The following is a 144179-nucleotide window of genomic DNA, read 5'->3' as shown; positions in this document are numbered from 1 at the left end:
ATGGTCAAATATGGGCCGATCCACGAAAAATTTTGTAATATAATTTCTTTTACCACGAAACTTATTTTTGCTGAATTTCATGTGGATATTCCTATTTTGTAGGCATTTATAGACCATAGAACCATATTTCGGGAAGAAATTTGTATGGGGGCTAGGAGAAATCATGGACCGATTCTTATAATTTTCACCAGAGTTACTCCTTTTATCATACAAGTAACGAGTGCAAAATTTTATGCTATTATCTGCAATATATTTACAAAAAATGTCCAAAAATATGTGAAAATTATCAATTTTTTTTTGAGGTTGTCCCACATTTTCATTAATAACTTTGGTTCCACTGTACCGATTTTGCTGATTTTCAGTTTGGTATTGCTTAGGACAATAATAAACATTTTTCTTGCAACTCTACTAAGTTTGTTTGCGTATTTTGGACGTGAGCGTGTTTTACACAGACGGACAGACGGACAGACAGACGGACATGGCTCAATCGACTTAGAATTTCATAAGGATCAATAATATATACACTTTGTTTGGTCTCAGATGAATATTTCACAATGTTACACACGGAATGACAAACTTATATATACCCTCATTCACCACTTATGGTGGTGGAGGGTATAAAAAAATTAAATTTTGTTTAACTAAATATATTTAAAAAAATTTATTTTAAAGTATAATTTGGTAAAGGGTATATAAGATTCGGCATAGCCGAATATATATATCTTACTTGTTTTATTATGTAATTTGCATCACAATGGCAGTCCACCTGTTCGCTGAAGAGTTGCCATGATTTACGTTTGGCGGTTCATAATGTCTTGTTGTATACTCTGAGCTTCGCGTTGTACTCGTCCCAGTATACTCCAGAAACTGCGAAGTTATTTAATCGGATCGGGGTTCTATTAAATAACCTCCCAGTTTCTCTGCTGACATTTATTAATTACGCAGGTATCCAGGATTTTTTCAAATCCTGACCTGCCATTTCTTGACCTGCTTTCGGTGCTGAAAGACTGTCGAGTTTGTGTTGAAGACCTAAACATTATGGATTTGTGGTGCATCGTCATCCACCTCCAAGACGTACTATACAATAATTTCGTTTAAGGCATTTTCCACCTTCTTGTGGTGTGCAATTGGTATTTTGATGGATGTGTTATTAAAAGCGATGATAGCATAAAAAATGTCTGCTGATACTTTTCTCCGTTCCAATTTGGCTTACATGAGCTGCTCCTTGCCCGATTTTTCATCTGGCTTCCTCTTCAATGATAGTGTAGTTTTCCTTTTAGAATATCCACCAACATTTGCAAATTTCACCGATACCAACGCTGGCTTAGAGATAGATGTCTTTGGACGTTATTCTGATTTTCCGTAGAGTTATTTGTCGAGAGTTGGTAACTGCCAAAGGCGGGGAGCTCCTCTTCTTTTTTCTTATTTGGCCAAACAACTTTGGTTCTTTCGTAGAACGAACTGTTTTTACCTTCTTTTTAAAGATGTAGGTGGAATGATGATCCACCTTTGGAGCATTTTGTGGTTCTAGAGAGTTTTGTTTCTTTGTGATAAGTTTCGAGGAAACTTTGTATCGTGTTGTCAATTTTTGCATCATTATTTGAGTCGGAAGAATTGGATCATTGCTTGTTTTGTTGCTGAGAAAGCGTAAACCTCAGCCTTGAAGAATTTGCAATAACAGAAGCCCATCTCCGATATTGTTTTCTCTCTGATGACGACGACTGAGTGCCCACTTCCTCACCACTATTGAGTTTATTAGGCTCCACACCGTAATACTACTTTCGTATGTTTCTTTCATGTTTGGCTTAAATTTGAGTACCACCCTAACTTATTTTCATTTGGCCCTTGAGGAGTTCTTGGAACTTCTGAGGCTAAGGATTTAACTGATTCAGAAGTTCATGCACTGGGGTGTGTTATTCTTTCTCACACCTAGGTGCAGTAAAGTCCAGTATATTACATTTAGCCCCCACCTGTCCGCCTCCTTGGGACGTTATCGATGGGACAACTTACTATTATTCTATAGAACAAAATTGGATTTCAAACAGCAGAAAATTTACTAATTGCCTTATTGGCTTATTCGCCAAAATATGGCCAAAAAAATAGTTTTTCTCGAAAATCTCAAAATTTGACTCTCTGGTACGGAAAAACTATAGGAGGTATTGTCATATTTTTTTCATATTTTTATTCCCTTTTATGTTGTCAATAAATTCCCATGTGATGATCAAAAAATTCATACCTGGGAATAGGTTAGCTCATATACAAGTAAATATGGATATATTCTAAGTAAAAATAAACTTTTATTTTAATATTTCTCATAATATGTTAATTTTGTTCGTACATTTCATGTTCTAGTGGCCTGAGACACGTTAATGGCCTGGCGATTTTTTAATAACTTTAACATTTTTTAACCAATTTTTGTCTTTTATATCTTATTAGAAGGACAATTACGTACACATTTCGATTCTTTTAAATTAAATTGCTAAAGTAATTATTAAATGGCAAAATTTTTACAAAAACTGAAAAAAATGCATTTTTTCCCCTTGTAAATGCACCTCAAAACTAAATCGCTAAGTCGGCAGTAGAACAAGCTAAACATTTTTTTGGTGGTATTTTATGTAATTACACAAGTTTTCAGGGGGTACCGTCTCAACATTTCCAAAAATTTAATTCTAAGGGACACTCTAATAGCCATGTAGACCTTATTAATGCTATTCTATATATTAAGAAGATTTCAGGATATTCATCTGCCCAGGATAACGCTAAGGTAGGACTATCCTTAATCTACAGAATAATACTATTCAGTTTCAGGGAGTTAAAATTATCAATCTTGTATTTGCTTATGAAAAGCACAAGTTCAGTCTTTAAGAGGTTCACATTGAGTCCACACAAGCCATTCCACTCACTCTGTGAATTCAGAAATTCCTACTGACCCCTATATCAAGTTTAACAAGCATGCAACCTTGGGTACTGGGACTGACAACGCATGGTAGGGCCTACAGAAAAGGCACTTATAGGTTCCTCGCTGTTAAGCAAACAATTCTGTTTTAAAACAACATGTCGAAACTTATATACGCGGAAGGGTATAAAAGATTCAACGCTACCAAACATAGCTCTCTTACTTGTTTCTTCTAATACTGTTTATTAAGGTGTTATATGGATATAAAAAATGATAATGTATGTTTAGTATATATGAAATAAGTTTTTCTTATTTGATTATATACGAACTTTGAGCCAAACATACATTTGTATGTACTTCAGATAAGAAGTGTGGATAGATAAAAAACAAAACATAATCCAAAACTTACATGTAATAAATTTGAACTAAATCTAATGTAAGAGAATGAAATATTACTTCTTTAGTAAAAGAAAGTTTTGTCGTTCCATCATGTGTATGTGTGTGTTTTTGTATGTGAAGTGTTAAGGGTTTTGGTCCTTAATGACAGTTGGGTAACAAAAGTTTAACGCCATCCCTTTAGACTGTGAAAAACAAGATGAAACAGTTTTTTTATTACTAGACGTCAGAGAACAAAATTAAACATACTTGTAACTGGTTTTGTTATTTATTAAAATATATTACATCAACATTTATTTTGATTTTCAACAACTAAAATTTTCCTTGGATTTAACAAAACGAGGGCCATGTCATGGACATAATAATAAAGCAAGTAATTTAAAATGGGTGGATTGTAAATAAAGGTAAATAAAGCTATTTATATTAGTGCCTTAATTTGAAAATATTACTAATATTTATTTATATCTTCAAATAAATTTAATTATATATTTATTTCTAAAATTACTTTTTACATATTGAGATAAATAAACAGTTTTTATCACAAAAAATAATAACTATGGCTAAATGAACAAATCGTACATTACCACCCTCGTTTATAATTAAATAAATTAGTTAACCTTTTTTGGGTTGCAAAACATGTTGAAATTTTTTCGTATACTAATTAGTAATTAATTATGACTAAACATCTTAAATGAGCATAGTTTTGAATATAAATATTTAAACATAAATACCACAAGGTAGTCATTATTTAGTCATTATTTCACTAATGTGGTTAATAGTGTAATTTAATGATATCATTAATTTAGAAAGTTCAAGGCATGAGGTATAATTATTGTAAATGTTTAATCAAATCTTAATCGATTTGGATTAGCTTGACAAAAAAAACTATTATTAAGAGGTTATATGTTTCTTTAAATACCACATGGTTGAAAATGTTCAACCTGTATTATAACTTACAACACTATAGAGGGGATGCCCAAAAAAAATGGTCCAATACTCATCTTAAACTGTATCGTTGGACTCATTAAAATGTCTTGGGTTGATTTGACAATGCCGGGGAATCCGCCTGTTCAAGTAAACTTTTAGTTAATTAAGTTGCAGTGGGCAATTCTAATCAATTATTCTTTTTCTTATAAATTTTGGTATTAAGAAAAATTGTCTTTCAATTCAAGTGATTCATCCAGAGAAAAAATATTCTCTAAATTACAATATTCTTTGTATTGGAGTCCTACACCTACTGTACCGATCTCGTTAATTTTTATTTCGTATACAGCCGGACAAATTTTAATGCCATTCAATAGTAAATACATTGAAACTAAGGTAACCAAAAAATTAGATAAAAATATTGTCAATTGTGGGTGTGGCATGTTGTTAAAGTCAAATATTTTATATTATTTTATAAAAAAAATTTGATTTTTGTAAATTTGATTATTACTCGCAAACTATTATCGACAATTGGATGATTTTTGTTTGTTATGTTGGTAGGATAAGAACTGAACTGGTATGATGTGTTACTGTACCGTTTACACCTGCTGTCTTATTAAATTTTTTTTATCAGGTACTACCAGCAGAAAGGCCAAAGTGTCCTCTTTAACCCTTATGTGAATAGCAAGGTACCCGGGTACCTTTGGCGTTTTCAGCTTAATTTTTTTTATAGAAACAGTTGGTCCACATATTTGAAACTTCTTGAGAACTCCTAACTTTTAATAAATTTTAAACTATCAGCATTTTTTGACTTAAAAATTATTTTGAAGAGGCGTGGTGGAACAATTTTCATCATACACCCTTAACGGTATGGCAAGGTACCCGGGTACCTTCATACATTAAATATCAAAAAACGATTATTGGAAGTATATATTTTTAGTGAAAGGTTACTAAAATAAAATTAAAGAAAGTCGTTGTGAATATTTTAGATTAAAACTTTTATTTGCTGAAAGCTAAATAAACAAAAAAATATTTTTTTTTTATATGCATATTGGACAGTTTGCTGAATGCTCATTACACATCGGTTTGGAACATCTGGTGCAAGCTTTACGTGTTTTTATTTGCTTCATACGTAGTTGCGAGCTTACGTAACAACTCCCTACTAGGGAACTACGACCGCTTTTATTATTTTTTGCAAACCGGAAACTTCAAAACCTTTCCCAAGCACACTCTGTATTGCAGATTTGACTCATAATTGGGAGATAACTTTTGGGTTCTTAATGCGTTGATGAATGTTTTTCTTGCTCAGTTCAAAGCTTAGCTCTTTCAAAAATTGTCTGCAACAGTCTGTGGAACGCAATTGTGTATGGTTTGCCATATATAGAATATAAGATGCTAATGCTGCTACATATATAGCATTATAAAATAATTATTGTGACCATCGATTTGTTCTGCGTTTGCATGAATGAATATTAGCATAATAGTTTGTCCATATTATCAAATCCTCCTTTGGTTTTGGTGTAATTTGTTATAATTTCAGGTTTAGCCTCAAAAGTATATTATACATTAGGCTTTCCATGGTGTCAGTAGTTACATTTCTCCCGGAGCTTTTGAATGGATAAAACAGTCTTCAAATGGTTTACCAGTGTATCGCAATCTTAAAATATGTTTATGGCATATTTGTCTGGCTTATACGTCATATTCTGCGTAAAACGGGTACGTCCGCGATATCCATACAACTGCTCAACTATTGAAATACACTGAGAAAATGTGACGTAAATTCTCATTCAGCATTGTCCAAATATCTCGAAAAGCAGTAGCTTTATCTGTTTCATTGCTGTGTGGTCTCTGGCGTCCACAAATCAAATTGTGGATGCCAGTATGAATAAAAATTCCTATAAAAGCATTTAATTCTTCTTCACGGAATGGCTCAAATGTTTTTATTTTCTTTGCTGTTCTGTCTATTTTTGTGTTGTAGTCATTGACTATTTACAAAATATTGAAAATTTACTGAAAATTAAGATCTTTTGTAAGTCTCAGAGTTATTTTCAGTGATTATGCACATATTTTCGACAAAAATATCTAGTTTCCTGTACTATTTCCATATAGGTACCCGGGTACCTTGCAATGCTGTTAAAGGTGTTTTTTTTTGCCATTCACATAAGGGTTAAGCCTATATATACTTGTTGACCTGTTTGTTGAACACTTTTTTGAATGAAATTGCCCCAAAATTTTAGCTATTTTTCTTTTATCTGTTCATATGACTGCACGGTGGTAAATTCCGGCCAAAAATGTTTTTTTTTTTTGTTTTTTAATTTTTATAAAATTTTGATGGTAAATTTTTCTTAACACAGTATCATAATTATTTTGGCTATTATTTATAGAGCTGTAAGTCAAAGGTTTTTTCTTGTCATTTTAATATTAGAAAATTGGGATTTTTTACTTTTGAATTAAAGCAGCCTGTGCTTTTTTTAAAGTTTTTTTTTTTTGCAAATTAGCACATGCTTTTAGTTTAAAATATATAGAAACTAAAATAAAAACAAGTAAGAGTACCGAATCTTAAATACCCTCCACCTAAATATGATGGTATAAAAGCTGAAATAATATAACAATTGTTAGAAAGACTAGTTTATGCAGAAGATATTTTATATCAAATGTACAAAAAATTGTATCTAATTCAGCAATTTATAACTGAAATTCCTATTAGAACGTTTGACACAGTTAATTATTGTCTTTTAATTGAGAAATTGTCGTCTAAATTTAATTTTTCTAAATCTTCGTGTAAATTATTATTTTCTTACATAGGTAACCGTAAACACTTTGTTGGAACTGGGTTAAACGATCTACAATATCTGAGTGTCAAAGTGGCGCACAGTGGTATGAGAAAAAAAAGAGGGAAACAAATCTGTTACTTCTAAACCCTTAGTCCGATTTTAATGAAATTTCACATGCGCAAAGGGGAAGTGTTGTCGAGTTTAAGTCTGGACCTCAACATTTTTCCCTTTTAACCTCAAGTGAAGAAACAGAGTATAAAAAAGGGTATACAAATATATTTAGACAAATTTCAAAATATTTGGTTGTGGGACTTATTCGGGAGCTATGACCTATTATGATTCGATTGTCATAAAATATTTTTACATGATTTTTATGTATTTATATGAGAGCTGTGGCCAATTATGGACCAATATTCACAAAATTCAGTATTATGATTTTTGAATACAAATTACTGATCTGTGTACTATTTTGGTTTAATATATGGATGCTATGACATATTATGGTCCTAAGTGTGTAAGGGCTATTTTTGTAGAATTTCATATAAACAACGCCATTAACAAGACTGGATCTTATGTGGGAGCTATGCCGAATTATGCACCAATATTTAAAAAATCTTGTAGTACGATTCTTGGATACAAATTACTCATCGGTGTAAAATTTTGGTTGAGTGTAGATTTTTATGGATATTTGTGCAGGGTAATGTGTTTTCCTGAAGTAGTTCTTATATGGAGGTTATGACCAATTATGGCCCTATCATCATAAAATTTGGTACATCGATTTTTGTATATATTGAATAAATTTGTTTTGAATTTCAACCTGATAACTATATTTGTAAGAAATTTATCAGGATATTAGTAATTTTCGGGAGTGGACCTTATATGGGAGCTATGATTAAATATGGACCGATATTCACAAAATCCAGAAGTATGATTACTGGATTCAAATTACTGGATCTGTGCTTAATTTAATTTTGATATCGATATGTTTTTAATACTTTTTAAGGTTAATATCTTTTTTCGGAAATGGGCCTTATAGGGGAGCTATAACCAATTATCGGCCAATCTGCATAAAATTTGGTACAGTGATATCTATATATATGAGTATAATTTTTGTCGAATTTTAGCATGATAAATGTATTTATAAGAGATTTATGAGTACTTAACTGATTTTTGGAAGTGGACCTTATATGGGAGCTATGGTCAAATATGGACCGATATTCACAAAATCCAGTAGTATGATTTCTAAATATAAACTATGGATGTGTGTGAAATTTTGTTTTGATATTGATATTTTTAAGATATTTATGTAGGTTATTGTGTTTTTCGGAAGTGGCCCTTATATGGGAGCTATAACCAATTATCGGCCGATTTTCATAGAATTAGGTACAGCGATTTTGGTATATATGGGGATTATTCATGTCGAATTTCAACTTGATAGCGATATTTATAAGACATTTATTCTTATTTAAGTGATTTTCGGAAGCGTACTTTATATGGGGGCTATGGTTAAATATGGGCCGATCCACGAAAAATTTTGTAATGTAATTTCTTTTACAACGAAACTTATTTTCGCTGAATTTCATGTGGATATTCCTATTCTGTAGGCATTTATAGACCATAGAACCATATTTCGGGAAGAAATTTGTATGGGGCCTAGGAGAAATCTTGGACTGATTCTTATAATTTTAACCAGAGTTACTCCTTTTATCATAAAAGTAACGAGTGCAAAATTTTATGATATTAGCTGCAATATATTTACAAAAAATGTCCAAAACTATGTGAAAATTATCTATTTTTTTTTGAGGTTGTCCCACATTTTCATTCATAACTTTGGTTCCACTGTACCGATTTCGCTGATTTTCAATACCAAACTGCTTAGGACAATAATAAATATTTTTCTTGCAACTCTACTAAGTTTGTTTGCGTATTTTGGACGTGAGCGTGTTTTACACAGACGGACAGACGGACAGACAGACGGTCATTGCTCAATCGACTTAGAATTTCATAAGGATCAATAATATATATACTTTGTTGGGTCTCAGATGAATATTTCTCAATGTTACACACGGAATGACAAACTTATATATACCCTCATTCACCACTTATGGTGGTGGAGGGTATAAAAAGTTTGAAAAGCCAGAACAAATTAAATGGGGATATTAGTGGTTAAGTGTAAATTACATCTAATGCTGTAAAGTATCATGAGTAAGTACTATAAATTTCAGCTGCAATTATCTGCCATTCTAATAACCAGAACGATTTCAGTGCCTACATATTTTACACATTATTTTTTTTATTTTTTTTTTGGTCATTTTCAAGAATACTTTTTTCGATACTTTTATAACGTCAATGTGTATTTGGCCAACTCCACTCTATGCTATTCTTCATTTTTGGACTAAATTTCACGCATTGACATGAATAACCCAATTTTTTCCATGCTTTTAAAACGTCCATGATTGTTTGGACAAATCCTGTATATGTAATCAGAAATTTGAATGACCGATTTTTTTTCGATCACATATTTTATTCTTTATTTTTGGAATATTTTCCAGCCGCTTATATGCAATTTTTTGATACTTTTAGAACGTCCATGCTTTTTTCACCAAACCCTGTACTTAAACATCGAAATATTTATCGATCGGTTGGTTATGTTATTCTTAATACAAATACAAAATTTCAAACATTTTTATGAAGAAATAAAGAAGTTATGGATTTTTGGCCGGAATTGACCACCGCACAGTGGTATGAGAATAAAAAAAGAGGGAAATAAATCTGTAACTTCTAAACCTTTACGCAGATTTGAATGAAATTTCACATGCACAAAGAGGAAGTGTAGTCGAGTTTAAGTTTTAAATTTGGACCTCATGACCCCACCAGGAGCGGGACCAGAAGTTCCCAAAATAGGACACCTCTGGTAAGTTCAATTTTTAAAATTATCCTATTTCTTCGTTTGTGTTCCGATTTAAAAAAAATTATACATGCAGAATCTCCTCGTCGAGCACTATATAAAACCTCGTCGTAGCTATCAATTATCTCTTATAGCTTAGGAGATATTTGCATTTGAAAATTTAATTTTCAACATTTTTACCCACCCTACACCAGATTTTTGGTGACCGCGGTTCCAAATATTCTCCGATTTTATCCATTTTTCTTTTATAGGATTAAGAATAGATCTATATATCAAATAAAGATGCATTTGAATATAAAAAAATTTAAAAAGGCGATTTTTCGCATTTTTTTTGAGAAAAAAGTACTTTTATTCTTTTTCAGTCATCTAAAAAATTTCTAAGAGGATGTAATGAATTTATACTTTTTGAACTCGAAATCAAAATATAGTAGCCTATTTTAGATGGCCCAATAAGTTCTTAATTACCTTGTAAAGGGTTCCGATAACCTCGCCCCTATTATGGATTTTATAGCCAAAAAACGAAAAAATCCCATTTTTGGGATTTTTCAAGATTTTTTTGGGAATTGCGGGATACTTGATTACAAATTTCAAAATTTGTAAATAGAAAAATCTACATAACTGTGAAATTTCATTAAAAAATATTGATAAATAAAAATTTTATTTCAATTTGAAAAATTTGTATCTATGCAAAATTCAATAAAAAGCATTTTTTGTCATATTTTTCAAAAAAGTATTCCATGAATTTTTTAATTGTCAAAAGCTATATACATTTTTGAAAAGTAGACAAAATCCTCTATCCATTGATATATAACATGTCTACCTTGTGTTTTTTACGTGTCAAATAAATTAGGGAAAACTTAACAACTCTCTGAGAATTTACCTAGCACTGTTATTTACATTCATAAAAATGTTATTATGTAGGCAACATGCATTTTTATGAATTTCTATGTTAGGTAAATTCTCAGCGAGTTGTTTAGTTTTCCCCAATTTATTTGACACATAAAAAAACATAAGTTAGACATGTTATATATCAATGGATAGAGGATTTCGTTTACTTTTCAAAAAAACTTTTTTGAAAAATGTGACTAAAAATGCTTTTTATTGAATTTTGCACAGATACAAATTTTTCGAATTGAAATAAAGTTTTTATTTATGAATATTTTTTAATGAAATTTCACAGTTATGTAGATTTTTTAAAATGGAAAAATATAAACAAATTTTGAAATTTTTTATCAAGTATCCCGCAATTCCCAAAAAAATCTTGAAAAATCCCAAAAATGGGATTTTTTCGTTTTTTGGCTATAATATCCATAATAGGTGCGGTGTTTTCGGAACCTTTTACAAGATAATTAAGAACTTATTAGGCCACCTAATATAGGTTACAATATTTTGATATCGAGTATGCGATTTGAGAATTTTTGGCCCTAAATTTGAATTTTACATACAAAATATCCATTTTTTGAATGGACCTGATACCGTCGGTATCAAAAATTGTAAATGTTTTTTTCATTTAAAGTATTTGGCGTAAAGTTAGCTTTTCAAAAAGTACAAATTCATTATACATCCTCTTAGAAATTTTTTATATAACTTAAAAAGAATAAAAGTATTTTTTTCCCAAAAAATTGCGAAAAATCGCCTTTTTTTATTTTTTTATATTGAAATGCATGTAACTTTGGACTCAGCCACGATTTTTAAACACTTCTTTCTTTATTTGATATATAGATCTATTGTTAATCCTATAAAAGAAAAATGGATAAAATCGGAGAATATTTGGAACCGCGGTCAGAAATAGGATCATTTTAAAAATTGAATATACCAGAGGTGTCCTACTTTGGGAACCCCTGGTCCCGCTCCTGGAACCGCGGTCAGAAATAGGATCATTTTAAAAATTGAACATACCAGAGGTGTCCTACTTTGGGAACCCCTGGTCCCGCTCCTGGTGGGGTCATGATGTCCAAATTCAAAACTTAAACTCGACTACACTTCCTCTTTGCGCATGTGAAATTTCATTCAAATCTGCGTAAGGGTTTAGAAGTTACAGATTTATTTCCCTCTTTTTTTTATTCTCATACCACTGTGCACCGTGGACTGGCGCAAAGTACAAGTCGCAATTTTGAAGATATTGCGATAAAATTTGGTACATACAATTTTTTATGCCCGAGGACGAAACCTATTGAAACTGGCTGAAATCAGTCCATTATTTCACCTAGCGCCCATATAAATGTTCTCCATTGGACTTTAAATGGCTAATTTATATATGCATCTACACAAATTTTGCTCCAAATAAGTTCTCCCATATAAGATTCCGCTTCCAAAAATCACTTTAACAAGCATAAGTCTGCTAAACATGTTGGTAGACACATAAAATTTAACATAAATAACTTTCATATAGACATGAATCACACGATCTAATTTCATGGTGTTCGGTTCATAATTTGTCATAGCTCCCATATAAGGCCCACTTCCGAAAAGCACTCACGAATATAAATTATTGAAATTTTAAAAGAAAAATGTTTTTGCTCATTTACTTAGTGTAGGGTATTGACTGACCATACTTTCTTACTTGTTTTAACTTCGTACAGGAGTACATCTGTAATAATCTCAAAGAGTTTAACAATTACTGGTCTCCAAATTTTCTAAAATAACTAATCTACTCGGCATATTTTTATAAATTTTCAAAATAAATCCCGCGAAGTTTTGCTGCTTTCGCAATTATAGTTCACCAGATATTCCATTACTTATTTTGTAGTAATGGAATATTTGAAAGGAATATAAAAAGTAGCCTATTGTTCCACCTAGATATAAAGTAATAATTCAAGATGATCGGTCCATACATACATTCATTTATATACACACAGACTCAAAAATTAGTAAACACCGCAACGTATTTTAAAATCCTGAAATCTATACATCGATTAAAATTTAAAAGTTTCAGTTTGTTGGAGATTGGGCTGAGTAATAGATTGGTTCTGAAAAAGATTTAAATCGAAGATTTAATCCGAAAGGACAACTAATGTTTTTATTAGCTTAAATATAATACTTGGAGCATTTTAAATGTAATGGACGGAAGGATCTATTGATATCTTGTGATAGCTGGACCACTAGCGGAAGAAAAACATAGATGTTCTGATGGACGCACACTTTTTTGGCGGTGCCCTTCTATCGGTGGGTAATACCTCGAGAGCTTGGAAGTCCCCGTTCCCATAAATGTCGACAAACGAAAGTTGTCTGTAGTTTCAACCGTATCTGACTCGAATTTATTCATCCTCTCTATCATGGATATCCATAAAACAGTCCTTGTGTCTTCATCTCTAAGGGAGAAAGAAGTGAGTCACACTATACTTGTACCCTTTCGTTTTGAAAGTCATGGAAAGGGCAATCGATATCACTGATAGATCCGACACGATATTCTGCCTCTCAGAACTTGGTAAATATCTTGAATAAATATTCGGGTAAAGACTAGGAGTGCATTCATTAATTACATTGTCCAACAAATTGAGACTTTTTGATTGGAACAGAACAGCGACCCTATAATTCTGAAAGGCTATGTTGAGTAGATAATTTTTGTAGAATAAACATATAGTCCACCTGGTCTGATTTTGTTTTTAAAGTGGGACAAAGTTTTAATTTTTTGATCGAAGGGAGTATTATGCTAAATGAAAAAAATGTTGTAAGTTAATGTCTAAGATAATTCTTATTGCCTGAGTTAAATTGTGGATATTTATGGGGATAATTTTTGTGGAAAATCTTAACCCTCTAGTCCTCTCTTTAGGGGTCAATTTTGACCCTTTTTTCGAGAAAATCAAAAAAGTAATTTTAAAAAGGACATTTAAGGATTAAAATATTCGACGAACATTTTTGCCGGAAAATGCCAAAGGTTATTTACACCTTTGGCATTTTCCGGCTCTTTACGCTTAATTATCAAAAATACACTTATTTCTTACATTTTTTAAAAAAATCGCCAAAAATCTATTTATTGTCTTTTTTTGATGTCCTTTTGTTGCGTTTTGAAAAATAAATTTTAAATATAAGCTCATTCGGATAAGCTGATATTTAAAATTTATTTTTCAAAACGCAACAAAAGGACAACTCCTATTTTGTACAGAACGTATCACTGTCCACCCGGTATATTTTTAATTCCCAGGACACAGTTTCTGGTTACAAAAATAATCTATATTTTCTTATATAAAGGAAATCTTGCACATTACATTGAAATTAAGTACTACTTACATAAATTAAACCTCGACCACAATAATGTCTTGAATAATGACAACTAATAATGGTCACAAAACATTTCAATGGAAAATTATTGCTCAAAATTGATTACGAGCAAATGAAAATATATCAAAGTCTTCATTTATAATACATTTTTTAACTTTTTATCTCTGTGGGTGTTAAAAACAAGCTAAAATATAATATAGCATTATCTTAAATATGTCACTGTTAACTAAATCATTTGATATCTATTTCTTATGCTTTTCGCTCTTGTTGCTATTAGTTTTGTTAACTTTGCCAGACATTCACATTTATCCTTAGAATTATAGTATTAATGAACCATCTATCTAATATTTGCCATCTTTAACTAGAATCTGTGGTTGGTCATTGAATTGTGGCGACCCAGTAATAAAAGGACATTTACAAGATTTGTCTTGTAACTAAACGCCAGTTTATGTGGCTAAAACCTAAAGTGAACAAATCCTTTAAATAATACAATTATTTTGTATGAGGTTAAGAATCTTTAAAGATTTGTCAGTGCAAATACAACAAGAAAATTTGCTGAATTGTTAAAGAAAGTCAGTAATTGTTGTATTTTATTGCGCTTTGTGATACTTAGAGGACGTTAAACTTTAGCTAATTTAAGCAAAGGCTAAAAGAAATTGTTGTTTTGTAAAAGAAATGTTTAATTTTATTGCTTATATGAGCAAAATGATTATAAGTGAGGGGTCAATATTATTCAACCTGAACAAAAGATATTTTTTTTTATGAAAGTTATAAACTTTGAATCCATGAGTGGTGAAGGGTTTTTAAATCGTGTTTTTTGAAAAATATGCAGCTACAACTTTGCTAAATATTGTTAGTGAAAAATTAGGAGGCCCTGGAAGTTATTCTAAAAAAGTGAAAAAAATGTCTTCCTATAATTTCTTCAATAAAAGGACACGACGAAAAAGCTATTTTTTGGCAAAAAAAAATAAAAACAAAATTTTTTTGATGGACTCTAAGTTATATTATTGCCATATATAGTTAAGAGGTATCACCAATTCTGAAGTAGCTGTTGGCCAAAAACTGATGACACCCTTTTTTGAAGACCCACTAATTTTTAGAATCTTTGGAGGTTCATAAAAGAATGGTCACCAAAATGTCACATATGTTATGGGCTGATCTTCATTAGATACGGTACAGCAATTTTCACATGTATGACAACCACTTATGTCCAACTTTTATCTGATTATGGTATTTTTAAGAGATTTATGCATATTTAACCCTCCAATGGGTGTATTTTCAAATTAAAATCCGAGTGGATTACATTTTTCCTAAGTTAGCGTAAAATACACAGTGCAAAACTAAAAAAAATAACCATATATCGACGTGATAAAAGACCAACGATTTGTGGCCTCGGTGTTATTTTTGCAAAAAAGTGATAATTTTGTCAGGCTCATATCTCGCAAACAATTCGGAATTTTGATTTACTCTCTGAGGCAAAGTTGTAGCCCTTGTCGTAAAGAACAAAAATTGTGAACATAAAAAATCAAAAAAACTTCATCTTCAAGATCAATATCGCAAAAAACTTTAAAAAATTATATTTTTTACCTTTTTCCCCTATTTAGGTCCATAGGTAGCAAACTGTTCAAAATTAATGGAAAGAATCCACAACAAAAATGTACCTAAAATCTCACTTAACAACTTTATAGAACATATGAACTTCCTTGGAATGATTCTTAACACCGTTTAGGTAGGTCAATATTAGTTAGTAAGAAAAAACTAAAGGAATTAAGTGTTTTGGGCCATAAATTATTAAATTATAAAAAAACTAAAGCATACTTTTAGGCAGAACAATTTATTTCGTTTTTATTTAAAGTTTTTTTGCGATTTTTTGATTTTGAGATTGAGTTTTTTGATTTTATATGTTTACAATTCTTATTCTTTATGACATGGGCTACAACTTTGCCTCAGAGAGTAAATCAAAATTCCGAACTGTTTGCAAGATATGAGCATGACAAGATGATCACTTTTTTTAAAAAAATTACACCGAAGACCCAAATCTTTAGGGGCCCATACAAAAGAGTGCATGACTTTGGGCAAAACTGAGAGATACGGGTCTTTTTTTTTGGTCTTTTATCAGGTAGTGGTGTCTGTATATGGTTATTTTTTTTCGTGTTGCACTGTGTATTTTATGCAAAATTTTATGTTAGTCCACTCGTATTTCATAAATTTGTCTAATTTTACACAAATTGTTTAATTTATTTCTATGATGTAGTTGGATTTTATCAATAATATTCCAGTACTCTTATGACTAACAGTCCGATTTAAATAGAAAAATTATTAAATTTTATGAAAAATAAAATTAAGCATTTTCAATTAAACATATTTATATTTAAAAATAAATAGCCACAATGTTTTTCAATAAAGAGTAAATGAAATTTAATAACTATCTGTTTTCAACTCTAGTGCGTATTCGTTATAAATACTTGCGTATTAATTAATTAATCATCATACGCACTGATGTTTAATTTTATTAAAATATACATTTACTGCAATTTCCAAATAAACAACAACAATAACAATTAAATATACATTTATTAAAAAATAAATATATGCACATTTATAATGTAATAAAAATATTTTAAACATTTAATAAAATGTTCTTGTTTTTATGTTGTGTTTATATTCTCATTAAAACCATAAATATACATGGCAATAATAATCAATATTTAATAATGTAGAAAAAAATGTTGTTTGATTTTAACATGGAATTATAATAATGTGTTGAAAATTAGTATATATAAAAGTATATGCTAAATTACACACACGTGTTATTACGTTTTAAAATCCTATTGAAAACAATTGGTATTTTTATTATATTAAATTTATTAGGGTGATTTTTTTACTTTTTTCAAATTTAAAAAAAAAAAATAATAAATATTAAAATTAACTTAAAACTAAACCCACTAATCCTAGATGATACAAAATCAAGCAATCAGTTGAATTTAAAGTTTTTAATACTTCCTCCGATTATGCAGTACAAGAGTGCAAAAAACACGGTCATGACGGTATAGGATAGACTCTTCTATCAAAGAGTAGTAAACCTCTATAATCAGTTTGTCTATTTTGGTGACCAAGTTTTCTTTATGGTCATCCAAAGATTCTAAAAATCAGTGGAACCACAAAAAAAGGTGTGGATAATCTTTCGCCAACACCTAATTTAGACTTGGTGATACCTCTTAACTATATATGGCAATAATATAGCTAAATGTCCACCAAACAAATTTTGTTTAAAGATTTTGCCAAAAAATTGATTTTTCGTGTACTTTTTTGGAAAAAAATAAAGGAAGATGATTTTTTCACTTTTTTTAGAATAACATGCCGGGACTTCTAATTTTTCACTAACAATATTTGTATTAAGTTGTAGCTGCGGTTAAGCTAAACAACTCCAGTAAACACACTCTAAATACTTCACAAAGGTCACTTTGTACCTTATAAATGTTCGCTTTTGCTATTTTTTTTAACGACAAAACAAAGATTTTTTGTTACATAAAGTGCAGATTTACTATTGTGCTGCAATAGCGAAAACTGGGCAAATCATTATCAGTATGATCCAGGCCCATTATGTTATCCAATCTTAATCACCCAAGACCGCCTTGATAAAATATATGAAAAAACTTTAATATTCGTCAAGATTCTGAAGAGTAAATATAATCTTTTTATATAAGTATTTGATATTGGATTTGGAGATTAATACTATAGTGAAATTAAATAATTTTATATTTTTTTCGAACGTCATTGACCTTTTCCATCAAAAGAATTCATTACATTTTTCCAATTGTTTTGAATTATTGATTATAATAAATGAACTTATGACTAATTAAAAATTTACTTTCTAATAACATAATTAATGTAAAATTTAAACATTTATAGATATAACAAAAATTGGAACTAAAAAATTGGAACTAATTGTTGCCATTCTTGGTCTTCAAATATCGCAATTCGTGAAACGGGAAAAAATTGTTTCAAAAACTTAGTTTTTTTTTAGAAAATTGCCCGCTTTGACGTTATTTACAGTGCACAGTGGGGCAGAATATAAAATGTTTGGAAATAAATCTGGCATTTTTAAACGGCTGTTCCGATCGGGATAAAATTTGACGTATAGCCATGGAGTATTCGAGTACTCAAAGTCATGTAAAATTTTTAAACACGTGCAATTTTTTTATTTTCCGTCCGATTTCAAAGCTTTTATATTTTTTGAATTTAAGAAATTGAACTCGAATACCTTAGCTACGCTCACATCAAATTTACAAACTTAAAATTCTATTTCAAAATTGGCCAAGTTTGAATATAGCTGGGGGCAATGTCTGCTTAAGTGAGCAAAATTTTACTTACACGCTTTTGCAATATGCTCTCTTTTCAGATCATATACAAATTGTCTATAGCCCAGAATAAAGTTTTTTTCTATAAAAGAAGAAAAAAGATGTTTCAAATGTAAGAAGAAACGGGACCTGGAAACGCTTAAATTGGAAATCATCGGTATGCGTAGAAGCAGTACGTCTTCGCCTTTGGATCTACCACTGATAACCTGCACTTATTATGCAAGAGTTAATAATATTGTCTAATTAATGTATTTTCTGTGAATTAAAATTTTTAGAATGATTTTGTGAATGAAAAAACATTTTTTTTGACAAATTTATTTTTTTTGCTAAATTTTGTTGACAATTTTTTTTTTAACAACAATCACTGACCTTAAAAGCCTGTGTATAGGAAACTATATAAACTATCTATACGAATTGAAGAAAATGTCGATCAACAATTATACATATAAGGCCTGTTTCTCGATGTCGAAAGAAAAATGATTCGAAGCAATTTTTGTGAAAACTATTCGAAATAATTTTAAAAACTAAGTGTATTTATGACCTTTTTACACGTCCCTCCGCCCTCAGACCAACAAACTTGTATAGGATGAAGCCAATTGAATTTGGTTAGAATCGGTCCATTAATTCTCCTATAGAAAAAATGCGTTTTTATACCCTCCACCACCATAAGTGGTGAATGAGGGTATATATAAGTTTGTCATTCCGTGTGTAACATTGAGAAATATTCATCTGATACCCAACAAAGTATATATATATTATTAATCCTTATGAAATTCTAAGTCGATTGAGCCATGTCGGTCTGTCTGTCCGTCTGTGTAAAACACGCTCACGTCCAAAATTCGCAAACAAACTTAGTAGAGTTGCAAGAAAAATTTTTAATATTGTCCTAAGCAGTTTGGTATTGAAAATCAGCGAAATCGGTACAGCAGAACCAAAGTAATGAATGAAAATGAGGGACTACCTCAAAAAAAATTTATAATTTTCACATATTTTTGGTAATTTTTGTAAATATATTGCAGCTAATATCATAGAATTTTGCACTCGTTACTTTTATAAAAAAAGGAGTAACTCTGGTGAAAATTATAAGAATCGGTCCATGATTTCTTCTAGCCCCCATACAAATTTCTTCCCGAAATATGGTTCTATGATCCATAAATGCCTACAGAATAGGATTATCCATAGAAAATTCAGAAAAAATAAGTTTCGTGGTAAAAAAAATTATATTACAAAATTTTTCGTGGATCGGGCTATATTTGTTGTTTTTGTGTTCACATAGTTTTTTAACTAATATACATTCTCACCACTTAGGTTTCTGACAACTGAGTTAGGTCTTTGACAGGAGAGTTTCCGCTCTATGTCTATTCTCTATGGTTGCAACTTCATATAACATTTTGCTAGATATTTTGACACAAATAAGATATTGAGTACGCCCAAAAATTATAAATTTAAAGATGAAAAAATTTAATCGAAATATTTTGGAAATAATTTGAAAACATGCTAAACTTTATTTGATACAAATCAAGGCACTCTAATGTATATATAGCCATCCATCATTTAGATTCTTGGTCAAATTTAATTTACCGGAAGAGAAAATAGTCTGAAATACAGTGGTCTATTTGCCCATTGACACAAAAAGTAATTAATTTTAAATCATCTACGTACCATTTCGAAGATAATGATGCAGATTTAGGTAATATGATATTATTTTAAATTGCATGTGTAATTTTTTATCGAATGTGTAATTTTGGTGTGACCAATGTGTAATTTATAATTCTCTTAATAATTTTTAAGATGCTAACATAATAATGATTACTTTTAATAATATTTTGTTCTCACCATTTGTATAATTATTTTGCATTAGTGTTTATTGTTGATGTTTGTCTACGCTATGATATTTTTACAAGTAAATTCTGTTTATCTGTAATTCTCAATCGCTCTATAGTTTTATTTGTAAATTTATCAATAATATATTATTTGGGAATTTAGTACGTTAAAACAAAAACCTATTATTATTAAATTTTGTATTCCCTATTATAAATTTAAATAATAATACGATTACTTTGGATAATAATATGATTTCATTGGATCATAATCCGAAATGATTTTATCATAAATATGATTACGTTGGATCATAATAAGATTTCATTGGTTCATAATATGATTATTTCAGAATATATTATGATCCAGTTTGAAAATTATAATCCGACTATATTTGATCATAAAATTATATGTATGTTTGGACAACAATAGATTGCTCTTAGATTATGTTTACCACAACCATGTTTTTTCCTCTGCGTTTAGCTAACTTTTAGATAATATTGACCTGATAGAAGAAAATGGGAAAATGTTGTAATAAGTCATAATCTCATACCATACTTATTGCAAAATCTCAAAAATTCTCCTTCCCTATGAATTATATACTACTTATTAACTAAACCCAATATAATAATTGAACTTCTTTACCCTTCCACACATCAAACATCTTCAAAATAATAATATTTTTCTTTTTTGCTTATTTTATCGCAAAATAGTATCTTCCTTTTAAAAACACATTATCATTCAAAACAAATTAACCACAAACTTACATTATATCCTTTCAGATATGTTTATTATGAATGAAAAACAAAATCAATATTTATTATTTATATGAAACTGTTAAAATTTGTAATATTTATTTTAACAGGAAATTTTCATTGTGTTGTCCGTTTTAATTTAAATATTTTTTTAGGTTTTATTGAGCGTCCTTGAAATTTAATATACCATTAACGCTAGGTCAGAATGTTGTGAAATGAAAAATGTTTTCATGTTATGGTAGCACAAAGAAGACTAAAATAATCCCTACAATACTTGATACTAAATAAATATGTATGGGCTGCATCAAAACTATATAGTCTAGCAAATTAAGATCTTCTGGCCTGTAAAGCATGTTTTTATTGCAAATAGGATTCGTCCTTGGGACAAGCAAATAATTTGTGCCAAATTTTTTTTCGCATTATTCGACTCAGAAAGTGATCCGAATCAGATTGATATATTATAAGGTGAGTGTTGCGACAATATTTTAGCACGTTACAACTGATGGTGTAGGGTATCAAATTTACACGTACCCTCAAAATGGTATTATTAATTAGGAAGGAAATACACAACAGCAACTAGACAAGATATCCTTTTTAAAATAAATAAAAATGAAAAGAAAAAAATAATAATAATAAATAAATAAACAGAAAGCATGCCGATGAAAAATAAGCCTTTCTTTCATTTTAATTGACTTGAAATGTATAGAAAAATTTAATTCCCTCAGGCAAACACACATAAACACTAAATGATACCAATTAAGGTTTGAAATGGAAAGGGCTTTATTTTTGGAAGCAAAATAATAAATGGATTCTTAAATTATTCTAATTAAAGCAAAAATTAATGATAGACATTCGTTAGAAGACAATTATCTCAAGGTGGCCTTGTCCCGATACAAAAAGTAGGAGCAGACACACCAGATTACTGTAAATGAGTCATGTGTTTAATGAGTTTGATTGAACAAAGGGAAATCAGTTAAATCAATTGTTAAAATGTGCTGAACTGTTATTAATTAATTATTCATTTAATAAATGTATTTTCATATTCAACTAGTAAAATAGTTTGTATTAAATTTGTTATTTGAAATACATAAATCCTTGAATCAAATGAATACATAAGTGCACGAGAAGATGTGAGTTTTTGCATAAAATTTGTTGCTAAATATGTATAAAATTTCCCATTTAGTTTTAACAAAATCAATTTGAACAAATTATATCGATATCGAAATAATTTTTTAAGTTCATGGTGAATTAAAAATCTAATATGTAGCTTTCCCATTTTCAAAAATCTCTTTAAAGATAACATAAAATTTTACGAAAATAAGTTTCTTATAGAAAAGAATCACGTGACTTAAAAAAACGCCCTCTCTTTTAATATTTTTTTATATTTTTAATTTTAAGGACTCTATAACTAATTTCAGAATTATAAAGATTACCGCTTAATCAACATATTTCTGACTACTCAAACAGTAGCCCGGGGTTAGGTGAAATTAGGGACAGATATTGCTGAAATAAAATTTCGGCCAGTTAGTTGCTTTCAATCGGTCCTTATCATTTTTTCAACAAGCAGACAGATGGACAGACGGACGGACAGACGGATAAATGGATAGATCGTCTTAGAATCGTATAGAATCGTGATGAGTATTTCGATGTGGTACAAACGGAATAACAAAATCAATTAGTTAGGAGCTCAACATCTGTAGATTTTAAAACCAAAAACAGGTTTTAACATTTTGAATTAAATTCCACATTCATGAGATAAAATTTCTAAAAAACACAGTTTTTAGTAAAAAACTAAAAGTGAAAATATCTCGAAAACTGTTCCTATTTGAAGTCAATTAGAACACATTTAAAACCATAAACAGGTTTTAAAATTTTTAATTAAATTCCACATTCCAGAGATAAAATTTCTAAAAAACACAGTTTTTAGTAAAAAATTAAAAGTTAAAATATCTCGAAAACTGTTCCTATTTGAAGTCAATTAGAACACATATATGTTAAAATAACTAATCATGTCACCAGTTAGGTAGCTAATAGGTTAACTGGCTCTATGTAACCGATATGTGAATCCAATGCATATACTACATCGGACCAGCTATCAGACAGTCTCTTTGTAATCTATGTAGGATCATCATACCTTAGACATGTTAAAATAACTAGTCACGTAGCTATTTATGCAACTAGTAGCTGGACAGGGGCAAAAATAATATTTATTCGTGGACTTTGGTGAAATTGCGGAGGAACATTTGACTATTTTTATACCCTTCACCACCACAAGTGGTGAATGAGGGTATATATAAGTTTGTCATTCCGTGTGTAACATTAAGAAATATTCATCTGAGACCCAACAAGGTATATATATTATTGATCCTTATGAAATTCTAAGTCGATTGAGCCATGTCCGTCTGTCTGTCCGCTCACGTCCAAACTACGCAAACAAACTTAGTAGTTAGTTTGGTATTAAAAATCAGCTAAATCGGTACAGTGGAACCAAAGTTATGAATTAAAATGTGGGACAACCTCAAAAAAAAATTGATAATTTTCACATATTTTTGGACAGTTTTTGTAAATATATTGCAGCTAATATCATAAAATTTTGCACTCGTTACTTTTATGATAAAAGGAGTAACTCTGATGAAAATTATAACAATCGGTCCAAGATTTCTCCTAGACCCCACACAAATTTCTTCCCGAAATATGGTTCTATGGTCTATAAATGCCTACAGAAGGAATATCCATATAAAATTCACAAAAATAAATTTCGTGGTAAAAAAAATTATATTACAAAATTGTTCGTCGATCGGCCCATATTTGACCATAGCCCCCATATAAAGTACACTTCCGAAAATCTCTTAAATAAGCAAAAATGTCTTATTAATATCGCTATCAAGTTCAAATTCGACATAAATAATCCCCATATATACCAAAATCGCTGCACATAATTCTATGAAGATCGGCCGATAATTGGTTATAGCACCCATATAAGGACCACTTCCGTAAAACACAATAACCTACATAAATATCTAAAAAATATCAATATCAAAATAAAATTTCACACACATCCGTAATTTATATTTAGAAATCATACTACTGGATTTTGTGAATATCGGTCCATATTTGACCATAGCTCCCATATAAGGTCCACTTCCAAAAATCAGTTAAGTACTCATAAATCTCTTATAAATACATTTATCATGCTAAAATTCGACAAAAATGATAAGCATATACATAGAAATTACTGTACCAAATTTTACGCAGATTGGCCGATAATTGGTCATAGCTCCCCTATAAGGCCCATTTCCGAAAAAAGATATTAACCTTAAAAAGTATTAAAAACATATCGATATCAAAATGAAATTACGCACAGATCCAGTAATTTGAATCCAGTAATCATACTTCTGGATTTTGTGAATATCGGTACATATTTAACCATAGCTCCCATATAAGGTCCACTCCCGAAAATCACTAATATCCTCATAAATTTCTTACAAATATAGTTATCAGGTTGAAATTCAAAACAAATTTATTCAATATATACAAAAATCCATGTACCAAATATTATGATGATAGGCCCATAATTGGTCATAACCTCCATATAAGAACTACTTCAGGAAAACACATTACCCTGCACAAATATCCATAAAAATCTACACTCAACCAAAATTTTACACCGATCAGTAATTTGAATCCAAGAATCGTACTACAAGATTTTTTAAATATTGGTCCATAATCCACATAAGGTCCACTCTTGTTAACAGCGTTGTTTATATGAAATTCTACAAAAATAGCCCTCAAATACTTAGGACCATAATAGGTCATAGCATCCATATATTAAACCAAAATAGTACACAGATCAGTAATTTGTATTCAAAAATCATAATACTGAATTTTGTGAATATTGGTCCATAATTGACCACAGCTCTCATATAAATACATAAAAATCACGTAAAAATATTCTATGACAATCGAATCATAATAGGTGTTAGCTCTCGCATAAGTCCCACAACCAAATATTTTGAAATTTGTCTAAATATATTTGTATACCCTTTTTTTATACTGTTTCTTCACTTGAGGTTAAAAGGGAAAAATGTTGATCCAAACGTATTAACTAATTATTAAGTATATAAATTGTTAAATTTCATTTCATGAGGCCACGACTTAAACTCGACAACACTTCCCCTTTGCGCATGTGAAATTTCATTAAAATCGGACTAAGGGTTTAGAAGTTACAGATTTATTTCCCTCTTTTTTTTTCTCATACCACTGTGCGCCACTTTGACACTCAGATATGGTACCGTGAAATAGCTCCCAAATGAAATAACTCCCCACGAAAAGATGAAATAACACCCAACAAATTTTTCATACAACTTAGGACTTATTTCATTATGAAACAACTCCTAACGCATAGGAAGTTATTTCATAATTTTTTGTTGGGAGTTATTTAATAATGCAATAGTTCCCAATGAAACAACTCCCAATGCATTTTTTGTTGGGTTTTATTTCATTTTATTTTGGGAATTAGGAGTTATTTCATTTTTGTTTGGTTCTGCTTTGCAAAAGCAGAACCCATAAATTTCAAAAACTGGCTTCACTCAGAAAATTTGTTTGTATTGCCGGCCTTTGGCCGGGCGCTAAGGTTTTCTCCTCTGGGGTGTATCAAAAACTAGCTTCGCTCAGAAAAGTTTTTTGCATTGCCGGCCTTTGTCAGGTTGCAACGATTTCTTAATCTGGTGCGAAATGAAAATCGGCTTTCTGAAATATTATAAAACCTTTCTGCAATGAAAGAAATCTTTTCTGAGCGAAGCCAGATTTTGATACACCCCGGAGGAGAAAACTTTAGAGTCCGGCCGAAGGGCGGCAATGCAAAAAACTTTTCAGAGCGAAGCCAGTTTTGATACACCCCAGAGGAGAAAACTTTAGCGCCCGGCTGAAGGCCTGCAATGCAAAAATCTTTTCTGAGTGAAGCCAGTTTTTGACACATCCCAGAGGAGTAAAACTTTGCGCTACGCCATATGCCTGCAATGCTTGCTTCGGATTGGGAATTATTTCATTTCTATTGGGATTTATTTCATTGGGAGTTATTTCGCTTTTTAGGGAGTAATATTTTTAAAATTATGAAATTGCCGATTATTGGAAGTAATTTCATTTTACCCTTTGGTAGTTATTTCATTTTTCAAGTTTGGGAATTATTTCATTTTTGATGGGAATTATTTCATAGGAAGTTATTTCATTGGGAGTTATTTCATTTGGGAGCTATTTCACGGTACCCTCAGATATTGTAGATCGTTTAACCCGGTTCCAACAAACTGTTTACGGTTACCTATGTAAGAAAATAATAATTTACACGAAGATTTAGAAAAATTAAAATTAGACGTATTTCTCAATTAAAAGACAATAATTAACTGTGTCAAACGTTATAATAGGAATTTCAGTTATAAATTGCTGAATTAGATACAATTTTTTGTACATTTGAAATAAAATATCTTCTGCGTAAACTAGTCTTTCTAACAATTGTTATATTGTTTCAGGTTTTATACCATCATATTTAGGTGGAGGGTATTTAAAATTCGGCACGGCCGAATATAGTACTCTTACTTGTTTATACTCTGTTTCTTCACTTGAGGTTAACAGGGAAAAATGTTGATCCAAACGTATTAACTTATTATTTAGTATATAAATTGTTAAATTTCATACGTTCTAATAGGAATTCCAATAGTAAATTGCTAAATTAGATACAATTTTTTGTACGTTTTAAATAAAATATCTTTTGCGTAGACTAGTCTTTCTAACAATTGTTATATTATTTCAGTTGTTATACCATCATATTTAGGTGGAGGGTATTTAAGATTCGGCACGGCCGAATATAGTACTCTTACTTGTTTTTATATCAAAAGTTTTCGGTTTGGGGAATTTCACACCTCAGATTCGCGCCTGTACTTTCTCTTGGCCGATCAACATTTTACAATTGTCCTCAGCTGGGGCATATATTGAGAAAGCTCTGTTTTAATTCCATCTATACATAATAGCACATTAAAATGAAGTAAACTTTTATTTAAATTATTTTTTTGTTCTAACTTATTAGAGGCCAGCTGAATGAACTTATATAAATCATGTTATAAAAGCAAGTTTCAGAAAACAGCAAATTATTTTATTTCAAATAAACAGTTATTTTTATATTACCTCTTGCACATTTTAACAGTAAAAGAGAATTTCGCTACAAAAATTAACAGCACACATTTGTTTTCTCTCTTTATATTTCGATGTTTTACAAACATATTTTCGCCTCAATTTTATTTCTCGGCTCTTTATATGCGCAGTTCATAATATAAAATAATTTTCGACAAACACCTGTTAGAATAAAATAGAAAAATACACGAGCAGCCAACCACATTTTATTAAAGTGTAATTTGATGTCTGTTATTAGTTAATATAATAGTACGAATAGCTTTCTTCAAAATAAGTAAAATATATGTTTTCAGTGGACACGCTTATTTCGTTAAATATTTTTTCATAAAATTTTAATTTTCTTCTTCAGACTTTATGACTTAGTGAGATATCTCAAGATTACGGGTTGGATGTTATAACCTTCCCATTAGCCTTCTGACGTGGTCTTGTCAAAACCAGGTCCGGTCCTTTGCACTCTACTTGACTGTTTTCACGCAGTGAACTACCAAGATAACCAACCATGATCAATCTTCCAACAAATTTATTGAAATATCTGTATGTATATATAAGTATTTATCAATAAAAATGATTTATTTTAACAAATATTTTAATTTTACCACAAAAATGTCACTTGTACTAAATTTTAAGTAATAAATTGGCTGTATTCCACAAATGTGTCAGCATAATAAATGTAATTAAAATTTAATTGGTTTAAACAACGCCACAGGGAATACTAGAAATTAGTTTTCAATGTTTAAGTTTAAATATGAATTAATATTTAAATAATGTACACTTAAGAATTTTTGTTAAATTAGCAACATAAGAAAAGTTATATACAACATACCTATGTATATATAAATGTACTTAACCCACAGCTGCTGTTTTAGATGACAACTTGGAAAGGGGTTTTAACCTTCTTCAGAATTTTATGCGCTAATGTAAAATGTTCATAATTATGATGTGGGCAGTTGCTTTTTAAATTACAAGCTAAATTTATATTACGCCAGAAAGGGTTGTTTGTAAGAGAGCTTAGTGAAGTCGGGGGACAATTCAAACTAATTTTAAAACAAACTCATTTAGCAAATTTTATAAAAATTATCAGCAAACAAGAATTACATTAACTGTAAGATAGTCGAAGAGGATAAAATTATTCTCCGAATTGTTTTAAGAATTGTTAAGAGGTTGGATTTTGAGATATATGCCGTTGAACTTTGTACCTCAAAAATTGATCTTGTAGCTATTGTGAGAAAATTATACCATTTTGAAGTCAACTTAACTTTAAAATGCTGACCGCCATTAGGAGTTTAAGATACCAAATGAATGTTTACCAGCTTTTATTCAGTTTCTTAAGTCGTCTGTAGATCCACCTGTTACAGTCAGAAGACTTTCAAGATAGCAGAACTTTGATACACCTTCAACATTCTTCTCGTCTATTATATATATATAAGTTCCCGTCATTCCTACAAGGAGTATTGAGCCTCAATAAAACATTTGACCATCTCTCTATTTTGTGCTAATGCCACTGCTATTTACTTCGGCCTCAATCTGCTCTCTCCATGTATGTATGAGCTGGGAGTCCCCTTCTTCTGTTCCCTTGCCGGTTCTAGTCTATGGCAGTTCTAGTGATGTCGTTAGGCTGCTTTCTAAGGGTGTGGCCGATCCAACGCCATTTTCGTTTACTTATATCAATCGATAGGATTTGTTGGTCTGTTTTTTCCCAGAGCATGTGATTAGATATGGTTCTCGGCCAGAATACTCGTAGGAACTTGCGAAGACTGCGGTTCACGAATACTTACATTTTCCGTATATCACGAGAGGCGTCAGCGTTCCAAGTTTCGCAGCCTTACAAAAATGTAGATTTTACACTGGCATTGAAGATTGCAATTTTCGTATGCAGAGATAAAGACGATGATCTCTAAATAGGTTTTAGGCGGCCATATGTTTGACGTGCCTTCTACAAGCGATTGTCGATGTGCTCCCGATCACCCGATCCCCAGTACGTAGATATAATGATCCCAAGATAGCAGAATTGGCTGACATCTTCTATTTCGCTTTCACCTATTGCAAACAAATTCCGGGAGGTTGCATTTATTCATAAGGTTTTTGTCTTCATGACATTTATTTTCGAACCTGCTGATTGCTTCGTATGTTCGCCGCGAGATCTGAGTGGCTGTGAGCCAGTAGACAAATATTGTTTGCATAATAAAGATCGTTTAGGCGACCCTTCAATCCCCACGATATCCCCCTGCCGTTATCGAAGGCTCTTCCAAGGATCGTGTCCAGAACTATATTAAATAGAAGTGGTGACAGGACACACCTATCCCAACTCACACAGTTTGACTCAGCAATTTACCATGTTTTATCCTACAAGATTCATTACGGTTTGAGAGGTATTGCCAATGAACTCCAAATGCCAATGAACTTCAAATCACATCGAGGTTTAGTTTATCGAAAGCCACTCTGTGAGTGCCACTCTACAGATTGTTCCACAATAACATGTAGGCTGTTTATGTGGTTTATGGTGGACTTATGGGGTCTGAATCCAGCTTGTTCCTGCCATACAGTTAGTGTTACCCTATCGGAAACCCTTTTGGCAATTATCTTGGCTATCACCTTATTAATCACGCAAAGTAGGGTAATGCCGCGCCAGTTACTAGGGTCCGTGAGATCGCCCTTTTTTTGGTATATTTGTTATCACGCCCTCAGTCAGCTCGTTGTCGAGATTTTCGCTCTCCCAGAATGTACGAATGATTGGAAGTATTATGCCAGGGCTCGTATGTGGGTTGGCCTTCAAGAGCTCAGCAGATATTCCGCCAAAACCTAGGGATTTGTTTCGTTTGAGACTCCTAATTGAATTCGCAATATCCTCAATGGTGGGACATGCGGAAACGTATGGGTCATCCACGGATCATCCACATGAGATTACCCGTTCGTAAAGGATGAACATTCCTCGAAAGCATTCGGCTATAGTGAGCCGCCCATACCTCAACCTGTTGCTCTTCTGTCGTCGCAAGTTCGCCGTTCGCAACTCTTAGCGGACTTTGTGATGTCGTATAACCATTCGTGAGTTTCCTCAGAGATCTATACATATCGCTGGTACGATGACTATCTGCTGCGATTTGTGCGTCCTTCCTGATTTCGTCCAGCCATATCCTTTTGTCCCGACGAGCACTACGTTTCACTTCTCTATCGAGCTCGTTGTATCGTGTCTGCTAGTATAGAGATCGAGCTCTATTGTAGTTCGATTACTCGCCAGGTTTCATCGGAAAATTCGAGTGGCAGGTTCCATAAATATTGACTTCATCCTTTTACATTCCCTAAGCTCAAATTCTTGGCAAGATCCAACAGCATTTCTCAGGACTTCGGAATATGCAGCGGCAACTTCTCTATATTTCAGCCTATTTATATCTATATATGTCGCATGTTTCCTCTATTGCCCGTATCTCGAAAAGCCTCATGTTTGATACACATCTCTACGACTAGAAGATCACTCGCCATGTCTGCACCCCTACGACAACACACATCTAATAGAGAACCTCTACATTTAGCGCTTATCGCCACATGGTCCATTTGGTCTATTGCAAAGCATTAATTATAATTGCTTTAGTTTTGACAATATTTAATTTAGACCAGTTTGTACTGCATTTGTGCATGCATATCATTGAAGTTGTGGAATAGTAGACATAGGTCGTCGGTATAGTCGCTATGTCCTACCCCAAGTTATTACCCTCTGTCGGAGTTTGGTTTCCATTCGATGAATGCATCTTTTGGCTCTCTTGATAAGAGAATATCTACCCTTACACTATCTTTGTATATAATGCTGATTTTTGGGTCTTTTGGCTTTCCAAATAACTATAGATTAATAATAACTACAGTTTAGCTATTTCAAATATTATCAAATTTCCATTTAAAATTAATTTCCGCAAAAATGCTTGTAAACAATCTATTCTGAAACTATTTTAGTTTCGTATAAATACTTATTTAAATACATAAACATTTACATGTACAACATAAACTTATTTACATTTCACGGAATAGAATTTTAAGCATGAAAAATCAAGCAGCAAAAACTCATAATTGCTCCATTTTAACCATAAAATCTGATATAAAAAATATTTAAAAATTTTCTAACAATTAAAAGTTTGTTTTTTAATTTTATTGTGCCTAAAACGAAACCTTTTATTTTCACTGGCTTGCTGTTACACCAAAAGTTTTAAAATTGCCATGTTAAACCTTTTTCCTGGTGCTTCAGCTCTAAAAAAATAACAAAAAAAAAATTCAAAACATATGCAAATTATTTTACATTTAAATAACTTTTTTTCCGTAAATAAATAAACGTAAGGGAAAAAACTTTTTCAAATTACATTTTTTTAAATATTCAAAATAAGTAGGTATGTAGATTTATTTCTTAAAGCTTTAAGTTAAGAGCACAAAATTATACACATTATGAGTAACTACTGTTGCAGACTTTAGTAGACTGACTCAATTTCTGGTTTCAAATTAAACATTAAGCATTTTCATTTCATAAATTGAAAAGCATCAGCTGCATGGTTACAAACAATGTGATGCTTTTTTTTCGCATATTTTTCAAGGGTAAGTGAAGATACTGGAAAATTAAATTGTCCCAAGAAGCCAACAAAAAAATATCTTAAACTTTTTGTTATATAAAAGTAATTCTGAAAAAAAAAACAAGCCGGCACTACTAAGCTACTTTATGGTAGTATGACATTAAGTTGATAGGTTTGTAACTAATACAAATGATGCTTTTAGACGGAATCATCGGTTTAAAGCTGTACAGCTAAGTGGTACAGAGTCAAACTATTTTGTAAATAACCCAACTATTTCTAAACTATAATATAGGTGTGTGCAGGATGAAACTTAATTTTCAGAAGTGGCGCTGCACAGTGGATTATATAAGGTGAATGCATCTCATAATTGATTTTTGCAAATGATTGAAATTAACCATAAAACAAGTTCTATCATAAAGTTAAGATGTCAAGCAATAATTATTTGCAGAAATTATAGTTATTATGTTAACAGAAGTATTCGAAAATGGCGACAGAACACTCTACTTTCGACTCTAAAGATTTTGGGAGTTAAAATTATACCATATTCAAGGGCGTATTTTTATACCCTACACCACCATAGTGGGGAGGGTATTATGCGTTTGTGCAGATGTTTGTAACGCCCAAAAATATTAGTCTAACACCCACCTTAAAGTATACCGATCGACTTAGAATCTCTTTCTGAGTCGATTAAGCGATGTCCGTCCGTCCGTCCGTCCGTCCGTCCGTCCGTCCGTCCGTCTGGTTGGCTGGCTGGCTGTCCATGTAAACTTTGTGCGCAGAGTACAGGTCGCAATTTTGAAGATATTTCGATCAAATTTGGTACATATTATTTTTTCGGCTCAAGGACCAAGCCTATTGAAACTTGCTGAAATCGGTCCACTATTTCACCTAGCCCCCATACGAATGTCCTCCCGAAATTGGACTTTATCGGTCATAAATGTTTAATTTATATATGTATCTCCACAAATTCCGCTCCAAATAAGTTTTATATACACAAAATTCATGTCACCAAATTTTGTTACGATCGGTCCATAATTAGTCATAGCTCCCATATAGACCCGCTTCCGAAAATCACTTTAACGTGCATAAATCGCTTAAAAATGTTGGTAAACACACAAAATTCAACATAGTTAACTTTAATATAGACATAAATCACATGACCTAATTTCATGGTGATCGGTCCATAATTCTAGTTATACAAGTTTTCATTAACATCTTTTACAGTATTTTCTCCTTCAGCACATATGAATACAAAGAACAAAAAACTAAATAAAAAAATAAAATTTTGTACAATTTTTAATTTACAAGGTAAATTTTTTCGAAATTTTGTCGAAAAAGTTTAATAACTTTTGCAAATATAAACCGATTTTAACAAGTAATATCTCCTTTTTGTCTAAATAAAATTATCTTTAAAATACTCTGCAAAAAAATATGTTTTCATAGAAAACAATTAAAATAACTATTGTTGAATTTAAAAAATTACGAAAAAATTAAAAAAAATGCGAAACTTTTTATAAAAACTTCCATAATTTCTTGAAATATTCAGACATTTATGAAAGATTAATTCGATGCCTCGCCATAATTGTTTAAAATTTTGAAATCGGGCTAAAAATATGTGAGTTAGAAGTACTAAGGTATAATCACTTTTATATAAAAAATCAAAAAATTTATTTTTAATCGTTTATAACTTTTTTTTAATAATTAGATTTTTATGATTAAAAATACATATTAAAGCTTATAGTCCCAAGAAAAAATCTTACAAAAATCCTAATCCATTCAAAAGTTACAGATTTTTGATCCGAAAATGACCAAAATTTTACATTGTGCGCTGTAGAGTCTCAAATTAGGGCACTTCAGTTATACAAATTCAAATTTCAAAACCTCAACTTGACTTATATTGGCCCAGTTTTTTTTACAATTTCTGACATACTCAAATGTTTGCTATTATTTAAGCAGCAAATAAAAAAATCATATTGAAAAAGTTTCAAAGCAATATATTAAAGACTCTCAAAATAACACAGGTCAACAGCAAAAAAAGGCTTCACTAACCAATATATAGATTTGATGCATCATTGTTACCTAAGTACAAAAATGGTAAATTTTTTTTAATTCTATGGGTAAACAATTTTTTTACCAATTTTTTTTTTTTTCTAAAATTGAGAATTTTTTTAAATGTTTCTCTACATAATTTATGATAACTCAAAAAGAGTTAGCCCGATATTATTGAAGTAAACTTAGAAAAGTTCAATTTTACATATTGCGTTTTAATCGCTTCAGTAGTTTTGGAGTTATAATAACAAATTGAATCAAAAAATATATTTTTTACGTGAAAATAGAAAATTTTTGTATATTAAAAAACTCCTGAAAAATCGAAAACGACAGAACTTGTTCAGGTTTATTGCTTTGTCGTAAAGCCACATATAATACCAACAAAATGAGATATCAAAGATAAAAATCGATTGATTATTTTCGAATTTATTCACAATTAAGTGAATTCGCTCATTTTCACAAAATTTAACTTTTTTGTTTCATATACATACAATTGAGTAGTTAATGTTCTTCTTTCGATTGATTGAATTTTGAAAACATTTTCCCCGTGCTATGTACTAATTTTCACATACAAGGTGGCGCAAAAGTAATCCTCCTATCAGCTATAAATTTTGTGATTGGCCCCTAATGTCAGTTCTGTTTTGACATTTGTGTAGTAAACACATGCGAAATACACGTTAATAAACAATGTTACGCTACACTGCTTCAGAACGCGGAATATTGCTGACTATTTATTTGACCAATAACACTATACAACAAAATCAATTTTTTTCCAAAATTACAAGGTCCGACCAATAAATTTTGATAGAGGAGACAAAAAAAAGACACGTGTATCGGCGTTTTCAAAGTTTACATCTGAATTTCATTTGAGGGTGGGTTAAAGTTTCCCAACTCTGGCACATTCTTATTGTTCATCTTCATAAGAAACCATATGATCCTTACATTTTAGGTATAAAATGTGTTCCGCAAAGTTATGTAAGATGTCACAGAGAATATTTTTGTAGAAAATCTAAATCCTCAAGGCATGGGTCTTTTTTGTCCTTTTTTTTTTAAAAAAACTGCAGAAACCACCATTAAAACAGGGATTTAAGGGGTTAAACTGTTCCGCAAAAAAATTATCCGTGAAAATTTAAAAAACTCAGGAAAAATCGAAAACTGTAGAAAATGTTTTTAAAACAAGAAAATTAGTTATTTTCACATAAAAAATATGTTTTTTTCATTTTTTATTATAACTCCGAAATTACTGATCCTATTGAAATGCAATACATAAACGGATTAAAGGAAAATCAACTTTTCTAAGTTTATTTTAATAACATCGGTAATCATTAATTATGTCTAACACATTTTACAATTTTATTAAAAAAAATTAAAAAATCTATCAATAGAATTGAAAAATTTTACCATTTTTGTACTTAGGTAGCCATGATGCATCAAATCTATATAGTGGTTAGTCAAGCCTTTTTATGCTGTAATTTATTATAATTATTATTTTAAGCAAATATAAAACAGCACATACAAAATCATCCAGTGCTCAGTATAAATATATGACTTTATTCATACATTCCTCAGCAAATTCATAAAAACTCGATTTACTGCTAAATATATCTTTCAAATGTCACAAACGTGGGCTCTAAACTAATATTACAGTCAAACAAACAGTTGGTAGGGGTTCAAAATTAGAACATAAATATGTTTGTCTTTCTTTTTATTCTCTTGTTATGGCAATATAAACCCAACTTTATGTTGGAGGTCTATAAAATAAAATAAAGTAGAATTGTGTTTTTGTTTGGAAAAAAAATATGTTTCACATAAAACAAAAGTTTTTTTATTTGCTTTTTATTCACCCTTTTTTCAACAATATTTTTGTTGATGAAAGGAAAATATTTATTCATTTTATTTTTGTTAAAGTTACGTGTGGCGTTTCGGTCAGCAAGACAGAAATTTCTTTATTAAATTTTAGATTTCATATAAATAAATCAGTTTGAAGAAAATTAATATAAATTACAGAATTCTACAATATTAAAGTTAAAATTTATAATCTCAATTACTAAAGTAATATGACAATAAAGACAACTGTACTGAACATTTTTGAATGCAAGTAAAATAAATACTATAAACCTAAAAATGTTTAGTTTTATTCAAAAGAATAAACAAATAAACCCAAAAACTAAAATTCGTATTAATTACAAAACACACAAGCAAATATTTGTTATAAAATAAAACCAACCAGAAGCAACAGCAGTGGCTGAAGTAGCAACCAGGACAAACGCAAACAGTACACTTGCAACACAGACCTGAAAAACTCTAAAGAGGCCCACACTACAGACACAAGGTACTTGGTGACAACTACAACAATTACAATGACAATAAAAACTATAAGAAAAATAAACAACAATTAAAAGTTTGGTATGATTGTTATAAATTTTGTTTGTACTTGTCGCCTGCTCCGTCTGTTACTCTGTTTGTATTTAACCAACAAACCATGCAACACAAAATGACACTTAAAACTTGCACCAGGTTTTTTGCGCCCTGTGCTGTGTATAAAAATAAAATATTTATGATTGTAAATCTTTTGTTTAACCTTCGCTTTACCAAAGGTTTTTTATGTTCATGGTTTACCAATACCCACCCGGGTGACACTACACATCTATAAATATATGCGACGAACGAAATTTTAAAAAATTGAAAAAACCTTATAAAAAGTTTAAAATGTTTCTATTAATTCTATAGAACTCTAAAATTTGTTCAGTGAGTACAAATTTCATTTAAATCGAAACAAAATTAAAAAAAATATTAATCCAATAAAAACGATGTGGTCACCCGGGTGGGTATTGGTAAAGCGAAGGTTAAATTAATGAAATAGTATATATGCAAGTAAGAAGGCATAAAACAAATAATTGAATGAAATACAAAAAATATGTTAAAACTTAAGGAAATTGAATAGCATTTTATTGCTGGAGAAATGAATATGTCTAGACTATGTCTAGACTATGTCTAGTCTATGTCTAGTCTATGTCTAGTCTAGTCTAGTCTAGTCTAGTCTAGTCTAGTCTAGTCTAGTCTAGTCTAGTCTAGTCTAGTCTAGTCTAGTCTATGTCTAGTCTAGTCTAGTCTAGTCTAGTCTAGTCTAGTCTAGTCTAGTCTAGTCTAGTCTAGTCTAGTCTAGTCTAGTCTAGTCTAGTCTAGTCTAGTCTAGTCTAGTCTAGTCTAGTCTAGTCTAGTCTAGTCTAGTCTAGTCTAGTCTAGTCTAGTCTAGTCTAGTCTAGTCTAGTCTAGTCTAGTCTAGTCTAGTCTAGTCTAGTCTAGTCTAGTCTAGTCTAGTCTAGTCTAGTCTAGTCTAGTCTAGTCTAGTCTAGTCTAGTCTAGTCTAGTCTAGTCTAGTCTAGTCTAGTCTAGTCTAGTCTAGTCTAGTCTAGTCTAGTCTAGTCTAGTCTAGTCTAGTCTAGTCTAGTCTAGTCTAGTCTAGTCTAGTCTAGTCTAGTCTAGTCTAGTCTAGTCTAGTCTAGTCTAGTCTAGTCTAGTCTAGTCTAGTCTAGTCTAGTCTAGTCTAGTCTAGTCTAGTCTAGTCTAGTCTAGTCTAGTCTAGTCTAGTCTAGTCTAGTCTAGTCTAGTCTAGTCTAGTCTAGTCTAGTCTAGTCTAGTCTAGTCTAGTCTAGTCTAGTCTAGTCTAGTCTAGTCTAGTCTAGTCTAGTCTAGTCTAGTCTAGTCTAGTCTAGTCTAGTCTAGTCTAGTCTAGTCTAGTCTAGTCTAGTCTAGTCTAGTCTAGTCTAGTCTAGTCTAGTCTAGTCTAGTCTAGTCTAGTCTAGTCTAGTCTAGTCTAGTCTAGTCTAGTCTAGTCTAGTCTAGTCTAGTCTAGTCTAGTCTAGTCTAGTCTAGTCTAGTCTAGTCTAGTCTAGTCTAGTCTAGTCTAGTCTAGTCTAGTCTAGTCTAGTCTAGTCTAGTCTAGTCTAGTCTAGTCTAGTCTAGTCTAGTCTAGTCTAGTCTAGTCTAGTCTAGTCTAGTCTAGTCTAGTCTAGTCTAGTCTAGTCTAGTCTAGTCTAGTCTAGTCTAGTCTAGTCTAGTCTAGTCTAGTCTAGTCTAGTCTAGTCTAGTCTAGTCTAGTCTAGTCTAGTCTAGTCTAGTCTAGTCTAGTCTAGTCTAGTCTAGTCTAGTCTAGTCTAGTCTAGTCTAGTCTAGTCTAGTCTAGTCTAGTCTAGTCTAGTCTAGTCTAGTCTAGTCTAGTCTAGTCTAGTCTAGTCTAGTCTAGTCTAGTCTAGTCTAGTCTAGTCTAGTCTAGTCTAGTCTAGTCTAGTCTAGTCTAGTCTAGTCTAGTCTAGTCTAGTCTAGTCTAGTCTAGTCTAGTCTAGTCTAGTCTAGTCTAGTCTATGTCTAGTCTATGTCTAGTCTATGTCTAGTCTATGTCTAGTCTATGTCTAGTCTATGTCTAGTCTAGTCTATGTCTAGTCTATGTCTAGTCTATGTCTAGTCTATGTCTAGTCTATGTCTAGTCTATGTCTAGTCTATGTCTAGTCTATGTCTAGTCTATGTCTAGTCTATGTCTAGTCTATGTCTAGTCTATGTCTAGTCTATGTCTAGTCTATGTCTAGTCTATGTCTAGTCTATGTCTAGTCTATGTCTAGTCTATGTCTAGTCTATGTCTAGTCTATGTCTAGTCTATGTCTAGTCTATGTCTAGTCTATGTCTAGTCTATGTCTAGTCTATGTCTAGTCTATGTCTAGTCTATGTCTAGTCTATGTCTAGTCTATGTCTAGTCTATGTCTAGTCTATGTCTAGTCTATGTCTAGTCTATGTCTAGTCTATGTCTAGTCTATGTCTAGTCTATGTCTAGTCTATGTCTAGTCTATGTCTAGTCTATGTCTAGTCTATGTCTAGTCTATGTCTAGTCTATGTCTAGTCTATGTCTAGTCTATGTCTAGTCTATGTCTAGTCTATGTCTAGTCTATGTCTAGTCTATGTCTAGTCTATGTCTAGTCTATGTCTAGTCTATGTCTAGTCTATGTCTAGTCTATGTCTAGTCTATGTCTAGTCTATGTCTAGTCTATGTCTAGTCTATGTCTAGTCTATGTCTAGTCTATGTCTAGTCTATGTCTAGTCTATGTCTAGTCTATGTCTAGTCTATGTCTAGTCTATGTCTAGTCTATGTCTAGTCTATGTCTAGTCTATGTCTAGTCTATGTCTAGTCTATGTCTAGTCTATGTCTAGTCTATGTCTAGTCTATGTCTAGTCTATGTCTAGTCTATGTCTAGTCTATGTCTAGTCTATGTCTAGTCTATGTCTAGTCTATGTCTAGTCTATGTCTAGTCTATGTCTAGTCTATGTCTAGTCTATGTCTAGTCTATGTCTAGTCTATGTCTAGTCTATGTCTAGTCTATGTCTAGTCTATGTCTAGTCTATGTCTAGTCTATGTCTAGTCTATGTCTAGTCTATGTCTAGTCTATGTCTAGTCTATGTCTAGTCTATGTCTAGTCTATGTCTAGTCTATGTCTAGTCTATGTCTAGTCTATGTCTAGTCTATGTCTAGTCTATGTCTAGTCTATGTCTAGTCTATGTCTAGTCTATGTCTAGTCTATGTCTAGTCTATGTCTAGTCTATGTCTAGTCTATGTCTAGTCTATGTCTAGTCTATGTCTAGTCTAGTCTAGTCTAGTCTAGTCTAGTCTAGTCTAGTCTAGTCTAGTCTAGTCTAGTCTAGTCTAGTCTAGTCTAGTCTAGTCTAGTCTAGTCTAGTCTAGTCTAGTCTAGTCTAGTCTAGTCTAGTCTAGTCTAGTCTAGTCTAGTCTAGTCTAGTCTAGTCTAGTCTAGTCTAGTCTAGTCTAGTCTAGTCTAGTCTAGTCTAGTCTAGTCTAGTCTAGTCTAGTCTAGTCTAGTCTAGTCTAGTCTAGTCTAGTCTAGTCTAGTCTAGTCTAGTCTAGTCTAGTCTAGTCTAGTCTAGTCTAGTCTAGTCTAGTCTAGTCTAGTCTAGTCTAGTCTAGTCTAGTCTAGTCTAGTCTAGTCTAGTCTAGTCTAGTCTAGTCTAGTCTAGTCTAGTCTAGTCTAGTCTAGTCTAGTCTAGTCTAGACATAGACTAGACATAGACTAGACATAGACTAGACATAGACTAGACATAGACTAGACATAGACTAGACATAGACTAGACATAGACTAGACATAGACTAGACATAGACTAGACATAGACTAGACATAGACTAGACATAGACTAGACTAGACTAGACTAGACTAGACTAGACTAGACTAGACTAGACTAGACTAGACTAGACTAGACTAGACTAGACTAGACTAGACATAGACTAGACATAGACTAGACATAGACTAGACATAGACTAGACATAGACTAGACATAGACTAGACATAGACTAGACATAGACTAGACATAGACTAGACATAGACTAGACATAGACTAGACATAGACTAGACATAGACTAGACATAGACTAGACATAGACTAGTCTAGTCTAGTCTAGTCTAGTCTAGTCTAGTCTAGTCTAGTCTAGTCTAGTCTAGTCTAGTCTAGTCTAGTCTAGTCTAGTCTAGTCTAGTCTAGTCTAGTCTAGTCTAGTCTAGTCTAGTCTAGTCTAGTCTAGTCTAGTCTAGTCTAGTCTAGTCTAGTCTAGTCTAGTCTAGTCTAGTCTAGTCTAGTCTAGTCTAGTCTAGTCTAGTCTAGTCTAGTCTAGTCTAGTCTAGTCTAGTCTAGTCTAGTCTAGTCTAGTCTAGTCTAGTCTAGTCTAGTCTAGTCTAGTCTAGTCTAGTCTAGTCTAGTCTAGTCTAGTCTAGTCTAGTCTAGTCTAGTCTAGTCTAGTCTAGTCTAGTCTAGTCTAGTCTAGTCTAGTCTAGTCTAGTCTAGTCTAGTCTAGTCTAGTCTAGTCTATGTCTAGTCTATGTCTAGTCTATGTCTAGTCTATGTCTAGTCTATGTCTAGTCTAGTCTATGTCTAGTCTATGTCTAGTCTATGTCTAGTCTAGTCTAGTCTAGTCTAGTCTAGTCTAGTCTAGTCTAGTCTAGTCTAGTCTAGTCTAGTCTATGTCTAGTCTATGTCTAGTCTATGTCTAGTCTATGTCTAGTCTATGTCTAGTCTATGTCTAGTCTATGTCTAGTCTATGTCTAGTCTATGTCTAGTCTATGTCTAGTCTATGTCTAGTCTATGTCTAGTCTATGTCTAGTCTATGTCTAGTCTATGTCTAGTCTATGTCTAGTCTATGTCTAGTCTATGTCTAGTCTATGTCTAGTCTATGTCTAGTCTATGTCTAGTCTATGTCTAGTCTATGTCTAGTCTATGTCTAGTCTATGTCTAGTCTATGTCTAGTCTATGTCTAGTCTATGTCTAGTCTATGTCTAGTCTATGTCTAGTCTATGTCTAGTCTATGTCTAGTCTATGTCTAGTCTATGTCTAGTCTATGTCTAGTCTATGTCTAGTCTATGTCTAGTCTATGTCTAGTCTATGTCTAGTCTATGTCTAGTCTATGTCTAGTCTATGTCTAGTCTATGTCTAGTCTATGTCTAGTCTATGTCTAGTCTATGTCTAGTCTATGTCTAGTCTATGTCTAGTCTATGTCTAGTCTATGTCTAGTCTATGTCTAGTCTATGTCTAGTCTATGTCTAGTCTATGTCTAGTCTATGTCTAGTCTATGTCTAGTCTATGTCTAGTCTATGTCTAGTCTATGTCTAGTCTATGTCTAGTCTATGTCTAGTCTATGTCTAGTCTATGTCTAGTCTATGTCTAGTCTATGTCTAGTCTATGTCTAGTCTATGTCTAGTCTATGTCTAGTCTATGTCTAGTCTATGTCTAGTCTATGTCTAGTCTATGTCTAGTCTATGTCTAGTCTATGTCTAGTCTATGTCTAGTCTATGTCTAGTCTATGTCTAGTCTATGTCTATGTCTAGTCTATGTCTAGTCTATGTCTAGTCTATGTCTAGTCTATGTCTAGTCTATGTCTAGTCTATGTCTAGTCTATGTCTAGTCTATGTCTAGTCTATGTCTAGTCTATGTCTAGTCTATGTCTAGTCTATGTCTAGTCTATGTCTAGTCTATGTCTAGTCTATGTCTAGTCTATGTCTAGTCTATGTCTAGTCTATGTCTAGTCTATGTCTAGTCTATGTCTAGTCTATGTCTAGTCTATGTCTAGTCTATGTCTAGTCTATGTCTAGTCTATGTCTAGTCTATGTCTAGTCTATGTCTAGTCTATGTCTAGTCTATGTCTAGTCTATGTCTAGTCTATGTCTAGTCTATGTCTAGTCTATGTCTAGTCTATGTCTAGTCTATGTCTAGTCTATGTCTAGTCTATGTCTAGTCTATGTCTAGTCTATGTCTAGTCTATGTCTAGTCTATGTCTAGTCTATGTCTAGTCTATGTCTAGTCTATGTCTAGTCTATGTCTAGTCTATGTCTAGTCTATGTCTAGTCTATGTCTAGTCTATGTCTAGTCTATGTCTAGTCTATGTCTAGTCTATGTCTAGTCTATGTCTAGTCTATGTCTAGTCTATGTCTAGTCTATGTCTAGTCTATGTCTAGTCTATGTCTAGTCTATGTCTAGTCTATGTCTAGTCTATGTCTAGTCTATGTCTAGTCTATGTCTAGTCTATGTCTAGTCTATGTCTAGTCTATGTCTAGTCTATGTCTAGTCTATGTCTAGTCTATGTCTAGTCTATGTCTAGTCTATGTCTAGTCTATGTCTAGTCTATGTCTAGTCTATGTCTAGTCTATGTCTAGTCTATGTCTAGTCTATGTCTAGTCTATGTCTAGTCTATGTCTAGTCTATGTCTAGTCTATGTCTAGTCTATGTCTAGTCTATGTCTAGTCTATGTCTAGTCTATGTCTAGTCTATGTCTAGTCTATGTCTAGTCTATGTCTAGTCTATGTCTAGTCTATGTCTAGTCTATGTCTAGTCTATGTCTAGTCTATGTCTAGTCTATGCCTAGTCTATGTCTAGTCTATGCCTAGTCTATGCCTAGTCTATGTCTAGTCTATGTCTAGTCTATGTCTAGTCTATGTCTAGTCTATGTCTAGTCTATGTCTAGTCTATGTCTAGTCTATGTCTAGTCTTTTTTTTTTTTTTTTTTTTTTTTTTTTTTATGCGCTGGAGGTGTGGAATCTTCATAGATGCATTCAATCCGTATTGAAAAACATGCACGATTCGCAAAATGCTCCTACGTACTAAACCACACCCCCCCTAACTTTCCCGATCCCCGCGGGACTGCCAATTAGTATTACTTCGCGGGGGAGATATGCCATTTTTAGGCTATTCTCCGAATTATTGACATATTATACTTGTCTCGCCATCACGGACTTTCGTCCAATTTCTGCTTCTCTCAGTGTTGAGTTTACATGAGTAATAAATGCGTTAACTGCATCCCATTTCTCCTTGGATCTTAGCATTATGCTGATTATGTTGTCAACTGTCAATCGTTCGCCTAAATAAGATTCCAGTGACGTTCGATTTCTGGAAAATCGTGGGCATCTAAATGTAACGTGTTCTGCCGTTTCATCTTCATCGATGCATTGTGGACATCTGGGACTACTGTCCTGCCCAAAGCGGTGCAGATAGCTCCTATAGCCACCATGTCCCGTAAGGAATTGGGTTAAGTTGTAATTCACCTCTCCGTGACGACGATTTAACCACGTACTTATGGAGGGGATAAGTCTGAAGGTCCATCGACCTTTGGGAGAGTTCTCCCATCTCCTTTGCCAGCTTTGAACACTCTTTTCTCTTTCGATTTGTCGAATTTGGTTTCTGGAAGCCTCCGGATTTTCAATTACAGTTTTGTAAACGTTCGATATTTCCTTTGCTGTTATATCTATGGGGCCTATTCCCGCCACTACATTTGCTGCATCCGCTGATATTGTCCTAAAGCCGCTACTGACCCTTAAGCAGCTTCTCCTAGATAATGATATCATGTCTTTTTTGGACGTTTTGTTGATAGCTTTCGCCCAGACTGGCGCTCCATATAGGAGTATTGAATTGGTGACCCGTGAAATTAGTAATCTGCGGCTTTGTCGTGGCCCACCGATGTTCGGCATCATTCTGGCTAATGCATTTGTTACACCTGCTGCCTTCTTGCATGCATATTCCATATGTCTTTTAAAATTTAGACGGTCATCTATCATGACGCCCAAGTACTTTATTGCCTCCAATGAAGCTATTGTGGTCGCGCCTACTTGTATTGACAGGGTCTCCCTTTTTCTTTTTCCACTTATAAGAACAAGCTCTGTTTTGTGTTCGGCTAGATGCAGGTTTACTGATGTCAGCCAATTTTTAATCATACTTATTGTTTCGTTCGCGTATAGTTGGACTTCGTCAATGTGTCTTGCCTGAACCAGGATTGCGATGTCGTCCGCGAAGCCTACAATGCTTGCTTCATCAGGTACTTTTAGATCGAAGATTCCATTGTACATAATATTCCACAACAGGGGTCCTAAAACAGAACCTTGGGGGACACCTGACGTGACCTTATAGGTATTTGTGCGCCTGTCAGTCTCAGCCCACAAGGATCTATTAGAAAAATAGTCCTTGATAATTTTTATTAGATACTCTGGAGCATTAATATTTCTCAATGACGACACGATATGTTTCCATCCAGCAGAGTTAAAAGCATTTTTAATGTCGAATGTTATGACAGCGCAGTACTTTCTTTCCTTCCCTTTGCCTCTAATTGCCTTCTTGGCTGTATCAATAACCTGATTGATAGCGTCGATAGTTGATTTCGCCTTTCGAAATCCATATTGTCTATCAGATAGGCCGTGCACATTCTCTACGGCATCCAGAAGCCTCTTATGTATTATTCGCTCAAGACATTTACCTATAGTATCAAGCAAGCATATTGGTCTATATGACTGTGGTTCTCCGAGGACTTTGCCCGGTTTAGGTATTAATATAAGTTTCTGCTTCTTCCAATTATCTGGGAATCTGCCATCTTTTAGGCATGCCTCAAAAAGACGACCAAAGATTCCTGGTCTTAACGATAACGCAAGTTTAAGTGCTCTGTTGGGGATGTTATCTAATCCTGGGGCTTTGTTGTCGCCAATATTTGAGCACAATTTTATTATTTCATCCTCAGTGATTTCTCCTTCGTACTGGGCCGTGGCAACTGGAACATCAGTGTATGGGTCTCCTCTTGGAAATAAAACTTTCACTATGTTATCTATGAGGTTTGGGCACGTAATTTTCTGGTATTTTTTCCCTTTAAGTCTGGCCATTACCACATGGTAGGCGTTGCCCCAAGGATTGCTATCAGCTTCCGTGCACAACTGCTTGAAGCACTCAGCTTTGCTGGAGTTAATGGCATTTTTCAGGTATTTTCTCGCCTGATGATATGCTTCTCTTTTTGTTGGGAGGTCTATCCTTGACCTACATCTTTGATACTGTCTCCTGGATTTCAGGCAGTTCTTTCTTAATTCCGCTATGGTGTTATTCCACCAGTAGTTTGGCTTCCTTCTATTGTTTGACCGTTTGATTGGCATGGATGCATCGCAGGCTGTTTTCAATGCTTCTGCGATTTGTTCTGCCATGTCTACTACCCCGCTTTCATCGATTTGATGACTACAAAAGGTTTCTGCGAAAGCTTCTGAGTCAAACTTTTCCTTCGCCCATCCCTGGAACTTTGTCTCCCTACGTGGTACTCTTGTTCCGCTTCGTACTGTGAGCATGATAGCCTGATGGTCGCTATGAGTGTACTGTTCACTTACTATCCATTCTATGTCTCTAGCAAGGTTGGTACTTACAAAGGTTAAATCTACAATTGAGCCAGTACCCGCTCGCCTAAAAGTATTGGATCTCCCGGTGTTTGCGAGGACAACATCTAGCCTTGAAAATGCATCCAGAAGTATTCTTCCTCTTGCGTTTGTTATCCGACTACCCCAATCCTGCGCCCAGGCATTGAAGTCTCCTCCGATGATTATTGGATTATGGTGTGCAGCGTCTCTCACCAAATTATCTATAAGTCTCTCGAACTCGGAGAGTGGTATGTTAGGTGATATATAGCAACTATAAATATAGATTCCGCCGATCTTAGCTCTAGCGAAGCCATCTTCCGACTGTTTCATGCCTTCTTCTATCGCCCTATTTCCGCAGGCCCAAACTGCAGATCTGGCCGATGAATCTTGTTCCCACTCACTCTTGTCTAAGTTTCTATATTGTTCACAGATAATTGCAACATCTATTTTTTGCTCGCAGATGGTCTGCTTTAGGAGATCTTGAGCTACAGCGCAATGGTTTATATTTAGTTGAATAAGTTTCATTTTGATCTGTTACTCAACGCCTTCTGGTAAACGGGACATCTATAGCTTCCTGCAACATGTTTTAGATCCGCTCCCACGATTGGTTTGCAAAGCATACAATTTAGTTCCCCTTTACATTGTTTTGCGATATGACCTTCAAGTCCACATTTTAAGCACTGGCGAGATCTGTCGATATCTGCTTTGCAAAACTTCGATATGTGCCCAAATTCAAGGCATCTGAAGCATTTAGTAAGCGTTACCATCTCCCTTATGCGGCAGACGGACCATCCTATTTTGATTTTACGAAGTGTCAGTGCTCTTCTTGCTACCGTAGCTGGGAGACTTATTTTAGCAGATTGTGTGCTTCCGTATGTCTTCCACATAGATTTCACCATTGTCTCGTCTAGATCAGATATTTGCAATTCCCTACTAAAGGCTTGACAAATTTCTAGTTTCGTGGTAATGTCATCCATATCCTTACATAGTATGACCACTTCTTCTTTGTGTGTCTTTACTTCTACGCTTCCATCTAGTGATGTTTCTATCTTCTCATTAAATCGTGCTGCTATATCTTTGCCAGCTGACTTTAGCTCTAGTAAGAGGTCACCTTTCTGGGTTCTTCGTATCTTACTAACCTCATCTCCCAACTCCTTCAGTTCAGGATCAGTCCTAATCTTCCGTAGGATTTCGGCATATGAGACTTCTCCTTTTGCAGATATTATCATCTTATCAGGTTTAGGTTTACGGAAGCCATTAGTTTTCTTCTTACTTACTTTCGTCCAATTATCCGCTGAGGTGGGATTTTTTGCACATGTCGGTGGATTTTCCATCGATTCCCCTGCTTGTGGATTATCGAGCTGTTTGGAGTTTTTCACATTTTGTTTTGCCCTCTTTGGTGTTGGCATTTTGGCCACGGTTTCGTTCTTATCGTTTTTTCTCTTCGACTCTCTCTTCCCTGGCCACACAATAGGAGACGTTTGTGTAGCTTGTTCTGCGATTTCATAGCTTACTTTGGTATCGCTGCAGCCCAAGTCATCTCTTGCTTTGTTATATACAGCCCTTATTGCTCTGAGTTGTTCTTTAATGGCATGGTGGACGTTGTTCCTATTCTTGACATAGTCCATGAGGCTAACTATGAGGTTTCCCAGTTCTGAAAAGGACTCATACTTTTGGTCATCGTTTTTCGGTGCTTCCGGTTGTGCCGAATGCGCCCTTTGTATCGCTGAGCTTTGGGGAAAGCTATACTCCGTAGTCTCATTAGAGCTTGTAGCAAAGCTATTAACCGGTGTAACATTCAACACCTTATTAGGGTGGAATGAATGAGTTGCTTCTTCTGCAAGGGGCTTATCTTGCGGCGGGGTTCTCTTTATTACAGATTTTCTCTGGAACGGGTTTTCGTTTATTGGGGCTGCTAGAGTTTCTGTATTGACTGGTGCCCTTATAAAGCTGGAAACTGGGGTAAAGAAGCATTCCCTGCCTCCGGTAGGCAAAGGATTGGTTTCTTCTCCATTATTGTTGTTGTTGTTCTTAGTTGAAATACTCATTTCTTTACTGGGTCCCAACTCATAGCCGTTATCTCCGTTCGATGTGTAGTTACGTTATGCGGTCCCATGGTTGTCTATGCAGGCAGGGAGGCCATGCGAGGGTTGACGCGGAGTCCTCATGAGACCCTGCGTTCAGAGCCAGACCCGTGTTAATCAGGACGAAGTCAACTGAACCTACACCACCAACTAAACGGCGACGAACATCGATCGTACCATGAGATTTGCCAGGTTTTAACGGGACGGATGCGACTGCGATATTAGCCCAGAAGCCATTTCTGTCAGGTTTCACTCCGACATACTGAAGTTCTGGAATACCGGTGTCGGCAGGCCAAGGGTTCACACAAAACATGTCCATGTATTCCAGTATACCATAATTAAGATCTTACTGGTCTCGATCTTAATGCCATAGAGACGTATCGTTGCGAGTACTGCCGCCCCTCCTGGAGTCAGACGCAGACCAGATAGCCGCCCAATATGGGTCAGACGCTTCTGGATTTTTTTTGATTGGGAACCCACGGAGGCATCACTCTCCTAGCCACTCCTCTCCTGAGGGAGTCCCTGTGGGGGGATACATATTTAGATGGCGGCATCCATTCGCCATTGTCGCAGAATCGTCATTGGGCTTATGTACCTTTTTATAGTACGCCCTCTGAGTCTACCGCTCCCGGTCGGGGACTGCTTATCTATCGCAGCTGACCCACATATCTGTAGGCCGTTCAGCTATCCGCCACCCGCTGACCCCGATAGTAGCCTGGAGCTCAGCCCTATCAGTCTATGTCTAGTCTATGTCTAGTCTATGTCTAGTCTATGTCTAGTCTATGTCTAGTCTATGTCTAGTCTATGTCTAGTCTATGTCTAGTCTATGTCTAGTCTATGTCTAGTCTATGTCTAGTCTATGTCTAGTCTATGTCTAGTCTATGTCTAGTCTATGTCTAGTCTATGTCTAGTCTATGTCTAGTCTATGTCTAGTCTATGTCTAGTCTATGTCTAGTCTATGTCTAGTCTATGTCTAGTCTATGTCTAGTCTATGTCTAGTCTATGTCTAGTCTATGTCTAGTCTATATCTAGTCTATGTCTAGTCTATGTCTAGTCTATGTCTAGTCTATGTCTAGTCTATGTCTAGTCTATGTCTAGTCTATGTCTAGTCTATATCTAGTCTATGTCTAGTCTATGTCTAGTCTATGTCTAGTCTATGTCTAGTCTATGTCTAGTCTATGTCTAGTCTATGTCTAGTCTATGTCTAGTCTATGTCTAGTCTATGTCTAGTCTATGTCTAGTCTATGTCTAGTCTATGTCTAGTCTATGTCTAGTCTATGTCTAGTCTATGTCTAGTCTATGTCTAGTCTATGTCTAGTCTATGTCTAGTCTATGTCTAGTCTATGTCTAGTCAATGTCTAGTCTATGTCTAGTCTATGTCTAGTCTATGTCTAGTCTATGTCTAGTCTATGTCTAGTCTATGTCTAGTCTATGTCTAGTCTATGTCTAGTCTATGTCTAGTCTATGTCTAGTCTATGTCTAGTCTATGTCTAGTCAATGTCTAGTCTATGTCTAGTCTATGTCTAGTCTATGTCTAGTCTATGTCTAGTCTATGTCTAGTCTATGTCTAGTCTATGTCTAGTCTATGTCTAGTCTATGTCTAGTCTATGTCTAGTCTATGTCTAGTCTATGTCTAGTCTATGTCTAGTCTATGTCTAGTCTATGTCTAGTCTATGTCTAGTCTATGTCTAGTCTATGTCTAGTCTATGTCTAGTCTATGTCTAGTCTATGTCTAGTCTATGTCTAGTCTATGTCTAGTCTATGTCTAGTCTATGTCTAGTCTATGTCTAGTCTATGTCTAGTCTATGTCTAGTCTATGTCTAGTCTATGTCTAGTCTATGTCTAGTCTATGTCTAGTCTATGTCTAGTCTATGTCTAGTCTATGTCTAGTCTATGTCTAGTCTATGTCTAGTCTATGTCTAGTCTATGTCTAGTCTATGTCTAGTCTATGTCTAGTCTATGTCTAGTCTATGTCTAGTCTATGTCTAGTCTATGTCTAGTCTATGTCTAGTCTATGTCTAGTCTATGTCTAGTCTATGTCTAGTCTATGTCTAGTCTATGTCTAGTCTATGTCTAGTCTATGTCTAGTCTATGTCTAGTCTATGTCTAGTCTATGTCTAGTCTATGTCTAGTCTATGTCTAGTCTATGTCTAGTCTATGTCTAGTCTATGTCTAGTCTATGTCTAGTCTATGTCTAGTCTATGTCTAGTCTATGTCTAGTCTATGTCTAGTCTATGTCTAGTCTATGTCTAGTCTATGTCTAGTCTATGTCTAGTCTATGTCTAGTCTATGTCTAGTCTATGTCTAGTCTATGTCTAGTCTATGTCTAGTCTATGTCTAGTCTATGTCTAGTCTATGTCTAGTCTATGTCTAGTCTATGTCTAGTCTATGTCTAGTCTATGTCTAGTCTATGTCTAGTCTATGTCTAGTCTATGTCTAGTCTATGTCTAGTCTATGTCTAGTCTATGTCTAGTCTATGTCTAGTCTATGTCTAGTCTATGTCTAGTCTATGTCTAGTCTATGTCTAGTCTATGTCTAGTCTATGTCTAGTCTATGTCTAGTCTATGTCTAGTCTATGTCTAGTCTATGTCTAGTCTATGTCTAGTCTATGTCTAGTCTATGTCTAGTCTATGTCTAGTCTATGTCTAGTCTATGTCTAGTCTATGTCTAGTCTATGTCTAGTCTATGTCTAGTCTATGTCTAGTGAGCAGTCCTATTAAAATAATTTTATTTTTACCTATCTTGACTCTATGAAAATGTTATTGATATCTTCAGATTTAAATAATGATGAGTTCACTGCAATAAAGTTTAATTTTCATAGCCAGACACAGACATAGAAAGGTACATTTTATTATTTTTTCAAGCGTAAATTTTCGTTTATATGTAAATTTTTGAAACAAAATGTAAGAAATATTGTCAATATATAAATCTGAGGTAACACATTAAAACATCATAAGTCGTACTTTATAGTTTCTGTTAGTCCCCATCCACACTGTGAATCATTTGCTCAAAACATTTGAGTTTGTTGATGAAAGGGGAAAGAAGAATGGAAAATGGTACTCTGTTTCATGTACATGAAGTTTTTGCTGAGTATGTCATCCACATTTATTCGTTCTGTACAGAAATGTCAAAAACTGAAAAGCAAAAACTTCACTGAGTGGACACGAATGCATTTTCAAAAGAGAATTTAAAAATGTTTTGCAGCAAATGTTTCACAGTGTGCACCGGGACTTATCAGCGATTTAAATTAAAAGCTTATCACTTTTGTCGAAAATAAAATTTCGAATTTCAATTTTAAGATTTTTAGTTAAATTTCTTATATGAAAAAAAACTTGTAACTGGACTTAAGTTGCTTTGCGATATTACCACAAAAATAAACATGCGTGTACTATGAATACGATATTCATTAACCAAATAAAACAAGTGTAATATTCAATACTGACATTCAACCAGATTATATATCGTAAAGGCTATTGTCCTTAAATTCAATGACGTTGTCATCGTTGTATTGTCATTGCATTCTGAAAAAATATTAATTTCCGCATAATTGCTTTTTAAAGAATTTAATAATAAAAATTACAATTACGAAATTATTTTAAAATATTCATTTTTAACGGACGCCTTGACGTATTTCTTATGTAATTATTATGGATTTGCCAAGAGCTAAGTGGTAAATTTTGAGAACTAATATAATAAATACTTTGATAATTGCAAAAACTTTAATTATCAAGTAGGGATTTGAAATGCTAAATTCTGTCATTACTTTAATGTCATTGAAACTAGTTACGAGTAATGACTAAAATTATGCATCAATAGTTAGATCTCACAGAAACCGTTAGCAGTAAAAACAGAATAATAAATAAGTCACTACTTCTATATAATTGCAAGTTATTACAAAGTTTTTGCTGGTAAAAAATGTTGTACTCAAAATTTTTCTTAATGTGCACTTCATATTTTTATAAAACGTGATCTCTTAATGAAATAAACATTTTTCATTTCTAAATAAATTGTGTTTTAAGTTTAAATTGTATATAAATTTATACAAGTTATAAATTGATAAAGAACAAGTAAGAGTACTATATTCGGCCGTGCCGAATCTTAAATACCCTCCACCTAAATATGATGGTATAAAAGCTGAAATAATATAACAATTGTTAGAAAGACTAGCTTATGCAGAAGATATTTTATTTCAAATGTACAAAAAATTGTATCTAATTCAGCAATTTATAACTGAAATTCCTATTAGAACGTTTGACACAGTTAATTATTGTCTTTTAATTGAGAAATTGTCGTCTAAACTTAATTTTTCTAAATCTTCGTGTAAATTATTATTTTCTTACATAGGTAACCGTTAACAGTTTGTTGGAACTGGGTTAAACGATCTACAATATCTGAGTGTGAAAGTGGCGCACAGTGGTATGAGAAAAAAATGAGGGAAATAAATCTGTAACTTCTAAACCCTTAGTCCGATTTTAATGAAATTTCACATGCGCAAAGGGGAAGTGTTGTCGAGTTTAAGTCTGGACCTCATGAAATTAAATTTTACAATTTATATACTTAATAATTAGTTAATACGTTTGGATCAAAATTTTTCCCTTTTAACCTCAAGTGAAGAAACAGAGTATAAAAAAAGGGTATACAAATATATTTAGACAAATTTCAAAATATTTGGTTGTGGAACTTTTGCGGGAGCTATGACCTATTATGATTCGATTGTCATAAAATATTTTTACGTGATTTTTATGTATTTATATGAGAGCTGTGGCCAATTATGGACCAATATTCACAAAATTCAGTATTATGATTTTTGAATACAAATTACTGATCTGTGTACCATTTTGGTTAAATATATGGATGCTATGACCTATGACCGTTATTCACAAAATCCAGAAGTATGATTACTGGATTCAAATTACTGGATCTGTGCGTAATTTCATTTTGATATCGATATTTTTTTAATACTTTTTAAGGTTAATTTCTTTTTTCGGAAATGGGCCTTATAGGGGAGCTATGACCAATTATCGGCCAATCAGCATAAAATTTGGAACAGTGATATCTATATATATGAGTATAATTTGTGTGGAATTTTAGCATGATAAATGTATTTATAAGAGATTTATGAGTACTTAACTGATTTTTGGAAGTGGACCTTATATGGGAGCTATGGTCAAATATGGACCGATATTCACAAAATCCAGTAGTATGATTTCTAAATATAAACTATGGATGTGTGTGAAATTTTGTTTTGATATTGATATTTTTTAGATATTTATGTAGGTTATTGTGTTTTTCGGAAGTGGTCCTTATATGGGAGCTATAACCAATTATCGGCCGATCTTCATAGAATTAGGTACAGCGATTTTGGTATATATGGGAATTATTCATGTCGAATTTCAACTTGATAGCGATATTTATAAGACATTTATGCTTATTTAAGAGATTTTCGGAAGTGTACTTTATATGGGGGCTATGGTCAAATATGGGCCGATCCACGAAAAATTTTGTAATGTAATTTCTTTTACCACGAAACTTATTTTTGCTGAATTTCATGTGGATATTCCTATTTTGTAGGCATTTATAGACCATAGAACCATATTTCGGGAAGAAATTTGTATGGGGGCTAGGAGAAATCATGGACCGATTCTTATAATTTTCACCAGAGTTACTCCTTTTATCATAAAAGTATCGAGTGCAAAATTTTATGATATTAGCTGCAATATATTTACAAAAAATGTCCAAAAATATGTGAAAATTATCAATTTTTTTTTGAGGTTGTCCCACATTTTCATTCATAACTTTGGTTCCACTATACCGATTTTGCTGATTTTCAATACCAAACTGCTTAGGACAATAATAAACACTTTTCTTGCAACTCTACTAAGTTTGTTTGCGTATTTTGGACGTGAGCGTGTTTTACACAGACGGACAGACGGACAGACGGACAGACGGACAGACGGACAGACGGACAGACAGACGGACATGGCTCAATCGACTTAGAATTTCATAAGGATCAATAATATATATACTTTGTTGGGTCTCAGATGAATATTTCTCAATGTTACACACGGAATGACAAACTTATATATACCCTCATTCACCACTTATGGTGGTGGAGGGTATAAAAATAGAGATGATATAGATATTATTATGCAAGTTAAGTATGCGCTATTTTAATTTGTTTTCATTTACCACTATTTGTTCACCTTGTAATAAATTCTTTTTGTAGTCCACCAAAACGTATTACAACACCATTTCCAAATGTATTTTAAATGTTTCTCAATGTGTATCAGAAACTTCCAATTAAATTTCCAAAATTCTTAATTGTATTTTAGTAAATTTCAATTAGATTTCAGAATTTTCTAATTGTTTCTTATTTCTATTTGTATTTCATTATTTTCAATTCGTTTTTCAGAAACTTCCAATTGCAATTTAGAATTTTCTATTTGTTTTTCAGAATTTTGAAATTGTGAAATTGAAATTTGCATTCGTATTTCAGAATATTCTATTTGCATTTCATTTAGAAATTTCTCAAACATAATTTGAATATTCTGAACTACAATTAGAAATTTCATAAATATATCAGAAGTTTCTGAAATTCAATTAGAAACTTCTGTAATATAACTGGAAATGATGTAATTGAAATGCAATTTTTAGTTTCTGAAACACAAATAGAAAATTCTGAAACACAAATGGAAATTTGTAAAATACAATTAAAAATTTCTGAAATATTATTAGACATTTCTGAAATAAAAAAAAAAAAATTTCTGAAATACAATTGGAAATTATGTAGTAAAATTGTGTTTTTTTTCTATTTCTCTTCAATACAGCCAGAATTTCCATCAATCAATCAAACTTATAAAACGTCATTAGTCGTAGACACAACAAACAAACAACGACATCAATATGCTACGTTCAATTTGGTTTTGTGGTTTTGAAGTTCAAAGAAAAATGTTGGTTTTGCAAAACTGTAGAACCTGAGTGGTTGAAGGAATAGTAATTGAATTCAATTCAATGATCAAAACAAAAGTTGTAAAAACTTTCTCTAGGAATTTAAATAATGAAAAAAAATTAAATCTTAAAAAATGTTATATGTACTTATATATAAAGTTTAGACACATTAAAAAACAAGTAAGAAGGTATAGTCGGTCAAACTTGACCATATAATACACTACACTGAGTATATGAGCAAATCATTGTTCTACAGAATTTCAGAAATTTTGTTTTCGTGAATTGCGAGTGATTTTCGGTCCAATTATGAACCGATCGACATGAAATTAGACCTAGTGATTGATTCCATATGAAAGTTATTTTTGTTAAATTTTATTTGGTATAATTAGATCGTCCTTAGATCGTCCTTAGATTTTGTCGCGTGATCTCTTTCCTTACGAAACTTATTTTTATTAGATTTTATTTGAATACCAAAATTATAAGAGATTATGTTATTTTCGGAAGTGGGCCTTGTGTGGGAGATATGGCCAATTATGGACCGGTTGTCCTGAAATTAGGTCAAGTGATTTCCTTCTATATAAAAAAAAGAAACATCAGTTTATATTGAATCTCGATCACGATTTGAATATATAGTGTCCGACAAAACTAAAGCACCGACTCCCCCGACCTGACAGATGACGGCGGATGAGGCGGTCATATGACGAAGTTGTAGCAGATATCTATAAGTACAGTGCCATGCTATGATCTAAAAAAAAGAAACTAGTGTATTTAAAGCAAATGGTAAATATAAGCCTGCAATAGTCAGCGATTGGCATTGTTATAGCAAATGTTAATAGGCAAGACAAAACGAGAACTGGAGCCGCTTGAATTCAAATGGTCAGTCGTTAGAAATCATCGGTATGCGTGAAATCAGTACGTATTCGCCTTTGTATCTGCACTTTGTATCAATTAAATTTGCTGAACATTTTTTGATGGTCAATCTTGTTCCGTTGCATAATTTTGGAGCGTTTAAGTTGCGGAGAAGCATTATCGGTTACCAAACATTCAATTTTAATACATATGGTGGTATTCCGGCTGGTTCCAATGAATTCAAAAATTCAGTAGGTCAATCGATTTGTTTCGCCAGGCAGTTTCAATTAAATTTGCTCATTGAGCTTGTTGACATCATAACTTTTTAGTGCCATATTTGCACATTCCCTCAGTCAATCCGAGTTTTTGAAGTTGTTTGTAAGACTTGGGAATACCTTGTCGACAACGGCTTGAATATTCATTTGCATTTGGCACATGTTCGGTGGGACTAAATCTCATTTGTGGCGGGATCAATGGGAATTTTTCCATTTCCGATGTCCAACTATTGTTTTGAGAATGGTTCGGCAGAAGGGTCTTGCAGACACGTTCGTTGATAGCGTTCGGCTTCTGTAACCTCATTACCAGTGCAATAAATTGGAAGGCACTTCGAATCATCATTGGGAATGGAGATCAATGATACAATTCTGTGGTACATTTGAACTTTAAAGGTGGACATGTAGTCGACGTCATTTGAAAGCATGATTTGGAAGTACTAGGAAATCGGAATGGTGCCGGAAATGTAACTTAGAAGTGGATATTGCGGCTCAATAATTTGTGGCTGTAAAACATTACCGTTCGAACAGCGCATTCCTTAGGGAACTTCAAAGCGATGCAATATCAGCAAAGTTGGTGCTTAGTGCCAATCAGTACGTCCTTATGATACCTGTAGTCATCATTTAAATGGATTCTTTCTCTTGATCGAGCCATTCGGGAGCGATTGGCTTCCAGTCTTTCGATATGCTGTTGGGGTATCACTGCATCTCTCGATAAAGATGCATTTACTGAGGCCTTAAACTAATTTGTTTGACATCGATTGATAATATAAAAGTACAATGTTGCACCTTATTAACACCGGCCTATTTGTTTTATTGAACGATATGAATGGAATGTATTCCTTTCCTTTGAACGTTGGGAATGAAAAAAATCATTGATTTCTCGAAAAAAAAATGTTTGGTAGAAAATTTTTTTTGTTGAAAAAAAAAATATTTTTTTTTCTAGAGATCAATTTTTTGGAATTTATTTTTTTTTTTGGCAAAATTTTTATTTATTGGAAAAATTTTTTTTTTTGACAAAATATATTTTTATGCCCTACACCACCATAGTGGGGAGGTTATAATGAGTTTGTGCAGATGTTTGTAACGCCCAAAAATATTAGTCTAACACCCACCTTAAGGTATACCGATCGACTTAGAATTACTTTCTGAGCCGATTAAACGATGTCCGTCCGTCCGTTCGTCTGGCTTGCTGGCAGGCTGTCTATGTAAACCTTGTGGGCAGAGTACAGGTCACAATTTTGAAGATATTTCGATCAGCACATATTATTTTTTCGGCCCAAGGACCAAGCCTATTGAAACTGCCTGAAATCGGTTCATTATTTCACCTACCCCCCATACAAATGTCCTTCCGAAATTGAACTTTATCGGTCATAAATGTTTAATTTATATATGTATCTCCACAAATTCCACTCCAAATATGTTTTATATATACAAAATTCATAACACCAAATTTTGTTACGATCGGTTCATAATTTGTCATAGCTCCCATACAGACCAGCTTCCGAAAATCACTTTAACGTGCATAAATCGCTTAAAAATGTTGGTATACACACAAAATTCAACATAGTTAACTTCCATATAGACATAAATCACACGAACTAATTTCATGGTAATCGGTCCATAATATAAAGCCCACTTCCGAAAATCACTCAAAAATATAAATTATTGAAATTTTAAATGAAAAATGTTTTTGCTCTTTTACTTAGCGTAGGATATTATATGGTTGGGCTTGACCGACCATACTTTCTTACTTGGTTTTTTAGCAAAGCAGCAAGCAGCAAATTCCAAGTTTAAATTGAAACATAAAACCATTAAAATAATTTTAAAAATGGAAAGCGGGCCACCTGCAAAAAGAATGTAAAGAAATTATGTTACATGTAAGTATTATGTTTAATTATATTAGAACAAAAAATTATTTTTAGCATTTTTGTAGGAAGCAATTCAGAGCGTCATATATTGGAAAGATATGTTTGCAAATTATGCAAATTATTAATATTGCATTTAATGTTAAAATTTAAAAGTGTTTACTGTCAAAAAAGTTATCATTTCACACAGCAGAAACATGAAAATTTTTCCCCACAGGAAAATATTTTTTTAACCATAGTATTTTGCTATAATTTCATACACAATCAAATCATTAAAAAGGTATATATTTTATATTTTTCCATATTTGTAATCACTTCTGGTTCAATTTTTTAATAAATATAGGATATTGATGCTTCCAAGTAATGATCGATCTTATTAACTAACTATGAATTAAATAACTATTTGATTTATGTGAAAAAATATTGTATTTAATGTTAAACGAAAAAATTAATATATTTTCACAAACAGTGAAACACATCCACTGAAATAAATTTAAACTATTAATAAAATTGTGTGTTGGACTTAAAACTGCATAAAGATAAAATATATTTTAAAGAAGGGCGTTGCCGTAAATAAATTTTATTGAAAATCTATTATTATTACATACGCCCCCAAAATTAACTTGTTGGACTCAACAAACAACATTATTTAGTATTGAAGTAAACTTCAAAGTGTTAAGAGGTTTAAATATTTAAATAAAAAGTATTAAAATTAAAGTGATATGTTTGTACTAAAATTAAAATAATTAAAAGGATTAAAAACTATAAAAAATATCCTTAAAAAATAAATATTTATGGTGCTAAAATGTGTTGTATAAAATTAGTGTCAATATTAACAATAATTATACTATACTTTACACCCTCACTTCATGGATTAGTTAACTCGTAAGCTATTTTGGAATATTTTCGTTGGGAATATTGAAATTAATGTGAATTTGTAATTTTAGCCCCAAAATAATCACTAAAGATGGCCATTTAATTTTTGAATCCGGCTTAGATCGCAACATAACATTTTTGCTTAAGGGAAAGTCTCGTTTAAATATCAATGATGAGTATGATATTATCGATTTGTTGCTGCAGTCTAAAAGGGGGCGTCTCTCGCCGGCGTTATCTTCACAAACCGAATGGACAGAGGAGGAAGATGCTATACTGAAACAGCTAATGGCTGATGTAACCTCTTTAAAGACTCGTGTTTTTGGTCCCACTGGTCTAGAATTTCGTTATCGCATGCTACAAAATCGTACCAGAAATGCTAATCAACTGCTGAGACGCTATAAAATACGCATGCAAAGAGTGGAGACCAGGGTACAATCATTGTACGATACTTTGGAAACCGATAATTGTAAAAGTAATCCATGCCAAAATGGTGGTTCTTGTTTAAATATATTTGGTAGCTTTGCTTGCAAGTGTCCAAAGAATTTTGAGGTAAGTGAGAGGTTTATTTCATTTGTAGGTTTTCTTATAAAATTTTAAAAAAATTCTTATAAAATCAAATATTTTTTACTGTAATTTTATGTGTAATCCTAAACAATTATTTAATTTATTTGATTATTAATTATTTTATAAGAGGTTAATAAATAGAGAAACATAGAGCGGAAACTAGAAAAGAACTCAAACCAAAAAATAGCTCAAAATAATCACACATACTAGTGTTGTTTTTGTTTTCACATAATTTTTCATGAAAGTTCATGAAATCGTCCGATGCACAACTCATTAAATCCAGAGTTACGACGCAAAAAAAACAATATAATTCCGAAGCTTTGGAATCAGTTTAAACGAACAAACGGCAAACGTTGCCAGTGATTACACGGTCACCGCTAACTTAATTCATGTTTGACGAGTGTGGAGCTGCAGAACGATCAATTTGGAGAAGTTTTTTAAAGCAATTGCTAGACATTGGCAAAATCCACGTTGACATTGCGACCAGCTGATTTCAATTTCCCGTCGCTTTCTGTCAATTTACCGAATCAAAATCCGAACTCATCCGCAAGATGCTTTCAAACATTACACAAAATTACAAAAATCATGGTTGAGCGAACGTGCTATATTGGCTGCGAAACACATTGATGCCGTTGCATTGAATTTTCAGATTCAAAATGAAATTGCTCGCGAATTGGTAACTTAAAATAAATACAAATGATCATTAAAAAATACGTTCTTTTTTCTCTTTGAACTATTTGTATTGTTAGTGCTTTTGCTCAGACAACTTTGTCTTGTCAACTAACGTCATTAATTGTTATGATAAATAATTGTCAATTATAGACAGGGTTTAACGTGTACCACACACGAAAATGGGGGCGTAAAAATAAGTGTAAACAATATACATACATATTTACATCATATTCACTTCTTTGTAGGGACCTGCTTGCGAAAAAGATGTCAACGAGTGTGCCCTGTATGCCGGCACTGATTTGGGTTGTCAAAACGGTGCTCAATGCATTAATCAATTTGGCTCGTATAGTTGTATTTGTCAACCCGGTTGGTTTGGCATCCATTGTACCCAAAGAAAAGGCGATTGCATGCAATCGTCCATTTGGGAACTCTGTGGTCATGGAACTTGTGTCAGCAGCAATGATACATTTGGCTACAAATGCATCTGTGATCAGGGATGGAAAACAAATGGTTTAACGCCAGCCTGTACAGTCGATGTGGATGAGTGTGCTGAAAGTCATACAGCATGTGTAACGAAATGTATCAATTTGCCGGGATCATTTACATGTGCTCCTTGCCAAGCTGGTTTGACGGGTAATGGAGTTAATTGTCGTGATATTGATGAGTGCGGAACACAAAATGGTGGCTGTAGTCTAAGTCCTAAAGTTTCGTGTATAAATTCGTATGTAAGTAAAAGTGGCAGTGGAATAAATAAATAAAATATCAATTTATGTATTTGTCTTAAATATTTCTTTTTTAAATTATAGGGTTCTTATCATTGCGGTGAATGTCCTCTTGGTTGGTCAGGAGATGGTCGTACCTGTGAACGTTCAACTACTATAGATCCTGCGTCAGGTTCATCTGCCGTTGGTGCTGTGACTACATGTTCGAACAGTAATATTTGTCATCCTAGAGCTATATGTCATGAAATTTCAAATACTGTAGTATGCAGTTGTCCAGATGGTTTGGTCGGTAGCGGCATTGGTATTAATGGTTGTGTTGTGGGAACAGCTAAAAATTGTCTCAGTCAACCTTGTTTGGTAAGGCATAGAAATATTGTAATTAAATTGTATTTGAAACACTATGTAATTATTATATTCTATAGAATGGCGGTACTTGTGTGGATGATGGCGATCGATTTAACTGTATTTGTCCCTTGGGCTTTTTGGGGCCGACTTGTACACCCGCTCCAAGTCTTTGCTCGCCAAATCCTTGTCATAATGGTGGACGTTGTCATGTGATAAAAACTACTACCGTACACAAATTTTTATGTGAATGTAGGCCCGGCTTCCGTGGCGAGAAATGCGAAAAGCGTGCAAATGATTGTGGTGGCGTTTTAAGAGGAGAGTCCGGTCGTCTTAGTTATCCTCCCGGTGTACAATCGCAATACGAGCATAATTCCCAGTGTGCTTGGATTATTAGAACCAATGAAACATTAGTTCTGAATGTGACTTTTAACAATTTTGAGTTAGAAGACTCGACCGAGTGTCGTTTCGATTGGTTGCAAATTAACGATGGTCACAGTGCTGGCTCACAAATAATAGGACGTTTTTGTGGCACTCATAAACCTTTGGGAGGCAATATTATATCTTCTACTCATCAGCTGTACTTGTGGTTCCGTTCAGATAATTCAACTTCTAAGGAAGGCTTTGAATTGGAATGGAACTCTATACCGCCTCAGTGTGGTGGTCTTGTTAATGTTACAACTCATGGCACAATTTCGAGTCCAGGTTCACCGGGCAATTATCCCAAAAATCGTGACTGTCGCTGGACGCTAAAGGCGCCAAATGATAAACGTTTGAAATTGACTTTCTTTAGTTTGCAGATTGAAAAACATGACAGTTGTAATTACGATTATGTGGAGGTATGCATAAATACAGCTTAAGTAAACGAATTTCTAATATTTTATTTTTATGTCTACTTAGATAATTGATGCGATTTCTGGTGAAACTTTGAATAAGTATTGCAACTCTACTCATCCCCAACCTGTTTTTCTGCCTACCAATGAAGCTATTATTCACTTCCACACTGACAACATTGGCTCTGATACCGGATTCCAAATATTCTACTCTACCGAGGAACGTGTACACAACTGTGGTGGTATATACACTGCCAAAGACGGCATTATACAATCTCCACATATACAAAATGAGGCCATTTCCTGTGAATATGAAATTCGTATGGCCACCAGCGAATCTATAACAATTGAGTTTGAGATCTTCAAAATGGCATCAGAGGATTGTATAGAGGTAAATAAATATTTCTGCGATACATGTTATCCAAGTAATTAACTAATTTCTTAATAGATTTACGATGTGAAAGCCACATCAAATGAAAATATATTACAAGCAAAATACTGCGGAGAATATGAGACAATACCTCCAGTAATTCACTCCCAATTCAATAAGATGATTCTAAAATTCTATGGCAAACCAGGAGCCGAATTTAAATTGAAGTATAGAACAGGTAATATTTAGGAATATAAATAAATCAATGGTATGATTATTCATGTTCTTTTTTAAAGATTGCAGCTATAATTTGGAGGCTCCCGAGGGTGTAATACAAACACCTAGCTATCCCCAGTTGAGCAATAAAGAACGTTATTGTACCTACAAAATTATAACGGAACCCAATACCGTGATATCTGTACACGTGGATGATTTCGATTTGAAGGATTCTAGTTTGGAAGAGACCGATTGTGCTTACACCTCTTTAAAAGTAAGAAATAAATATAGCAAATATTCCTTAAAAGGAAACATTTAATCTTCAACTACTTATTGCACCTTGCAGATTAATGATGACTTGGATAAAAATATAATGGGTCCTTTTTGTGGCGAAAAAGCTCCTATGGCTGATATTGTTTCGAAAACTAATATGCTTATTTTACACTTACAAACGGGTTTGACTTCAACGGGTCGTGGCTTTAAATTATCCTACAAGGCTATACCAATGGGAAAAACAGATTGCGGTGGTGTTTATACAAAACCAGGCTATAGCATACGTTTGCCCACCGATGAACAGGGTTTGTATATGCATGACATGACATGCTATTGGATTATTATGGCACCGAAAGATAAATTTATAATGATTGATTGGAAATCTTTCGATTTGGAGGAATCTAGTGATTGTAGCTATGATTATGTGGAACTCTATGATAATTTGGCTAACGAAAATAATCAGGCTTTGGAGAGGTGAGTAATGAGAAATTATAATTCTATGAATATCTTATAATAATTGGATAAGTGTAATAGAAGCGAAACATATTAATTTAAGAAGATTTATTGATATTTCGTAATAATCAGTAAGATCTTTTTATGATTTGGTTGTTTTAAAGATCAGGTAATACATATTTTTATTATCCAAGTCAACTGAACGTAGTTAAGTAGCTTTGACGTGACATACTTATGTATGCTCTCCTGGTACATTCGTATGGCCTTCCCGACATGTCTCGTTGCAGCTTCCAACCGTGTGGTATCAAATGACTCCTCCATTGACATTCCAGAAGGAACTATTATGTCAAAATATCATTGACGGTAAAACATGAAAGTGGTATTCGGAAGTTATGTAAAGACAATCTATGGCGGTTCTTGCTTTGAATATTGTTCTACTGCGTTTCACTCATCGAAGAAACTCAACATTTGAACTGCATATTTGGTCACTGACCGACCAATCGTTTGTATCTATTGTTAGATTATCCTTAACTAGAGATTTTACCAGATTTCTGCAACGGTATCACTTGGCACATTCAATGACTGATTTTGAAGATACACAACTTGTCAGCCATTGAACTCAAGTTGCAGATCTCCAAGTGATCTAACAATTCTTTCTTATCCGCTTGTGTTCATTTATGAACCTGATGATATCACGATCCTTGAGTCTACTTTTAATGACTGATTTTTAAATGACAACGGTTTGTTGACCACAACTTGCTGACTCCAGAGTTTAGGCTGCAGTTATCCAAGAGATCTAGCCATTTACGAAACCTCTAATGTTATAATTGAACTGGGATCGCCAGGGTTGATACTTCGAATATCTTAACTCACCACTGTCAGTTCCATTGCTTCAGGAGGATAGTGCGGCCGCATTAAGAATTTCCGAACAGCAGGAATGAAACCATCGGCTGATGCAATGATAGTTTTGCAAAACTTCATATCTACGTTTTTAAGGATGGAGTTTATCGGAAGATCACTGAATGCGATAAATTCTTGGAGCTTGTTTGAAGCCATGCTAGTCTTCTATCTTTTGGTTGATGTAAATTTATCATTAAGAGACTATTAAATCGTTTGACCAGACAAACCAAACGGCCTCTGGAGCAGCATTATTGAAATCTAACTCCTTTTCTGCATATCTGACCTCAAGATATATTACTCTAGCCTGAACATCGAGAATAATAGCTATATACTATACTGATGCTTCTACCGCTTATGGTGTCTTTTCAAACAACGTTGTATCCGTTACAAATATGCTGGATTTACTCGTAAGTTTTGTCTCTATTACTGCACCGATCACGATGTTGTGCTATCGAATGAATTAGGTTCTCTGTAAACCTTTTCCTTGGAGGCCATTGCAGGTGAATTGCAATATGGATATCAAACAAGATTTCCAGACTGCAAGTTCACAACAATATTATATAACTCTTAAAAAACATAAGATTTACAAAACTTTTATTTTCCACTTTGATACTTTTTATATCTTAACCGGCGATATATATTTCTAAGCAAAATTATTGTTCGCTAAACTTATTAAATTTAACCAAAATGGTGTTCTTCATTTCTGTAGATACTGCGACGCCCATTATCCACAGTCCTTCTTAACACACTCTCGCATGTTAACTGTGAAATTCGTGTCTGATTCTTCAGATTCTGCAAAAGGTTTCGAATTCAGCTATAAATTTATAGATGCCACTAATCAATGTGGTGGCAAGATTCACTCTTCTACTGGCAAAATACACACTCCTAATTGGCCCTCAAATTATACGGGTGATTTGGACTGTACCTGGATCATAAATACGCCACCGGGTACACAAATGGAATTGCAGATCGAGATATTTGATTTGGAAATGTCAAATAATTGTTCTAGCGATTGGTTGGAAATAAGGTAAGCAAATTGTTAACGGTACTAAGGAGAAACTGACAAGGATTTTACAAAATTTATTTTAATTTTCCAGAAATGGCGGTTCAAATCACTCAACTTTGTTGGGACGATTCTGCGGCAATATGACCAATATACCCCATGTCATACCTTCATTTACTAATCAAATGTATTTGTTTTTCCACTCCAATGGCTTTGTCAATCAAAAGGGTTTCCAGATACGTTGGTTTGTTTTCTCCAATGGTTGTGGTGGCAATTTAGAAGGTGAACAAGGTGTTGTTACTTCACCCTTCTATCCCGAACCCTATCCTAATAAGGCCGAATGTGACTGGAGATTACATGTGCATCCTGGTTCTGCTATACATCTTACCATTGTTGATCTAGCTTTAGAGAATTATTCCAATTGTCGGTATGATACATTATCCATATTCGAAGGTACAACAGATAGCAAAACCCACTTAGCTTCAATATGCCAAATGGATGAAAATAAAGAACCCTTAGAATATATAATAAATAGCAATGAGGCCTTGATACAACTGAAAACAGATGATTCTAATCGTGAGCGTGGTTTTTTGCTCTCATACAGAGCAAATTGTTCGGTAACATTAACCAAAAATTACGGAGTTATAGAGAGTCCAAATTATGGAGTCCCATTCAATGATTATAGCGATGATGTAAACTGTACCTGGACTCTGAAAGCGCCTAAGGGCAATCATATACAGGCTGAGTTCACCTACTATGATACAGTGGACAAAAAGACAGTGTTGGATATTAGAGATGGCAATAATAAAACTTATGGTATTCAGCAGCAGGGACAACGAATTAATTCCACTAGTGATACTATAGTCATTAAACAAAGATCAAACAAATTTAATTTTCAATTGGAATATGCCATGGTGGGCTGTATCGAAGTATATCGGGCCGATAATGGAACATTTGCATCGCCCAATTACCCAAAACCCTATCCCAACAATATAGAATGCCTATGGGAAATAACCTCTCAGCCAGGCATGGGTATTCAAGTTGAAATAGAAAGTTTAGATTTGGAAGACTCCGTTAATTGCACTAAAGATGCCTTGGTCATATCCCCACATTATCACAGCGATAACGTTAAGGAACGTCATTGTGGTAAACATGAAAGTTTGATCATTAGCTCATCCAGTCATAAATTATATGTCAGATTCTATAGTGATGGCCAGGGTAATGGCCAAGGTTTCCAGGTTAAGTACACCACTCAAAAAAGCAGTAAGTTTTTGTAATTTTAATTTCGCTCATACAATTGACAAAAAAATACTGTATTTCTCATTTACAATAGAATGCGGCGGTACTTTACAAAGCAAGAATGGTGTTATCACATCACCAAATTATCCCAATAATTATCCAGAAAACTCGGATTGTGAATGGACTATAACGGTAACGGATCATCATGCCATTATCTTTACCATGGATGAATTGGATTTGGAGGATTTCTATGATTGTGAAATGGATTATGTAGAAGCTTTTGAGGAAAGAAGTGACAGCGATGCTGAGCCATTACAACTGTTTAAGAAATGTGGTGCTATGGAGTCAGAAGCTAATAATACATGGAGAAGTATAGGTAATACGGTGACAGTGCGTTTCCATTCGGATGATTCGGTGCCGGCTAAAGGATTTAAATTAAGTTATGTTGAGGTAAGTTAAGAAACCGTTGAGAGTCTTAGTATAATATTTCTGGTTGGTGCCAGCGATAGGATTTGATCCGCTTATAATATGGTAATTGATATGCCTACATAACATTATGATGTTTACAAGAACAACATAATATTCTGATGTAGTTTGTTTCCTTCAGTTGCTTTGTTTACTGCGTATTCAATGATGTATTCTGTTAAGGATCTGCTTTAATATGTCGTAAGGAAGGAGTGAATTGGAGCTGACTGAACAGTCTAAAAGGTTTCCTATTTACTATTGATTACAGTATGTGCGAATTGAGGACAGAAGGCATCAAGCCTGTTACACTGTCCTGATATGATATAATTATCCGACCCTATAAAGTATATACATTCTGGAACCTTATAGATAACGGAGTCGATAAAGTCCGTCTGTCTTTCTGTCTGTCCGTCTGTTTGTTGAAATCAATTTTCTGAAGACCCCAGATATCTTCGGAATCCAAATCTTCAATAATTCTATCAGGCATGCTTTTGAGAAGTTTCATATTTAAAATCAGCAAAATCGGTTTACAAAGGGCTGAGATATGAGGAAAAAACCAGGACAACTTAGATTTTTGACATATTTTTGACCTATATCTAGATTACTAAGTCATTAATATAGACAATATGGATATCTAATGATAGATATTTCAAAGACCTTTTAACACGAATTTTTTTTCAACAAAAAAAAATTAAAAAAAGTTCTAAAATTAAAAAAAAAAAAAAAAAAAATTAAAAAAATTTTAAGAAAAAATTTTTTAAATAATTCGAAAAAAAATTTTACAAAATATGAAAAAAACAGAACAAAATAAATTTTGGAATATTTCACTGACAATCCAACCGTTTAATATATATCCGAATTATCGGACGATTTTGCTAGAGATTGCTACGCGCAGTGAAGAAATACTGCCATAGATCTGACAATAGACCACAACTTGTCTTCTTCTAATAACACCGTACGACACTAAATATTAGACACGAACCGGAAGATATACGTCTGAAACAATAAATTAAATGGGGGAAAACTGCGTTTTCAGTTTTTCATTTCGTGAACCTGTTTCCTTTTAAAAGGACTTCAAATTTTCAGAGGAGTGCAGTTTTAAAATACTTCTGATCATCCTACTGTGTCAAATTTGGTGTCACATGATCAAGAAGAGTTGTAGACTATTTCGGATTATTTTTATTTTATCCTGTAAGGATCAAAAGATGTCAAACATTTTTATCCTTTTTTATTACTTACTGATCATCCTACCATAGTAGGATGATCAGAAGTATTTTAAAACATTTTTTTAAAAATGTATTCCTGTGAAAATTTGAAGTCCTTTTAAAATAAAGAACTGAAAACACAGTTTTTCTCAGCACTTCTTGAAATATACCCTAGGCTTAGTAGACATCTGAGGGTTTTCAGAGTTTAATGAAGAGTAAACTGTGGTCAATACGGTGCGTAGAACCACCAGTCTTGGGATTGACAAATGATAATTTCATTCTTTTTTTAACAGCTACAAGAATTTCAGAACATTTTCTTAGACCTATTGTAGGTTTGCTTGGATTCAATTGAAAGCTACCTAAAACGAATTTTACTTCAAACGAAACATTTTATTTGTTTATGATACCGCTTTAGAGCTATTATATCTGAATAACTTTAATGACTTCATAAAAATTTATCTTCTTTTAGGATTGTGGCGAACGTATTGTCATTGATGACGAACAGTACGTTGACCTTATAATTAGTAAATATTCCCTAATCAATCAAACCTGTGAATGGCAAATAGTTGCAAAAAATCCCACAAAACATGTTACACTGGCAGTTAGTCATATACAACTTAATCCTGCTGTAGCCAATCTATATCCTACCGAAGGAGATTGTATAAATAAAGGTATGGTGGTTTACGATGGGTCATCGGATGCATCACCAGTACGATCCAGATTTTGTAAATCTCATCCACCGGATATAGTATCAAATGGCCATGCTTTGACATTAAAAGTTCCCATGGGCCTTATAGCTGAAGTTGATGCAACTGCATATGCAATAGATAATTTGTGTGGCAATTACTTCAGAACTATAACAGGAAAATTCGCCTCACCTAATTATCCTTCTTCGTATCCGGTTAATATACAGTGTACTTGGTATATAATGGCCAGTCAGGGTAATAGTATTGGTTTGACATTTGAGTCAATGGATTTGGAAGATTCTGATGAATGTAACAACGATTATCTGGAAGTTAGAGGAGGTCTTGGCGTGGGCACCCTTTTAGGTTTACATTGTGGCAATCGAATTCCAGCTGCTGTAGAAGGAGCTGAGACGTTGAGTGTAATTTTTAATAGTAATGATGACATTGTGGGAGAAGGTTTTATAGCCACTTATTATTATGGTAAGTTGGAAATATTTAGTTTGGTATAGAAAAAAGTAGCTTTTAAACTTGGTATATTATTTTTCAGTTAAACATAATGAAATTAATGGCACCAGTGGAGTAGTGGAATCTCCTGCCTATCCATCCAAATTTCATAGCGATGAATTATACAGTTGGCGTATTACTGTGGATAAGAACTATGTAGTTTTGCTGTCAATTAAACATATTTTGGATACAGACATACCCTATATAAAGGCAAGTGATCAAAAAATATAAATATTATCATGATATTAATCTATTTAATAATTTAGTTCTACGATGGTTATTCTGATATTGGAGCACCAATTGATTATGCCAACACCCATGTTATACGATCAAATACCAATATTCTATATTTCACCGCCACTCGTGGACCCTTCCAGTTCGAATGGGAGCAACTATCCAAGGAGGTGGTGCGTAGCAATCAGACTGCAGAGAAAATGTCTGAACTTTGTGGAAATCAATATTTGCGCATACACAACACCTCGGTCATCTTTAGTTCACCTGGTTATCCACAAGGCTATGATGCTAATCTACAATGTGCCTGGACTGTAATACCAAATAACCCGGCTACGCATATTGAACTGTTTTTTATGAAAATTGACCTTGAAGAATTTGATGAATGTTTTGCCGATTATGTTAAAGTGTCTAAGAGTAGTGATTTGCAAAACTGGCAGGAGCTGGAAAAGATGTGCAAAAAGACTTCCAATAAAGTCATGAAATTCGAAGGAAATCCCTATTTGAAGGTGGAATTTGTAACTGATTCTGGCGTCAATAAGACTGGATTTTCATTTTTGGCATCGACCAAATGTGGAGCCGAACTGACGGACAGAAGAGGCTTCGTCAATATTACTGAATTAAAGGGCAATACTGTTAACTACCAGCAAGACTGTGTTTGGACCATTAGAGTGAGACAAGGCAGGCGAATACGTCTAACATTTCCAGATTTTTGGTTACGTAGCCCCAATACAGAGGGTAACTGTAAAACCTACTTTTTGGTACGTAATGGCATGGCTGAGGATTCACCATTTTTGGGCAAAGGAAAATACTGTGACAATGATATAACTGATATCTTGGAAACCTCTTCAAATCGAGCTTACATTAAATTTGCTCGAACCGGTTATCCTGCCTTCCGGGCTTCCTTCCATTATGAGGAAATTGCACCAGAGTGTTCCAAAGAAATTATTCTAAATGAAAACTACAAATGGGATCGTATTCAAACCATAACTACACCCAACTATCCCAATATACCCAATCCTCATTCTGAGTGTATTTGGAAAATTATAGCTCCGTTACATAAGACAATAACACTAGACTTCTTTGGTGACTATGATTTGATTCCCGTCAATTCTGATTCTAAGCAATGCGAACTAGAATATGTGCAGGTTAATGATGGAGCCACAGAAATGGCTCCAGTTATTGGCAAATATTGTGGAGCCACAAAGCCAAATACCATACGTTCAACAGGCAATATATTGAGAGTGCTTTACTTTACGGATGTTTCGGAGCCTCACAAGGGTTTCCAGGCAAATGTTAGCATAAGTCGTTGCGGTGGCTCCTATTATGACTCCGAGGGTATCATATCAGCACCATTGCTGCGACTGAAACCCAATGAAAAGGAATTGGAATGTGTATACACATTAGAAATGCCCTTAGGTTCTACCATAAATATTAGCGTAGATAAAATAAGTTTACCGGAGCCGTATGGTGGACAAAACTCAGAGTGCAAGCAAGAAACTCACTTAGAATTACAAGAAATTGATGCCTTCTCTACGGACACAGAAAATATAACCGATACCTTATTTTTGTGTGGCTCGGTGGCCAATCGTTATATTGTCGAAACAAATAAACTGAGAATAGTCTTGCGAATCAAGGATGGTGTTTATGACGCGGATAGTTTTCAGATCAGCTACTCTGCGATAGGAGATAGATGTGGCGATACTATAGAGGGTATGCGCGGCATATTACAAACTCCAAATTATCCCAAGGGTACAGGTGCACCAATACACTGTACTTGGAATTTGAGAGTCCCCAAGGGCAGGCGTATTAAGGTGGAATTCTTAGATTTTGATATGGATAGCGGACAATCAACGGGACGAGTCTATCGTCGTTTGACCTTCAGTAATGATCCTAAACTATCTTCTATTATAGAGCGCGTAACTGATACTGTACCAGCTGTTATTTACTCTACTGACAACACCATGACTATAGATGCTCTCGTGTTGTCATTCTTCAAGAATCGTGGTTTCAAACTCAAATACTCATCTGAGGAATATTCCACACATTGTCGCAATTTTCTGTGGTTCTACGATGACACCCACATGGGTACTCCTCAGACTATAAAATTCAAAAGAGATGATAGTGAAAAGTCGGTGTATTGTGCCTACGATCTTAAGCCCAGCTTCAATCAAACCTTGTCCGTGCAAATAGTTAAACAAGCAAATTACAATATCACCCAGCAATGGTTTGTATATGGCTGCCAATACTCTTCAGCTGTGCAATTATTTGCTGGTGATGAGCGCATCCTGCCCCTGTTAATGTGTCGCAATGAAACTGAGCCCTCCTTTAGACTACCATATGCCAGCAAAATGGTAATAAACGGTCATAGACGTAATGGTCTGCGCGAGCTCGAACTGCAGTTGACCTCTTATAAATGTGGTGGTGTGTGGCCCTTTGAGTATTACGATGATTTCGTTATTACACAGCCGGATATGAAAAATCATACCGGGCACTTGGAATGTGCCTGGGCAGTATGGGGTCAAGCTCGTTACACTGTAGAACAGCCCGAATTTTCCGATATTTTGGAGAATATGCAAGTAGATGTAGGCCTTATCACTGACTTTAAGGGCAAATGTGAAGAGGAATATTTGATAGTCTACAATGGACCCAATCAAAACTCACCTCATCTGGGCCGTTATTGTGAACAATCCACCATTACAAATCTGGTAGCAACTGGTGGTATATTTTTAGAGTTTATAACACAAAACTACAATCCACTGTCCATGTTCAACTTAACGGTTCACGAGGGCAGTGGTTGTGGCGGTGAGCTAAAATATCCCTATCGCCAAATCATGTTCGATTATCAGTACAAAAACAATGTTGAGTGTGTCTGGAACTTGGCCACAGAACCAGGATTCCATTTGGCAGCAATATTCGAAAGTCATTTCTTCATAGAATCATCGCCTAACTGCACCAAAGATTACCTTAAGTTCCAGCAAAAATCCTTACAGGGAGAATGGCAGGATATTGTTACAGTATGTGGACGTTCGCCACCGCCTATGATTAATACCACTACGGCAGAAATGCGTGTAATTTTCCGCTCGGATGAAGCTATAACTGGTAGAGGCTTTACTATTAATTTCGAGCGCAACTGTGGTGGTATTCTGTTTGCCACCGACACCATGCAACAGCTAAACTCGCCCAATTATCCTTTGGAATATCCACCCAATCTAGTTTGTAACTACACCATTATACCCTCGCCCAGTATTAGTAAAACAGAATCGGATAGTTTGTACATACGATTTTTAGATTTTATGATCGAAGATTCTCCTCTTAATAAGTGTATGTTTGATAATGTCACTATAATTACACGTGACAACCAAAATGAGCCTGTATCGAATACACTGTGTGGCCGGAAAACAAATTATGAGATAAGATCCAAAAAATCCATATCGATTATATTTCAAACTGACGGAAGTTATGGTCGTAAAGGTTTTCTAATGAAGTACGGCCACAACAAATGTGGCGCAGTCATTACTAACTCTACCATTATCGAGTCACCGCGAGATTCTTCCACACAAATGTATCCTCATAACAGTATATGCTCTTGGCAGCTACAGGCTCCGGAAAATTATAAAATCATGATTAAGTTTGAACAAATTGACTTTGAGTCCCAGGGCATGTGTACCTACGATGCTGTAGAAGTCTACAAGGGTCTCAATACCGTCGAGGATCAACGTTTGGTTCAGTTATGTGGCAACATTACGGGTCAGACGGAAATTATAACCATACAACAGAATACCGGTCTCATACGTTCCTTTTCCGATGACCGTGATGCCTCAGCGGGATTTAAAGCCCTGGTGAGATTTCTGCCAAATTGTGACAATCACATACACTTGGAATCCTCAAATTTCAGCTATGAGTTCACTCGTTTCTCTAGCCAATATGCCAATAATTTAGATTGCTCCTGGCTATTTACAACTTCAGCAGATCGCCAGCTAAAATTAGAGTTTACCAGTTTTCATGTGGAAAATTCTTCCAGCTGTTTAGATGACTACTTGGATGTTCGTGATGGTTCGGGTTCATTTTCCGATCAAATTGGACAATTTTGTGGTCATGATTTGCCCAGTCCATTGGTTTCCTCCAAATCCACACTACTACTGAGATTTGTAACTGATTCTAAGGAGTCGAGCAGTGGATTTATGGCCACCATTAGGTCAGTGCCAAAGATATGTGGTCAACAAAATTTGGATTTAACTTTGAAAAAGGTAATTCCTTTAAATCAAATTTTTGTAATGTTTTTTTAATTTCATGGTAATAAATAATCTAAAAATATTGTTTTCTCTTTTTTTTGTGAAGGCGGTAACTATAGTTTCACCCGATGATGGTTCGAGCAAATATCCCAATAATATCAATTGTATTTGGAAAATCAAAAGCGACAATAACATCCATTTACATTTTGAGAAACTTGATATTGATGGTCCTGATACGAATGGTTCCTGTTCAACAGATTATATTAAAATTATTAACAGTGATGTAAGTTTTGTAAAGACTAGGTTACTATTTAAAATTTCTTCATCTGAGCTAGTTTTTACAAATATGTACATTAAGGTGGCCTCAGAAAAAGACAACTAAAATGAAAGTTGACATTGTTTAAGATAGGTACTATTTCTAAAAATATTTGTCCCACCACTAGCCGTTGATGAGCTAGATCTATGTATAAAGAAATACTTTTTTAAGGTGTTTCAACCTTCGCCATAAGTGGTAAGGCTATATACAAGTTTGTCATTCCGTTTTTAGTTTCCATATTTTTCCTTTGCGACACCATAACGTATATTCTGGGACATTATATATAGCTGAGTAGATTAAACCATATCCGTCTGCCAGTTAAAATCAACTTTCGACAACCCCCAAATAACATAAAAAAATATTTATACATCAATATATCCGATATAGACCCGGTTCGCCTGCTATTTCAAAACAGCAAATTCGTCCCAAAATTCAAAAATTAAGCTTTGCAATATTAGCCTCTTAAACTGGAAAACAAAACAAAGTAATCGACGACCCAAAAACAACATTCGTAGATTAAACTTAATTTGAGATTAAAATAAATATGCATGTAAGACAGCAGATGCAAAAATATTTGTGTACAAAAATATAAAAAATGGATCATTCCAGCACTAAGAAAGATTTAAAAAGATTCTGGGTAGTTATCGATAGCTGATTCGATAGCCATTACCGTCTGTCCGTCTTTCGGTTGAAATCAACTTTCCGAAGCCACCAAATATCACACATACATGACTGATACATCAATATATCCTCTATAGTCCAACTTAGATTGCTATTTAAAATCGAGAAAATCGACCTGCAATGGAATTCCCAGCAGTTCTAGGAGACTGTCCCGAACTAGTGATTTTACCTACCATTTATGGTGACAACTAGTTACATATCTAGCTGCGTGACTAATTATTTATTTTATTTACTTCAACGTGTACAGAATTACAAAATTCCTTTTATTTAAAAAAGAGCATGTCCTAAGCAGGGAATTAATTGATCCTTTTTGATTACAATGAGACTGCCAGATAGCTGGTCTCAAGCTTTCATTTTTGTTGAGAACGGATAATATACATACATACCTACTTATTTACAATTTTCTACGTAACAAAATTAAAACAAAAAAATGTTACCCATTACTCAGGATGCCGATGAAATCGATAAAGGTTATGGCAGTAAATTAATTTTTAATGGACGTTCCTCGTCGTATCTGGGAGCTTACAATTATGCTGCCGAACATATTTATTGTGGCAACAGAGTGCCCGATGACTATTTCTCATCATCGAAATCTGTTTTCGTTAAATTTAAATCCAACAACGATGTGGCTAAAAGTGGTTTCAAATTGAAGGCTACCACAGCTGAAGGTATGTTAACTTTAACGTTTTCATTAAACAACCTAAATCGCTAACAAGTTATTTAAATATTTTTCAGGCTGTTTCCGAAATTTTACTGCTACTCAAGGACGCATTAAACTCTCCGAATCTACAGATCACTGCGATATATACATTAAAGTTCCTGTAAATTACACTTTGAGTCTCTATTACAATGAGTTAATGTTTTCGGAATATGATTGTGAAAAGGAAAACATTGAGGTATTTGATGCTCGCACCAATTCTTCATTACAAAAACTATGTGAGTTTGTCGACACCGGCAAGTCACTGTTCTCCAACAGCAATGAATTGCGCATGCGTTTAAAACTGAGTGGCTATTATACGCAAATTGATATCACCTATTTGGCCAGTAATAATGGACCCGGTTGTGGTGGAGATTTTTACAATACCCAAGGCTTACTCACCAATCCCTACTATCCCAATCATGTGCGCAATAATTCGGACTGTCGTTGGAATATACGTGTACCAGGCAATATGAGAGCTCTTTTAAGATTCCCTGTCTTTAATATGGGTGCCAAGAGTACTTGTCGCACAGACTATTTACAAATCATTGAATATGATGGACATGATAGTGGGGAGGAGAAAGTAATGCGTCAGTTTTGTGGAGAGGTAAGTAAACCTAGTTGTTAATTCAAATACATATATTTTTAAATAATCAATGTTTGCTTATTTTTCAGGATGAGCCTAACTTCTATCTGAGCTCTAAGAGTTATGTGACCATACGTTTCCATAAAACAGTTAATTATGATGGCACTGGCTGGGTTATTTCCTTTAGGGGAGTTCATCCTTCTGCTAATGTAAACTACATATATTAATAATTCTATTTTTAAAATAATATTTAAGTATAAAACATATTTCTGAAATAAAAATTAACCTGCTGCATCTCAGCAGAGTATAATTCAAAGTACATACTAGTATTTTTTCTTATTAGAGTTTTTTCTTATAGAACGTTTTATATTCTTTATAATGATTTCAAATATAAAATATTGTATATTTTTAATCCCAGATTAATTAGCTCATGTATTCATTGCTATTTTAATTCTCCCTTCATAACTTTTCGAGGATTACAAAATTCTTAAAACACCCACTTAATATATCTTTTTTTGCCATATGTCGCCATAAAATTTTGTCACTTTAATTAAGTTCTTGTATAAAATGTTTTATTTTCTATAAAATAAAGTATTTATTAAATTTATGGGATTTTGATTATCTTCCGTACGTGTATTAGTAACTAAACTCCTCCTTAAAGGCTGGGCCGATTACGATGAAATTGTTTGTGTTTGTTTGAGTGGGTGCGTGGATGGTTTAGATTCACAATTAACCTATATAGGAACAATGGACATGGCACCTCCGCAAAAGTGCTAACTCCACAAAAAAAATAATAATAAGAAAACATGCTAAATCCAGCAAAAAACATTGAATATGCTATTTAAATCTACTTTTTCAATATTATTTGCTATAATACTTTAAGGTTAACATTTTTCGATGTAATCACTATAATATGGTGAAATAATAATAAAAAAAAGAATTTATTTAAGATTTTGAGTTATTTTGTTTTACAGCAATGAAATAAGACTGTATTGTGTTATGCATTTAAATAATTGGGGGATTCAAACGGTCTGATATTAGGTCGTAATGTCATATTGTCCTAAAATATTAGTTTAGGTTAAACACATTTTTGTTGTATTTCAAACAAAAAAGTTCTAAAATAATAAGACTTTTTCAACTATGTTTATTTTTTTAAACTAAAATAATATTTCTTTAAACTAAAATAATATATTAGAACATTATGACAATACGACCTAATAGAAGACCGTTTGAATCCCCCAAATATGAAATAATAAAACCAATTTGTAAAATAATGAAACTAGAAATTAAAATTTATTATAAGAAAATGTGCTATGCTAAGTCCAGCCAAAAAACACAAAATCATAAAAATCAAAAGAGCTAAGTCCCTAACTGATACTTAAAGCCAACAGATCATATGCCTACTGGCGCTGAGGCACTAATATTTTATTTTTGTATAATTTTGTATTTGAATTATTTTTTTTAATAAAAAAAAAAAAGATAGAAAATGGGACTTGGCACGTTTGCGTACTAAGCTAACGATATAAGCTTTAAATCCCAAAGGGCTGAACCTGAAACTCGCCTCAGCAATGATCGTTGTCGCGCCTAAACATCTAGAGCCGCCGAAACAAATCAACAGCATAACGAACGTATTGAACTTCCAGAGCTGCCGAAACAACTGCTCAGCGTAACGTACGCCTTGAAAGCCAGCAATTGCGAACCTCATAATCAAGATCATTATAGACACCATATCAACGATATGAGCGCCTTGAAAGTCAGCAAATAACGATCAACATAACGATCGCCTTCAGAGGCAGCGATTGCGAATCTCATAAACAACAGGATCAGAGACATCATATCAACGAGATGTGCGCCTTGAAAGTCAGAGGATACGAACATCAACTTCTGCAGCTACCGAAACCACTGTTCAACGTAGCGCCTTGAAATTCAACGATCTAGAACCTCAAATTTAATAGCTTCAGAAACTTCAGATCAGCGTGAAAGTCGCCTTAGAAGACAACGCATACGTGCATTGATATCAAGAGCTACAGAGACAACAGATGAACAGTTAATAAATACAAGTAATCTTTGTTTAGAAACGAATGCAGACTCGCTGCATTTCTTAGTTAAAATACGGATATATAATTCATATATGAAAATGACATCATTCTTAGCTACTAAAGTAATTCGGAACAATTTTATGCCAACATATCGAGTGAAAGGACAAACTTATCATCGATTTTTCCAGTTGCAAATCACATTTCGCGGCAGTATTGGCACAAACCAGCGAAAAAACGACTTTTTTATTTTTTTTTAAATTTGAATGCACATAACTTTTGACTCAGTAGAGCTGTTTGAACAATTCTTTCCTACTATTATTACTACATGTCTTGTTAATTTCAAGAAAATCGGAAAAGAATTGGATTACCAAAAAACCAGACCAAGGTAGGTAAATAAAATAAAATTTTACTTTTCAAATGCGAATAACTCGTAAACTATAAGATAATATATGACTAAAGCAATGTAGATCTCGTCTAGTAGATTCCATATACATATATAAAAATCTTTCAAATCGGATCGCAAACAAAAATTTGGCATCATTTTTAATTTTTGATATACCCGAGGTGCCCCACTTTGGCTTGGCCCCCCTTGGTGTTATAAGCCCAAATTCAAAACTTAATCTTATCACCGCCTCTATGGCCATGGGAAATTTTATTAAAATCGGGCTATTCGTGTGGGGGATCTGCAATTGTGGACGTGGCATGCTGTTAAAGTCAAATATTTTATGTTATTTAATAAAAAAATGTGATTTTTGTAAATTTGATCAGAAGTAAATTATCATTACTCACAAACAAATATCGATAATTGGATGATTTTTTGATTATATTGGTATGATAATAGTCTTTAAGAACTGTTGTTTTATAAAATTTTTTCTCAGGTACTATATTTTAGTCAAATTTTAATTTCAGTGAAATAAAAGTGGTTAGGGTAAAAAGGGGTTAAACAAATTTTACTTCCAGAAGAAGGGCAAAAGTGTCCTATTTAAGCCCATATACACTTGTTGACCTGTTTTGACCTGTTTGTTAAACACTTTTTTCATTTGAATGAAATTACTCCGAAATTTTTTTCTATTTTTATTTTACCTGTTTATATGACTGACGCAAAGTACAAGTCGTAATTTTGAAGATATTGCGATAAAATTTGGTACATACATTTTATTCGGCTCAAGGATAAATTTCTCCCGAAATTGGACTTTATCGGTCGTAAATGTTTAATTTATATATGTATCTCCACAAATTTTGCTCCAAATAAGTTTTGTATATACTGAATTAATGTCATAATGTAATTACATGATGATCGGTCCATAATTTGTCATAGCTCCCATATAAGGCCCGCTTCCAAAAATCAGTTTAACGAGCATAAATCTCCCAAAAATGTCAACCGAAATAAGTTCCATATAGACGTAAATCACATGACCTAATTTCATGGCGATCGGTCCATAACACCATGCGACAAATAGTAGGGTCAGTAATCGGCGGGGGTTCTGCCGATGATTTTAATTGAGTTTTGTAAGATAACTAACGAAAAAAATTATGAAAAACTGATTTTGCAGGGTTCCACTCAATGAAAACCAAAAATACAATCCTTATTGACTATGTTGTAGCCGGCGTTGAGCTTAACAACATTTCTGAACATAACTTTGCGATATTCGGACATTTAGATGGTTAAAATGCATGAAAAAGGCAAAAAAAAAAATCAAATTTTGCCTATACGATAAATACTAATTTCAAATCGATATATCTCGATTCCTAGACCTGACCCAGCGAAACGCCGGGACACGTATAACTTTTTTTTTACCGCTCTAACATTTCCCATTGGGCAGAACCCCCGCCGATCACTGACCCTATTATTTGTCGCATAGTGTAATTAGTCGTACCTCCCATTAAAGGCCCGCTTCCGACAATCAATTTAACGAGCACAAATTTCATAGAAATATTGATATAAACATAAAATTCAACAAAAATATACTTCAAATGAATATAGATCACACAATCTAATTTCAATGCAATCGGTCCATATAAGATCCGCTTCCGAAAATCACTTTAACGAACATAAATCTCTTAAAAATGTTGGTATAAACATAAAAGTCAACAGAAATAACTTCCATATAGCCATAGATCACACGACCTGATATCATGACGATCGGTCCATAATTAGTCAAAGCTCCCATTTAAGGCCCGCTTAAAAAAATCACTTTAACGAAAATAAATTATAGTGTAGGGTATTATATGGTCGTACTTGACCGAACATACTTTCTTACTTGTTTTTATCAGCTTATAACTTTTTTTGTAAGTAAAACTGATACAAAAAATCGCATTTTCATACTAAATGCTATAAAAAATTAAAAGTTCAAATTTAGCTTTAAATTTCTTAACAACTGATGAACCGGTTTTAATGAAATTAAAACTGGAGAAAAACTCAAGAAAATATCTGTCCATCAAAAAAAAATTCTAAAATATCTCTATATGTTTAGAAGTTACAAAATTTTGGTCGATGAAAAACGATTCTGAGCCACTGTGCGCCGTTTAAAATTGACATGATTTTGCAATGCGGCTAGAAGTCCTGTTTTCTGCATATTTTTCCCGATGGTTCCACTTCTGCGATTTGGCCAAATTTCAATACCTAACATTCCTGATAAACAAAGAATATTTATGGAAAATTCACCAGCCTATGTCATTCCCTCGAGGCCCTATCGTGGCAACAACAGATGGACGGCCATAGCTAGATCGTCTTAGCATTTTATAAGGACCCAGAATATTTCGATATGATAAAAATAGTAGAATTATAAACTCAATATACAGTGCACTCGCGAAAATATGAACACCCTAATTGGCTACTCTAATATATGAATTTAGTGCACAAGCTTTAAAATATAAACAGCTTATTTTTGTTTTTTTAACGGATTTTATCTATCTTGCACTTAGAACTGCATAAAGATAAAATATAATTTAAAGAAGGGCGTTGCCGAAATTAAATTTTGTGGAAAATCCATTATAATTACGTCCCCAAAATTTACTTGTTGGACTCAACAAACAGAATTGTTTAGTATTGAAGTAAATTTCAAAGTGTTAAGAAGTTTAAATATTTAAATAAAAAGTATTACAAATAAAGTATCATGTTTGTACTAAAATTTAAATAATTAAAATACAAAATATCCCTTACAAAAATATCCTTTAAACATAAATATTTATGGTGCTAAAATGTGTTGTATAAAACTAGTGTCAATATTAACAATAATTATATTATTCTTTACACCCTCACTTTATGGATTAGTTAACTCGTAAGCTATTTTGGAATATTTTCGTTGGGAATATTCAAATTAATGTGAAACTTTAATTTTAGCCCCAAAATAATCACTAAAGATGGCCATTTAATTTTTGAATCCGGCTTAGATCGCAACATAACATTTTTGCTTAAGGGAAAGTCTCGTTTAAATATCAATGATGAGTATGATATTATCGATTTGTTGCTGCAGTCTAAAAGGGGGCGTCTCACGCCGGCGTTATCTTCACAAACCGAATGGACAGAGGAGGAAGATGCTATACTGAAGCAGCTAATGGCTGATGCGACCTCTTTAAAGACTCGTGTTTTTGGTCCCACTGGTCTGGAGTTTCGTTATCGCATGCTACAGAATCGTACCAGAAATGCTAATCAGCTGCTGAGACGCTATAAAATTCGTATGCAAATAGTGGAGACCAGAGTGCAATTGTTGTACGATACTTTGGAAACGGATAATTGTAAAAGTAATCCATGCCAAAATGGTGGTTCTTGTTTGAATATTTTTGGTAGATTTGTTTGCAAGTGTCCAAAGAATTTTGAGGTAAGTGAGGAGTTTAACTATTTTATTTGTAGGTTTTCTTATAAAATTTTAAAAATTTCTTATAAAATCATATATTTTTTGTTGAAATACGTATGTGTCTGTAGTGCAAAAAATATTCTAAATAATTATTTAATTACCAAGATTAGTATTAATTTTGAGAGGTTAGTACATTAGGTCAGAAAAACTTTTGAAACGTTATTTTCGCAAAAAGAAAATATTTGTTCAAAAATATTATTATATGTACCTATTATTTAAGTATTTTTATGAAAAATGGTGAAATTTTATGAAATGGTTATTGCTTCGTATTCTAGTGTAACGATGTGTGTACACTGAACCAAATTTTTTATGAAAATATCCGGTAATGTTTTTATTCAATACCAAACATATTTGTGCACATTTGTTTTGGTCAGTGCAAAGATAACAAAACGTGTGTGCAAAGAACATTACACTATGCCTATTTTTTATGTAAAATTCAACTTTAGGGCAAAAATTCTCACTTCCTCTTTGCGCATTTGAAATTTCATTCAAATCGGCGTAAGGGTTTAGAAGTTACAGATTTATTTCCCTCTTTTTTTATTCTTATACCACTGTGCGTAAATGTTCTTAAGACCTAAATGTTCTTAAGTCAATGGCATCACTATTATTGCCATTCTTTGTTTTCAAACAACGAAATTCCTAAAACGGGGAAAATGTGTTCCAAAAACTGAGTTTTTTAATAAAAAGTGCACAGTTTGACGTTATTTACAGTGTGATAGTAAAAACGTTTTGTATGTACATAAAAAGCACATAGGGCTATGCAACAATGAAAAGTTTTTGAGGATCGGTGATACGCTATTTTAGAATTTTTTACTCAAACCTAAAATTTTGTTTCAAAATTGGCCAAGTCTGGATAGAGCTGGGGGAACAATGTCCGCTTAAGTGAGACAACTTTAACTGTATACGTTTTTGCATTAAGTTCTCTTTCCAGATCATAAAAAATTGTATATAGTCACGAAGAAAATTTTGTTTCTATAAAAGAAAAAATATGGTGACTTTTTTGGGAAAAAAACTTAAAAAACAAACTCTTACAACGAGTTAACATAAGAGTTAATTGTCATCAGGTTAGTTTTATTTTCTTTAGAATTTTATAGCAAATATACTTCATATTTAAAAAAAATTTCGATCTTCCGTAGGCCCCCCATATGTAAAATACGAAAAAAAGATCGAGCAAAATTAAAAAATATAAAAAAATTAAACCTAAATATCTCTTGAACTAAATAAGATAACCACATATATAAATTTTAGCTCATTCGGATCATAAATGGATTTTTGGCGTTTTTTTTTAAATGTGAGACTTTGAGGGTGCACCTACTGATCCCCATTCCGAACACCTCAGCCGAGTAAATAATACAGCACAACATAGAAGTGTGGACTTGATCATACTATTTTAATAAAAAAATCTTTGTGTTAGCGTCAAAAAATAGTAAAATCGAAAATTGTTAAGGTACAAAGTGGTATTTAGGTGCTATTTAGAGTGACTAGATACGTTCAGAATGCATTCATATGATCACAAGAGTTATTCAATTTTACCGTAGCTACAACTTTTCTAAATATTATTAGAGAAAAATAATAAAAAAAAATTTTTCTTCATATATTTTTTTCAAAAAGTGCACGAAAAAGCTATTTATTGGGAAAAAATTTTAACAAGTTTTGTTTGGCGGACTCTTAGCTATATTATTGTCACATAAAGTTAAGCGGTATCACCAAATCTTAATTAGCTGATGGCCAAAAACAGATGACACCATTTTTTGAGGGCCCTTTGATTTTCAGAATTTTTGGGGAGCCATAAAAAAAATTGGTCACCAAAATGGACAAACTGAGTATTGGGTTTTACTAACCTTTGGTAGTAGAGTCGAACCTATACTGTCATGATCGTGTGTTTTTTGCACTGTTGCACTGTGTTATTAGCAATATATTTAAAGGAAATAGCATAACATTTTTAAAAAATATCAACTGTTTTGGAAGCTGTTAATACCAAACGCTTCTGATAAACAAAGCAAACAGCCTTCCCTTTTGTTAGTTTTTATACGACTGAGTAAAAACTCAGTTGGCAAGGGCACACAGTGCTTTGTTTTCATATAAGCAATGGACAAAAATAGAAGGAGTTATCGCAGACGAATAAAAATTAGTAGGATATTACCTTTTGGTAAGATTAAGAAAAAATATAATTTTTTAAAAAATCCGTGCAAGGATACGGGTACCTCCCATATATCCTGAACATATAATTTTGAATAAAATTTACAGTTATACTCCTAACGTTTTAAAATTTGGTTATACTCATTTTAATAAAGTTATTGATGTTTTTGAAAATTTTTATTACAATCGCGGCAAGGATTCGGGTGGCTGCCATACATCGTTTTCCTTAAAAAACCTAGAAACCTGAATAAAATCATTAATTTTCAGAAAGTATTGTTCTCTTATAATATTAGATGTAAAATTATGAAAATGTCATCGGAAGGATATTCATAATTCCGATACATCAAGATCCCAATATCCTGTATAACATCTAATTTTTTTTTACAAATTCTTAAAAATCGATTACTATTTTGGAACCAAGCTTTAATTTAGTTATTATCATTTCAATTCTAGCAAGGATTTACATAGCTGCTATATATCCTTTTTTTCAAAATTTGTACCAAGTTAAACAAATTAACATCATTCCCTACAAACTTGTATAAATAGGTACACAATTTATTTAAAATTAGGCTATTGAATATTAGGCATTGCATCCCACAAACCCTTTAAAACACTAAAATTAATCAAGATTTTTATTACAATTTTGTCTAATTTATTATAAGTTTTTTTAATATTTTTAATTATACATATGTAAGTATTATTTGTTTACCATTGTTTCAGGTGTAAAAATTAAAAGTTTATAATTATAAATAGCAAAATCTTTATATAAGCTAATATTAATAATATTATTGTTATTATTATTACAACACAAAGAATAAATAAATTAATATATTCATCAGTCACTTCAGAACGAAAACCTCCATCATATTCGGTTTCTGAATCAAAAATATGAGCATATTTTACGATATCTTCACAGGCTCTTGCATTTTTATTTCTGATTATTTGTCTACTTGATGACAAAATCGGATCATTAAGTTCATTAAGTCCTGGTTATTATTTTTCCTTGAGTTTTTTCTAGTGTGTGCAAAACGTGCTTTAAAGTAGTAAACTTCAAAAACTTCATTATGAGTCTAATCTATATATATAAAAGAGTAACGTTACTGACTGACTGACTGACTGATTCATCATCGCACAGCCCAAACGGCTGAAGCTAGAATCACGAAATTTTAACTGTGGGTTCCTCCCTCCCCAAAACGATCCGATAAGAAGGGATTTTTGGAAATTCGAACGTTTAAGGGGTAAAAAAGGGTAAAAACGGGTAAATTCGGTAACCTTATATCTTCAAAACTAATAAACATACAAAAAAACTTAAAATAGCATGTTACTCCATTTAAAAAATAAGCCGACAGGTGTTTCGTACTTTTTGGAAATTCGAAATTTTTAGGGGAGAAAACGGGTAAAAACTGTATTTTGGTACTTTTTTTGCACCCTATGTATCTTTTAAACCAATAAACATAGAAACAAATTTTAAATCGTATTCTTTAACTAACAAAAAATAAAAAATATAAGTTTGGTACTTTTTGGAAATTCGAACCTTTAAGGGATAAAAATTGTGTTAATTTTTGGTACTTTTTCATAAAATATATTTTTCTATAATTTGACATAGACATTCGAACCTTTAAGGGATAAAAATTGTGTTAATTTTTGGTACTTTTTCATAAAATATATTTTTCTATAATTTGACATAGACATACGAATATTTTATTATGAGCTCCCACCACGTTACAGAAATTTATTTGAATGAAATTGTACCACCTCAATGGGGATAAAAAAGGTACCAAAAAGGGGATAAAATCGGGAAGCCAATTTTGATAATTTTTTTAACGTTGGTTCCTGGATTCATACAAAAATTAACTAACAGGGTGTTATTTGGAACTCGAGTACCAAGGTGTATATTGAGCCAAATCAGGGTAAACAGTTTGGTACTTTTTTTAAAACATATTTATTCTTGGGCACATTAACACAGATTTTAATATTTTGATACATGCCTGTAGCATAAACAATTTTGGCAAAATGGAATATTTTTAAATTTCAAACTTGAGGGGTGTTCAAGTAAGAAAAGGGAAATTGGTACTTTTCTCATAATGGTACTTTTTTAAAATTTAAATTATTTCAGTTATCGACATTAAAGTTAGCTGATATGTATTTGAGTGAAGTTAGTGTTAGGAATAGGGGATCATATTTAGGTACCAAAATGTGTGAACTGTACTATAGGTACTTTTTTGTTCATCTAATGGTACTTTTTTGATATTTCTATAATAATGGACTTAGAAACATGAAATTAAACATATATGGTCCTAAGTGAGTGAGAATTCTAGGGGGAGACTTTTTGGTACTTTTTCTTTATTGGAATGGTACTTTTTGTAATTTCTTCACCAATGAACCTAGAAACATGAAATAAAGCTTATATATAAACCGAGTGATTGGGAAACCACAAGTGTGGGTTTTTTGGTACTTTTTCTATATTCTAATGGTACTTTTTTGAATTTTCTATAACTATGGACTTAGAAACATGAAATTAAGCATATATGGTCATAAGTGAGTGAGTATTCTAGGGGGAGACTTTTTGGTACTTTTTTCTTTATTCTAATGGTACTTTTTGAATTTTCTATAACTATGGACTTAGAAACATGAAATTAAGCATATATGGTCCTAAGTAAGTGATAATTCTAGGGGGAGACTTTTTGGTACTTTTTCTTTATTTGATTGGTACTTTTTGTAATTTCTTCACCAATGAACCTAGAAACATGAAATAAAGCTTATATGGAACCGAGTGAGTGGGAAACCACAAGTGTGGGCTTTTTGGTCCTTTTTCTATATTCTAATGGTACTTTTTTGAATTTTCTTTAACAATGGACTTAGAGACATGAAATTAAGCATATATGGTCCTAAGTGAGTGAGAATTCTAGGGGGAGACTTTTTGGTACTTTTTCTTTATTCGAATGGTACTTTTTGAAATTTCTTCACCAATGAACCTAAAAACATGAAATTAAGATCGGAGTGAGTGGGAATCTACAAGTGACTGCTTTTTGGTACTTTTTCTATATTCGAATGGTACTTTTTGAATTTTCTGTAATAATGGACATAGAAATATAATGTTAAGCATATATGGTCCTAAGTGAGTGAGAATTCTAGGGGGAGACTTTTTGGTATTTTTTGTTTATTCTAATAGTACTTTTTTGAATTTTCTTTAACAATGGACGTAGAAACATGAAATTAAAAATATATGGTCCTAAGTAAGTGAGAATTCTATGGGGAGACTTTGTGGTACTTTTTCTTTATTCGATTGGTACTTTTTGTAATTTCTTCACCAATGAACCTAGAAACATGAAATAAAGCTTATATGGAACCGAGTGAGTGGGAAACTACAAGTGGGTGCTTTTTGGTACTTTTTCTATATTCTAATGGTACTTTTTGAATTTTCTATAATATAATGGACCTAGAAATATGAAATTAAGCGTATATGGTCCTAAGTGATTGAAAATTCAAGCGGATACTTCATGGTACTTTTTGTTTATTCTAATGATACTTTTTTTAATTTTCTATAGCAATTGACTTAAAAACATGAAATTAAGCATACATGGTCCTAAGTGAGTTAGAATTCTAGGGGAGACTTTTTGGTACTTTTTCTTTATTCGAATGGTACTTTTTGAATTTTCTATAACATTGGACTTAGAAACACGAAATTAAACATATATGGTCCTAAGTATGTGAGAAGTCTAGGGGGAGACTTTTTGGTACTTATTCTTTATTCAAATGGTACTTTTTGTAATTTCTTCACCAATGAACCTAGAAACATTAAAAAAAGGTTATACGGACCCGAGTGGGTGAGCAACTACAAGTGGGTGCTTTTTTGTACTTTTTCTATATTCGAATGGTACCTTTTGTAATTTCTACACCAATACCTAAAGCCATGAAATTAAGCTTATATGGACCCGAGTGAGTGGGAAACCACAAGTGGGGGATTTTTGGTACTTTTTATATATTTTAATGGTACTTTTTTGAATTTCCTATAATAATGGACCTAGAGTTTCTAAAAAATCGAAGAATTTCAAAACCGCGGTTTCGGTTTTAAAAAATTAAAAACCGATCGGTTTCGGTTTTATGATAATTTATTAAATCTTAAGTATTATAGAAACAAAATTAGTTGATAATATAGGAAATGATATACAAATCTAAAATTCAAACTTGACGGGTTATGGTTTAGTGAATGCGAATTTAAAAGTGATAATCAATGGTACTATTTCCTTATTGCAATGGTACTTTTTGAATATTTTATAATAATAAACCTAAAAATTTAAAATTAGGAACACATTTAGCATTTTCTATAATAATGGACCCAGAAATATGAAATTAGACATTTACAATTAGATTCACAAAGTGAGACTTGATAGTACTATTTCTTTCTTCTAATTGGGGTGGCGAAGCGCACCGGGTCAGCTAGTATAATATAATATAATAGTGAAATATTGTATCGATTTTCTAAATTCGGTAGGACGGATGGACGGACATTTTGAAATGTTCATAGATGATAGTTCAGCTGTAATATTAGAAACTGGATTATACTTTACGTGCTCGTAATATCAGCAGAAGCTGATATTACTATCTCAGCCTAAGGATGTGTAGGTTATATAAAATTATTGAGTCACTTACATTTATTGTAAAAATGTATTATTTATGGGTGCCAACAAAAACAAATTTTTTTAAAGTTCTAGTCAAAACGGACAAATAATGATTTCAGATTATAATAAATAAGAGATAGGCATTAGATAAAATTAAAGAAAAATTAAAATAGATTAACATGTTTTTTTGCAAAATTAAATCAAACTTTTGTATTTTTTTGGATTTCACCCAAAAAAATTTATAATTTCAAGAACCAAATAAAGAACTATTAATACACTTTATGTCATTAAACTACTATTATCAAATAATGCAATATTTCTTAGTTATTTAAAAGAAAAATCGGTATTATTTTATAAAAAACCAAAAATCTGGAGCTATTTCCCGAAACCATCAAATTGAAAATTTCCGAAATGTGAATTTAGACATTTAAACAAAAACTAAATTTTAATAGTTTTCATACGAAAGGACAACCAATGATTACATTTTCTTAAAGATAATATCTTAAGCTATTCTAAGGTAAAACATAATAAAAATCGATTAACACGTATTTTACTAATATTCCAAAAAAGTTTTGGAATTTCAGGCTTACAATAAAAAAAATGTTAATTATTAAAAATTGCGCAGATTAAACAGTTAACTCTTTTTTGATAAAGGCGGTAATGTCCCTTAACTTCATATTCATATTGTTTCATTTGCAGCCAATAGTAAGATATCTTTTAAAACAACCTTTTAACAATTATTTTAGTTAACCTTAAAAAAAATATATTTTTCTCAATAAAATTTATGTTAAAAATGTACTAACTTTAGCGACCTCTAGTGACGACAAAAATAGATATTTATAAAAAATCTTTATTACACGATTGAGTTATTTAGTTATCTATTCAAAAATATTAATTTCATTAACATCAATGGCATGTTCTTATTTTTGATTTTTGTCCATTGAACAAAGCACTGTGGGGCAGTGTTGCCGATTCGTGTGTTGTCATATACATTTACTTATGCGCTTACGCTTCACATAAAATATCAATATTTTGCATTCTCAACTGGTATGCCAAAGTTCCAAGTGCGGGAGTTACACTTGATCAAAGTTGAGCGATAATTTAAAAATGGATTGAGTAGAGTCGACCAACTTCTTCGGATAAAATGCAATGCATACTTATATTTAAAATTCGTAAGGCAAGCAAATTACATAAGTAAATGTTTCTCTTTTGAAAAAGAAACTTTCTGGTGTAGACTAGTGTTTTACATTTCGGAATTGTAGCTGAAGAACCGGGTTCAAATCTCAACGCACGTACAAGAATATATCTTGAAAGTACCAAAGTGTGCCCCATTAGTAATTAACTTACCTTTTTTTCAATTATTATCTCTATTAGCTGTTTTATGTTGAATAATATACAATTTCTGTTCCTTAAAATTTACTAAACCAACGAAAAGATTTCCTTGGAATAAAATACGTTTTTTATTTCAGTCGAGTATTTGTCTAGAATATACAAAAGGCCACCGAGATGGCTGCCACCTAAAATATTGAAATTCCAAAAACTAACAGAAATATTCATCGTTTCTTATCGATAGAATCAGCAAGTATGATCGATTTTGAATTTTATTTCTAAATTTATTTGTTTTGGAGATACAAAAGGTACCAATTTTACACATTCGAATTTCCAAAAATAAATTTTCTAGTGTTAGTGCTTTCGGCTGGGCTATGATGAAAAAATAATTTAGTCAGTTAGTCACGTTACTACATCATATGTGCATAATATGGGATAGTATTTAAACAAAGTTTTAGAAAAAATCACAGTAAGATCAAGCAAACATCTATGAAAATATTGGATATGTCAATTTCGTAAAATCTTTAACATAGTTAACGTGTACTAAGCAGTGTTTAAAAAACTAGACTACAAGTAGCAGTAGCAACGAAAAAACACAAGTAGTCTAGTTAAAAAATTAATAAAAACTCGGAGTCAATAATTACTACTACTACTGCTACCTTCACATTTTGGTAGCAGTAGTTGTAGTAGTACTAATAAAAGCAAAAATTAAAAGTAGCAGAGTAATTTATTTTCTATTGCTACCTTAAAAAAGACAAAGTTTTGATGTAGCAGTTATTAGTTTTTTACTAATTCTGCTACTTTTAAAATTTAGTAGTAATTGAAGTAGCAGTTGATTTAGTAGAAGAAGTAACAGTTAAGTAGCAGATGAAGTAGCAGCTAAGTAACAGTTGAGGTAGCAATAAAATAAGCCAAAAAAGTATATTATATGTTGTTGTTGTGAATTTATATTTGTGTAAGTTGGTCGTGTTGTAAACAAAAGTTTTGTTATACACACAGAAAACACGATCTTTCTGTTAGCAACACGAACATCTGAGACGAATAAAAACGAATAATTCTTTCAAACTCTCTCAAAACAAAAACAACACACAGTGTTTAATTCTGTCAATTTTGGTGTTATGACTGAAGATTTTCTTTTTTGACTACTTTTATTGCTACCTTAACTGCTGCATCAACTGCTACTTTACTGCTACCTTAAAAATTAAAACTCGATATAGAGCAGTAGTAATGATTTGTATTTTTATGCTACTACTCCATTTACAATTCATATTTTATTACCACTGCTCTGTTAAGAGTTTTATATTTTGAAGGTAGCAGTAGTTTTAAAAAAACAAGAAAACGAAAAAAGACAAATGCTGCTGCTACCGCTACATACACTTTTTTGAAGCAGTAGTTGTAGCAACAATAATAAATTTGATAGTTATCGTAGCTTTTTAAACACTGGTACTAAGCACGAATATGGGGGCGTCAAAATAAGTGTAAACAACATATTTACATCATATTCACTTCCTTGTAGGGAACCGCTTGTGAAAAAGATGTCAACGAGTGTGCTCTCTATGCCGGCACTGATTTGGGTTGTCAAAACGGTGCTCAATGCATTAATCAATTTGGCTCGTATAGTTGTATTTGTCAACCCGGTTGGTTTGGCATCCATTGTACCCAAAGAAAAGGCGATTGCATGCAATCGTCCATTTGGGAACTCTGTGGTCATGGAACTTGTGTCAGCAGCAATGATACATTTGGCTACAAATGCATCTGTGATCAGGGATGGAAAACAAATGGTTTAACGCCAGCCTGTACAGTCGATGTGGATGAGTGTGCTGAAAGTCATACAGCATGTGTAACGAAATGTATCAATTTGCCGGGATCATTTACATGTGCTCCTTGCCCAGCTGGTTTGATGGGAAATGGAGTTAATTGTCGTGATATTGATGAGTGCGCAACACAAAATGGTGGCTGTAATTTAAGTCCTAAAGTTTCGTGTATAAATTCATATGTAAGTACAAGTGGCAGTGGAAATATTAAATGAAATATAAATTTATTAGTCTTAAATTTCTCTTTTATATATTATAGGGTTCTTATCATTGCGGTGAATGTCCTCTTGGTTGGTCAGGAGATGGTCGTACCTGCGAACGTTCAACTACTATAGATCCTGCGTCAGGTTCATCTGCCATTGGTGCTGTGACTACATGTTCAAACAGCAATATTTGTCATCCTAGAGCTATATGTCATGAAATTTCAAATACTGTAGTATGCAGTTGTCCAGATGGTTTGGTCGGTAGCGGCATTGGTATTAATGGTTGTGTTGTGGGAACAGCTAAAAATTGTCTCAGTCAACCTTGTTTGGTAAGGCATAGAAATATTGTAATTAAATTGTATTTGAAACACTATGTAATTGATATATTCTATAGAATGGCGGTACTTGTGTGGATGATGGCGATCGATTTAACTGTATTTGTCCCTTGGGCTTTTTGGGGCCGACTTGTACACCCGCTCCAAGTTTTTGCTCGCCAAATCCTTGTCATAATGGTGGACGTTGTCATGTGATAAAAACTACTACCGTACACAAATTTCTATGTGAATGTAGGCCCGGCTTCCGTGGCGAGAAATGCGAAAAGCGTGCAAATGATTGTGGTGGCGTTTTAAGAGGAGAGTCCGGTCGTCTTAGTTATCCTCCCGGTGTACAATCGCAATACGAGCATAATTCCCAGTGTGCTTGGATTATTAGAACCAATGAAATATTAGTTCTGAATGTGACTTTTAACAATTTTGAGTTAGAAGACTCGACCGAGTGTCGCTTCGATTGGTTGCAAATTAACGATGGTCACAGTGCTGGCTCACAAATAATAGGACGCTTTTGTGGCACTCATAAACCTTTGGGAGGCAATATTCTATCTTCTACTCATCAGCTGTACTTGTGGTTCCGTTCAGATAATTCAACTTCTAAGGAAGGCTTTGATTTAGAATGGAACTCTATACCGCCTCAGTGTGGTGGTCTTGTTAATGTTACAACTCATGGCACAATTTCGAGTCCAGGTTCACCGGGCAATTATCCCAAAAATCGTGACTGTCGCTGGACGCTAAAGGCGCCAAATGATAAACGTTTGAAATTGACTTTCTTTAGTTTGCAGATTGAAAAACATGACAGTTGTAATTACGATTATGTGGAAGTATGCATAGATAAATCTTAAAAATCGAATTTCTAATATTTTATTTGTATATCTGCTTAGATAATTGATGCGATCTCTGGTGAAACTCTGAATAAGTATTGTAACTCTACTCATCCCCAACCTGTTTTTCTGCCTACCAACGAAGCTATTATTCACTTCCATACTGACAACATTGGCTCTGATACCGGATTCCAAATATTCTACTCTACCGAGGAACGTGTACACAACTGTGGTGGTATATACACTGCCAAAGACGGCATTATACAATCTCCACATATACAAAATGAGGCCATTTCCTGTGAATATGAAATTCGTATGGCCACCAGCGAATCTATAACAATTGAGTTTGAGATCTTCAAAATGGCATCAGAGGATTGTATAGAGGTAAATAAATATTTCAGCAATACATGTTATCAAAGTAATTAACTAATTTCTTAATAGATTTACGATGTGAAAGCCACATCAAATGAAAATATACTACAAGCAAAATACTGCGGAGAATATGAGACAATACCTCCAGTAGTTCACTCCCAATTCAATAAGATGATTCTAAAATTCTATGGCAAACCAGGAGCCGAATTTAAATTGAAATACAGAACAGGTAATATTTAGGAATATAAATAAATCAATGGTATGATTATTCATGTTCTTTTTTAAAGATTGTTCCTATAATTTGGAGGCTTCCGAGGGTGTAATACAAACACCCAGCTATCCTCAGTTGAGCAACAAAGAACGTTATTGTACCTACAAAATTATAACGGAACCCAATACCGTGATATCTGTACACGTGGATGATTTCGATTTGAAGGATTCTAGTTTGGAAGAGACCGATTGTGCTTACACTTCTTTAAAAGTAAGAAATAAATATAGAAAATATTCCATAAAAGGAAACTTTTAATCTTCAACTACTTGTTGCACGTCGCAGATTAATGATGACTTGGATAAAAATATAATGGGTCCTTTTTGTGGCGAAAAAGCTCCTATGGCTGATATTGTTTCGAAAACTAATATGCTTATTTTACACTTACAAACGGGTTTGACTTCAACGGGTCGTGGCTTTAAATTATCATACAAGGCTGTACCAATGGGAAAAACAGATTGTGGTGGTGTTTATACAAAACCAGGCTATAGCATACGTTTGCCCACCGATGAACAGGGTTTGTATATGCATGACATGACATGCTATTGGATTATTATGGCACCGAAAGATAAATTTATCATGATTGATTGGAAATCTTTCGATTTGGAGGAATCTAGTGATTGTAGTTATGATTATGTGGAACTCTATGATAATTTGGCAAAGGAAAATAATCAGGCTTTGGAGAGGTGAGTAATGAGAAATAAAATGTTAATGCGATTTTGTTTCGAAACACATTAATTTAAGAAGATGAATTGATATTTCGTAATAATCAGTAAGATTTGTTTATGATTTGGTTGTTTTAAAGATCATATAATATATATTTTTATTATCCAAGTCAATTGGGTCGAGTCGTAATTCAGCTCTGGATGGATAAAGAGCTCGCGCGTCATTGTCATTATCGCTTAAGGGCATTCAGGTCGTCCGTTTTTCGCTGTCTTCAAAAGTTTTGCTGCTCGGTCTCGCATTGGATAATGTTTGGCGTCGTCTAACCTAACTTTCATAACCTAACTTTTTAATACATGGTTTAACGTTTGAGCTTCATATATGAAGATATAGGTCGACTAGGAACTAAAATCGGCATGGAATAACTTTGCAATTTGAGAGTTTTTTAACTCCGCCAACCAAATTTAAAAAAAAATAAGTCAATTGGAATGATTCCCAGAAGGAACTATTACTTCAAAATGTCGGTGACGGTAAAACATGAAAGTGATGTGAAATATTTCACTACTGCGTATCACTCAACGAAGAAACTCAACCCTAGAACTGCATCACAAGTGAGCCACTGACCGACCAATCGTTTGTATCGATTATTAGACTATCCTTAACTAGGGATTTTCCCAGATTTCAGCAACGGGCTCACTTGACCCATTCAGTGACTGATTTTGAAGACAGAACGGTCTTGTCAACCCCAGATCTCATTCTGCAGATCTCCAAGTGATCAAGCCATGATCATATCACGATTCAACTTTAATGACTGATATTGAAGAGAGAACAGAATGTTGACAACAACTAGCTAACTCTAGAGTTCAATCTGATGTTATTCAAGAGATCTAGGCATTTACGAACCGTCTAATATCATAATTGAACTGGGAGTTCCTGGGGTCACCAGGGTTGATACTTCGAATATCTACACGCTTCTCTGCCAGTTCCGTTGCTACTGGAGGGAAGTGCGACCGCACTACGAATTGCCGAGTAGCAGTAATGAAATCAGCGTCGGAAGATCTCTGAAAAACGTCGGTAAATTCTTTTCATAGAACATTCTCTCTATGTCCTGTAGGTTAGAGGGTATTGAAAGCTCACTGAATAAATTCTTGGAGACCATTCTAGTCTACTTTCTTTACCTTAATGTAAATCAAATCGTTCTCTGTGACAGCAGGCTAATGATGTTGTGTATATATTATAGAACTATAACCCTGTTCTCTGACCTCAAGATATATCACTCTAGTCTCAAAATCGATAAGAAAAGCTCTATAAGCTTCTGATGCTTCCACCGCAGCTGGGTCTTTTTTAACTTTTGCAACTATGCTGGAATTATTCGTAATTCTCTATTACCGCACCGACCACGATGTAGTGCTGTCGGATGAATCGGGTTCTTTTCTACAATAACTACAATATGGATATCATATGAGATCTTCGGTCTGCAATCGATTGTATAAGCAATAATGTGAAGTGGATTGCGGTGGATATTTTTTTGATGTTTTGATAAATTTTATATTATATCAGTTCTCAAATATATACGTAGCTCTTAAAAAATATAAGATTAACAAAACTCTTTGATACTTTTTATATTTCAACCGGCGATATATATTTCTAAGCAAAATTATTAAATTTAAGCAAAATGTTGTTCCCCATTTCTGTAGATACTGCAACGCCCATTACCCACAGTCCTTCTTAACACACTCTAACATCTTAACGGTGAAATTCGTATCTGATGTTTCAGATTCAGCAAAAGGTTTCGAATTCAGCTATAAATTTATAGATGCCACTAATCAATGTGGTGGCAAGATTCACTCTTCTAATGGCAAAATACACACTCCTAATTGGCCCTCAAATTATACTGGTGATTTAGATTGTACCTGGATCATAATTACACCACCAGGTACACAAATTGAATTGCAGATAGAGATATTTGATTTGGAAATGTCAAATAATTGTTCTAGCGATTGGTTGGAAATAAGGTAAGCAAATTGTTAACGGTAATATTGAAAAACTGACAAGGATTTTACAAAATTTATTTTAAAATTTTCCAGAAATGGCGGTTCAAATCACTCAACCTTGTTGGGACGATTCTGCGGCAATATGACCAATATACCCCATGTCATACCTTCATTCACTAATCAAATGTATTTGTTTTTCCACTCCAATGGCTTTGTCAATCAAAAGGGTTTCCAGATACGTTGGTTTGTTTTCTCCAATGGTTGTGGTGGCAATTTAGAAGGTGAACAAGGTGTTGTTACTTCACCCTTCTATCCCGAACCCTATCCTAATAAGGCCGAATGTGACTGGAGATTACATGTGCATCCTGGTTCTGCTATACATCTTACCATTGTTGATCTAGCTTTAGAGAATTATTCCAATTGTCGGTATGATACATTATCCATATTCGAAGGTACAACAGATATCAAAACCCACTTAGCTTCAATATGCCAAATGAACGAAAATAAAGAGCCCTTGGAATATATAATTAATAGCAATGAGGCCTTGATACAACTGAAAACAGATGATTCTAATCGTGAGCGTGGTTTTTTGCTCTCATACAGAGCAAATTGTTCGGTAACATTAAGCAAAAATTACGGTGTTATAGAGAGTCCAAATTATGGAGTCCCATTCAATGATTATAGCGATGATGTAAACTGTACCTGGACTCTGAAAGCGCCTAAGGGCAATCATATACAGGCTGAGTTCACCTACTATGATACAGTGGACAAAAAGACAGTGTTGGATATTAGAGATGGCAATAATAAAACTTATGGTATTCAGCAGCAGGGACAACGAATTAATTCCACTAGTGATACTATAGTCATTAAACAAAGATCAAACAAATTTAATTTTCAATTGGAATATGCCATGGTGGGCTGTATCGAAGTATATCGGGCCGATAATGGAACATTTGCATCGCCCAATTACCCAAAACCCTATCCCAACAATATAGAATGCCTATGGGAAATAACCTCACAGCCAGGCATGGGTATTCAAGTTGAAATAGAAAGTTTAGATTTGGAGGATTCAGTTAATTGCACTAAAGATGCCTTGGTCATATCCCCACATTATCACAGCGATAACGTTAAGGAACGTCATTGTGGTAAACATGAAAGTTTGATCATTAGCTCATCCAGTCATAAATTATATGTCAGATTCTATAGTGATGGTCAGGGTAATGGACAAGGTTTCCAGGTTAAATACACCACTCAAAAAAGCAGTAAGTTTTTTTAATTTTAATTTCGCTAATACAATTGAATAAAAAATGCTATACTTCTCATTTACAATAGAATGCGGCGGTACATTACAAAGCAAAAATGGTGTAATCACATCACCAAATTATCCCAATAATTATCCAGAAAACTCGGATTGTGAATGGACTATAACGGTAACGGATCATCATGCCATTATCTTTACCATGGATGAATTGGATTTGGAGGATTTCTATGATTGTGAAATGGATTATGTAGAAGCTTTTGAGGAAAGAAGTGACAGCGATGCTGAGCCATTACAACTGTTTAAGAAATGTGGTGCTATGGAGTCAGAAGCTAATAATACATGGAGAAGTATAGGTAATACGGTGACAGTGCGTTTCCATTCGGATGATTCGGTGTCAGCTAAAGGATTTAAATTAAGTTATGTTGAGGTAAGTTAAGAAACCGTTGAGAGTTTTAGTATAATATTTCTGGTTGGTGCCAGCGACAGGATTTGGTTGATCCGCTTATAATATGGTAATTGCTATGCCTACATAACATTATGATGTTTGGCTAGAACAACATAATTTTCTGATGTAGTTTGTTTCCTTCAGTTGCGTTGCTTACTGCGTATTCAATGATGTTTTCTGTTAAGGATCTGCACTTTAATATGTCGTAAGGATGGAGTGAAGTGGAGCTGACTGAACAGTCTAAAATATTTCCTGTTAACTATAGAGAACAGTATGTTCGATGCGAGGACAGTAGGCATCAAGCCTGTTACACTGTCCTGATCTTACTCATGCCAAAACTACTCTTGTTATACCCTTCACCTACGTTTTAATGCGTATTCAATCATATCTTCTGTTAATAATCTGCAGGACTAAGTTATGTTGAATCAATTTGATTTTATATGTCAACCAGCTGACCCGACAGATGTTGTTTTGTCAAATTAAAAAAAAAGCTTGTGTTCGATTTGTGAATTTGTGAGAAGCGGTTTGAAATGGGTAAAAATAGTCAAAAAGAAAAAAAAAACGTATTGTTGAATGATAATTTTTATTCATACATCTAGGTTTGAGTTATGTTTGATTTATATTCGATTTTAAAATATGTACAATGAATCTTATGGTCATAATAAAATATACATAGAAGCGTTACTGAGAGGCAAAGAACCTAAGTCTGTTGTCAAAAACATAAGTCATGGAACAACAGAATACATGTAGATCAATATAGATATTCTGAGTTTTTATATAAGTAATCGAATTTTGGTCTGAAATATGAGTGATCACATATCGAGCTCCTTTTCTTGGTTAAACGATTATTGGCCAAGTTATTAGCGAATTTAGATATTTTGAGTTTTTATATAATCGATTTTTGTTCAGAAATATGAATGATCATAGATTGAGCTTCTTTTCTTGATTAAACGTTTATTGGCCATGTTATTAACGTATTTAAATATTTTGAGTTTTTATATAAAAAATTGATTTTTGTTCAGAAATTAGCGAATTTAGATATTTTGAGTTATTAGCGAATTTAGATATTTTGAGTTTTTATATAAAAACTCGAATTTTGGTCAGAAATATGAGTGATCCCAGATTGATGTATTTTACAGATGTGGCCAAATTTTATTTCTGTAAAATCTTTTGCGGAGTATTGAGAACATTAAAAAAAAATTTCCAACTCGGCCCCAGCGTCCTGCGTTTTTGGATATATCGAATAAAAATTGGCGGAGTCAATTGATTTTTTGTTCAGATGTTTTTAAGGCCCAAAAATATTCCACCATAAAGTATACCGATCGACTTAGAATCACTTTCTGAGTCGATTAAACGATGTCCGTCTGGTTGACTGGTTGGCTGGTTGGCTGGCTGGCTGGCTGGCTGGCTGGCTGGCTGGCTGGCTGGCTGGCTGGCTGGCTGGCTGGCTGGCTGGCTGGCTGGCTGGCTGGCTGGCTGGCTGGCTGTCCATGTAAACCTTGTGCGCAGAGTACAGGTCGCAATTTTGAAGATATTTCTATCAAATTTGGTAAATATTATTTTTTCGTCCCAAGGACCAAGCCTATTGAAACTGGCTGAAATCGGTCCATTATTTCACCTAGCCCCCATACAAATGTCCTTCCGAAATTGGACTTTATCGGTGATAAATGTTTAATTTATAAATGTATCTCCATAAGTTGCGCTCCAAATAAGTTTTATATATACTAAATTCATGTCACCAAATTTTGTTACGATCGGTCCATAATTAGTCATAGCTCCCATATAGACCCGCTTCCGAAAATCACTTTAACGTGCACAAATGGCTTAAAAATGTGTGTACACTCACAAAATTTAACATAGTAAACTTTCATATAGACATAAATCACACGACCTAATTTCATGGTGATCGGTCCATAATTGGTCATAGCCCCCATATGAGGCCCACTTCCGAAAATCACTCAAAAATATAAATTATTGAAATTTTAAAAGAAAAATGTTTTTGCTCTTTTACTTAGTGTAGGGTATTATATGGTCGGGCTGGACCGACCATACTTTCTTACTTGTTATTTATATAGATATATCTATTGAGTTTTCTATGCTTTTCTATGTTTTTACTGCGAAATTTATATGAGCTTGATTTTGCATATACCGAGGCAGTGAAGAAGCATTCAAGCATTAAACTCGGACGGTTTTGCTGGAGATTATTTCAGTTTATGCGCATAAAAGAATATTGCTTTTGCGACAGGAGATAACAAAGAGCTCGGTTTGTGCGATGCTACTTGACTCGCGGTTTTCGTTAATTTCAGCAGTGGGACAACTTAACCCATGTTCAAAATAACGCATTCAATTAAGCTTTTATCGTAAAGGTTTGGCATTTTCGTCATAAACTTATTCCATCTAGTTCAAAAGTATCACAACATTTTCTACAACTCTGAACGTGAAAAAATTTGTCACTTCAGTGACAGGAACGTTGTGTAGTTTTTGAACTGCACTTCGTTTTGCCTTAAGTCTACGTCAAAACGATTTGACAGCAGACCACTACTTGCCTAAGGCTGTGCTCAAGTTGTAGTTCTTCTTATAATCAATCCATCGTTTCCTCATGTCAGTCTCTTCTAACAAGTCCTGTGATAGTAGACATCTGAGGGTTTCATGGGATCATTGGTCATTCCAGTGAGTGGATCCGGCAGTCGCGAGAATGACAAATAATTCAGTAATGATCAATTATATTATAGGGGACGTAAATGGTTTATATTTCATTTACTTGTTAACACCTATAAGAATTAGAGAACATTTACTTAAACCTATTGTAAGTTTTGTTAGATTGTAGACTATTGTAGGTTTGGTTGAATTCAATTGACAGTTACCTCTAGCGAAGTTCACTTCAATCGAAACATTTTGTTTGTTTATGATACCGCTGTAGAGCCACTATAATATCTGAATAGTTTTAATGACTTACCAAAAATTTATTTTCTTTTAGGATTGTGGCGAACGTATTGTCATTGATGACGAGGAATATGTTGACCTTACAATTAATAAATATTCCCTAATCAATCAAACCTGCGAATGGCAAATAATTGCAAAAAATCTCACAAAACATGTTACGCTGGCATTCAGTCATATACAACTTAATCCTGCTTTAGCCAAACTATATCCTACCGAAGGAGATTGTATAAATATAGGTATTGTGGTTTACGATGGGTCATCGGATGCATCACCAGTACGATCCAGATTTTGTAAATCTCATCCACCGGATATAGTATCGAATGGCCATGCTTTGACATTAAAAGTTCCCATGGGCCTTATAGCTGAAGTTGATGCAACTGTATATGCAATAGATAATTTGTGTGGCAATTACTTCAAATCTATAACAGGAAAATTTGCCTCACCTAATTATCCTTCTTCGTATCCGGTTAATATACAGTGTACTTGGTATATAATGGCCAGTCAGGGTAATAGTATTGGTTTGACATTTGAGTCAATGGATTTGGAAGATTGTGATGAATGTAACAACGATTATCTGGAAGTTAGAGGAGGTCTTGGCGTGGGCACCCTTTTAGGTTTACATTGTGGCAATCGAATTCCAGCTGCTGTAGAAGGAGCTGAGACGTTGAGTGTAATTTTTAATAGTAATGATGACATTGTGGGAGAAGGTTTTATAGCCACTTATTATTATGGTAAGTTGGAAATATTTAGTTTGGTATAGAAAAAAATAGCTTTTAAACTTGGTATATTATTTTTCAGTTAAACATAATGAAATTAATGGCACCAGTGGAGTAGTGGAATCTCCTGCCTATCCATCCCGATTTCATAGCGATGAATTATACAGTTGGCGTATTACTGTGGATAGGAACTATGTAGTTTTGCTGTCAATTAAACATATTTTGGATACAGACATACCCTATATAAAGGAAAGTGATCAAAAAGTATAAATATTAGCATGATATTAATCTATTTAATAATTTAGTTCTACGATGGTTATTCTGATATTGGAGCACCAATTGATTATGCCAACACCCATGTTATACGATCAAATACCAATATTCTATATTTCACCGCCACTCGTGGACCCTTCCAGTTCAAATGGAAGCAACTATCCAAGGATGTGGTGCATAGCAATCAGACTGCAGAGAAAATGTCTGAACTTTGTGGCAATCAATATTTTCGCATAAACAAAACCCCGCTCTTGTTTAGTTCACCCGGTTATCCTCAAGGCTATGATGCTAATCTACAATGTGCCTGGACTGTAATTTCAAACAACCCCGCTATGCATACAGAACTGTTACTTTTGAAAATTGACCTTGAAGAATTTGATGAATGTTTTGCTGATTATGTTAAAGTGTCTAAGAGTAGTGATTTGCAAAACTGGCAGGAGCTGGAAAAGATGTGCAAAACGACTTCCAATAAAATAATAAGATTCGAAGGAAATCCCTATTTGAAGGTGGAATTTGTAACTGATACTGGCGTCAATAAAACTGGATTTGCATTTTTGGCATCGACCAAATGTGGAGCCGAACTGGGGGACAGAAGAGGCTTCGTCAATATTACTGAATTAAATGTGAATAGTGGTTTTAACCAGCAAGACTGTGTTTGGACCATTAGAGTGAGACAAGGCAGGCGAATACGTCTATCATTTCCAGATTTTTGGTTACGTAGCCCCAATACAGACTGTAAGACATACATTTTGGTGCGTAATGGTATGGCTGAGGATTCACCATTTTTGGGCAAAGGAAAATACTGTGACAATGATATAACTGATATCTTGGAAACCTCTTCAAATCGGGCTTATATTAAATTTACTCGAACAGGTTTTTCTGAATTCCTGGCTTCATTCCATTATGAGGAAATTATACCAGAGTGTTCCAAAGAAATTATTCTAAATGAAAACTATAAATGGGATCGTATTCAAACTATAACTACACCCAACTATCCCAATATACCCAATCCTCATTCTGAGTGTATTTGGAAAATTATAGCTCCGTTACATAAGACAATAACACTAGACTTCTTTGGTGACTATGATTTGATTCCCGTCAATTCTGATTCTAAGCAATGCGAACTAGAATATGTGCAGGTTAATGATGGAGCCACAGAAATGGCCCCAGTTATTGGCAAATATTGTGGAGCTATAAAACCAAATACCATACGTTCAACTGGCAATATATTGAGAGTGCTTTACTTCACGGATGTTTCAGAGCCTCACAAGGGTTTCCAGGCCAATGTTAGCATAAGTCGTTGCGGTGGTTCCTATTATGACTCCGAGGGTATCATAACAGCACCATTGTTGCGACTGAAACCCAATGAAAAGGAATTGGAATGTGTATACACATTAGAAATGCCCTTAGGTTCTACCATAAATATTAGCGTAGATAAAATAAGTTTACCGGAGCCGTATGGTGGACAAAACTCAGAGTGCAAGCAAGAAACTCACTTAGAATTACAAGAGATTGATGCCTTCTCTACGGACACAGAAAATATAACCGATACCTTATTTTTGTGTGGCTCGGTTGCCAATCGTTATATTGTCGAAACCAATAAACTGAGAATAGTTTTGCGAATTAAGGATGGTGTTTATGACGCGGATAGTTTTCAGATTAGCTACTCTGTGAGAGGAAATAAATGTGTCGAGACTATAGTGGGCAAACGCGGCATATTACAAACTCCAAAGTATCCCAAGAGTACAGGTGCACCAATACACTGTATTTGGAATTTGAGAGTCCCCAAGGGCAGGCGTATTAAGGTGGAATTCTTAGATTTTGATATGAATAGCGGACATTCAACGGGACAAATCTATCGTAGTTTGACATCTAGTAATGATCCTTTACTATCTTCTATTATAGAGCGCGTAACGGATACTGTACCAGCTGTTATATATTCTACTGACAACACCATGACCATACATGCTTATGTATTTTCATTCTTCAAGAATCGTGGTTTCAAACTCAAATACTCATCTGATGAATATTCCACACATTGTCGCAATTTGCTGTGGTTCTACGATGACAGCCACATGGCTACTCCTCAGACTATAAAATTCAAAAGAGATGATAATGAGAAATCGCTGTATTGTGCCTACGATCTTAGACCCAGCTTCAATCAAACCTTGTCCGTGCAAATAGTAAAGCAAGAAAATTACAAAACCACACATCAGCGAATCGTATATTCCTGCAAATACTCTTCGGCTGTGCAATTATTTTCTGGAGATGAGCGCATCCTGCCCCTGTTAATGTGTCGTAATGATACCCAACCCTCCTTTAGACTACCATATGCCAGCAAAATGGTAATAAACTTTCATAACAATAATGGCCTGCACGAACTCGAACTGCAATTGACCTCTTATAAATGTGGTGGTGTGTGGTCTATTGAGTATTACGATGATTTCGTTATTACACAGCCGGATATGAAAAATCATACCGGGCACTTGGAATGTGCCTGGGCAGTATGGGGTCAATATGGTAACACACTGGAACCGCCTGCATTTTCCGACATTTTGGAGAATATGCAAGTAGATGTAGGCCTTACCACTGACTTTAAGGGCAAATGTGCAGAGGAATATTTGATAGTCTACAATGGACACAATCAAGACTCACCTCATCTGGGCCGTTACTGCGAGCAATCCACCATTACAAATCTAGTAGCAACTGGTGGTATCTTTGTAGAGTTTATAACACAAAACTACAATCCACTGTCCGTGTTCAATTTGACGGTTCATGAGGGCAGTGGTTGTGGCGGTGAGCTAAAATATCCCTATCGCCAAATCATATTCGATTATCAGTATAAAAACAATGTTGAGTGTGTTTGGAGCTTAGCCACAGTAGCAGGATTCCATTTGGCAGCAATATTTCGAAATCACTTCTTCATAGAATCATCGCCTAACTGCTCCAAAGATTTCCTTAAGTTCCAACAAAGATCCTTACAGGGTGAATGGCAAGATATTGTTACAGTTTGTGGACGTTCGCCACCGCCTATGATTAATACCACTACGGCAGAAATGCGTGTAATTTTCCGCTCGGATGAAGCTATAACTGGTAGAGGCTTTACTATTAATTTCGATCGCAACTGTGGTGGTATTCTGTTTGCCACCGACACCATGCAACAGCTAAACTCGCCAAATTATCCTTTGGAATATCCACCCAATCTAGTTTGTAACTACACCATTATACCCTCGCCCAGTATTAGTAAAACAGAATCGGATAGTTTGTACATACGATTTATAGATTTTATCATCGAAGAATCTACACTTCATAAGTGTATGTTTGATAATGTCACTATAATTACACGTGACAACCAAAATGAACCTGTATCGAATACACTATGTGGCCGGAAAACAAATTATCAGATAAGATCCAAAAAATCCATATCGATTATATTTCAAACTGACGGAAGTTATGGTCGTAAAGGTTTTCTAATGAACTACGGCCACAACAAATGTAGCGCAGTCATTACTAACTCGACCATTATCGAGTCACCGCGAGATTCTTCCACACAAATGTATCCCCATAACAGTATATGCTCTTGGCAACTACAGGCTCTGGAAAATTATAAAATCATGATTAAGTTTGAACAAATTGACTTTGAGTCCCAGGGCATGTGTACCTACGACGCTGTAGAAGTCTACAAGGGTCTCAATACCGTCGAGGATCAACGTTTGGTTCAGTTATGTGGCAACATTACGGGTCAGACGGAAATTATAACCATACAACAGAATACCGGTCTCATACGTTCCTTTTCCGATGACCGTGATGCCTCAGCGGGATTTAAAGCCCTGGTGAGATTTCTGCCGAATTGCGACAATCACATACACTTGGAATCGTCAAATTCCAGCTATGAGTTCACTCGTTTCTCTGGCCAATATGCCAATAATTTAGATTGCTCCTGGCTATTTACAACTTCAGCAGATCGTCAGCTAAAATTAGAGTTTACCAGTTTTCATGTGGAAAATTCTTCCAGCTGTTTAGATGACTACTTGGATGTTCGTGATGGTTCGGGTTCATTTTCCGATCAAATTGGACAATTTTGTGGTCATGATTTGCCCAGTCCATTGGTTTCCTCCAAATCCACACTACTACTGAGATTTGTAACGGATTCTAAGGAGTCGAGCAGTGGATTTATGGCCACCATTAGGTCAGTGCCAAAGATATGTGGTCAACAAAATTTGGATTTAACTTTGAAAAAGGTAATTGTTTTAAATAAAATTTTTGTAATGTTTTTTTAATTTCATGGTAATAAATAATCTCAAAATATTATTTTCTCTTTTTTTGTGAAGGCGGTAACTATAGTTTCACCCGATGATGGTTCGAGCAAATATCCCAATAATATCAATTGTGTTTGGAAAATCAAAAGCGACAATAACATCCATTTACATTTTGAGAAACTTGATATTGATGGTCCTGATACGAATGGTTCCTGTTCAACAGATTATATTAAAATTATTAACAGTGATGTAAGTTTTGTAAAGGCTAGGTTACTATTTAAAATTTCTTCATCTGAGCTAGTTTTTACAAATATGTACATTAAGGTGGCCTCAGAAAAAGACAACTAAAACAAGTAAGAGTACTATATTCGGCCGTGCCGAATCTTAAATACCCTCCACCTAAATATGATGGTATAAAAGCTGAAATAATATAATAATTGTTAGAAAGACTAGTTTACGCAGAAGATATTTTATTTCAAATGTACAAAAAATTTTATCTAATTCAGCAATTTATAACTGAAATTCCTATTAGAACGTTTGACACAGTTAATTATTGTGTTTTAATTGAGAAATTGTCGTCTAAATTTAATTTTTCTAAATCTTCGTGTACATTATTATTTTCTTACATAGGTAACCGTAAACAGTTTGTTGGAACTGGGTTAAACGATCTACAATATCTGAGTGTCAAAGTGGCGCACAGTGGTATGAGAAAAAAAAGAGGGAAACAAATCTGTAACTTCTAAACCCTTAGTCCGATTTTAATGAAATTTCACATGCGCAAAGGGGAAGTGTTGTCGAGTTTAAGTCTGGACCTCAACATTTTTCCCTTTTAACCTCAAGTGAAGAAACAGAGTATAAAAAAGGGTATACAAATATATTTAGACAAATTTCAAAATATTTGGTTGTGGGACTTATGCGGGAGCTATGACCTATTATGATTCGATTGTCATAAAATATTTTTACGTGATTTTTATGTATTTATATGAGAGCTGTGGCCAATTATGGACCAATATTCACAAAATTCAGTATTATGATTTTTGAATACAAATTACTGATCTGTGTACTATTTTGGTTTAATATATGGATGCTATGACCTATTATAGTCCTAAGTATTTAAGGGCTATTTTTGTAGAATTTCATATAAACAACGCTATTAACAAGAGTGGATCTTATGTGGGATCTATGCCGAATTATGCACCAATATTTAAAAAATCTTGTAGTACGATTCTTGGATACAAATTACTCATCGGTGTAAAATTTTGGTTGATTGTAGATTTTTATGGATATTTGTGCAGGGTAATGTGTTTTCCTGAAGAAGTTCTTATATGGAGGTTATGACCAATTATGGGCCTATCATCATAAAATTTGGTACATCGATTTTTGTATATATTGAATAAATTTGTTTTGAATTTCAACCTGATAACTATATTTGTAAGAAATGTATGAGGATATTAGTGATTTTCGGGAGTGGACCTTATATGGGAGCTATGGTTAAATATGGACCGATATTCACAAAATCCAGAAGTATGATTACTGGATTCAAATTACTGGATCTGTGCGTAATTTCATTTTGATATCGATATGTTTATAATACTTTTTAAGGTTAATATCTTTTTTCGGAAATGGGCCTTATAGGGAGCTATGACCAATTATCGGCCAATCTGCATAAAATTTGGTACAGTGATATCTATATATATGAGTATAATTTTTGTCGAATTTTAGCATGATAAAGATATTTATAAGAAATTTATGAGTACTTAACTGATTTTCGGAAGTGGACCTTATATGGGAGCTATGGTCAAATATGGACCGATATTCACAAAATCCAGTAGTATGATTTCTAAATATAAATTACGGATCTGTGTGAAATTTTGTTTTGATATTGATATTTTTTAGATATTTATGTAGGTTATTGTGTTTTTCGGAAGTGCTCCTTATATGGGAGCTATAACCAATTATCGGCCGATCTTCATATAATTAGGTACAGCGATTTTGGTATATATGGGGATTATTCATGTCGAATTTCAACTTGATAGCGATATTTATAAGACATTTATGCTTATTTAAGAGATTTTCGGAAGTGTACTTTATATGGGGGCTATGGTCAAATATGGGCCGATCCACGAACAATTTTGTAATATAATTTCTTTTACCACGAGACTTATTTTTGCTGAATTTTATGTGGATATTCCTATTCTGTAGGCATTTATAGACCATAGAACCATATTTCGGGAAAAAATTTGTATGGGGGCTAGGAGAAATCATGGACCGATTCTTATAATTTTCACCAGAGTTACTCCGTTTATCATAAAAGTAACGAGTGCAAAATTTTATGATATTAGCTGCAATATATTTACAAAAAATGTCCAAAAATATGTGAAAATTATTAATTTTTTTTTGAGGTTGTCCCACATTTTCATTCATAACTTTGGTTCCACTGTACCGATTTCGCTGATTTTCAATACCAAACTGCTTAGGACAATAATAAACATTTTTCTTGTAACTCTACTAAGTTTGTTTGCGTATTTTGGACGTGAGCGTGTTTTACACAGACGGACAGACGGACAGACGGACAGACAGACGGACATGGCTCAATCGACTTAGAATTTCATAAGGATCAATAATATATATACTTTGTTGGGTCTCAGATGAATATTTCTCAATGTTACACACGGAATGACAAACTTATATATACCCTCATTCACCACTTATGGTGGTGGAGGGTATAATGAAAGTTGACATTGTTTAAGATAGGTACTATTTCTAAAAATATTTGTCCCACCACTAGCCGTTGATGAGCTAGATCTATGTATAAAGAAATACTTTTTCAAGGTGTTTCAACCTTCGCCATAAGTGGTAAGGCTATATACAAGTTTGTCATTCCGTTTTTAGTTTCCATATTTTTCCTTTGCGACACCATGACGTATATTCTGGGACATTATATATAGCTGACTAGATTAAGTCATATCCGTCTGCCAGTTAAGATCAGCTTTCGACAACCCCCAAATAACATAAAAAATTATTTATACACCAATATATCCGATATAGACCCGGTTCGGCTGCTATTTCAAATCAGCAAATTCGTCCCAAAATTCAAAAATTAAGCTTTGCAATATTAGCCTCTTAAACTGGAAAACAAAACAAAGTAATCGACGACCCAAAAACAACATTCGTAGATTAAACTTAATTTCAGATTAAAATAAATATGCATGTAACATTTAAAAAAGATTCTGGGTAGTTATCGATAGCTGATTCGATAGCCATTACCGTCTGTCCATCTTTTGGTTGAAATCAACTTTCCGAAGCCACAAAATATCACACATACATGATTGCTACATCATTATATCTGCTATAGTCCAACTTAGATTGCTATTTAAAATCGAGAAAATCGACCTGCAATGGAATTCCCAGCAGTTCTAGGAGACTGTCCCGAACTAGTGATTTTACCTACCTTTTATGGTGACAACTAGTTACATATTTAGCTGCGTGACTAATTATTTATTTTATTTACTTCAAAGTCTACAGAATTACAAAATTCCTTTTATTTAAAAAAGAGCATGCCCTAAGCAGGGAATTAATTGATCCGTTTTGATTACAATGAGACTGCCAGATAGCTGGTCTCAAGCTTTCATTTTTGTTGAGAACGGATAATATACATACCTACTTATTTACAATTTTCTACTTAAAAAAATTAAAACAAAAAAATGTTACCCATTACTCAGGATGCCGATGAAATCGATAAAGGTTATGGCAGTAAATTAATTTTTAATGGACGTTCCTCGTCGTATCTGGGAGCTTACAATTATGCTGCCGAACATATTTATTGTGGCAACAGAGTGCCCGATGACTATTTCTCATCATCGAAATCTGTTTTCGTTAAATTTAAATCCAACAACGATGTGGCTAAAAGTGGTTTCAAATTGAAGGCTACCACAGCTGAAGGTAAGTTAACTTTAACATTTTCCTTAAACGATCTAAATCTCTGACAAGTTATTTAAATATTTTTCAGGCTGTTTTCGAAATTTTACTGCTACTCAAGGACGCATTAAACTCTCCGAATCTACAGATCACTGCGATATATACATTAAAGTTCCTGTAAATTACACTTTGAGTCTCTATTACAATGAGTTAATGTTTTCGGAATATGATTGTGAAAAGGAAAACATTGAGGTATTTGATGCTCGCACCAATTCCTCGTTACAAAAACTATGTGAGTTTGTCGACACCGGCAAGTCACTGTTCTCCAACAGCAATGAATTACGCATGCGTTTGAAACTGAGTGGCTATTATACGCAAATTGATATCACCTATTTGGCCAGTAATAATGGACCCGGTTGTGGTGGAGATTTTTACAATACCCAAGGCTTACTCACCAATCCCTACTATCCCAATCATGTGCGCAATAATTCGGACTGTCGTTGGAATATACGTGTACCGGGCAATATGAGAGCTCTTTTAAGATTCCCTGTCTTTAATATGGGTGCCAAGAGTACTTGTCGCACAGACTATTTGCAAATCATTGAATATGATGGACATGATAGTGGGGAGGAGAAATTAATGCGTCAGTTTTGTGGAGAGGTAAGTAAACCTAGTTGTTAATTCAAATACATATATTTTTAAATAATCAATGTTTTATTTTATTGCTTATTTTTCAGGATGAGCCTAACTTCTATCTGAGCTCTAAGAGTTATGTGACCATACGTTTCCATAAAACAGTTAATTATGATGGTACTGGCTGGGTTATTTCCTTTAGGGGAGTTCATCCTTCTGCTAATGTAAACTACATTTATTAATAATTCTATTGTTAAAATAATATTTAAGTATAAAACATATTTCTGAAATAAAAACCTGCTGCAACTCAGCATAGTATAATTCAAAATACATACTTATTAGAGTATTTTTTTTATAGAAAGTTTTATATTATTTACAAAAAAAACGTTTGCATTTACTCTAAAAATATAATGATTTCAAATATAATATTTGCAACCGTATATTTTTAACCCCCAACTAATTAGTTCATGTAACTATTCAGTACTATTTTAATTCTCCCTTATTAAAGGTCAACGCAAATGCTGTTGTCAAGGATTTTATTTATTTTTTTGGCTTAATAGTAGCCATTTTATTCTAGTGGTAATTAAAACTACATTTCAAGGATTATAAAATTCTTAAAACACGTACTTTATATAAGGAGGTGGTTGCTTTTTTTGCCATATTTGGACATACAATTTTGTCACTTTAATTAAGTTCTTTTACTTGATATACTTTATAAAATGTTTTGGTTTTGATGTTTTCTCTATTATATAAATTATTTTATAAATGTATGGGATTTTGATTTTTACCAGTATTAACAAGTAAAAGTGTTATATTCGGCAGTGCCGAATCTTATACACCTACGCACCAACATTATAATATTGCCACATTTATCGGTGCTCACGATTTCGTTAGTTCAATAGGCCAGGGGTCCCCAATGCAAGACACCTCGGGTATGTTACATTTTTAAAACGATCCTATTTCTTTGTTTGAATTCCGACTTAAAAAATTAGATATAAAGAATCTCCTTGTAGAGCACTATAAAAAACCTTGTCGTAACTATAAATTATCTCTTATAGCTTAGAAGATATTTGCATTTTAAAATTTAATTTTCAATGGTTTTCTGACAATACAGGCTCCAAATATTTCCCGATTTTCTCCATTTTTATGTTATTAAACTAAAAACAAATGTATATGTTAAACAGAGAAATAATTATTTTAAAATCATGACCCACTTTAAAGTTATATGCATTTTAATTTAAACAATTTTAAAAAGGCGATTTTTTGGGAAAAAAGTACTTCTTTCATTTTTCCAATAATAATGTTAATTTTGTGTCAAATCTAGCCAACTGTCAGAGCTTTGGCCTGTGGAAAGGTATGGTGCGATATTTTTGAAGGATGGAGTTTTAAAGTGGCATATTTTTGAATCTAATTGAGATATTGAAATGTTTTGTAAGACCAAAAGATAACTTATCTAAACAAAACAAGTAGGAGGGAGTGCTTTATTCGGATGTGCCGAATCTTATATACCCTTCACCAAATTATACATAAAAATATTTTTTTTAAATATTTTTATTTAAATAAAATATTTTGTTTTTTTTAATTTTTTTTAAAAAAAAGTTTTTTCCAAATTTTTTTTTTAAATTTTTTTTATTTAATTTAAAAAAAAAATTTTTTTGGAAAAATAATTTATAACAAAAAAAAATCAGGTTCAAAATTAATTTTCCCGATTTTGACCCATTGTAGGTCCAACTTACTACAGCTTTATATATATCGTTGCAATGGTCTTTGAAATATCTATCATTAGATATCCATATTGTCTATATTAATGACTTAGTAATCCAGATATAGATCAAAAATAGGGCAAAAATCTATTTTGTCGATTTTAAATAGCAACCGAGCCGGAAGAATTCCCGACATATTGATGAATCATGTATTTAAGTTATTTGGGGGCTACGGAATGTTGATTTCAACATACAGACGGACAGACGGACATGGCTATATCGACTTCGCTATCTATAACGATCCTGAATATATATACTTTGTGGGGTCGCAAATGAAAAATGTAGAAATTACAAACGGAATGACAAACTTATATATACCCTTGCCAATCATCTTTACTTATTAACCAATCTCAATGAAATTTTACAATTTTTTTTAAATTTGTCATTCTAAATAACAAAGTGTAAAAAAACTTGTCAAAAAGCAAAAATCTACTATTTTTTAATTTTTAAATTGAAAATCGTTTAGTTTTGGATAGAGCCCCGCATGAGTGACTTATGTGCTGTTTTTCTATAGCGAACGAGTGCGTTTTTTACGTTTTTTTCAAAAAACACATTTTGCATGGAATATATAAAAAACGTTAAAATTTTTCAAAAGGGAGCAAGGTTTGTGGAGCTCCTGATGAACAAATATAAGCTTTTTGTATAAGTAGTTGGTATTGGTGAAAACCTTAGGACTTGAAGATTAACAGTTTAGTGAAATAAAATAATTTTTCGGACTTCATTTACCTTAGAAACTAAAAAATTTCAATATTGGGATTTTCCATGAACAAAAATATAAAATTTTAATTAATGTAAAATTTTAACGGTTAAAGATATTATAACAAAATTTGGAAATAGTGTAGATCTAAATGTCCTTAAAGCAATGTAATTATAATCTTTAACACTTTTTATTTTCAAATACCAAAATTCCTAATACGGGGAAAATGTGTTCCAAAACCTGAGTTTTTTAGAAAACACCCTACGCCGACGTTACTTACTGTATGATAGTAAAATAACTTCGTACGTGTTTAAACAAGATATAGCGCTATACATGCATGGAGCTTTTTCGAGGATAGGTGCTTTTCCTTTTTAGAACTTTTTGCTCAAACCAAAATTTTTTTTTTTTAAATTTGCAAAGTTTGGATAGGTTTGGAGGCGATTAGGTCCACTTAAGTGAGCCAAGTTTTACTTTCCACGCTTTTGCATTAGGTTCTCTTTTCGAATCACGTACAAATTTTATATAGTCCCGAAGAAAATTTTTTTCTACAAAAGGAAATATATAGGGACTTTTTGGGGAAAAAACGTAAAAAATAAGTACATGTACCAAATTTGGATGCGTGTAACTTTCTATAGGGACGACATGACTGTTAGGAAGTTGTTTTTATAGTATTCGAAATTTTATCGCGAATGGTGATAGGTGATATTTAAAAAAAAAAAATTCGAACCACCCGACATATCTAAAAAACTCAAAAAAGATCGAACAAAATTAAAAAAAAGTAAATAAATAAACCTAAATAACTCTTGACCTCAAAGGGATAATCTACATATGTATATATATTTCTGTAGATCTTTTTTAGGGCTATTTATATTTTAAATATCAGCTCATTCGGATTATAAATAGATTTTTGGCGATTTTTTAAAAAATGTGAGACCCAAGGTGGCGTACAATTTTTCTAATTAAGTGTAAAGTGCTTTATCTACATCTTTGGTATCTTTGGTGACCCCCACTGAAATTTTCCAGCAAAAATGTTCGTCGAATATTTGAATCCCTAAATGTCCTTTTTGAAACGACTTTTTTTCATTTTCTCGACCCCTAAGGAGAGGAGCTAGGGGGTTAAGATCTTCCACAAAAATGATCCCCATAAAATTACACAATATAATTCTGATAATAAGAATTCTCTTAGACATTAACTTACAACATTTTTTTCAGTTAGTATACTGCTCCCTTCGATCAAAAAATGAAAACTTTGACCCACTGTAAAAAAAAAATTCCGACCAGGTGGACTATTAGTTTATTCTACAAAAATGATCTACTCAACATGTCCTTTCAGAATTATAGGGTCGCTATTCTGTACCAATCAAAAAGTCTCAATTTGTTGGACAGTGTTATTTTTCTTTTGGCATTTAAAACTCGATTCAGAATATTTATTTTGTATTCTTTTAATATACGAAAGTTCTTTACTTAATCAATTTGAATGTAATAATACTAGCAATGATTGAGTAGAACAAAAATTTTAATTATTGAAATCAAAATTACGTACACTTTGTAAATAATATTCAAAATAAAAAGTGAGTTGAGTGCAAAGCAATGGATTACTCATTGTGGGTGACAAATAGAGTCACCAATGCAGGGCTCTAGTTTTGGATCCGTAATTGATATTGCTCTGAAATCGTTTGTATGTTATTGGTAATTTAGTTCGGCCCAAAACTACGACACATAATTTTAAAACAGAGGGCCAACGTATGGCAAAATTTTAAAATTTCAGTTTTGAAATGCCTACAACTCAGAAATTATAGGAGATCCAAAAATATAAAAGTCTTCGAAATCGGATGGGAAACAAAAAAATGGCATGTGTTTAAAAAATTTACATGTCGAAGGTTCCCTACTTTGAGCACCCTTGTCGCCCTTGGAGTATTTGTAGGGTCCATTTTAATTACTTAAACTCAAATAATCCTTGGCTACGCCATGCCGCGCCAGCCTCAAATTTTATCACGATCGGACCAGCCGTTTAGAAATGCCAGATTTATTTCCAAAAAATGTTGATTCTGCCCCACTGTGCAGCCTAACCAAAATACATAAAAGCGTTGCGTTTTCTGCCGCCCAGTGTTTTGTCAACAATGACAAATATTTATTTTAAAATTAAAGTAAAAGTAAAGAATTCAACTAAAAATCGAAAAACAAGTAATAAACATAAACTTCAATAACAACAGTTGGTTCAGAAAACTTCACTACCTAACGCAAAGTCAAAATTAGATTTTCCTATAGCTCAGAGCTGCAGCCGAGTTATTTCGGTTATATTAGAAAAATAAACAATGCTCATATTTAGGTATAGCTGCTAAAGAGCTGATGATTTTTCTCGCACAACATTATGCCGTTTATTTCTGTTGTCATAAGCTGCTTGAAAAAATTAATTTACCAATAATAGAAATACATAAATTACTCTCAAATTGGTTATCGTTTCCATTTAAAGCCCATTAAATATTCTTGCAATTTAATAAACAATTTCATGTGATTTTTTTCCAATAAAATTTCACAACTGATTGAACAATTTCATATGAATGTCTAACAACCTTGAAGTGTCCCAATTGGATTCACACATGTCTCATCTATGAATCAAGTTCAACAAATCATGTCTCTAATACAGGTGATTTTCTCATTGTGTCTTTATTAATTCATTCATAAATATTTATTGTACACATGATTTAATTTAAATTTCATTACAAATTGTAAATTTTAACAAATAGAATTATTAGGGGAGAATATATATTGGTTTTAGTGCTTTTATTCTAAGAATAAATTATACAGTTGTAAAATTAAGTTTAAATCAACTAGGATTAATTAAATCACAGGTTGCTAGAAAAATATTATGATGGATGCTTGAATGCTTAATATTTTCAATTTAATTGCATGGAATTTATTATTGAGATAATTAACCTAGGGAAAGTTTAACAGAATACATTCGTTTGCCTTGGGCTGTTGACAACTAAAACATTTTATTTGTATTGTAATATTGTATATTAAAAGGTAAATAATTTGTTAACCTCTGCCCTTTCGATGTACTATTCAGTAACAAAGAATTTCAAATATAAACTTAAAATAAATTTCTTTAACCACTGAATTTTCATCAATTTCCATTTCAATTATTGTTTTTGACATTTTATTTTCTTTAAGAAAATCCTTAAGGCTCAGTGTTTTTAAGACCGCTAAACGATTTAAATGTTATTATGCTTTATTAATGCTTATTTGTGGACAACCTCGGCAATTTTCTCATTTTTATACCCACTACCAAAAAGATGGGGGTATTTTGAGTTTGTCATTGCGTATATAACATAACGAAATATTGTTCTGAGTCCTTATAAAAATCTAAGACGATCTAGCTATGTCCTTCCATCCTTTTGTCTGTTTTTAAAAGGATTGAGCCTCTAGGTGAAATACGTACGGGGATTAAATATTCTTAAAAATTTTTTTTATCAGAAATGTTTGATATTGAAAATGGACAAAATCGATTATGTAGAACCAGAGTTGTGGACCAAAATCTGAGACAACTTCAATGTTTTGCTATTTTCTTTTAATATATTGCACATATATTTAAAGATATCATTAAATTATACACACGTTGCTCTATTTATGAAAATGGCAAGGATTGGTCCATGATTTCTCCCAGCCCCCATACAAAATTGTGTTAAATTAAAATCGATGTTTTCGACATTCCCGGTTTTCTGATATTTCGCAATAGGCCTTATAGGTCAAATGGAAGATTGTATATTTTAGTTCACTATGAATTGTATTGCGCGGACTGTTATATTCATAACCAAAGGAGGAAATAAAATTCTGTTAAATAAAAATCAATAATTTATAGATGTTTTTCGAGATTCCGGTTTTTTTGATCTAACTATTTGAGTCTAAACAAACTCCAACTGAGGAACCGACTTTTCCAAGTATATCTACAAGAGATGCCAATGAAGGTTATGGGTAATACAATGATATGTCATGCTCGTTGCCAAAGTGACATTTGTGGCAAGTTATCCAGCACAATGTCAATTTAAGCTAATTCAATCAGAGATTGACAGCCCACCACAACTCCCGACATAACATCGAACTATAATAAAACCCCGAGGGAAAAGTTATTATACGACATCACAATAATTCTTGCACTTGTTGACTTTCAAGCACTCTCTAGCGCAAATGAAGATCTCATAAATATGCTCTCATAAATATTTTTATCACATCATCATACAATCACCACCATTTGCCATAATAATCATATCACGCCACCGAGTCTAGAAATTTAAAATTATGAAGAGGTAAGTTAGCGACCCAAACTAACAATCTGAAATTAAATATTAGAAAATAGGCTAAGTAATGCATTTTTAAAAATTAATTTTAACAAATTTGTGTTAAAAAAAAATTACTCGAAATCCACCGATTTCAAATCGTTACTCTAACCCTTAATAGGTACAACACTTTAAATTTATGCCTTTGATGTTCATTTAGCATTTAATAGAAACGAAACCAAGTTTATGAAATTTTCATTTAACAAAATTTGAAAATGTAAAATTTGGGATTTGAGATATGAATGAAATTGTATGATGGTGACTGTGATCAATGGTTTGTGCAGTTCAGAAGTGGAGATTTTGACATGGATGACAAAAATTTAAATACTTTACAGTTATAGTTCTCCATATATTTTAAATTGACTAATTTCTTTCTATGGGGGGAGCCACGCTCACAAATCCAACCCCGATAATGTTTAGTCAAACTATGTAAAATGATAAAAAAACTGTACAAAGTCTGAATAATCTTCGCAAAATATTTGAAAATAACTATTTATTTTGTATGAGTTTTGATTAGGGTATTCATTCGACTAATGATCGTTCGATTAATCGAATAATTTCTTACGAATAATTATTCGAACAATTTAATAATGGCCATTTTCGAATAACAAATAATTCGAAAAATTGTATGTAGAATAATCGAATAAAACGAATAAATGTTCATATATATTTAAATTTATTATAGTGCTTAACCTTCGCTTTACCAATACCCACCCGGGTGACCACATCGATTTTATTGGATTAATATTTTTTTTAATTTTGTTTCGATTTAAATGAAATTTGTACTCACTGAACAAATTCTAGAGTTCTATAGAATTTAATAGAACCATTTTAAACTTTTTAAAAGGTTTTTTCAATTTTTTTAAATTTCGTTCGTCGCATATATTTATAGAAGTGTAGTGTCACCCGGGTGGGTATTGGTAAACCATGTACATAAAAAACCTTTGGTAAAGCGAAGGTTAAAATTTTTCATAATTTCAAATAAGTAATAATGACTAAATAAAAATTGTATTGTTTCTGAAATTCGACAAATAACTAAAGACAAAGGGACTTACGATCACTGTAGATGAGTATTCCGATAGCTCTTTCTATAAATATATAAATATTACTGCAAGAAGTTACAATTCTAAAAACAAATTTTCAACTTAGGACTTGAAGCAATGAAAATAAAAGGTACGGCATAAAATATTTGTTATTTAGCTGGCGAAATATTAGAAGAATCGCAATTAATAATTAATAATTTTAACTTAGATTAAAGTGGAGTTGAATGAGATGGAGAATGTGATTTTGAAACGGTCGTCGAAAGTGATATTGAGGATGACGTTTATAATTATTACATTAAAATAGATGAAGGCCATGATCTTAAAATGTATGTATATAAGTGATGTTATTAACAGCGTACGTAAGTGTTGAAAAATATTTAGTAAATCGAATGATAAACACAAATATTGCAAACTAACGTTTTGTTGCAAGAAAAGCATTGAGTTCGTCTTATACATGATTTTGAACATCGTTGAACATCTTTGTCTAACATGGTAATAAACTTTTTGCGTATTTGTAAATGCGTCAATCATGCACTGCCTGACTTCAAATTAGCCACGTTCACTGACAATGATATCAAACTTTGGACAGATTCCCTTTATTGTGTAATTCACCAAGACCACTTTATTAAGCAAAGATTGGGCAACTTTGATAGAGCTTGATGTATAATACAATTTGTTATAAATAATTTAGAAATAGTGAATAATTAATTTACTAAAGAATTAGTTACTCAATTTAACACCCGAATTAATTAACGACATAAAAAAGTTCTTAATACGTTTATATTGTATTTGAATTCAGGATCATGTCCAACTAGCTCATTATTTTTAAAGCATAGCTCCAAAACTAAAGGGTTTGCTAGTCAATTGTTTTGTAGATTGTTCGGGAGTTAATCTGATGAGAATATTTCTGTTGAAAATTTAAAGATGGACTTTGTTTTTGAATGTTTTTTAACATTATCAATACATGAATTGTTAACTTTAACGTTATTTTTTGTTTTTCTTCAACAATAAAATATTAAAAAAAAACGACATCAAAACTTCATTCTTTACTTTTTAAAAAAAAATTAAATTATTCGAATAATTCGATTAATTTTAAACGTGTCATCGAATTATTCGAACAAGTTAAAATCTCTTTTTCGAATTATTCGTTTTATTCGAACAAGAGAAAAATCGAATAATTCGAATACCCTAGTTTTGATTCAACCTTTTCATATCCCTCCCATTTTTGATTCAACCTCATGCACTGATAAGAAACTGAATCATGTAAAGTTTCAGGGCAACCAAAAATATGCTCTAAAAAAAGTGTTTTATGCGCATAAAATATGCACTTATAAACGAAAAATACTCTCTTAAAAATAGTTGGTTACTGTTTGATTTCAACGTTTTATTAAAAAAATATATAAGAAATAAATAAAATATTGAGCTGATTAATTAAAATTGTTTATTATAGGATTAAATTTCGATTGTGCTGTCTTTTGCACTACATGAAAATAGTTTGATTCAATTCATTTTATTATATTTAGCAATAAATTACTATTTTCATAAGTTTTAAATGTTCAAACTAAATCATTGTGTTAGATTTCTGTAGAGTTGATTTGTCTCATCTTTTAAACTGCCTTATACTTCAAACTTTGTTTTTGTAAGTAGTGGCATAAAATTTTACTTGCTCAATCCATGTGCCCCATGTTCCGGATGTTCAGGATAAATTTCTCCAAATATTTCTATTCTACATAAAGCTTTAAAAATCACTTTTTTATCATTTGAATTATGTTTCAAAAACTATAGGGAGAACGTGCGTAAGTTGTTGATAAAAATTGCAATTGATTTTTTGCAATTCGGCTTTCAAAATTTAAATAGAACAAGTAAGAAAGTATGGTCGGTCAAGCCCGACGTGCAAGCGATTTATGCACGTTAAAGCGATTTTCGGAAGCGGGTCTATATGGGAGCTATGACTAATTATGGACCGATCGTAACAAAATTTGGTGACATGAATTTTGTGTATATAAAACTTATTTAGAGCGGAACTTGTGGAGATACACATATAAATTAAACATTTATGACCGATAAAGTCCAATTTCGGGAGGACATTTGTATGGGGGCTAGGTGAAATAATGGACCGATTTCAGCCAGTTTCAATAGGCTTGGTCCTTGAGCCGAAAAAATAATATTTATCAATCGACTCAGAAAGTGATTCTAAGTCGATCGGTATACTTTAAGGTGGGTGTTTTTTGGCGTTACAAACATCTGCACAAACGCATAATACCCTCCCCACTATGGTGGTGTAGGGTATAATTATAAAAAAGCCTTACAATAGTGGAATGATTTGTTCTAGTTAAAACTGCGACAATTAAAGAAATGTTTTTGTTGGAGTTTTATGATTGGGACTCAAAATACCATGACATTTCCTATTTTTCTTCCTTTCTCATCCATTGTATCGTCTATCGATATCCATGTATATTTTTCTTTTTTTCTGATTTCTTAATATCTTTGTTACAATTTGCGACCTGTACTCTGCGCACAAGGTTAACATGGACAGCCAGCCAACCAGACGGATGGACGGACATCGTTTAATCGATTCAGAAAGTGATTCTAAGTCGATCGGTATAGACATAAATTACACAACCTAATTTCTTGGTGAGCGGTCCATAATTGGTCATAGCCCATATAAAGCCCACTTCCGAAAATAACTCAAAAATATAAATTATTGAAATTTTAAAAGAAAAATGTTTTTGCTCTTTTACTTAGTGTAGGGTATTATATGGTCGGGCTTGACCGACTAGGTTAAATAATGGACCGATTACCAAATTTCATCGAAATATCTTCAAAATTGCTACCTTAATCGACTCAGATTCTAAGTTGATCGGTATACTTTAAGGTGGGTATTAGACTAATATTTTTGGGCGTTACAAACATCTGCACAAACGCATTATACCCTCCCCACTATGGCGGTGTAGGGTATAATTACAATACAATCAATAAAATTGTATAAATAAAACAAACTAATGAAAAAAAAGAAAATAAGCAACACACAAATATGCAGTTATGAGTCAAATATGCCACAAAACGCAAAATATTCTAAAATATGCAGTAAAGAGAAAAATATGCACTAACAAATCAATGCCAAAATTCTTAAAATTGTCTAAAATGGATAAATATCTAACTCATATTTTTATACGGCGCACAGCAAAAAATATGATATTGCATATTTTTGGTTGCCCTGTTAATGACAAACAACTTAAAAATAATAAATTAATTTTTTTCTGCAATTGTAGTCAAACTAATAATTATATACCAAATCTTATTAACATTTACAACCATCAATTTCAGTATGTAAATTTTATCCACAATCGTAAAATTACTTTGGATTATTGGCTTGAAATGGTTTTAACCAAATCAAAATAAAATTCACAATATTGTAGCATATAAACTCAATTCAATTGAATTAATACATGCAAATAAATATTAAACTTAATTTATTCCATATGCAGGTTTTCTTTTTTCTTAATAAAATGTAAATCGTTCAAAATATTATATTATGAATAAAATTCAAATTAAATTTAATGTTCATTATCTTAAGTAAAATAAATGTACTTAGCACTACAATGATTTTTATTTTTGGGTCGATTTTAACTTAATGCTTTCGTCTTCACTTTCAACCATTAACAAGACCATCATGACCCTTTTCTTAATGGAAATAATGCCAAGAAAAATTTAACGAAACACAAAAAGAAACAGAATTAATTAAATTGTATAAAATAAAGGTAAATTAAGAAAAGATTTTGTGTTGCATTAGCACTTGTGCCGCTTAATTGTTGAAATTAAAATATATACTTTTCAATCTCGTTTTATTTTTTTGTCAAAACTGTAATGATACTGTGATTGACTGGGGTTGCTACCGCATTTTCTTTCAAAATGACCATAACCTTTAGCACGTGCTTGCTTTAAGGGTCTAGCTCGACGGATGGGGAGGGGGTCTTGTTAGGTCACTTTGAAACCTCACTTACAAAAAGATATCACGTGCTAAGCTACTCTCTAAGATGACAAAAATTGGTTTTACATCAGATGCGGGAAAATCAGATATTATATTTCCCTAAGCCCTATCCCTACCATGTTACCATTTTCCAAATGAAATCTATTGGTAACCCAAATACAATTCAGAAGTGGTTTGGTTACATTAAGTTATGTAGTTTTTATTCACAATTCATTTTTCATAGATTTTTCACAAACAGGTATTTAAAATATTAGTAAAATTTTTAAATTCATATCGCATGTTCAAATATAAATTATTAATTTTCTATATTCTATTTACAAAAAAAAAAATATTTAGCATCAAACATTTTTAATTATTTCATTAATAATTAACAATTTTTTATGAGTGTATTGATGTTTCAGGCCTGTGACATTATATTATCTTAAATTGTACAAAATCAGTTCAAAGCTTTAAGTGAATATTTAAATATTAACAGCAAAAAAAAAAAATCTTACTATAAACCTAAATTACAATTTACATACATATTTCTGTAAGTTACTCTTCATTCATATTTTGTTTCATTCATTCATGTTTGCTCTATCAATGAGAACTTATTAAAAAAACGAGAGCTCTCTTTTTAAGTAAAAGTTGATCTAAATCGATCAATGATACTAAAAGAAATGAAACAAATGAAAGAGTCAAATTATGAATGAATAATAATTTACTACAATGTGTTTTTTTTTTTTTTTTTTTTATTAAACTCAAAGAAAAAATGTTAGTGCTGTACAGCACGTTTAAAAGATTCAATTATTTTATATTTTAAAAAAAATTTCATTAAATTTAGTATTTTTTTTTTTTTTTTTTTTTATATTATTAAGTAGTCTTTTATTGTTTTATATAAATAAAGTTTTTATTTCTTTTGGATTAAAAGAAAAATTTCAGTAATTCACACATGTGGTTATGTGAAAAAAATTTAAATTATTTTATATTTTGAACAATTTTCTTATTTTGAATTCTTTTTTTATATTATTAAATATTCTTTTATTCTTTGTATATATATAAATAAAGTTTTTATTTTATTTAATTACTTTATATATTATATTTGGCTTTATTTAGTATAGTATATTAGAAAAGTTGTAAAATAATTTTGTTTTCAAAAAAAAAATTATTTTTCATTTAGCATAAGTGGGATTAAAAAGTTTTATAGTTAAAAGTGGTATCAGAATAACTAAGATTTTTCAAATATTAGGAAACTGAAGTTTACACATGTGAAGTGATTATGACATAAGTTGGTGAAGGTGTCAATAACTTACATTTTATTTGATTATACTCCCGCTTTAGGAAAGTTCCCACAAAATAATTTTCTGGTGCTTTGTCCAAAGGAAATGTTGGAGCACTAGGTGTTTTGTCCAGAAGAAAGGTGGGAGCACGAGGTCTTTTGTCCCGAAGAAAGGTTGGAGCACGAGGTCTTCTGTACTCCGTGGATATCAGATTTTAAAATATCCTAGGACAAAATGTTGGTAACTTTTCTCCAATCTAATCATTAGAATTTTCCCTTACCTTCAACAATTCAGGACCAGATCAAATTATATGTAATTATATTGTTGGGTCACTTCCTATTTAACTTTTGTTATCTTAGAAAATTTACTTTAACTCAAGTACAGAGTACTTTGCAGTTTGACTGTTTCTAGAATAATGAATTACTCAAGTTAAATATTAATTATTTTTAAAGACGTTTTGAAATCATCTTCGAAAAAAAAAAACAACAATTTAATTAATAAAAGGGAAAGAAGAAAAAAACCGGATTGTGCATGAAAAAAAAAAAATTGCAATCATAAAAAATGCCCTTGAAAATTTTATACATTTCGTTCATAAAAAGAAGACATAAGAAAAAAATTACTTAAACTTAAGAGAGGCTCAGATTTAAGAGAAAGTGGTAAGCTGGAAAGCAGTAATTTAACAACTGTGATAAAATTTTTAGCATAACCGTCACAAAACATAGAAAATGGTGAAAAAGTAGAAGTGAAGAAATATTTTGTTTGCGTTTATTTTATGCTGGAAATTAATTTTAAGTGTAGCTTTGATACAAGTTACGATTATATTATACAGCTAAAGACAGTTATTAATAAAAGTTTTTTATTAATAGAAAAGAAAACTAATTATATTCTAAAGTATATTATTCGCAATTTTGATTTTGGTTTCCTTGATATTTCATTATTAAAGCATCATTGCCACCAGGCACAGTGGGGCAGAATAAAAATATTTTGAATGTATGTATGACATTTTTAACTAATTGTTGTGATTTTGATGAAATTTCACAAGTTCGCAGCAAAGTAGCACGTGATGTATGGTCTCAAAGAAGTGGTAATTAGACTGTAACAAAAATAGATTTGATGCATCATGGCTACCTAAGTACAAAAATGGTAAAATTTTTTAATTCTATGGATAGATTTTTTTTAAATTTTTTTTCTAAAATTGAGAACTTTTGTAAGTGTTTCTCCACATAATTTATGATAACTCAAAAGGGGTTAGTCCGATATTATTCAAATGTTCCAATTTACATAACCTTTAATCTGTTTATATATGGGTTTTAATCGTCTCAGAAGTTTCGGAGTTATAATAACAAATTGAAGCAAAAAATATATATTTTACCTGAAAATAGGAAATTTTGTTGTTTTAAAAAACTCATGAAAACCCGAAAACGGCAGAAATGGTTTTTTACAGTATCACAAACCCAAATATAATAGCAACTAAATGAGATATCGATCAGAAAAATCAATTAATTATTTTCGAATTTATTCACAATTTAGTGAATTCGCTCATTTTCACAACAGTTTCCTTTTTTGTTTGATATACATAAAACTGAGTAGTTAATGTTCTTCTTTCGATTGATTGAATTTTGAAAACATTTTCGCCATGCTATGCTCAAATTTTCACATATATATTGCGTTTCAATCGGCTCAGTAGTTTCAGAGTTATAATAACAAATTGAAGCAAAAATATTTTGTTTACGTGAAAAATGCATTTTTTTTTTGTTTTATAAAAATCATGAAAAATCGAAATCGGCAGAAAGTGTTCAGATTATTATTTTATATTATTGCATTACCGAAAAGCCACATCTAATAGGAACAAAATGAGATATCGGTCATAAAAATCGATTGATTCTTATCGAATTTATGCACAATTAAGTGAATTCGCTTATTTTCATAAAATTGTATGTGAGTACAGGCGTGTGCTTTGAGTGTACATTTACATGTGTTTTGTTTTTGTTAAAATTTTTGTTACAATAACAAAACACATGTAAAATTTATAAGATTTATTTAATTTTCTTTAGAATTTCATCGCAAATATACGTCATATTTAAAAAAATAATTTCGACCCTCCGTAGGCCCGTCATATATAAAATACGAAAAAAATGTCGCTTAAAAATTTAAAAAAAAATTAAACCTCAATATCTCTTGAACTAAAAGAGATAACCTACAGACATAAGCAGAGATAACCTACAGACATAAGCATATAGACCTTATATCTATAAAGGTCTATATTTTAAGTTTAGCTCGTTCGAGTTTTTTTTTTTTAAATCTGAGACTTTAATGGTTTAACCACTGATCCCCTCAGCTCAGTAAATAATACAGCACAACATAGAAGTGTGGACTTGATCCTACTATTTTAACAAAAATTCTTTGTTTTAGCATTCAAAAATAGTAAAAACGAAAATTGCTAAGGTACTAGAGTTGGGTTTATTAGCTCAGTGAAGTGACCGCTCCTTTCAGCTCATTAGCTCAGTATGTTGTATAATGACCATTTCATTTTGAGAATTGCTTGAAGTGAATTAAATCAATTATTTCTGTTGTTAGTTGTGAAAACACACAGTCTTTTGACAATTAGAGATTTATGCGTGAAATAATTGATTAAAATTTTAAAAAATCAAATTGTATTTTATTTAAACTAATATTTTTGCGGAAAAAAGAGTTAATTTTTTATTATTTCTAATTTCCGATGCTATGCAAATGTTTAGACAATATTTGTTAAGCAGAACATTCACTAACTATAAGGTATTCTTTTACCACAAAATAATAAAATTAACAAAAAACTCAATATATTAACTGGAATTTGAAAAAGGAAAAATATTTTGATGATCTGATAATTGTGATCCAAAATAAAAATGTGACAATAACTAAACCAAAATGAATATTGTTGCAATTTTTGGGGTGTTTCCCATTTACATAATGTTAGTTATCAATTGGCAAAATATATATTTTTTACCTGACTTTTACAACTTATATATACAGTGGTGGCCACCAATTTAAGACAAATACTTGAATTTTTTTCATTTTTTAAGTGCGTTAGAGCCAAAATAAAAGGACCTCTAAGGGTATGCAATTTATTATTAATGTTTCTAGTTTCTCAAAAATGTTTGAAAAAATCGGTAAAACATATATGGACAAATATATGTGGAAATACGTTGACCCTCCTCAGCGAACATCCGCTCTTAATAACATGATATGACCGAAACTAATGGAACTAAAAATACGAAATTTGGTCCGAATATTTTATAATAATAAAAATATAATGATAGATATAAATGTGAGAAAATATGTTTATTAAAAAAAAAAATTTTTGATCAAGTTGTAGAAAAATCTTATGAGTTCGTGGTGAATATGTATGAATTGATACAGTCGAATAAAACACACTTGTGTGTTAAAGCAGTCCTCATGCATACATATTTGTGGAAATATTTGAAAAAATAATTGACAATTACATGGAATTTAGCAAACAATTGTTGTCTTAATTACCTGGCCACCACTGTATATGATCAACCAAATTTCTACTAAAAATACGAAAGAAAAATAGTTTTGTGATACAATTTGTATAAAAATTTTTTCAACATTAACTTAATTATTTTATGATATAACAATATATAAATAGAATTTCTGAATTTAAGGAATAAGATTTTATTGTTTTACGAAATAAAAAATAACGTAAAACTGTAATTCCAAAAAACAGCGAAAACCCACGACAGGTCGCTCATGGCAGCTGACAAATGTTCTGTTGATGTAGCAGTATAGTAAAAAAGTGCATAAGATATATGTTTTCTAAAAAAAAGTGATTGAAATAATATTGCTAATTTAATTAAAATATCAGTACTTTGTTTTTTTTTTAATTATGTTTTTTGGTAGATATAATCCCACTAATGTATTTTTGAAATAGTATTTTTTTTACTAATTACATACTTTCAATTACAATTATTATTTTAACAATAACAATTATGTATTTCCCTTTTTCATTATTATTTTATGAAATATGCTTACAAACTGTAGGAATACTCTTTCTTTATTTCATTCTACATCACCATACCATAAATAAATTCACACTCATTCAATAGCACACATATAAAAATTCCTTCATGAAAACAAAAACAATTTGAATAACTCTAATAATTCTTGAAACAATTCATACAAACGTTGTATCATATCAAAGCAAAAATATATTCGCGGCAGCATACGATCATATACATTAGAGTGACAGCCGATTTTTTTTTTTTAGATTTCAAAGAGTGCCGGGTGGAATATTGTGACACTAGGCCTAAATGTTAAGTGCTGAAAATTTGAGCCAAATCGGGCAACGATTTCTGGACGCGCATCGAGGTCAAAGTTCAGATATATGCAAAATTTTACTGTTAATATGGAATAAATAGGTGAAACTCGTTAACTTTCTGCATTGTTTTCTAGAAATGTGTAGATTTATTTATATTAATGAATATTACATTAAAAAAAATTTTGGAAATTAACCCTGTATCTCCTTTGGTTCAAAATGACCCAAAAACTGTATTATCGCTAAAATTAGAGAAAAATGCAAATTTTTCAGTTTTGAAAAAATTTTGCTACTAAATAAATACTTTTGCAATTGAATGCAAAAGAATCGAAATATGTACGTAATTATCGTTGTAATGAGATATAAATGACAAAATTTGATTAAACAATTTTAAAGTTATTACAAATTCGCCAGACCATTAACGTGTTTCAGGCCACTTGAACAAAAAATTTAGGAAAAAAATTAAGATATTTCGAGAAAAATTAAAATAAAAACTCATTTTTACTTAAAATATGTCCATATTTACTTGTATATGAGTTTTTGTCTTCGTAGGGTACCGTTAACCTATTTGGAGGGATGGCCAAAAAAAATAATTTTTTTTAACGACTGTTTCAAAACTCCATTTTCAAATTTTTAAAAATTTTGTTAAACAAATTTCAGATTTTTTCGATCATCACATTGGAGTTTATTGAGATCAAAATAGGGAATAAAAATATGAAAAAATTATGTCAATACCTCTTACAGTTTTTTCGTACCTGCGATTTAAATTTTGCGTTTTTCAAGAAAAACTAATTTTTTGTCCATATTTAGGCGAATGAGTCCAATTTCCTTACTGTTATAAATTTTAAGTAAAACCAATTCATAATATTATAGTCCTTGTAATTTTAAATATGTTCTGAAAGTTTTACTAAAATCGGAAAACGATAACCTTTGAATCGTGAAGGTCAAAGGTCAAATTTTTCAATATTTGGAATTTCTAATGAAAATATAGCGAAATGTTATATATTTTTGGGCCGATTTTCATGAAACTTGAGGAAAATATAACTGACTGAATTATATTAATTTATTTTTTTTTTTAAATTCTTTCACATTTTTATACCCTCTACCAGCATAAGTGGTGAATGAGAAATAATCATCTAAGATCCAACAAAGTATATATATTATTGATCCTTATGAAGTTCTAAGTCGATTGAGCCATGTCCGCCTGTCTGTCCGTCTGTGTAAAACACACTCACGTTTAATAGACAAACAAATTAGGAAGACTTGCAAAAAAAATGTTTATTGTTGTCCTAAGCTGTTTGGCATTGAAAATCAGTAAAATCGGATCAGTGGAAACAGAATTATGTACCAAAATGTGAGACAACCTAAAAAAAACTTGATATTTTTAAAATAGTTTTTGTTATTTTTCACACGTAATTTTTTTGTTAAAAGGACTAACTCTGGTAAAAATTATAGGAATCGGTTCATGATTTCTCCTAGTCCCCATACAAATTTCTTCCCAAAATATGGTTCTATGGTCTGTAAATGTCTACAAAATTGTAGTATCCACACAAAATTCAGGAAAAATAATTTTCGTGTTTAAAAAAAAGCACAACACCAAATTTTTTGTGGATCGGCCCATATTTCACCATAGCCCCCATATAAAGTTCACTTCCGAAAATCACTTAAATAAGCATAAATATCTTATAAATATCGCTATTAAGTTTAAATTCGTCATAAATAGTTCCCATACATATCAAAATCGCTGTACCTAATTCTATGAAGATCGGCCGATAATTGGTTATAGCTCCCATATAAGGACCACTTCCGAAAAACACAATAACCTACATAAATATCTAAAAAATATCAATATCAAAACAAAATTTCACACAGATCCGTAATTTATATTTAGAAATCATACTACAGTAGTTTGTGAATATCGGTCCATATTTGACCATAGCTCCCATATAAGGTCCACTTCCAAAAATCAGTTAAGTACTCATAAATCTCTGATAAGTTCCTTTATCATGCTAAAATTCGACAAAAATAATACAAATTTTATGCAGATTGGCCGATAATTGGTCATAGCTCCCCTATAAGGCCCATTTCCGAAAAAGATATTCACCTTAAAAAATATTTAAAACATATCGATATCAAAATGAAATTACGCACAGATAAGTAATTTCTATCCAGTAATCATTCTTCTAGATTTTGTGAATATCGGTCCATATTTAACCATAACTCCCATATAAGGTCCACTCTCGAAAATCACAAAAATCCTCATAAATTTCTTACAAATATAGTTATCAGGTTGAAATTTGAAACAAATTTATTCAATATATACAAAAATCGATGTACCAAATCGATTATGATGGGACCATAATTGGTCATAGCCTCCATATAAGAACCACTTCAGCAAAACACATTAACCTGCTCAAATATCCAAAAAAATCTATACTGCAACAAAATTTTACACCGATCAGTAATTTTTATTCAAGAATCATACTGCAAGATTTTTTAAATATTGGTCCATAATTCGTCATAGCACCCATATAAGGTCCACTCTTGTGAATGGCGTTGTTTATATGAAATTCTACTAAATTAGACCTCAAATACTTAGGACCATAATAGGTCATTGCATCCATATATTAAAGCAAAATAGTACACAGATGAGTAATTTGGATTCAAAAGTCATAATGCTGAATTTTGTGAATATTGGTCCATAATTGGCCACAGCTATCGTATAAATACATAAAAATCACGTTAAAATATTTTATGACAATCGAGTCATAATAGGTCATAGCTCCCACATAAATCCCACAACCAAATGTTTTTAAATTTGTCTAAATATAATTGTATACCCTTTTTTTTAAACCCTGTTTCTTCACTTGATGTTAACAGGTTAATTGATGTTAATTGTATACCCTTTTTTTTAAACCCTGTTTCTTCACTTGATGTTAACAGGGAAAAATGTTGATCCAAACGTATTAACTAATTATTAAGTATATAAATTGTTAAATTTCATACTTTCTAATAGGAATTTCAGTTATAAATTGCTGAATTAGATACATTTGTACAATTGATATAAAATATCTTCTGCGTAAACTAGTCTTTCTAACAATTGTTATATTATTTCAGTTGTTATACCATCATATTTAGGTGGAGGGTATTTAAGATTCGGCACGGCCGAATATAGTACTCTTACTTGTTTATTTTACTATGTAATGGCATCACGTGATACTTGAAGAACTAACAACAGTGCCTCCTTTTCACTTCTCATTTGTTTAAGTAGGAGACATTTTTACTGCATCCTTTTCAATTCTCATTTTTATTAATATTATAAATTGTTTTGAAAAACTCCTTTTCACTACTTAGTTTAAATATATATAGATGAAATACAAATCATTAGTAAATAGCTACCAAGCGAAGCTAGTTTAAAATAATTATCATTATATGTAAAAACATGTCTAAATATGAGATAGTTCTTAAATCACAGTCTCACGATCTACACCATGTCCTAGATCTCAAGACCTTTAATAGAAGGAGTTTAATTTTTTCCCCTTAAATGGTTATTTTTTAAGTTCCACTAAAATGTTAAATCCATTTCATCTACATGCAATAACAATTATATTTTCATCTTAAAATATATTATTGCTCCATTTATACCACTTAATATTTTTATTGTCCCATTTATTGTTTCTAATTGGCATTCCATCAATCACAAAATGTGTAACCTCACTTTTAAATTACTTTAAAGTTTTCTTTTCTTTTTCAATTAAAATCTAACAAACTTCAATAAAACTCAACTTTTGTAATGTTTTTTTTCTATTTTTTGTAATAAAAATAACAAACTTTGTTATAAAATTTTTCAGCACGACTGTCATTTGTTGTATATTCATTTATGTACTCGTTACCAAATACAAATAAAGGTGGAATGCAGCCCACCTTAACCATAAATACACCTCGAAGGTTCTTTAAAGTTTTAAAAACTGCAAAAAGTTGTCAACAAATTTTGTTTGTATGTCATTTAGAATAAAAATAGTGAACATTACCATAGATTTTAAGGTAATAAATTGTATTTTCTTTAACATTTATTGGTGAAGTCCAAAGTTTTAAATAAAATTTTCTCTTACGAAGGTTATGATGTTCTTTTTTTTGTTGGTTAAGTGTGAGCATAGGACTACAGGAAGAACAATACCAAGGAAAAGTAAACAAAGCTTTAAATAAACTTAAGTCATAGAAAATATTTGACTACTTATCCGCCTTTTAGTTTGTCCTTAGGAGGACAATTGTGTATTTCCACACTCTGTGAAATTTAGTTAAAACCTACAATTCTAAAAGTAAAGCTCTATTGTAGTGACAATAATAGGATAATTTATTTTCCGAATGCTTTTAACCACATTCTCTTGTCTGTATGACTTACCGTCCTTGTCTGTTTTATTTACGTAAAAAAGTTGAAGCTATTTTTCTTAACTAATGTCTTTATTTCCTTGATGTTTAACGATAATGACAAATTCCAAACGTAAATGTACAAAAGACAAAAATTTGGGTCAAACCTTGTTATTGGAGTAAAAGATGCTAAGGAAAACCAAAAGTATTCCGTAATAACAACTTGTAAAAGTAAAAAAAAAGTCTTGAAAAAAATTCCTCTTTGTCTAACATGTTTATGTCCTATGCTACCATCGATTTATTGGGCTATTGAGTTTGAGTTACAGTTCAGCATTCGGCTCTGAATAACTTACTGATTCGATTTGTCCTGTATTTAGGAGACCTACTTTCGAAAATAACTCTAACACTTATATATAATAATTGTTTAACCTTAATCTTCTGATTTCGATGTTATTTGAGGCCCCAAACTATTTACATACTTAGGAGAGACTTGGGATTTTAAATTTGGTAAATATTTTTTTGAATTCAAAAATATTTTTGTTCATTTACTCAGAGTAGGGTAGTTATGGTCTTAACCGACCATACTTTCTTACTTATTTTTATTTATGTTTGGTGTTTCCACACATTCCTCAGCTATAAAAGAAACATAACGAAACCTGTAAAAACAAAGTTTTAAATGTCACATCAAAAAGAGCAACAAACTTTATAGTTTGCGCTATATCAAAAGTTTTTACATCCGTTTCCTTCAAATATAACTATATATTTATATACGTGAGTACATTAGATAAATGTCTATAGACAACTTTAGATAATCGTAAGTAATTTTCTTTTGCTATATTTTAAGTTTATTTAGGCAATATTCCAAGTAAAATTAAAATAAAAATTCTTTAAATACATATCATTCAACAAAGTTTAAATGATAAACAGTAGTTAAAATTGCAGTACATACAATGAACCGAGATACAAAAATTATTGTAAATAAGTACCTCAAATCAATACCATCAATATATGGTTAATTTTATATTTTCTTAATTTCATATTGAAAATTCTCAATTTCTTTGGAATTTTCATTATTTTAAATATAAATTCTCAATTTCATTTGAATTTATCTGAACTTCATATTAAAAATATAAATAATATTCTGCGATTTTAAAAAATCATGATACTTTTCTTAAGACTTTCACTCTGCTATATTTTTTATGATTTTACAGTAGATCCAGCCAATTTGAAGTCAAACTACAAATTACGTAAAATAATAAAAAAAAATCCAACAAAGTTTAAAGAACTCCCAATTTTAGTTATTCAAATATTCAAAATTTACTATGTAGTTTGTTCCGATACAGACCATTTTTAGCTAAGCTGCGTCCTATTTTTGGTTTGAAATTGATTCATATTAAGTTTAAAAACTATCACAAGTATAGTTCTGCAGATATTCGTAAATAACTATTTACTTGCACATTTATCCAATTCCTCCCATTTTCATCCAAGGTATACACAATGATATTCATTTATAACTATTTACTTTGTATGGGAATTACCACGCCCACTTAAAATCTAAACTAGTTAGAACAGTATTTTCGGCTGTGTAGAGAATTATATAAATTACATTTGTGTAATCACTTTAATATCCATACTCAATTTTAGTTAATATCCATAAGACAATGTTATTGAAATACTATAAAATAAATACATATATGAAATAATTAACAATTGTTAAAAAGATTAGGCCCTAATTTTGTAAATCACGTCACCAAAGTGATATTTATATGGAAAAAAGCAAAAACAAAATTTCAAAAATTTTAAAAAATTGTTTTTGTTTTATATACAAAATTTTCAAATTAATAATTTGTACATAAAACAAAAACAAATTTTTGAAATTTTGTTTTTTCCATATAAATATCACTTTGTAATGTGATTTATAAAATTAGGGCCTTAGTTTAAGCAGAAGATACTTTAAATAATGATTATTGCCATTTTCAATAGAGCTTGTCATTTATTCCTATTACAAAGTATGACATTTAAAAATTTATATACCTAACTAGCTGACCCAGTGCGCTTCGCCACCCCAATTAGAAGAGTGAAATAGTACTATTAAGTCTCCCTTTGTGAATCTGATTGTAAATGTCTAATTTCATATTTCTGGGTCCATTATTATAGAAAATGCAAAAGAAAGTTACCACTAAAGTCACCTTTTGTGAATTCAAATTTATTCAGAATCATGTGTGCCTAATTTTAAATTTGTAGGTTTATTATTAATAAAATAGTACCATTGCAAAAAGTATCATTGCAATAAACAAATAGTACCATTGATTATCACTTTTGAATTCGCACTCATTAAACCATACATGACATCTATGAAATTAGATGTCTATGGTCCCAAATGAGTGAAAATTCAAGGCCATACTTCTTGGTACTTTTTCTTTGTTCTCATATGTACTTTTTTGAATTTACTATAATAACGGACCTATAGTTTCCAAAAAACCGAAGAATTTCAAAACCGCGGTTTCGTTTTTTTTCGGTTTTGTGATAATTTTTAAATATTAATTGTTATAGAAACAAAATTAGTTGATAATATAGGAAAGGCTATATAAATTCAAACTTGACGAGTTTGAATTTATATAGCCTTTCCTATATTATCAACTAATTTTGTTTCTATAACAATTAATATTTAAAAATTATCACAAAACCGAAAAAAAACGAAACCGCGGTTTTGAAATTCTTCGGTTTTTTGGAAACTATAGGTCCGTTATTATAGTAAATTCAAAAAAGTACATATGAGAACAAAGAAAAAGTACCAAGAAGTATGGCCTTGAATTTTCACTCATTTGGGACCATAGACGTCTAATTTCATATTTCTATGTCCATTATTGCAAAAAATTCAAAAAGTACCATTAGAATATATAAAAAAGTACCAAAAAGTCCCCACTTGTGGTTTCCCACTCACTCCCATATAAGCTTAATTTCATGGTTTTAGGTTAATTGGTGAAGAAATTACAAAAAGTCGAATAAAGAAAAAGTACCAAAAAGTCTATCTATAGAATTCTCACTCACTTATATATGCTAAATATCATGTTTCTAAGTTCATTGTTATAGAAAATTCAAAAAAGTACCATTAGAATAAATAAATAGTACTAAAAAGTCTCCCCCTAGAATTCTCACTCACTTTAGAACATATACGATTAATTTCATATTTTTATGTCCATTATTACAGAAAATTAAAAAAAGTACCGCTACAATATATAAAAAGTACCAAAAATCAGGCACTTGGGGATTCCCACTCACTCCGGTCCATATAAGCTTTATTTCATGTTTCTAGGTTCATTGGTGAAGAAATTACAAAAAGTGCCATTCGAATAAAGAAAAATTACCGAAAAGTCTCCCCTACAATTCTCACTGACTTAGGACCGAGTATGCTTAATTTCATGTTTCTAAGTCCATTGTTATACAAAATTAAAAAAAGTACCATTATAATAAAAAAAGTACCATGAAGTATCCGCTTGAATTTTTACTCACATAGGACCAAAAATCAGTCACTTGTAGATGTCCACCAACTCTGGCCCATGTAAGCTTTATTTCATGTTTCTAGGTTCATTGGTGAAGAAATTACAAAAAGTACCATTCGATTAAGGAAAAAGGACCAAAAAGTCTCCCCCTAGAATTCTCACTGACATAGGACCGTGTATGCTTAATTTCATGTGTCTAAGTCCATTGTTCTAGAAAATTAAAAAAGTACCATTATAATAAAAAAAGTACAATGAAGTATCGGCTTGAATTTTCACTCACATAGGACCACATACGCTTAATTTCATGTTTCTAGGTCCATTATTATAGAAAATTCAAAAAGTACCGCTTTTCTTCCTTAAAACAATCAAATTCGAACTTTAAAAATATTCACATTTTGCCAAAATTGTTTATGCTACAGACATGTCTCAAAATATTAAAATCTGTGTTAATGTGCCCAAGAAAAAATATGTTTTAAAAAAGTACCAAACTGTTTACCCGGATTCGGCCCAATATACACTTTGGCACTCGAGTTCCAAATAACACCCTGTTAGTTAATTTTTGTACGAATCCAGGAACCAATGTTTAAAAATTATCAAAATTGGCTTAATAATTTCAATAAAATGTATTTTCCCGATTTTATCCCCTTTTTGGTACCTTTTTTATCCCCACTGCTTTTGTAAAATTTAATTCAAATAAATTTCTGTATCGCGGTGGGAGCCCATAATAAAATATTCGTATGTCTATGTCAAATTATAGAAAAACATATTTTATGAAAAAGTACCAAAAATAAACACAATTTTTATCCCTTAAGGGTTCGAATTTCCAAAAAGTACCAAACTTATATTTTTTGTTTTTTGTTAATTAAAGAATACGATTTAAAATTTGTTTCTATGTTTATTGGTTTAAAAGATACATAGGGTGCAAAAAAAGTACCAAAATACAGTTTTTACCCGTTTTCTCACCTAAAAGTTTCGAATTTCCAAAAAGTACGAAACACCTGTCAGCTTATTTTTTAAATGGAGTAACATGCTGTTTTAAGTTTTTTGTATCTTTATTAGTTTTGAAGATATAAGGTTACCGAATTTACCCGTTTTTACCCTTTTTACCCCCTAAACGTTCGAATTTCCAAAAATCCCTTCTTATCGGATCGTTTTGGGGAGGGAGGAACCCACAGTTAAAATTTCGTGATTCTAGCTTCAGCCGTTTGAGCTGTGCGATGATGAATCAGTCAGTCATTCAGTCAGTCAGTCAGTCAGTCAGTCAGTCAGACAGTAACGTTACTCTTTTATATATATAGATAATTGGTTAACATTACCCGATTGGATCAATCTTATTTACCATCTTATTACTACAAGTGAATAGTAGGTACACAAATATATTTAGACAAATTTCGAAATTTTACATATGGAAATGAGTTATATCACAAAATTTTAATATATGTATATTCGCGATTAATGAATTTTGCGGATATGAGCCTTATATAGGAGCTATATATAATTATGAACTCGTTGTTTGGATGGATTTTTTTAAAGGGGCGTTAATTTTTAAAAATTCGGAAACCATTATGAAAATTGTTCGTCCTATGCCAGGGATCGAACCTGAGGTGCTTGGTTTTGGAGGCACTCACTTTAAACACTACAGCATCCCGCCACTACACCATGGGCCTATTTCAATAAAATATTGTAACGTGATTTCCAAATAGGGCTATTTTTGTACAATTTCATTTAAACAACGCTATTAAAAAGAGTAGACCTTATATTGTCCAATGGCGAATTATGGACTGATATTTAAAAAATCTTGTAGAATGATTCTTGGATACAAATTACTGATCAGTGTACAATTTTGGTTCAGTACAATATTTTGTTTTTGATATTTGTGTAAGTTAATGAGTTTTCTGGAAGTGGTTCTTATATTGAGGCTATGGCCAATTATGGGTTAATCATCATAAAATTTGGTACAGCGATTTTTGTGTATAATGAAATTTGTGGTTTCGATGTTCAACTCTATAACTATATTTGTAGAAAATTTATGAGGATTTTAATGATTTTCGGGAGTGCAGCTATGGTAAAATATGGACCGATATTCACAAAATCCAATAGTGTGATTACTGGATACAAATTACTGATCTGTATATAATTTCATGTTGATATCGATATGTCTTAGATATTTATTCATAAAATTTGGTACAGTGATTTCTACGGAAATGAGTATTATTTTGGAATAATAACGATATTTATAAATCAGTACTTAACTGATTTTCGGAAGTGGACCTTATATGGAAACTATGGTCAAATATGGACCAATATTCACAAAATTCTATAGTATAATTTTTAAATATAAATTACGGATCCGTTTAAAATTTTGGTTTGATATTGATATTCTTTAGATATTTATGCAGGTTAATGTGTTTATCCGACGTGGTTCTTATATGAGAAATATAAAAAAATATAAACCGCTCTTCATAGAATTCGGCGCAGCGACTTTTGTGTACATGGGGATTATTTGTGTCCACTTTTAACTCAATAGCAATATTTATAAGATATTTATCCTTATTTAAGTGATTTTTGGAAGTTAAATTTATATGTAGGCTATGGTCATATGTATATGGGCCGATCCACGAACAATTTAGTCTTGTGATTTCTCATAGCAAGAAACTTACTTTTTCTGAATTTTGTATGGATACTGCTATTCTGTAGGCATCTATAAACCGTAGCACCATATTTCGGGAAGATATTTGTATGGGGGCTAGGTGAAAACATAAACCGATTCTTATAATTTTCAACAGAGTTAGTCCTTTTTTCATAAAAATAACGAGTGTAAAATTTTATAACACAAATAACAAAAAATAAGTATATGAAAATAATAATTTTTTTGAGACAACATTTTGATTTATAACTTGGAGCCTACTGTACCGATTTTACTGATTTTCGATACCAAACTGCTCAGGACAATAATAAATCCTTTTTTTAGCAAGTCTGCTAAGTTTGTTTGTTTATTTTAGATGTGAGAGTGTTTTACACAGACGGACAGACAGGCGGACATAGCTCAATCGAATTAGAATTTCATAATGATCAATTATTATTTGTTGGGTCTTAGATGAATATTTCTCAATGTTACACACGGAATAACAAACTAATATATACCCTCATTCATCACTTATGGTGGTGGTGGGTATAAAAAGAGTTAGGAATAATAAATATTTTAAATTTAATTGAATTATAATAAATTTTGACTCTATTAGAGTTCTTTAGTTATTTTGTTTTGGTAGCCGGTAGATAAAAAAAATTTTAAATTTTAAAAAATTTTCCGAAAAAAGAAATTTCCTTTACATTTTTCCATTCATGCTTATCCTCTAAAATGTGGGTGGGTGTTATGGCATAATTCGCTACTATACTAAATAGTTGTCTGGAAATACTGAATACACACTTTTGTTACATTTATCTTAGAGCAATTGTTGACAAATGTTCACATGTGTACTTCAAGTACTTTTAAATTTATTCATAAAATCCATATTTTTTTACTCAACTTTTCAATATGTTATGGTAAATAATATCTATAAAACAATTCAAAGCATAAGGGGTATTTGATTTTATGGCATATTAAAGAGATTTATACAGACACAAATATTTGTGTTTAATATACTGAAGAATAAGTATGAGAAAGTTTATTTTAAATAGCTCATAGAACAAAAAAAACATAAATCGCGTAAAATTTGTATAATATACTTATTGTGTAAAGTAAAATTCATGAGAGATAAATGTCTGTATCTGTAAAATACTCTCACATCCAAAATAATTAAATTTATACCAAAATGTTTATAATTTGTTAGTTTGGTATTGAAAATCAGCAAAATAAAATTAGTAGAACCAGAGCAATTGACCGATATATAAGACAATCTCCAAAAATGTTTGCAGAGAATATTATGCAACTTGTTATTCATGTGATAAAAGAACAAACATTGTTAAAAATAGTGAGAATCGGTTCATGATTTCTCCTAGCCTATACAACATATCCTCCCGAAATATGGCTTTGTGATAAATAAATGAATATAGAATAGACGTATCCATACAAAATTCTGAAGAAATGAATTTCGAGCCAAAAGGAATCGCATTACCATATTTTTTTGCATCGATCCATATTTGACCATAGACCCCATATAAGATCGAATTCCGATTTAACTACTCATAAATCTTTAATAAATCTGTGATTGAAATTCAACGTAACTAATCTCAGTTTTTATAAAAATTGTTGTACCAAATCTTATGAAGGTGGTCAAATATGGACCAATATTCACAAAATCCTGCAGACGATTTTTGAATAAAATATAAGTAGCCTATAGAAAATTTGGGTTGGATATCCATATGAAAACAATTTCCAAAAAACACAATTTACATAAATATCTAAAAATATCGATATCCAACCCAAATTTTCTATAGGCTACTTATATTTTATTCAAAAATCGTCTTGCAGGATTTTGTGAATATTGGTCCATATTTGACCACAGCTCCTATATATGGTCAACTTCCGAGAATCTTCTAAAAATTTTCTAAAAAGCGTTATTGATATGAAATTTAACCATTCCACCATTAGAAATTCTAAATATTGCAAATTTTTACATTAAACCTTCAGGATTTAAGGGTTAACGTTGTCCGATTTTAGTAAAACTTTCAGAACATGTGTTTGCCATTAAAAAATTACTTTTGCAATGTAATTGTCGTTCTAATGAGACATCAAAAACTGTTAAAGTTATTAAAAATTCCCCAGGCCATTAACGTGTCTCAGGCCAATAGAACAAGTAATGTAGGAACAAAATTAACATATTTTGAGAAATATTAAAATAAAAGCAAATTTTTACTTAAAATATTTACTTGTATATGAGTTTTTGTCTTCGTAGGATACCGTTAACCTATTCGCAGGTGAAGCCAAAAAAAATTTATTTTTTTAACGGCAGTTTCAAAACTCCATTTTCAAATTTTTAAAAATTTTGTTGAACAAATTTCAGAATTTTTTAAGCATCACATTTATTGAGAACATAATCTACAGTGAGCCTCAAAAGTAAGTATACACCAAAAATTATATGATTTTTTTTAAGATCATGAACATCATTATAGTCCGACTTGAATGTTTTTTTCACAACAGAATCTATTATTCAACCCATTCTCCAACAAACCGAAACTTTTAAATTTTAATCGATAGCTAAATTTTAGGATTTTCATTATCTTAAAAAAATCATATAATTTTCGGTATATATATAAATAAAAATCAGTTGTCGTTCGTTGGTAATTACATCAGTTGAGAACGGCCGGACCGATTTAGACAAATTTTATACCCTCCACCACCATAAGTGGTGAATGAGGGTATATATAAGTTTGTCATTCCGTATGTAACTTAAAAAAATATTCATCTGAGACCAAACAAAGTATATATATTATTGATCCTTATGCGTCTGTCTGTCCGTCTGTGTAAAACACGCATACGTCCAAAATACGCAAACAAACTTAGTAGAGTTGCAATAAGCAGATTGGTATTGAAAATCATCGAAATCGGTACAGCGGAACCAAAGTTATGAATTAAAATGTGGGACAACCTCAAAAAAAAATTGATAATTTTCACATCATTTGGACATTTTTTGTAAATATATTGCAGCTAATATCATAAAATTTTGCACTCGTTACTTTTATGATAAAAGGAGTAACTCTGGTGAAAATTATATGGTCTATAAATGCCTACAGAATGGCACTATCCATAGAAAATTCAGCAAAAATAAGTTTCGTGGTAAAAAAAATTATACTGCAAAATTTTTCGTTGATCGGCCCATATTTGACCATAGCCCCCATAAAAAGTACACTTCCGAAAATCTCTTAAATAAGCATAAATGTTTTACTAATGTCGCTATCAAGTTGAAATTCGACACAAATGATCCCCATATATACCAAAATCATTGTACTTAATTCTATGAAGATCGGCCGATAATTGGTTATAGCTCCCATATAAGGACCACTTCCGAAAAACACAATAAGCTACATAAATATCTAAAAAATATCAATATCAAAACTGAATTTCACACACATCCGTAGTTTATACTTAGAAATCATACTACTGGATTTTGTGAATATCAGTCCATATTTGACCATAGCTCCCATATAAGGTCCACTTCCAAAAATCAGTTAAGTACTCATAAATCTCTTATAAATACCTCTATCATGCTAAAATTCGACAAAAATTATACTCATATACATAGATATCACTGTACCAAATTTTATGCAGATTGGCCGATAATTGGTCATAGCTCCCCTATAAGGCCCATTTCCGAAAAAAGATATTAACCTTAAAAAATATTAAAAACATATCGATATCAAAATGAAATTACTCACAGATCAGTAATTTGTATCCAGTAATCATACTTCTGGATTTTGTGAATATCGGTCCATATTTAACCATAGCTCCTATATAAGGTCCACTGCCGAAAATCACTAAATTCCTCATAAATTTCTTACAAATATAGTTATCAAGTTGAAATTCAAAACAAATTTATTCAATATATACAAAAACCGATGTACCAAATTTTATGATGATAGGCCCGTAATTGGCCATAACCTCCATATAAGAACCACTTCAGGAAAACACATTAACCTGCACAAATATCCAAAAAAATCTATACTGAACCAAAATTTTACACCGATCAGTAATTTGTATCCAAGAATCGTACTACAAGATTTTTTAAATATTGGTCCATAATTCGCCATAATAGCGTTGTTTACATGAAATTCTACAAAAATAGCCCTTAAATACTTAGGACCATAATAGGTCATAGCATCCATATATTAAACCAAAATAGTACACAGATCAGTAATTTGTATTCAAAAATCACATTACTGAATTTTGTGAATATTGGTCCATAATTGGCCACAGCTCTCATATAAATACATAAAAATCACGTAAAAATATTTTATGACAAATGAATCATAATAGGTCATAGCTCCCACATAAGTCCCACAACCAAATATTTTGAAATTTTTCTAAATATATTTGTATACCCTTTTTATACCCTCCACCACCATAAGTGGTGAATGAGGGTATATATAAGTTTGTCATTCCGTGTGTAACATTGAGAAATATTCATCTGAGACCCAACAAAGTATATATATTATTGATCCTTATGAAATTCTAAGTCGATTGAGCCATGTCCGTCTGTCTGTCCGTCTGTCCGTCTGTCCGTCTGTGTAAAACACGCTCACGTCCAAAATACGCAAACAAACTTAGTAGAGTTACAAGAAAATTGTTTACTATTGTCCTAAGCAGTTTGGTATTGAAAATCAGCGAAATCGGTACAGTGGAACCAAAGTTATGAATGAAAATGTGGGACAACCTCAAAAAAAAATTGATAATTTTCACATATTTTTGGACATTTTTTGTAAATATATTGCAGCTAATATCATAAAATTTTGCACTCGTTACTTTTATGATAAAAGGAGTAACTCTGGTGAAAATTATAAGAATCGGTTCATGATTTCTCCTAGCCCCCATACAAATTTCTTCCCGAAATATGGTTCTATGGTCTATAAATGCCTACAAAATAGGAATATCCACATGAAATTCAGCAAAAATAAGTTTTGTGGTAAAAGAAATTATATTACAAAATTTTTCGTGGATCGGCCCATATTTGACCATAGCCCCCATATAAAGTACACTTCCGAAAATCTCTTAAATAAGCATAAATGTCTTATAAATATCGCTATCAAGTTGAAATACGACACAAATAATCTTCATATATACCAAAATCGCCGTACCTAATTCTATTAAGATCGGCCGATAATTGGTTATAGCTCCCATAGAAGGTCCACTTCCGAAAAACACAATAACCTACATAAATATCTAAAAAATATCAATATCAAAACAAAATTTCACACATATCCATAATTTATATCTAGAAATCATACTACAAGATTTTGTGAATATCGGTTCATATTTGACCATAGCCCCCATATAAGGTCCACTTCAAAAAATCAATTAAGTACTCATAAATCTCTTATAAATTCCTTTACCATGCTAAAATTCGACAAAAATAATACTCATATATATAGATGTCACTGTACTAAATTGTATGCAGATTGGCCGATAATTGGTCAATAGCTCCCCTATAAGGCCCATTTTCGAAAAAAGATATTAACCTTAAAAAATATTAAAAACATATCGATATCAAAATGAAATTACACACAGATCAGTAATTTGTATCCAGTAATCATACTTCTGGATTTTGTGAATATCGGTCCATATTTAACCATAGCTCCCATATAAGGTTCACTCCCGAAAATCACTAATATCCTCATAAATTTCTTACAAATATAGTTATCAGGTTGAAATTCAAAACAAATTTA

At 32.4% G+C, this 144179-nt stretch overlaps 2 protein-coding genes across 2 annotated transcripts; both read left to right on the top strand.

The window, feature by feature from the left end:
* The first annotated feature begins 58300 nt into the window (after positions 1-58300).
* Positions 58301-75942, top strand: LOC135953764 (cubilin homolog). The gene is made up of 19 exons (XM_065503753.1): positions 58301-58439; positions 58502-58979; positions 59912-60391; positions 60473-60745; positions 60811-61569; positions 61631-61954; positions 62012-62171; positions 62230-62423; positions 62496-62896; positions 64485-64802; positions 64873-66041; positions 66112-66467; positions 68157-68853; positions 68921-69087; positions 69144-73358; positions 73450-73626; positions 74789-75008; positions 75076-75644; positions 75713-75942. The coding sequence occupies exons 1-19, from the start codon at positions 58360-58362 to the stop codon at positions 75848-75850; spliced, it is 11175 nt and encodes a 3724-aa protein (XP_065359825.1). The 5' UTR covers positions 58301-58359; the 3' UTR covers positions 75851-75942.
* A 4921-nt stretch (positions 75943-80863) lies between these two features.
* On the top strand, positions 80864-110856 carry LOC135955657 (cubilin homolog). Its single transcript, XM_065506016.1, has 19 exons — positions 80864-80943; positions 81006-81483; positions 91126-91605; positions 91683-91955; positions 92021-92779; positions 92840-93163; positions 93221-93380; positions 93439-93632; positions 93705-94105; positions 95780-96097; positions 96170-97338; positions 97409-97764; positions 100760-101456; positions 101524-101705; positions 101747-105955; positions 106046-106222; positions 109696-109915; positions 109983-110551; positions 110629-110856. The coding sequence occupies exons 1-19, from the start codon at positions 80864-80866 to the stop codon at positions 110764-110766; spliced, it is 11184 nt and encodes a 3727-aa protein (XP_065362088.1). The 3' UTR covers positions 110767-110856.
* The last annotated feature ends 33323 nt before the right edge of the window (positions 110857-144179 follow it).

The sequence above is a fragment of the Calliphora vicina genome, chromosome 3, assembly GCF_958450345.1.
Source record: "Calliphora vicina chromosome 3, idCalVici1.1, whole genome shotgun sequence".
Classification (NCBI taxonomy): Eukaryota; Metazoa; Arthropoda; class Insecta; order Diptera; family Calliphoridae; genus Calliphora; species Calliphora vicina.
This window is presented reverse-complemented; position numbering and strand designations above follow the sequence as displayed.

What these genes read in the sequence shown, in the direction of transcription:
- LOC135953764 (XM_065503753.1), top strand. Translation starts at nt 58,360, where the DNA reads ATGTGTTGTATAAAATTAGTGTCAATATTAACAATAATTATACTATAC. An exon ending in TAAATTGAAGTATAGAACAG is followed by an intron (nt 62,172 to 62,229) that starts GTAATATTTAGG and finishes TCTTTTTTAAAG; the next exon opens with ATTGCAGCTATAATTTGGAG. An exon ending in GTGCTTACACCTCTTTAAAA is followed by an intron (nt 62,424 to 62,495) that starts GTAAGAAATAAA and finishes TGCACCTTGCAG; the next exon opens with ATTAATGATGACTTGGATAA.
- LOC135955657 (XM_065506016.1), top strand. Translation starts at nt 80,864, where the DNA reads ATGTGTTGTATAAAACTAGTGTCAATATTAACAATAATTATATTATTC. An exon ending in CTTTATGGATTAGTTAACTC is followed by an intron (nt 80,944 to 81,005) that starts GTAAGCTATTTT and finishes CTTTAATTTTAG; the next exon opens with CCCCAAAATAATCACTAAAG. An exon ending in GTAATTACGATTATGTGGAA is followed by an intron (nt 92,780 to 92,839) that starts GTATGCATAGAT and finishes ATATCTGCTTAG; the next exon opens with ATAATTGATGCGATCTCTGG.